The following is a 107,602-nucleotide window of genomic DNA, read 5'->3' as shown; positions in this document are numbered from 1 at the left end:
ATCTAATTGCATATTAGATGTTATTTTCTTCTATCAAAACATTTTCCATAACAACTAAATAACAGGCCCCAAATTGCTCAAGATATGGCCAAAGCCTAAAAACGAGTGTCTCTGATGGATATGGAGGCAAATATAAAGCATTTCTACCCATATTTGTTTTTGTTGGACCAGGAGCTTGTGGACCAGGAGTGAATTTACTCTGCCTAGTTTGCTAGTGCTCTTCTCTCTGTGTTCATAGAAGAAAAGTCCAGGAGGTTCCAGGTTATTAAGGAACTCTTGGTGGTCATTTAATAACATCTGAAAAATGTGTGCCTGGGCAGTAACCAGTGGCAACCAATTGGGTTGTTTTATTGTTCTACCTGCAACTGGCTGAAAAAAGATTTACACTGTTTGGTTGTAATTGGTTAAGGTGGCCATACACATGCAGATTTTAGCCTTCTTCCGACAAACGTGCGAATATCGATCGTACGTTTAAATGCAACGATCTGAAACTAACATTCAAACTGAAATTGTAAGATAATGCCCTAAAAATAGCAAATTGAAAGATGTTCTGAACATGAAACAGTTGGCAGACACCAATTGTACGAAAGTGACTTCCATTGTAGGTCCCCCAAGGATATTAGGGCTGATTCACTAAAGTGCGTTAAAACGAGCGCTATTTATAGCATGCGTTAAAATTTTTATTGCGTCTAATTTTTCGCGTCTTAATGCACGATTCACTAAAAGCATACTTGCATTAATTTACGCGCGATGCTGCTTGCGTTATTTTAGTCACGAAGACTATTTTCATTCGGTATTTGACGGAATGAGCGCTAATCAACGCACCTTGTACAAATATTTGCCTCGTGTGAAAAAACGCACGCCGTGTTATCCATACATGCTATTAGTTTCGGAAAAATACTGTACTGAAAATGCCCATTTCCCTGCAAACTGCCGGCTGCATCACTCTAGGGCCTACACAGACTTGAATAAATCCCACTGCAAAGTCCATATTTTATTGCCAAAAGCTCATTAACTGTACTTTTCTATAATTACTGCCTGCCTCAAGTAGGTGTTAATTTTTGCACAGACTACTGCGATATTTAGCGCGAGTGTTTGTGAATCACGCGTTAGTGTTATTTTGGCGCGCAAATTAATGCATGTGTTAAAATTAATGCATGCAGTAGCGCGAAATTTAACGTGCATGCAATATGCGACTTAACGCATGCGGTAATACTGTAGTGAATCGCGCTTTAATTTTTGTGTCTATTTTAACGCAAAAAAGCGTGCAATAAAAACGCACTTTAGTGAATCAGCCTTATTTTCCGATACACAATACATGCGCACATTTTATCGTTATCCGACCTTAATTTTCCAATCTGTCCGATCAACTACACGGCCAATTATTGGAATGATAATTCGGAGCCCACACACGGTCCAAAAATTGTATGTGTGTTGGTATGATTTTAGTGGTGTGTATATGGGCAGTTTACTGCCAGGTGCAAAATTGCCCTTTTATTTTATGTTTATAAAAAAGTCCCGTTGTGTTTAATGTGGTATCTTCCCCTGAAAGGGTGGTTGTACCACAGTTTCTTTAGAACAAGGATACTGAAAGTGCTTCCACCACCCTTTTAGATTATAGGAAAGCTTTTTCCATAACGTTAATAGTTTCCTTAACTATGAGACCACAAATATCTGATCCATTTGTGACTATCCTTTGGCATAAACCAAATATTGAGTGGTACAATCAGGACAAGGCCTTTAATAACATGTTTGATAACAGGAAGTTATTTGATATTGGCCACTCTGGCCTCACATTGAGTTTGATATTGTAATTAAAGGGCCAGCTGGCCAATAGTGCTTTCTTAAACCTTGGTGTGTGTATATATATTGAATAATGTACCTCTATTGTAAATTATAAGAATATTATTAGTCGCCAAGGGAAAGCCAAATGCTTTTATTATAATACACAAGTTTCCGTGAGTCATGTGACCAAAATTATATTACCGAGCACTGTTTCTAAGGATATCTTTTACAGGAGGATTTTCATGGCTCTTGTGTATTATATAAATATATATCAAATAAAAGGAAATATATGCATATGGCTATTTCTATCTGTCAGCACTAGAATTGACCAAGAGAAAAGTAAAAACTGATTTTATAGTTCCTTTAAAGGAAAGATATATTCTCTTCAGATGTTTTCAAGAAGCTTTTTTTCCCTCTCTTTTTATCTTGATGGGTTGAACTTAATGGACTAATGCATTTTTCTGACTTAAATATCTATATAACGTGTGGGTCTTTGGCTGTTTATTAACTAAAGTTCCCAGTAACTTGCTGTTTGCTGTTTAAAAATAACTAAAGATTCTGCTGAGCGCTCGCTACACTGTGACTGCACCGTACAGCCCATGGCTTTAGCTATTGGGAACTGGCTAATGGAGGGCCCATATTTACCTACACTGATCTCTTTTAGGGATTGTAGGGCAAGAAGTACTGGCCTATACAGTTAAAAATGTGTCTGTAGACTGCTCTCCAGTAAAGCCACACAGCAGAGTGGAACTCTTACTTAACTCAGCAAAAGATAGTTGCAATTGAGATGGAGAAGAGTGCCAAATTCCAGGGATCAGCATAGATAAAGAGGCAACAGAAGGGTTGTAGTGGGGAACAAAAGTCACACTGTTGAGAGAGGAGCTAAAGTCTTAAGTGCTAGAAAGCTGGTTGGATAAGAACTTTATTCATGGGAAGTCTATTGTTAGAGAGCAAAGTGAACTAGAACCAGAGGTAGGCTTTCTGCTGACTACTGTCTGTTACTTATATATCCACTAGAACCCTAACCACCCAAATTCTTCACGAAAGCTGGACTGTGCCAGTTATTGGCCACAGGTTGGTCATTCCCATAGCTGTGCAATCTGGCCACCGGTGGGGTTTAATGATGGTAATGATGAAGTGCGAGCCCACAGTAACCCCACAGGGGTCAATGTTTATACAGATGAAAAACTGTTTTGTGTGGTCGGTTCAAGGCTACATTACAGAGCATTGTCAGTTGTACTGATTTACAACATTCTAGCCCTAAACAAAGTAGAGGTGGGGCAAATATCCATAACTATAATGTTAAGGCCCTGCAGGTTTCTCTAAGTTGACTGCTGCTTTCGGCACTTATCTGTCCCTAGATATTTCTTTCAGTTTAGCCCTTTCTGAAGCTTAGTGACCCCCCATGACCCCTTAATGTAGTCACTGTTTGCTACTAGTGAATAGGATATGTTCCTTCCTCCATTTCCCAATGTCACACTCAGATCTTATTACACTGCTTAATCTCTTTGAAATCATCTGGAATGTTTTTGTCAAAGTCTTCCCCTGGCACCCATCCACTATCATCCTAACATACACTAAATACCTAAGATTACCCATTAATGCCCTTTACTTCACTCCTCTGGCTCTAACAGAAGGAGAGAAAATGAAGCAGGGCAGAGATTTATGGAGCATCTGTGTTCATACAAGAACTAGCCACCTCTTTCATGCCACAAAGCTGACCTAAGCAGGAGGTGAAATTGCATCATGGCAATTGACTTTGTTAATTAAACAAATCCTGATATTCAAGGCAAAATCACAGAGAAGTCTGTTATGGTACAGTTTAGTTTTAACAGAAAAAGTAGTCCATTTCCAGTGAAGGTTTACTAGTGGATAGCGATAGCACCTGTGAAAACATAACGGATTGTGTGCCTTTAGAAATAACATTGCACAGCCAGTAATAACAATCACATAGCTCCTTTCTTTCATTTATCTGTAGCATTCATTAGCTTCTAAAGGAGCCAAATGGCCTTTATCAGCAGGAAGACCTTAAAGGGACAACATGCCTAGTTTATAAGGTTGTTTTATCTTCTATTTACTTTAAAGTATTGCTTGACAGTATTACCCACTGTGTGCTGAGAACATATTTTAGCACCATATTCACCTTAATATATGTGAGTAGAAACTGATATATATTGCTTTCCTCTGCATTGCCCAAGATCTTTCTTTGTAATTCCAGCCCTGGGGAATTGTATGGCTGGATTGGGCAGGGACAGCCAGTGAAATGACACAGATTGTTTCAGGCACTATCAACAAACAGGCATTGGAGTTCTGTACATACTGCTGTTCATTAACACTTTGCTCACAAAAGACCAGGTGCATGGCTAATACAAAAACTAAGAACAAAATTGTCCTTGCAATGCACTTTGCTCTAGTGCTAAAGCCTCAGTATATCATTTGATGTTAAACAGAACAAAGAACCAAATGTATTGTCCGGTGATTACAAACTTAAACTTCAATTCAGTTTGAGATAATTGCTACAAGAAGGCTTAAGGTGCCCTATTCTGATGGGAGTATGACCACATTTTAAGGTGGCAACAAAAGCGAATGGCACTCAGAACTGCAAGCAAGGGAACAAGCCCTTAAAATATTTATTGAGGAAGTGCACTTCCGCAGTGGTCGGGGAGGGCTGTCGGAGGGCCCCATACACAGGCAGATAAGTTGCCAAATCAGTCTAGAATCAGCAGCTTAAACCTACCCGTGTATTGCCACAGTTACTCCACTATTTAACAGAATAACATATCCTCATACATTTAACTGAACTTTTATAAGAGTGAATGTACACTCTTTCTAAAAATGGATTAGTGAAGTTTCTAGCCTCGGAGAGACCTTAGTTTGATTCCTGGTGATAATTCATGTTTTAGTTTCTTTGTGTAAAAATATATAATAATAAATGTAATTCCTGTATGTAATGTGTTTTTTTTTTCCCTTTACCAATAATGTACAGCACTAATTGTGCAAGGCAGCCCTGTATTCCCTGTTTCTGAATCCTTTTTAAAATTCTACAAATGCAAGATGATGCTGTCACCTTTTTAAACTGGTATAACCTGATTTAATTACAGCAATTACTGTCTACTGCAAATATATAGGACAACATACTGCTCTCTTTGCCATGGATACCACAGAGCTAAGTGCATTTTATATTTATTTACACAAATATAATCTCACTCTTTCCTACTGTAGCATATAAACCTTTCCTACACTTGTTGAAAATTTATTTTTTAGGTTTTTGTTTCAAAACCCAGGTAGCAATATAAAGCAATTCGCAAAAAGGTGCGACTTCCTGGCAGTAACAGAACCTGGAGACAGTGTGCAATATAATCTTCTTAAGATCTTAATGTTAACAAGAACAATGAAAACATTGATTAACTGTTCAGTTTCACCAAAATATATATATATATAATATACTGAAACATTATATATATATATATATATATATAGAAAATAATTATCTGTGGCCAGCACACCCTTCAATGTTTTCATCAAAAATAATATATATTGAAAATAATATATATATATATAATATACTGAAACATTATATATATATATATATATATATATATATATATATATATATATATATATATATATATATATATATATATATATATATATATATATATATATATATATATATATATATATATATATATATATATATATATATAGAAAATAATTATCTGTGGCCAGCACACCCTTCAATGTTTCTACAATAAAAAAATTTTTGATGAAACATTGAAGGGTGTGCTGGCCACAGATAATTATTTTCTATACAGACATAATTTTGGCTAGCACCCTGCAAAATATTGAGCCTTGGAGTGCGGACACCATTTGGATTGATATATATATATATAGTATAAAAAAGACCAGCAACTCCGGGATTTCTTGTGAAATATCAAAACATATATTCAAAACAGCATAAACAGCCGACGTAACGTTTCGGTACCCATCGGGACCTTTCTCAGGGCATCCATGCCTTGTAACACACATCTTTAAATCACCAAAAACCAGTAAATCAATAGGAAGTGACATCACAGTGTACTGCCATAAAGTGGCTGAAGCCATAAAGCAAGTGAAAGTGCTGAAAAGTGCTGTAAAGTGTTCAGTGCTAGGCAACATCAGCCTAATAAAGTGTTAAGCAGCATTAACATAATAAAGTGACTTAGTGAAGACTGTTAGTCCAAAAATTATATATATATATATATATATCATATAAAAAAGACCAGCAACACTGGGATTTCTGTGCAAATCAAAAGACTATATTTAAATGTACATATGCAGCCAACGTGACGTTTCGCTCCTCCCTGGGACCTTTCTCAAAGTATATACAGCCATGGCCCAAATTGTTGGCACCCCAGAAATTTTTCCAGAAAATCAAGTATTTCTCACAGAAAAGTATTGCAGTAACACATGTTTTGCTATACACATGTTTATTCCCTTTGTGTGTATTGGAACAGAACAAAAAAGGGAGGAAAAAAAGCAAATTGGACATAATATCACACAAAACTCCAAAAATGGGCTGGACAAAATTATTGGCACCCTTAACCACCCTTGCACACACTTTGGAAAAAATAACTGAAATCAGTCGCTTCCTATAACCATCAATAAGCTTCTTACACCTCTCACCGGGAATTTTGGACCACTCTTCCTTTGCAGGTCTCTCTTATTGGAAGGGCGCCTTTTCCCAACAGCAATTTTAAGATCTTTCCACAGATGTTCAATGGGATTTAGATCTGGACTCATTGCTGGCCACTTCAGAACTCCCCAGCGCTTTTTTGCCATCCATTTCTGGGTGCTTTTTGACGTATGTTTGGGGTCATTGTCCTGCTGGAAGACCCAAGATCTCGGACACAAACCCAGCTTTCTGACACTGGGCTCTACAGTGCGACCAAAAATCCTTTAGTAACCCTCAGATTTCATGATGCCTTGCACACATTCAAGGCACTCAGTGCCAGAGGCAGTAAAACAACCCCAAAACATAATTGAACCTACACCATATTTCACTGTAGATACTGTGTTCTTTTCTTTGTAGGCCTCATTCCGTTTTCGGTAAACAGTAGAATGATGTGCTTTACCAAAAAGCTCTATCTTGGTCTCATCTGTCCACAAGACATTTTCCTAGAAGGATTGTGGCTTACTCAAGTACATTTTGGCAAACTGCAGTCTTGCTTTTTTATGTCTCTGTGTCAGCAGTGGGGTCCTCCTGGGTCTCCTGCCATAGCGTTTCATTTTATTTAAATGTCGATGGATAGTTCACGCTGACACTGATGCCCCCTGAGCCTGCAGGACAGCTTGAATTTCTTTGGAACTTGTTTGGGGCTGCTTATCCACCATCTGGACTATCCTGCGTTGCAACCTTTCATCAATTTTTCTCTTCCGTCCACGCCCAGGAAGATTAGCTACAGTGCCATGGGTTGCAAACTTCTTGATAATGTTGCGCACTGTGGACAAAGGCAAATCTAGATCTCTGGAGATGGACTTGTAACCTTGAGATTGTTGATAGTTACATAGTTACATAGTTACATAGGGTTGAAAAAAGACCAGTGTCCATCAAGTTCAACCCATCCAAGTAAACCCAGCACACCTAACCCACACCTACCAATCTATACACTCACATACATAAACTATAAATACAACCACTAGTACTAACTGTAGATATTAGTATCACAATAGCCTTGGATATTCTGATTGATCAAGAACTCATCCAGGCCCCTCTTAAAGGCATTAACAGAGTCTGCCATTACCACATCACTAGGAAGGGCATTCCACAACCTCACTGCCCTCACTGTGAAAAACCACCTACGCTGCTTCAAATGGAAATTCCATTCCTCTAATCTAAAGGGGTGACCTCTGGTGCGTTGATTGTTTTTATGGGAAAAAAGAACATCCCCCAACTGCCTATAATCCCCTCTAATGTACTTGTACAGAGTAATCATGTCCCCTCGCAAGCGCCTCTTTTCCAGAGAAAACAACTCCAACCTCGACAGTCTCACCTCATAGCTTAAATCTTCCATCCCCTTTACCAGTTTAGTTGCAGTCTCTGCACTCTCTCCAGCTCATTAATATCCTTCTTAAGGACTGGAGCCCAAAACTGCACTGCATACTCAAGGTGAGGCCTTACCAGGGACCTATAAAGGGGCAAAATTATGTTCTCATCCCTTGAGTCAATGCCCTTTTTTATACAAGACAGCACTTTATTTGCTTTAGTAGCCACAGAATGACACTGCCTGGAATTAGACAACTTGTTATCAACAAAAACCCCTAGATCCTTCTCCATTAAGGATCCCCCCAACACACTACCATTCAGTAGATAGTTTGCGTTTATATTATTTCTACCAAAATGCATAACTTTGCATTTATCAACATTGAACCTAATTTTCCAGTTTGCTGCCCAGTTATCTAATTTTGTCAAATCGCTCTGCAAAGCGGCAGCATCCTGCATGGAACTTATAGTTTTGCACAATTTTGTGTCATCAGCAAAAATAGAAACAGTACTGTCTATGCCCACCTCCAGGTCATTAATAAACAAGTTAAAAAGCAAAGGCCCAAGGACTGACCCCTGCGGTACTCCACTAACCACACTGGTCCAATTAGAAAATGTTCCATTTACCAGCACTCTTTGTACTCTATCCTTCAGCCAGTTCTCTATCCAATAACAAATATTATGTTCTAGGACAATATTCCTTAATTTGATCATTAACCTTCTGTGAGGTACTGTATCAAACGCTTTAGCAAAGTCCAAGTAGATGACATCAACTGCCATTCCAGCATCAAGGTTCCTGCTCACCTCCTCATAAAAGGCGACTAAATTAGTCTGGCAAGATCTGTTAAGCATAAAACCATGCTGGCACAAACTAATAGTATTGTGAACTGCAATGTATTCAAGTACCCTATCCCTTATTACCCCTTCCAAAAGTTTTCCTACTACTGATGTCAGACTAACAGGCCTATAGTTTTCAGGCTGAGAACGAGATCCCTTTTTAAATAACGGCACCACATTAGCAATCCGCCAGTCTCTCGGCACCATGCCAGACCTCAATGAATCCTGAAAAATTAAGTGAAGAGGCTTGGCAATCACAGCGCTCAGCTCATTTAATACCCTGGGATGAATCCCATCCGGCCCTGGACCTTTGTTTACCTTTACATGTTCAAGTCTCTTTTGAATTTCCTCCCGAGTGACCCATGTGTCAGTAGCTAAATTACTAGAACTGGGCATATTACAAGGGCAGCCTTCATTATCTGGCTCCTCAGATGTATAGACAGATGAAAAATAAGAGTTCAAAATTTCAGCTTTTTCCCCATTCTCATCAACCAACTTACCCCCCCGTGATAATATAGTTCCCACCCCTTTTTTTTTTTACTATTCACATAATTAAAAAATAAAACTGTGGACAAAGGCAAATCTAGATCTCTGGAGATGGACTTGTAACCTTGAGATTGTTGATATTTTTCCACAAGTCCTCAGACAGTTCTCTTATCCTCTTTCTGTTGTCCATGCTTAGTGTGGCACACACAGACACACAAAGCAAAGACTAAGGGGCTGAATCCGAATCCCGAATGGGAAAAAATCGGATTGGAAACGAACATTTTGCGACTTTTATGTATTTTTTGTGATTTTTTCGTCACCGTCGTGACTTTTTCGTAGCCGTTACGACTTGCGTGAATTGTTGCAACTTTTTCACAAATTTCGTGAATTGTCGCGACTTTTTCATAGCCAGTATGACTTCCGTGAATTGTCACGACTTTTTCATAGCCAGTATGACTTTCGTGAATTGTCGCGACTTTTTCATAGCCATTATGACTTTCGTGAATTGTTGCGACTTTTTCATAGCCATTACGACTTTCGCAAATTGTCGCGACTTTTTCGTATTGAGCTCTAAAAATTTGCGACAAATCGCGAAAAAGTTGCAAAATACTGATCATTACGAAAAAAACACATTCGGACGCTTTTCGGACGTTCGTGGATTAGTAAATGTGCCCCTAAGTGAACACTCCTTTTTATCTGCTTTCAGGTGTGATATTTATATTGCCCACAGCTGTTACTTGCCCCAGGTGAGTTTAAAGGAGCATCACATGTTTGAAACAATCTTATTTATCCACAATTTTGAAAGGGTGCCAATAATTTTGTCCAGCCCATTTTTGGAGTTTTGTGTGACATTATGTCCAGTTTGCTTTTTTTCCTCCATTTTTTTTGTTCTGTTCCAATACACACAAAGGGAATAAACATGTGTATAGCAAAACATGCAAAACACTGCAATACTTTTCTGTGAGAAATACTTGATTTTCTGGAAACATTTCTGGGGTGCCAACAATTTGGGCCATGACTGTATGTGTGTATGCATATATACACTATATTGATGTTAAGTGTAACTATAAAAATAAATAAAATTCTAGTTAGTAATATAAGGCTACTGCCACACCAGGCTGATTCTCGACCTGTAGATAAATGTAGGGTGAGAATCACCTCCAGTTGTGGGCCAAGCCCTCCTCCATCTGGCCTCCCATCCCCGAAATACACACACTGGCAACTGGGGGCAGAAAGAAAAAGTGCGTATCTAGCGCCCCCTGCTGTACAACCTCTATGCTTGCCTCAGTCTCAGCGCTGGATTTCTTATCCGGGCACCCCAAGGCCGCCCACATTCACTGCCCCCCGCCCCCCCCCCACATGCATTCGCAAACACGCCCCCCCCCCACCACCACCACAAGCGCATGTATTCGCTCAAGTGGACATTTAAACTCACATACGGAGCTGTGGGGAGAGGTCCCCATTGCTCCGTATGGGAGCAAAATTTTGGTGTGTTGGAGGCGGCCTTGCCACAAATCCGGGCCTGCTCAGTCTGCCATTGTAACTGCACCTGGGGCCACTGCGTTAGTCCTGGTGCAAATACATGGAGCAGATTTCTCTGTACAAGTACATTAAAGGACATGTAAACCCCACACACAAAAATGTAATCAGTAAACAGCCTCTTTAAAATCTTTCAATACCTGCCACACTGGTTGTCCAGAGGTTAATAGTAAGGCTGCAACATCTCCTTAATCACTTAGATTTCCTTCTCCTCCTGTAACCCACTCGCCCCCCTCCCTCAGGAATTTGCATTGGCTGTTGGCTTGTGGGCATGCTCAGTTGTTCTAAACACGCCCCCCAGTCTAGCAGCCAGTAAAGAGATGACATTGCTGGTTCCCATAGAAACTTTGCTCTAGCTGTCTGCTTCAATTTTTTTCTCCTTTCTCTCCTGAGCTCAGCTCAAACAAAGCAGAACTTTTATCAGAGACAGTTGTGCCTGTGTGAGTCTGTATTCTTGATGGAATGTATGCTGAATAAGGGTCTGTGTGTGTGTATGCTGTTTGCAGATTTAAATGTAACTGATTATGTATCAGAGGAAAAATGGCCACCGGGTGAAAGCTGCTATTTGCTTAAGGAAAATGTGATGGTGCTGGCAAACGGAGGGAATTTATGCAGTACTAATGATGCCATTTGTGTGGGGGAGACATGCCCAACTGATATACATTGTAGGCAAATGTAGGCTTTACATGTCCTTTAAAGGGAATTATAGGCAGATAGGGGATGTGCTTTTTTCCTATAAAAATGATCAGCGCACCAGAGGTCACCCCTTTAGATTAGAGGAACGGAGTTTCCATTTGAAGCAGCGTAGGGGGTTCCTCACGGTGAGGGCAGTGAGGTTGGGGAATGCCCTTCCTAGTGATGTTGTAATGGCAGATTCTGTTAGTGCCTATAAGAGGGGCCTGGATGAGTTCTTGAACAAGCAAAGGATCCAAGGCTATTGTGATACTAATATCTACAGTTAGTATTGATGTTGGTATATATGGTTTATGTATGTGAGTGTATAGATAGGTCAGTATGGGTTTGTGTGTGCTGGGTTCGCTTGAAAGGGTTGAACTTGATGGACTCTGGTCTTTTTTCAACCCTATGTAACTATAAGTTGCAAAGTTTGCTAGCGTTCTTATGACCTATTATTATCAGCTGATGCAGCTGATGAAGGATACTGGTTGTCCATTTAAAATCAAACATCATCAATCATAGGGATTCTTGCAAAATACCTTGTATAAAAATAATCCTGCATTAAAGTAAAAGTAGATGGGAGCAGTTGTCTAGTCGGCACCTGCAGACTTTGTGCTTTTCAGCCAAAGATATCAGCCATGGTGTCAGTTGTTAATGATGCACAGCATCAGCACATGTAATGACATTTCCACATGCTTAGTGATTAAAGTGAGCTTGAGAAAGAAAAATATTACAGGGTACTCACATTTAGCAGAGTATTACAGACCCTGATGGCGAACAGTAAATTGTATTTAACCATTTATAGTTGAGCCTAAGGTTTCACATGATAATTTTTTAAAGAGCAAACAAAATACTGAACAGTGTGTCCCTGATTAATTTAGATTGCAAAATATTAAGTGCTCAAAACACTACATTTATCAAATCACGAGTTCGAATCCCGAATGGGAAAAATTCGGATTGGAAACTAAAATTTCTGAAGATCGCAAATGTCAAGAAAATGCTTACGAAAAATCGTATTAGTCACGATAATATCGTATTGGCAATCCGAAAGTCATGAAATTTTTGTACCGTACATTTGTAAACAGCGGCAAAACCTTTCCAATTTTTTCGTGCAAGCGTTCGTGCGGGCACAAAAAGTCGTGTGCCGTACGAAAAGTCGTGCGGTGTACGAAAAAATCGTACAGAATCTGGAAAAAATTAGCGAAAATACGCTCGGAGCGTTCGAATGAAAGCTCCGAGCGTTCGTGCTTTGGTAAATGTGCCCCTAAGAGGCAGATTTATTAAAATTTGAGTTCATGAAAGAAAAACCACAGATGGGGAATTATATTAAGTTTGATAACTTTTCAAGATTTTTTTTCTTTAATAAATACCAACAATTCATGGTTCTTGAGAATATTCTCAAGTATTTTTGCATTTTTTCTCCCTGTTTTTTCTTGCAACAAACCACAAACTTGAATTTTGATAGATTTCCCACTAAAAGTTAAATATTTTGCATCACAAGTGATAAGACAAAACAGAGGCGCCTCTGTTTTGTCTTATCACTATACCGAGTCCACCCCGAGTGGAGGGATGTTATCCCCATTTTTCTTCCTTCTACAGAGAGTGACTTCTTATTCCTGAGTGGGGTCAGGATTATCTCCCCACCTGCCTATACAGTGGTTGCCTATTGGTAACCCTGGCTTGTGAGTATTAATTTGTTTATTCTACCATTACTTCTTGTAAAAACATATTACACTATTGGGGCTCTTGGTGTTCCTTTTTGTCTTCATTTTGCATCACAAGGAGGTGGCACTGTATTACAGAGGCTCGTTTTGCTGCATTGTAAATCAAAACAATACTACCCATAAGAAAATGAATGGCTAGCTCTGATTACATTATTATCATGATTCATTTATAGACCTGGTGCTGAACATTTTGCCTATTGCTTTAGTGAAGAAATATAATTTTTTTTTTGTAATTTCTTGGCCTAACCAAGAAAAAAAGAAAAAGCCTCTCCATTATGTGATTCAATTTTTAGTCCTTATGTGATAGATAATTAGATTCTGAGTGGACAGATAATTCTCCTGCATAATGACCTCCTGCTTATAAAACAGTTATACAGTGGTAATCTCACAAGAACTAAACATGGAGTAGCTTTATATTTCCCATTGGCCCATTGGACATACATTGATGTTTCATGATTAAAATAAATGTAACAAGTATGTTCAGCTCAAGCCCAAGACATTTAACTCAAATTAGTAATTACTGTAAGAATGCAAACCTGGGGTGCGAGATTGTCCAATATCAGATTGGTCACTACCAACCAGTAGTGCGGGGCCCCCCGTGTGTGCACGCGCACATGCGCAAACAAGCACACAAATGCACGCACATGGGTGGCAGGGCTGCTAGAGTCAGGTTATGTGGTGGGGGGAAAGGCCAGGAATTAGGGGTAGGTGAAAGAAGAGGTACCTGCCTGGTGCCCCCCACCATTGCGCACTAGGCAGATGCTTCTTCTGCCCACCCCTAGTTCCGGCCTTGCTGACCAAAACTGTTCTGCAGGTTATCACTGCCAGGCTACTTGGAGGAAGTTTGTATCTATGGAGCCACATCTATGATAGTTTCAATGTTGTGCCCCATGGGCCTCTGGCAGATGGCTGTAATATATATCTGGTGCAAGCCTTTGAAGTATATCAGTTTGCAGTGTAAGTTCGGGAAGTGTCTAAGTTCTTCATGAGTGTAGTATCAGAATTATACTGATGTTATACTGATATCTAAAGTCAAACTACCTGCGGATGTAGTGGAGTTGTGCATCTAAAGAGTATAGATATCAATCTGTGAGTGCCAGTCTTCTGTTTTGTGTAGGGAGGGTCAATTTGTGCCAGGCTCCTGCATTATGAAAAACGCCCGAAAGACCATTTTGAAGATGTTAATTTTTCAACTAAGCTTCTCCTTTCAGCCCACATTCATCCCACCCAAGTTCACTGTCTATCTTCCTCTGCCAGTCTGTCTTCCACCTCTGTGCCAATTTTATCTTCAGTTGTCAACACTTATCCTTCATCTCTCTCAACCACTTTTCCCCACATTTAATTCTCCATTGTTCTTCCAATCAGTGTAAAGACAGTGGATATGTCTTTTCAGAAACTTATAGATTTTATTTTGAAAGCTCTTTGGAACTAATGCTACAGTGTTTTGCTCAAACCTCTCCAAATGTACATCATAATCACAACAAGTAATCAATTAAATTTGCAAATTAAAATCAAGTGTACATCTTCACTTCTTCATCCACACTTTGGTAGTGATCCCTTACACTTCAGAATGCTAGTATACAGGGAGTAGGCCCTTATCCAAGCAAGGTATTCTTTGTTTTTCATAAAGTTGTATATATACAGCTAATCCAAAGAAGCATGATCAAAATGCCATTTCTCTAGTAAGGAACATTAAACTAGTTCTGCTGTCCCTCTACTTTTCCTGTTAGGCAGATCTACTATTAAATTAAGCACAGTTCATTCCAAATTTTTGCAGTTTGTTTATGAAAAGCTGGTTAAGGAGTCATCTTAGTTCATATGTTTTTAATGTTATGAAATCCCCCAGAGGATACAGACTTGAACAAATAATATGTTCTCTGATCCAAGAGCCTGTTGGATCAAATTAGCAATGGTGTTGAAATCCAACAAAGATCCACTTCAAAAGACACAGTAGATTGTGTATTTGGCTGATTTCTCATGCTCTTTCTGTCTTTATATGATCCATATGAGCAATGTCAAATTCTGCCAGTTACTGTACTCTAGATTGGTTCAACTGAATCAAAACAATAGCAAAGAAAACAATACAGCAACTCTCCCTGGCACTGTATTTCAACTCAACACTCAATGCTTTCTTATTTACATGAAGCTGCCATTGAGGATAGGCCACACTCAACTTGCATTCAGAACCTTTTTAAAAAGCTATTCATTTTATTTGTGATTAACTAGCAGTAAATGTGCTTGTATAGGCCTTGGCTATTAAGTCCATTAATAACCTCAGCAAGAGCTGGTGGTTCCATTCATAATTCACTTCCTAGCTAGTGTAAACTTGGCTGCTATAAATATATAAACTATTACAATTTTAGCATAGTTACCTTGTATTACTGATAAAACTGGAGCTTGAAGATGTAGCATGTTTTATACATTTGAGAATTAATTTGTCCAGAATTGTTGAATGAATTTGCAGTTATGACATACGTGCAGCAAATATAGAACTTGCCTACACTTTTTCCAGTAAAGCACAGAGATTTTGGGATGCATTCTAAATTATTTCTAATGGGGGGTCCATAACCTTTTTTACCCTTGAGCCACATTTAAATGTAAAAAGAGTTAGGAAGCAACACAAGCATGGAAAAATGTACTTAGGGGTACCAAATAAGGGCTGTGATTGGTTATTTTGTAGCCACTATGTGGACTATCAGCCTACATGAGGCTCTGTTTGGCCTTAAACCTGCTTTTTATGCAGCCAGAAAATAAAAAAATAAGCACCTTCCATCAGGCCACTGGGAGCAATATCCAAGGATTTGGTGAGAAACATGTTGCTCCCGAGCCACTGGTTAGGGGCAAATTATTTGTAAAGGTGCAGGTCATTATTATAATAAAATATATCAGTGCGTTAAAAAGACTACTCACCCATATCAGTTCATACTGGATTGGAGCTAACAATCTTAGGTCCCATTTAAATTCACTATGGTCATCCTGTACAGTATGTTTATAGGGTCTGAGAAAAAAACCCACACCCTCATGGAGGAAACATGCAATCTCCTGTGTCCTGGATAAAATCTAAATTAGAACCCCAGCAATTCATCCCTTTAAGATGGTTTTTAATATGACCTGCCAAGGCATCTAGATGAACCATAAAAAAACCACAAAGAAGCAGTGGTTAGTTGCTAAATTGAATTGCTTATGTAATAACCCTACTATCTAGTGGATGACTACAGCTGTGTTTTGACTCCTGCTGTATATAGGCAAAAAATAGTAGAGGTCCAATACCCTATCTGCTTCTCATTGCTTCCCATAGATGTTTATGGGAAATGCACTGCCTCAGGCAGACTTTGTGCGGACAGGCAGAAAACTGCTCGGAAATTCTTGCTTTTTTTGTTTATGAATGGTTCTCCGCCTGTTTTCACCACATATGCCTTAGGCAGTGTGTATCCCATATACCTCAATAGGAAGTAGTGACAGGTTGAGAGAGGTGTATTTTAAACATCATTGTTTTTCATTAAAGTATATTATGATCAATGTCTGTAGAGGTAAAATGCAGTCAAAACTGAGAAATGGAAAGAGGCCATGTACCTGACCCACAAGTGCTCCTGGGTCACACAAAAGTGTCACATCCATACACATTAAATACTGTACATCAATGTTTTGGATTCAATACAGGAGGCTAAAAGTGAAGAATTTGGTAAGTCACTCTATGAAGGCTCATGGTGTCATCAACACATGTGGGTGCCAGGTTTGACACTACATGATAACTCTCCTGAGGATTTGAATAGAGGGTCTAAACTGCACAGGGAAGTTTGCAGTAGCTGCTAATCGGTTGTCAGTTTTGGTTAAGTTAGTACAAGCTACAAATTTAAAGTCAAGATCTGATTGGTTGCTCCAGGCAACTGCACAACAACTCCAACAACAAAAGCAGCATCCTCAGTTGGTAACAAGGGTGCATATATGGAAGATCAAGGTGTAACAGTTACTGTTTTGTGTCATGGGTAAGAAAGAAATATGTCAATATGTTCCACTATTATCTCCTATCAAATGGAACAGGATGCAAGTCTAGTTTGTTCCAAATTAAACAAAATCTTTCCACAGAATAATCCAGAAGGCTCTTGTTATTGAAGCAGTTTCTCACGCATGGGAAGCAAAGAGCCAAACAATTAAATTCAATTATTTTAGACAAATTGAACTAAGTAGCATATTTATCAAAGGGTAAAAAGAGACAGATATTATTAATATTATTTTAATTGGAAAAGTTTTTTTTATATAGGTACATTTTTATTTTGGGGCTTTCATCCCTTAAGTGGGCCTGTACCGCCACAGGCAGGTAAAGCAATGTGATTTGCAGGAAAGTAGCCCACAGAACCAAGCTCAGCACCACTGAAAACCTCTACATGTATGGTTTCTTCTCTGCAATAGTGTGCTGGTGGGTAGTACTATGATGCTATGTAATGCCTTAATTTCATTGGTCAGATGGCAGGCATTTAATTTTGGAGTAAATGGATGGCAAATAGAAGCATAGGACCCAATTAGGAAAAAAAAGCAAAGATCTGACTGGTTGCTATGGGCAATCATGTTTGTCTCCAACGTCTTATACTGTACTATGGAATGCCAGTTTTACATTTTATATAGTAGCTGGGTTGAAAAATAAACACTTCCAACAAGTAACCTTAATGTCTATATATAACCTGCCTAACTGCTAGTTGATCCAGAGGTAGGCAAAAAAACCCCATCTGAAGCCTCTCAAATTTGCCCAGAGGGGGAAAAAATTCCTTCCTGTGTCCAAGATGGCAAACAGACTTTTACTTTTAATGCTATCGCCCATAACCCTGTATTTCCTAAAAAGCACTCCAACCCCTTCTTGAGGCTCTAATGTATCAGCCTGTATGACTGATTCAGTGAGAGAATTCCACAACTTTGCAGCTCTCACTGTAAAAACCCTTTCTGAATATTTAGATGGAACCTCCTTTCATCTAATTGGAATGGTGTTAGTTAGAACCCCCTCCTCCCACAAATCTATGCCCCTTTTAATACAGCGCAAAACCTTGTTTGCCCTTGCAGCTGCTGCCTGGCATTGCTTGCTACAGCCAAGTTTATTATCTACAAGGACTCCAAGGTCCTTCTTCATTATGGATTTGCCTAGTGCAGTCCCATTAAGAGTCTTGCATTTGGTCTTACCTTGTGGAATGCTGAAATCTGATTAGTCAAAAAGAATTGTAGGCTGCGGGGAAAGCCTGAAGTTTTTAATACAAAAAGTCATTGACTTTTAACTATGAATAGGAAAACAGTCCCTCAAAAGTTTTGTTGCGTTCTGTGTCCAAATGCAGTAAAATTGGTTGGGGCCCCAAGATATGCAGGCCATTGAATGCAGGGATCCCATGTTGTTTTTTCTTTTTAACCAAAATACCTATTGATGTCCTCGTTGATTTGGTTGTATCATGCCCAGGCCTGGATTGGTAAACAGAGGCCCAAACAGCCCTCCACCAGCTCACTAAATAGTGACTGTCTAAGGCATCTTACAGTACATTCTCTGGCATTTGCCAGAATCCACAGACTGACAGGCAAATTCCCACTGCACTTAATACTGTAAAAGGCTTTGCCACAATGGGGCATCATGTACTACACCTACTGTATATAACATACCAAAGGGCCATGGCTAGGATAATGCCATTGTACCTTAAAACGACTTTCAAGTATAGGAAGTCCAGACACTGGAAACGGCTTTAGGCATGTGATAGATCTCTGCAACTGTGGGAAAGGTCTATGGATCGCTTTGGCTTTCTGAAGCCACATGAAGTTTCCTCCTGCAGGCAACTTCACGCAACTTTGGAAAGCAGAAGCGATACATAGGCCTTTCCACTGACTCCTATTGTTGCCAGTGAAAAGGCATTTCGTAGCAGCTAGTCACCCGCAGCAGCAGAGATTTATCACAGACGACTTACTCGCTCAGTGGGACGTTAGTCTTATAACTGATGACAGATGAGAAGATTAGACGACCTACAAAAAACCTCCTCTAGCTGTGGCGACTAATCTCTTCAGAATGTAAATCGCTGGTAGGAAAACATATGCGTAGCTTCTGCTTTCCTGAAGTCTACCAAAGTTGCCTTGAGAGGAAACTTCGGGCAACCTCTGAAATTCAAAACAATACATATGTTTTCCTACCAGCGATTTACAGTCTCGCCGGTAGGGAAAGCATTCGAGGATATTAGTCACCACCACTAGAGAAGGTGTTTTTGCAGGTCGACTAATCTTGTCATCGGCCTTAGATGTTTGAAATTAGCTTGTGTTTAGTTGGTCTTTTTTTAAAAAAAAAAGAATGGCATTTTCAAGAACTGAACATAGACATCTAGGCATACCTACCTCTCCTCTGCCAGAACTAATCCCTCCAGTTACACAGCTACTCTTCTTTATAAGCACTCAACAGGATCCACCAATACATTCCCACAATTGTTCTTGTGTATCATCCCCAGCAAGAAACACCAAACCCTTCTCACAGGTTTAGAGATGAACAAAAATGACAGAACAGTATACAACTAAGTGGTGAATACCGCATTCAGTTAAACACACATGTATCTATCTTAAACTTGCTCATACACAAAGTGATATTGACCCCTTTGTTTCTGACCAAGTTGGCAGCATATTGGCCAGTATACAGGGCCAAAATCATGGACTTCCTAATAGACACCTTAGCTAGATATTGTTTGACTGACTATGGTAAGGACCACAGTAAAGGTGGCCATACACGGGCTGATTGTAGCTGCCGATATTAGTCCCTTAGACCGATTTGGCAGCTTATCGGCCCGTGTATGGGCACAAAAGACGGGCCTGCCCAACTGACATCTGGCCTGAAATCGGCCAGATATCGATCGGGCAGGTTAAAAAATTTAGTCGGATCAGGGACGGCATCCGCTCGTTGATGCAGTCCCTGAACCAACTGCGCCTATTACCAGCGTTCTAATTTGATAATTTGGCCCCAGGGCCAAACGACTTAATTAGCCTAAATTCACCCATAGGTGGGGATATCGAGAGAAGATCCGCTCGCTTGGCGACCTGAATACGGTATTTACATCTGCAAAGACTCCTATGGTATTCCCCCTGGGTCAGGCAGAACTGTAAATGTGTATAGCCAGCTTCAAAACAAGGTTATGAGAATAGCATCTCATTTAAGAATCTGTCTTTATTTATGTGAGGCATGACTTAGGAGGAATTTCACAGTATGGGTGTGCTTCCTGCTTAGGGGATTCAGAGCATTGTGTAAGTGCCAGGGGTGGGCAACTGAATAGTTTGAAAGCCAAGCAAACACAATAACTCAGTTCAGACTCAATACAACTTTCCTTCAGCACAACAACATAACCATTTGTCAGTAAAGCTGTCTCTTTACGGGCTGACACTGGTTGTCAGTTCTGCCGCTCATTAAAGGACAAGAAAAGGCTCAAACACTAGGAGAAGCAATATGTAAGGCACATTCCATTGACTTAATTACATTTTTGCCCAGTACGGTGTGTGTCTTCTTTAGAAAAAATGCTGCTCCAGTGTACTTAATGGCAGCTTCCCCTAATCACAGGTATGTTGTTGGGTGGTGCAAATACAGTACAGGTACAACATGTAATTGAATGGGTCTGCGTGATATCTGAGATTGGGAAGAAAATGGTGATGCAGAAATCTGCTGCAAAATAAAAAAAAGAGGTAAAGGCAGTGGGCAGTGGGGTGGGGTGCCCCCCCCCAGTGTTTAAGCCTGAAACATCAGGGTTTCAAGGGATAATTGCCTGATCTGCAAGTGCACCAGCAGGGTTCAAATGATTACCATTGAAATCAATGGAAGGGCAAGTCCCAGCATTTTGCAAAACACTAGGGATTGCCCATCCTTTGAATTTAATAATAATAGCTGGGAATCTCCTCATTTGCTATTGCCTTAAGCCAACAGGTAAGATAAGATAAGGGGATTACGGCTAGCAGTCAGCACCTACAGGGTTAAGTCAGTTGTTCTGCTGCAGGGAGATTGCTATCAGTTAGCGCTGACTCATACAGCCGACTGACTTTGGACTGTGGGTACCTCTAGGTGTCATGTAATGGATATGTAGTGTGTTATAAGCATGCATGTAATATGATCTTCAATGTGAGCATTTCTTTTTATTTAAATATATTACTTTACATATAAATGTTAACAATCTCCTCCATGCAAAGAACTAAAGTAAAAAAAAATTTAATTTTTTTTCTTTCAAGGGACATTATGATTTATGCATTTTTGATGTATAGAAAGAGAATGTATTTGGATTTATGGGAAGTGAAAAATAATTATTAAGATGTATTGTTCATCATACTGGCCCTCATTGGCTTGTGTCACTACAGCACCACTGCTTAGAATCCAACCCTGCCCTGCCTTAAGGTATAGATTTACATTCTTGCTGGTGGGATGGCATGTCCGGGAGATTAGTCGCCTGCAATAGAGAACGTGTATCTCAGGCGACTAATCCCCCCGTGTGCCACTGCCCCTAACATCTCTCAAGGGATCCCCTACCATTTCTTGGGCTCTTATGGTGCTGCATTGCCCCAGGCTCTGGACATGACCCCACCTTTCTCACTGAAGCGGATCTAATAGCGCTGCCTTTTATGCACCAAGGATGGTTATTTGTGATTTCCTGTCACAGCACACTGGGGCTAAATACCATCCATCCAGGTAGACCCTGCTCTTATTCAGACAACAAGACCTACACACATCATAGGAGTGTGTAAATTAATAATTTATAGATAAATGTCAGCCAGTACGGGCAGCTTCTCAATCTCAATAATATTGGGTTCATGTTGGTACCTAATGACTTGCAACGGTTGCACTTGTAGCCCTGCCCTCTTGGACATCTTTAAGGTGGCCATACACATAGCGATTTTCGATCTTTCCTGTGACCATTGGTCGCACGAAAGTTTGTTCCTACCCTCCACTGACATTTAGGGCTGAATTGTCAGATATGGAGGTAGAAACAATATGAATTCTACCTCCTTCTTCCGATTCAGCCGCGAACGTAGATTTTGCTTGGGCGCTCAAAATATTTTACCCTGGCCGCATTCACCATTCGCAGCCTTTTGCGATATTGTTTGCCTTGTCCAGTGTCGGACTGAGATGGCAGGGGCCCACCAGAAAACCCGGGCCATGGGCCCACTCTCAAAACTTTATTTTCCTTCTTTCCTCCCTCAAACTCTTTATTATCCTAGTCTCTATTCTCTACATACTGTTCTCTATTCTTCCATCTATCATGCTTCCTTGTTCCCATACAGAAATAGGGAATGACCATGAAATTGGGTAAATAGTTAGAAGTAAGAGGGCCCACTGACACCTGGGCCCACCGGGAGTTTTCCTGGTATCCTGGTGGGCCAGTCCGACACTGGCCTTGTCGAGCCACCATACATGCAACGAAATTTCATATGATATCATTGGTGCGTGTGTGGCCAGCTTTAGAGATGGCATGTTGAGAGCAAGTCCTAAAGTCCATAAGATCCAAGCAGAGAAGAGTCAGGTTGGGGGCTGTGAATGGGAAACTACCCAACATGAGTATCACTAGTGTTTATAACATAGTCATGACTATATGTGACTTATGGCAAAGAGGGCTGCTCATCCTACCTAGGCAAAAGTATTGCCAATCTTCTCTTAGGTTAGAGAGGGGGCTGGCGAGAAAAAATGACAGCACCAGATATTAATTTAACCAACAACAGTTAGCTTTTAATGATTAATTGCAGTTAATAAAATTAATAAAAACAATTAAAATGAATAAAAAACAGACAGCTCACTGGATGATATTGGTTATGCAAGAGCAAACTTTTTCTGTGTTATTACATAACCCCAACTGTTGCAGTAGGATTTCCGCTGCGCTGTCTACTTCCATTAACCCTATTTCGGTAGCTTTCTTGCTGTTAGTAACACTACATCTCCCAGACGTTATTAGTTATGCAATAAAACATATTCTATTAATTGCCCTAGGCCAGCTGCCTTAGAAAGCGTATACTATATTTTACCATACATAGTTTGTGTGTATATATCGTATATATATATATATATTTTTTTTTTTTTATATATATTTTCTATATATATATATATATTTAGTGTTTATGCTAGCATGTTGTTTTTTTCCCATCATCCCCTGACAGGCTTCTTTATTTGCGCCTGACTTTTTTATAACTCTAGTCCCGTTGAACACTTGTGCCTCAGATGATAATTTTTTGCTGGGGACTTAAACCCTATAAAAGAGGCATTTATGACCCCAGACAAACACATTACGGATAACAGTGAAGTAAATGAAGCTTGCAGCAATATCTCTATGTATTTTGTCTATGGGGCATTTTAAAACACCATAAATTCTGCACAGGATCGATGTTTATTTAAAGATCCAATTGAGCACAGCAGCCCGTCAGACAGACAACTGCTTACAACATATCAAGTTGCAGTCTGTCCGAAGTGGGAAACTATAACGCAACAGGTCTGCAGGCAGAGAGAGGAAGGAAAGCTCCAGCTCCAAGAGAACACTCGGGGGAGCAACGTCAATCTGATTGGTCGGTTTCCTATCGCTTCTTATTGGCCGAGCCGGCTTGTGGGCGGGATCAGCCGGAAGACTGGAAGCTGCTGACACCTGAGTTGAGATAAATGTGACAAAGCATCTGATGGGGAGCGACAAGCAGTCATGCTGGGGATTTGGCAACTTTCTGTCTACCTGAGCCGGATGAGATAATAAAGTGGAGCTGTGGCACTTGGGCAGCTGTTTGCCAAGCACAACCTATGGTAAGCAGATCTGCCTGTAATCTCCAAAAGTTATGAGAGGAATTTCTGTAATCTGTGTTCTTGGGATATGTAGTGTGGGCTCCCTAGGGAACAGGGCAGGCTGCTAATGTATATGTATGTGTTACTGCAAGCGTATGCTTGGGAACGCTGGCTCTTGTGCCATGCAAATGAAAGTCCAATGCATTTTACTTTTCTGGGCATCATAACAACTTGAGTTTTTTATTTTACAGAGGGAATGTATGGAGTCTGTACATCTTTAGACTCAAGAGTGCACAAGAGCCATGCACTCTAATGCCAAGTTATTTCCGTTATAATCATTGCTTAGTGATGTCACGTGTAAAATGTGCTTAATGATGTCATCCGTTATAATCAGTGCTTAGTGATGTCACTTATAAAGGGTGCTGAGTGATGTCATCAGTTATAATCAGGGGTCAGGGATATCACTTGCATCACATGACTTATTGAAATCTATGTACTGCAAAAGTTAATGTATCTCCTGCACTTCCATGATCTGAATAAAACCATTCAGCCCCCTTTGTATGCTCTTGGGGGCCCTGAGTGCTGATATTTTACAATATAGGGTGCACTGATCCCTTTATGTTTGCAGTTGGTAATGTGTATGTTGGAAGTAGCATTGTTTATTTTAATATAGTAGCTAGCACATTTTAGGAAAGTTAAGAGTAACAAGGCTTAAGCTAATGTATGGACTACCAGAATGCTTCCAGATGTTGTGTAGCTTCAACTCTTAACTTTGCTGCAGCAACTAAAGGTTGCCATGCCTCCCGCAACTGCCTTAATCCCCTCTGAAGTGTAACTATGTACTTCCCCCAGCTCCGAAATTGAGGCATTTTTCTAAAATCTCTATACTCTGGACTTGCAACAAAAAGCATATAGAATATACAAATTGCTCCATTTAATTGTGTGAATTGAAATAATTCATATCGATAGGTTGCTAAAGTGTTTCCAAGTTAGTAAACTTGTCAGAAAGAAACAGTTGGTAATTATTCTGGATTCGTTATAAGGACATGAGTGGGGATTGGTGTCCTGAAATGCCTCAATTTGCACATGTACACAGCAAAGGGCTGATTAAGCCCCAAGGCATGGAGAACCTGTTGGGTTACTGAAGGGTAAGTTAATTGTAAGGATTCTCAAGTCTGTACATGAATAGACAGCCCCTTTGAGGATGACTTGAAGATCTAATATGAGAAAACACAAGTGTAAAGCAGTGCTGCCTGATAAAATCCATCCATTTAATTATTATCCTCCAGGATATAATATAGAGGAAAAGACATTTGCATGTTCCTACCAACAATTCCATAACTCTTGTTTGTTTAGTGAGGCTACACTATAGGCCTAACAGAGGCTCAGACATAAATGCCGTTTTAGCTGATCTCACCCTAAATTGTTTTGATATAAATAGAGTGCAGTGCAAACTATAACAAATATATTGAAAACATGTCCTGCATTTACTAGTATATATCTATATAAACACAGTGTTCCTTACACTTCTTAAATATTGTTTGTTATTACTTCAGTCTTCTAAGAAAATATTTAATTGGTCTTACTTTAATTTTGTTTTATATATTATATATATATAGATTTTCATCCTATGGGCCCCTTATTTATTATGTATTTTCTTATAATCTGTCTTTCTTTCTCTGGTTGTCTGCCCATGGGCCTAGATTTCTCTCATGCCAAATCCATTTAATTATTCATATCAGCTAAAAGAACAAGTAACACCCAAAATTACAATTATGAACCCATCTTGTTACACTTTTTTTAGGGTGCATGTGTAAATATATATATATATAAGGAGGAGTCAGGGAAGGGGGGAAAGTGCAAAAAGAGGGGCAAAGCCCCGTGCTTCTTAAACTTTGCACCTTGTCTGATGGGTTTGCGTTCAAATACAATTTTAAGATTTGCATTATCAAATGAGGGACAGATTTGCCCTTGTTCTGCCTCAAACACACCCAAACTCTGTCCTTTTTCACATAAAGCCCCATCCATTTCCGAGTCTGCGACGTAGCAATGTCTCGCAAGATCCGAAGCAGCAGGCGGCATGCAAAGAGCTTCCTGAGACCACAGTGTTGTGTGTAACATGTGGGTGCTCCCTTGGACGCAGGCACAGGAGAGCCCTGTACTTATTGCCTACCTATGACAAACATTAAATGCAGGGCTGCTTTTTGCCCCAAAGCACCACACGACCCCTCTGGTGTAGGATTGCCACCTGGCCAGTTTTGAACCGGACAGTCAGGTATTCAGTCTGGTTCAAAATTTCCTGTCCAGGTTTCAGAAATTTGCTTGAAGTGCAAACCAAATGAAGGTTAGTGGTCCTTTAAGAAGAAATTGGCTAATAAAAATCATATTAGTTAACAAGCTGTAACTCTTTCTTAAATATGCAACTGTATGTAATGCAAGGGGCACACTCTGAAGAAAGCTTAAAAAAAAAAAAGCAAATCTAGATGTTGTATCTTTAGCATGGGGAATACACAACCCGCTCACAAAGGCACCTATTGACTTCCTTCATGAGGCTTATTTTTTCTAATATGCTTCATGTTTAAAATTCCAGACCCTAGGCACACCCAAGGGAACCACTTGAGATTTTGTGCAGTAGCTTTAAAGGAACTTATATTCCCTTGATTTTGCTGTAAATGTCCAGCAAAACCTAAGTCTATGAAGAAACCTTGTTACTGGGAAAAATACAAATATGCTTGTTTAATCTGTTTAATTATTCACTGTAGGGCTAAACCTCTATTAGACGGGTCAGTCTTTAGTTACACAGTGCTGGTGCTGAGCAGCCGTTTGACAAGGTAAGATGCCTTAAGGGGGGACTTTACCCTAAATTTAAAGGGGAAGTGTTCACCATTAAATTAACTTTGAGTATGATTTAGTTTGGTCTACATTTTTTTTCCTAGCAACCAGGCAGTTGTTTGAGAAACTGTTAGATGAATAGGAGGGGGCCTGAATAGAAAGATAAGTTATATAAAGTAACAAAAGAGCAATGACACTTTTTTGCACTACGATGATAACTGCCTATGTGGGTGAGAGGCAATCAGGCGTCGGGGAGGATAATTTTTGGTGGTGGGGGCAGGGGTAGCATTCACCACTGCCCAAAGCTCTTCCCACACCCTTGACTCCCCATCTGCACTTACTGCCAAAGACGGAGGTGAAAATTCTGGGGTGGGGGCTGGGGGCTGGGGGCAAGGCCATGTTAGTTCCCCCTCCTCAGTTCCAGCACTTATAGAGGCAATTCCATCTGCATTCAACAGCTCCAGCTCAGCACTGGGTAGTGGCACTGTAGGGTAGAATCAGGTCTGGGAACTGTTCTTTTCCCATACATTGCATAAAAAGCTAGCAGGTAAATACAAATTTGCAAGAATCAAAAATTCAGCTGTTTTATTGTCTAGAAAACATCTGCACCCTGTGACCCTATGCAAGGAAGGTGTTAAGGCAGCAGTAGGGTTAAAAAAGCAGGATGTCTGTTTCAAATTCTCCTGTCTGTTTTTGGGCTTTAAAACCAGAATAAGTTTGATCCAATCACTTGGTTGTATGGTCATAGCCCCACCCATGCGATTAACCCCAGCCCACTGACATCTAGGTTCCACCCCCAGTATCAGTGGTCCACCCCAACATCATCAAACCCACCCCCCTTTTGCAAACAGAAAAGGCAACCCTAGGCAGCAGCAAACCCAGCCGTGCCGCGGTACTTACTGAGTATTGAAGTAGGAGAATTCTTGTAGGTAAGGGTTTAATGGCAAATTCCTAGAGCAGAATAACCAAATTACATATTTGCAGTCGATATGGAAGATCATACACATTAATCCTTAGGGAAATGTCCATGTTCTGACCCTTTATAAGTATATAAGCTGCCTTAAATAAATATATTCCTTATACATTACTAAGTCAATGCTAAAAGTTAATCGTTTTAGATACTCTGGTATCAGTCAAGAGAACCCCTGGATCTCCTAAGCCGCAAGCAGGTCATATCAACATGATCCCATCCAAACCATAATGTTCTTTTTAACACAGCATGCTATTAAAGTCAGTGTGATTTAAACATTCTAAATGCTATTAACACAGGTTGGTAAGTACAGGTATAGGACCCATTATCCAGAATGCTCGGGACCAAGGGTATTCCGGATAAGGGGTCTTTCCGTAATTTGGATCTTAATACCTTAAATCTACTAAAAAATCAATAAAACATTAATTAAACCCAATAGGATTGTTTTGCATCCAATAAGGATTAATTATATCTTATTTGGAATCAATTACAAGGTTCTGTTTTATTTCTACATAGAAAAAGGAAATCAGTTTTAAAATTCTGAATTATTTGATTAAAATGGAGTCTATGGGAGACAGGCATTCCGTAATTCGGAGCTTTCTGGATAAGGGGTTTCCGGATAAGGGGTCCGATACCTGTACAAGTACTTAGCTTTTGAGTAAGTTTTAGCATGATGCAGAGAGTAAGAGTCTGAGACAATTTGCAATTGGTCTTCATTTTTTGTTATTTATAGTTTTTTAATTTTTGTTCGGCAGCTCTCCAATTTGAAGTTTTAGGCGCTATCTGGTCGTTAGAGAGACTGGATTAGGTTTGCCACCTGTCCAGCTTTTACCCGGACAGCCTGGTTTTCAGAAGGGCTGTCCAGGTCAAAACCTCCTGCCCAGTTTCCCAAATTAGAAAAAAACGGGCAGGACTCACTAACATTGACTTGTCGATCAGCCAATCGCAATTGCCACATCATAGCCCCGCCCTCATGACAACAAAACCCCGTCTCTTCCCCACCCCAGGATTTCACAGCCTAACTTTTGGTACCCCCCAGTGAATTTTACTTTTCCTTCTCCTTAAAAAGTTAAACCACCTCTTTAGTGCTGCTGCATTTACAAAGTGCAGGGCAGGGTGCAAAGTGGAGAAAAATGAAGTGCGAAGTCCTGCTTCTTCCCTATGGACGCAGCACTTTATTAATAAGGAACGGTCAGGGCAAGCCACATAGGTGTAGTGCTGCTCCTGCCGTAAGGCCAATGTGGGTGAGCACTAAAGTTTATGGCACACAAGGAGAATTGTCACCCTCTGTAAAACTGGGCTTCCGTGGGTGTCTGATCTCCTCAAAAGGCTTTCCCACCAGTAATAAAATAATCACCAGTGGGAAAGCATATGTGGTGCTTTGTTTTTCAAAGTTGCCCAATTTTCACAGAGAAACAAGTAGATTGGGAGTATTTTCAGGAAAAACACACATAAATGTATTTTACTTTAAAGTGATATTGTTTTATCAGTGAATTCCCTAAGTAAAAAAAAAAGTAAAAGCATACAGGACCTCAGGTGTAAGAAAGTTAGTAGGAAGATAGGAAATAAAAATTAATTAAATAAATGGAAATATTTTAGTTACAGGGTACTTTGAAAAACCAACATGCTTACTGATTTCTTATCCTCTGTATATACTATATATACCTTTGTTACAGGGCTTACATTGTAGTAGTACTTATGGTTTAGCTATAGTAATGCACCAGTGAATTAAAGGTGTAATTCACATCTTTAGTGGGAATAATATTTGAATACATGTTACATGCATTACATTGCATGTCATGGAGAATGGAATTATGGCAATAGATTCGCCACATAAGTGCCACCTAGAACGCTATATTTATTCTGCAGAAAGCTTTACCATACCTGAGTAAAGAGCCCTAGAAGCTCCATCTGTTTGTTTAAGAAAGCAGCTGCCATTTTAGCTTGGTCTCAAGTAGCTTCTTGCTGCAGCTCTAGGGACTGGTAGCATAGATCACTCATTCTGATGGGAGGGGAGTGAATTCTTATGGGAGGGGGGAGCAGGAGAAGGGAGAGAGGAGAGAACTGCACAGACTCTGGCCCCCAGGAATGAAGGATTTTTCTGAGAGAGGAAGTTTGATACCAAATAAAATGATTACAAAAAAGGACAAGAAACCCTGTGTTTCTTTTGATAGAGGACGCAGTGCAGTTTCTGTGAGTGCTTATGGCTGTATTTACACAGACCTTTCTGATAAAGCTTACTTCGTTTTTACCTTTCCTTCTTTAATAATAATAATAATAATTATTATGGTTTTTAATGTTTGCCAATAGTCGGTATATTCCCCTACTTGTTCGAAGAGGACCAACCTCCCTCGTGCTTAGTGATTTTACGCATGTGTGGATACATAGAGACAGGGGATAATGGGATTATGGGTGACATCATAAATGAAAACCTCAAAACAAGCTGTTCTTACAGGAAATGATTGTTTAATATTCTCAGGCATGTGTGTTACATTGCCCATGATTTTATAGACATGCCATGACTGTTTTTAATAGGCTCTTTAAACAATTACTTTTCAAACTGGCAAAATGTATTTGTTGCCTTCCATGAATGTGGGATGCACGGATGGAATTCGGCAGGCTAAATGCCACACTTTTTATTGGCCCAGCATATGGTTGAAATTATAAACTTGAGAACATCTCGACGGTCTTCCCAGAAATGTCCCTTGTATACTTGAGGGATTTAGCAAATATAATTTCAACAAAAAAATACTTGCAAGATTGTTTTGAGTGGGTTATGCTGGTGGCCTCGGAGCTTTAGCCTAAACGGGAAGAACATTCTAATATCTATAGCCATGCATTGTATGTACTACTGCACCTTCTACAACAACAATTTGGAGGCCATAATAGACCTAAAACTAACTGACCTGTATCACTATTATCACTATACCAATCTCACTATGCCTGTATCACTATGCCCGCATGTAACCAGCTATGCATCCAGTTTTTAGTGTTTGCTATGAACAATGCATTATGTCTTCAGGACACGCAGCCCCCAACTTGCTCTTTTTTACCTTTTTAACGTACCCACCATTATTTTAATAAGCCTTGACTGACACCATATGCACAGTCCAGTTTTATTTACAACCATTCATGCATACTGAGGGTTGATTAATTGCCTTTGAATAAACAAAGCCAACGCTGGGAATTGTACTGTATGGAACTTCCATGTATTCCTTTTGAAACCCACAGGAGGTAGAGAATCCAGCTGTGTCTCTTTTCCATTTCTGAGCCTGCTGGTTTCTAATTAACATGGCAGGTAGCTCATCTGATGGCAAGACCTTTGTATTAGACATAAATCAGACTGGCAGATATTTAAGAAAAGAAAGGATGGGTATTTGGAATGTTAAAGAACCTATTAATGATATTTACTTATGGGGCTAATTCTTGACCATCACAATATATGTGGAATGCCCTTCCTAGAGATGTGGTAATGGCAGATTCTGTTAATGCCTTTAAGAGGGGCCTAGATGAGTTCTTGAACAATCAAAATATCCAAGGCTATTGTGATACTAATATCTACAGTTAGTACTAGTGGTTGTATTTATAGTTTATGTATGTGAGTGTATAGATTGGTAGGTGTGGGTTAGGTGTGCTGGGTTTACTTGGATGGGTTGAACTTGATGGACACTGGTCTTTTTTCAACCCTATGTAACTATATATGTTGCAAAAAAGGTCCCTCATACTAATCCTAAAACCTAAGGTCTGTGTCAGTATCTTCAGTATTTCCAGTTCTCTCACTTTTCATAACCATTGGGTTAGAAAAGGTTGTGGGGGCCATACTTTCATATTTAGGTCATTATTTAATACTTAACATGGGAATAGTAGCAACTCATTAAAATTTGTATACACTATGAGGTAGACATAGGACAATAGGAATTCTATCTCCACCTGGTGATTCAGCCTTGAACCTAGATTTTGCTCAGGCGCCATTGAAGGCAAACTCTTTTAACCTGGCTGATCGACAGGTCGACCGATATCCACAGCCTTTTGCAATATTGGTCACCTCTTCGAGCAGCCATACACGCACCGAATACCGCACAAAACGAGGTTTCATATGATATTATCAGTGCGTGTATGGCCGGCTTAAGTCTGTGTATTTCACAGTTTTCTCTTGGGCTCTTTTTTTATCCCTCATGTGATGTCAGCTGAGCTGTGTGCATAATGTAAAGGTGGCCATACACTGTAAGATTCGTCATTTGTAGAGGTCACCAAGCGGGTGTATATGTCCACCTAATTTGATCGTTTGGCGGTCCCTGATCTAATGGAAAAATCAAACCTGCCCAAGATCTGGCCAATTTCAGGACAGATGTCGGTTGGGGAGGCCCTTCAGTGTTGCCCATACACAGGCAGGTAAAGTGCCGAATCGGTTTAAAGGACTATGGCCACCTTAAGGGCAGGGGTACATGGGGAGATTAGTCAGTGGGACTAATCTGCCCGTGTACCCCTGCCCTAAGGCTTGGCTTGTCTGTTAAGAACATTTGTGCTGCTAATAGCGCAGGGATGGGACCCCTTATGTGCAAACCCATTATCCAGAAAGCTCCAAATCATGAGATGGCCATCTCCCATACAGTCCATTTTAACTAATAAATCAATTTTTTTTTAAATTATTTCCTTCTTTCCTGTAATAACAAAACAGTGGCTTATATTTCATGATAACTAAGCTGCATGAATCCATATTGGTGGTAAAACAGTCCTATTGGGTTTACTTAATAATTTTTAGCAGGCTCGTGGTATGGAGATCCAAATTACAAAAAGATCCCTCATCAGGAAAACCTCAAGTCCCATTCTGAATAATATATTCTATACCTTTATATGGCCCAACCATCAAATGTGTTTCTTTAAATCCTGCAATCCATCCTTCTACTCAGTCTATTAAACACATGCATGCTGGTGAACACACATTCCTAATAAAATGAATGCTCAGGAAAGGGTTTATGGAGTGTTATCAAATAATAGTTTATATTTGTACTTATTGAGTAATTGATTAATCATTAATTAACCACACATTCATCATACATACATCCAGCTTGCTACTCCAGTACCTTTGTATATGTCTGGCTGTTCAGCAGGAAATATTTGGTTAGTTGTGGACTACTCTTAATTCTCACTGGCATAGGTACCGGGTCATTGGCCAAAGTTCTGCAGCCCTGTTATCTGGCCATTGGGCAATTTCAACCCCTTTGTGTATACAAATTTTAATTTGTTGCCACTCTTCCCATGTTAAGTATTGAATGCTAATGATAAAAGGATGCCCCCCCCCCCCCACAAACATTGGCACATAAGGAACTATTCTACAAGTCCAAATGAGATCAGTGCCTTTGGCAACAGAGAAATCAAGAACGAATATAGTATAGTATGTTACGACTTTAGCTGTCACCTGGTGCTATAAGGGTAAGCAGTCAAAGGGACTATTTGTTACTATTCAGTAGAGTTGTCACCCCCCTGTGTGGCTTTTGGCAGGGGTGTCAGGAAGTGACATCATGGCATGGTGCAGTGACATCACTGGGCTGAGCTGTGACATCACAGGGACTGTCCAGGCCAAACCCAGATGGGTGGCAACCCTATGTAGCCACTATATGGGAGAAAATTGAGTTGCACTTTCAAGCAGTTCTTTATTTGCAGCTATGCCATCTTTGGGCAAGTAGTATTTTGGTGGCAAGGACTGTGTTTCAGTGGGTAGTGGAACTCTAGGATTCTCTTTTCACAGTCTTTAGAGAAAAACAGATAAAGAACAGGAAATAAACAGAGGGTAATGTTTACTTTGGCCTTAAAGGTGGGATTGCTCAAGCAGAACAAAAGAAAAGAAACATGAGGCTTATTCCTATAAATGCCAAGAAGCCATGAGTTGTGTTTTCATATCAGCAGGGACAGGAGAGCGTTAGACGCTATTAAATCGTTGGTTATGCAAGTCAGATTCATATGCCCTAGTGTCTTTTAGAAAACCATTGTTTGAAAAAGTATTTTGAAAAATTCTTGTGTGTTAAGAGCTAAAATAAACTCCTGATTTAACGTTATGCATCATCAATGCAGAAATCATCCATTTAAAAGACCAACTGGCATATTTATTAGATTGTGCCATTTTAATGCTGAAAATGATGGTATTTATTTTATACTACTACAAACCTGGGACCAATTCAGGTGGCAATGCTTCACTTATTATTTCTGGTGTGAGAATCTAGGGGTTCAGTGCTGTGTTTCAGTTTGAGCTGCCACAGGTCAACATATTTAATATATATAAAATATATAAATAGAAATTAGGGTTGCCAACCTTCTGATATTTTGCCGGTAAAACACTTACCAAGGCCAGGGCATGGTATTTGCAGCCTTACCATTTCCCTTCCTTGTTCTTCTACATAACCAGCCCTTCTTCCATCTCCATTTATGTCATTAATCTGCCCCTATTACATCCCGGCCCGCTCCCTTTTGTTGTCTGCCCCCCCACGGGCTGGTAAGATTCTTTTACAAAGGTGGCAACCATAATAAAAAATTCTTTCCTATTTGGATTTATTTCTCGGCTAAAGCATATTAAACTGAGAAAATAATGTACAGGTATGGGACCTGTTATGCAGAATGATCGGGGGACCTCCAATAAGGATTAATTATATCTGTACAAGGTACTGTTTTATTATTACAGAGAAAATTAAATTCATTTATAAAAATATAAATTATTTTATTAAAATTGAGTTTATGGACGATGTCCTTCCTGTAATTTGGAGCTTTTTGGATAACGGGTTTCTGGATCACATACCTGTACTTCATAATTGCCATCTTGAATATTGCAGTTATAAGTACCACCTTTAATGCTTATTGGTATCAATAACTTGTATTATGGAGTTGCCACTTTACAGACATACTAAGCTTACTGATATCATATAATTCACTTTGTGAGAGGATTATCACATTATATTTGAACTTTTGGAAGAAATAAAAAATGTGCTTTTGCAGTTTAGAATTTTGATAAATTTGTGGAAATTAGTTTAATTGTTTTAAATAATGATAAAAATTAGAGTTTTAGTAAATCTGCATCAAAATGTTATTTACCTGTGCTATATAAATAAAGAACTAGAACATGATAAAAAAAAACAATTATGAATATAAAAAAGTAATTGTTTGAATTAAAAATGTGGTGCATGTTTAATGGAGCTAATTTATAAACACTGGGTACATTTGCATATGGGCGGTAACCCATAGCAGTTTTTTTTTACCCAGCTGCAGATTGAACAAAAAAACATTTGATTGGTTTCCATGGTTATTGCCCAGGGGCAAATTTACCCAGTGATTGTATAAAATAAAGTGTATAATAGTCAGTACAAACTAAAATGATCAACTAAATCTCCTTGCTTATGGGGTGTTTACTTTGCAGGTTACAAGTTGATAGCATGTTTATCCATCTAACAGAATGTGCTAGATACACAGCAGTACGTATGTGCTTCATAAAAATGAACTGCTGTTAGTTTTGTCAGGTGAGAACATGTCATTTTTTTACAGAGATTTCTATAGGCAGTGTGAGAATTAGCCGCTTAGAACCCACCAAAGAACCTGACACTCAGGGCCCATTCATAAAATATGAGAAAGGGTTGCTGGGAATTGTCCTTAGCTAGGCCTTCTGGGAGATGCTCTGGTATTCAGTCAGACCTGCTGCTCATAGGGGCCAGCCCTGCATGGTATTGGGCTACTAAAAATGGCAGCCAAAACATTCAAAACCTAATGTGAACCATTTCTGTATATGAACACAACATTTAATAAAGGCAACTAAAAGCAGCCACTCCCTGACATGCACATCTGAAACACACCCAGGCTCATAACGACCAGTGCTAAGTGACCCCTTGGATATATAATAGAAAACCTATAACTAAAAATCAAATTGTCACCACTTGGATGAATTAGGGACATTCCACTAGGGCACTGACCAACAATCTGCCATTTTTTACAAGAGATACAGTTTGCAGATTCCTTCTTGCAAACAAGCAGGCCGATTATTGTTAACTGTTAAAATTGGGAAATTTTACTTACCAAGGTATTGTTCTAATGCACTGAGTGTTGTACTGACAATCAAACCTTTGTTTGTCATTCCTTGGTTTCCAGGGTTGTTTAGCTTCAGGCCTCAAGGGAAGTAGCCAGTCAGGTATTACAGGTCGGCTTTTACAAAACATAATCTCCAGGTAAAGTAATTAACGTGGGAAGGTATAAATGCAATGAACACCAAAAATAGGTTTGTGTTTGTCTCTATTTTCTCACATTTTGTAATACAATGTATGTGCTCTGTGCCTGAGGTAGTGTTTTGCCAAGGTGCTCTGGCCCTGCCAGGAGGAGGAACATGGACGTTAAGTAGAGAGATCATATGTGACCTGCAAATTGTCATGCTATATTGAACCCCAGTAAATTTGCTGTGTTAACATTTAATCTTCCTAGAGGCTTGACCAAGACCCTGAGTATTTAGCAGAAACATCGCTAGAGAATTTGAGCCCAAGTCTGTCCTGCCTTTTTTGACTCTTTTAGCCCCTGAGGTAGACCGTATTTGGGTCAAAACGCGTTTGGATTATGCCTTTTTTAAATTTTTGGAGTGTGTGGTCCTTTTTTGATTAACTTGTGTGCTCTTGGAGCACCTCCCCTGTATGCAAGAGGTATGTGCTCTCTTAAATTATGCACAGCCACAAATTTTAGTTCACATTTTTGACCACTGTAACAATAAATAAATAAGTCATGGCAACCTTTACCGAAGTTGTTTTGCTGTCATGTGATTAGTGGACCACAAGGAAACAGAGCCAAAGACCCAATAAATATGCATTTTCCCACAGTGTGGTTATCCCTTCCGTATTGCAAAAAGCCTAAACCAAAACCCAAAATAAGCATGCCTTAGATCTGTAACGTGTGATAGCAGGAAAAGGCATATTTTTGACATCACATGCTGAAACAGCATGGGAAATGTACAGTTTTATTTAAAAAGCTGTTTCTAATTGAATCACATGCTATTTGAACCCCCCTCCCCCCCTTTTTTTGTTTTAATCTACTAATGATAATCTGGGACCAGGAAATTAATACGGAAATATGTTTCTTTTTTTGTGTATCAAAATTGAAAACGGATTTGCTGGATAGAAGGCAATTTTTTTTTACAGACATGTTAACTTCACAATATTTGTTAGGAGTCATCACCTAAAGTCACCTTTCATCGTCATCCTCCCATATCATCTGGAGCAATAGAGAGGAAAGCACAGCAGTGGAACAGGGCAGGGGCAGAATCGGGGCAGGGCCAAGGCATGACAGGCACGGCCAAGATATCCCTGAATCACTTCAAATTCAGTTTGGCACAACAGTTAATTTTTCTATTTTCGAGTATTTTTCGGGATGATAGTTGCTTGAATTTAAGCTATTTAAACCAACATCTGCTCCACAGACATGTTGTGCCAGGAATGGTATGGGAAAACTCTGACTCTTATCTTTGTATTCATATAGTGCTGAATCATTCATTTACAGGCAAGGTACAGTCAATTATTACAGTCTGCTCCTGAGGAGGTCGTGGTCTAATTTCCCTACCTCAGTTGAGCTGGCCATACACACACTGATATTATTGTACGATACCTCGTTTCATGTGATATTTGGTGTGTGTATGGTGGATCGAGGGGACGCCCGATATCGCAAAAGCTTCAGATATCTATTGTCTCATTGATCGGGTGGGACAAAAGATTTTGATCAGGTGCTTTTGGAGGCGCCCAAGCAAAAATCTGTGTTTAGGGCTAAATTGTACGTGTGTGGCCACCCTTACTCATAAATACTAGGGAAACCTGATTAGGAGACAATTAGCCTACAAATATGGATTCATAGCAGCCCATAGTAGAGTGGCGGCAGGTGTGACATCAGCGTCACAGGCAGGGCCGGAACTAGGGGTAGGCAGAAGAGGCAGCTGCCTAGGGCGCAACGATTGAGGGGCACCAGGCAGGAGCCTCTCCTGCTTACCCCTAGTGCTACTTTGTCATTGCCTCCGCCGCTTGTCATTAGCGGCGGAGGCAATGACCGATCTAATGGCACCGTCCCCCCCACCTCCTCCTGTGCTTTGGCGCGCATGCGCCATTTGGGGGGCGTGGAGGTGGGCGAAGTTGGCCGACCAGGTTGCCTAGGGCGCCCGGTCAGCTTGGCCCGCCCCTGGTCACAGGAGTGGGTGATGACCTCACAAGGCAGAGAGCGGCTGGGTTGGAGGTGATTCCAAGATGGGGTGGTTGTGGTGGGAGTGGGGATTTGGGACAATCCAGGACTATTTTTTAATTTATTTCCTGGTACAGGTATGGGACCCATTATCCACAATGCCTGGGACCTGGGGTTTTCTGGATAATACCATACCTTAAGTCTGCTAAAAAATCAATTAACAATTAAATAAACCTAATAGGAGTGTTCTGCATCCAAAAAGGATTGATTGTATTTTAGTTGGCATCAAGTATAAGGTATTATTTCAATATTATTTAATATTTTATTATATCTGCTCAGACCTGTGGAGGACAACAAATTCAGGACCCCAGTGCTGTATTTAAGGGCAAGTGTGGGTGAATTTAGACAGGAAAGCTGAAAATTTGGGGGAATTATATATTTATACAGGCTCCGGATTTGTGTGTAAACGATGTAATTTCCAGGTTATGGTATTAATGACATAAGTTGGCACAAGTTAGTTGCTCACAGCCTAGACATCCAGATGATATTTTCATGAGTGTTTATGCAGATACTATATTCTTATTCCATTCCAGTACACAAACTATATCTCAGTTACTGCCTAAAAACCTTGTATTGTGTATTAGGTAACATGGTACGGCTGCACTGTACATAAGTCAACCCTAGTCTGTCTGCAGTGCTGTGTACAGTTCTGTGTTTACAGTATGTCAGTTTCCATATATAAATATATATATATATATATATATATATATATAGACTGTGAATAATCTGTTTACCAGAGCGTCTGCTCCTCCAGAGTGCTTACCCATTATGTGCATGAATCATTTGACAGGAGTTGAAATGGGGACAGGGGCAGCAATCACATATGGAGACATAAGAATTTCCTTAACTTTGTGGATCTGGATTCTAACATCCTGGAAGTGGAATCTGAATAGGACTGGTGAAAGCAGTATAAATAATAATTATTATCTAGATTAATAATCCATCTGCGTTTTGATTAAGGTCACGTTCCCTGTATTGTCATATATTTTGTGGTTGGCCACACACAGGCAAATCTGATTGTTTGGCCATGTGACTGGAATACATTTGTGTGTGATTTGCAAACAAGCTTTGGTACTGTAATTAGTGCACACCTCCTATCAGTAAAGCCTTGCGGCCTTTGCCGAGCATCTGTTTATACATGGCATTTGCCGTTAGCCTGGAGTCGCAGAACCTTAGACTTTTAGGAAGTGCACAGTAGGTGCAGCTCACCAACCCCCCTGCAAAATGGGGTCAAAGTTTAAATTCAAGAGATTATGGAGTCAGAAAACTAGAAAAAAATATGTTCTCTATATTTTCTTCAAAGTCTTCACCTATGAAACAGTAAGGAGCATGGACTTAGATAGGTAAGAGTGCTTTAGTCTAATCTGAGATAATTCAAGACATCTGCTGTACAGAACTATGTGCATAAGTAGCACTTCATATTAAACAATCCCACAATTAGTAAATAATTTAGCTTTATATTTATAAGCGTGTCTTTGTGTGTATATATGTGTATACAATATATACTTATATCCTTATAAATGGTGCTCAGTGATGACTCACTTAAACTTGTGTGTAATAAATAATTGTAAAATCTGAGATTATTAGAAGTATATGTTTACAACAACATATTTTACAACATTATTTTGATTGTTTCTCAACCCACACATCACTAACACTTACTTTTCCACACCGGAGGGTGCATTCAGTTACCAGGATGCTCCCACACAGCAATATTTATCCACAAGTCATTAACAGAATGAACACACCTTTCCTTTTAGGCAGTTGCCTTTACTTAATTTATTATGGCAGATGTCACACAGTGCTGTTTAACTGCCTAAACCTATCCCTTAACACATTAAAGAGCTGCATTTCAAAGAAAAAACAATTCATGTCCTTTTTTCCTTTCAGTACTTGATGCTTAAATGACAAGGGAACTTGTAAATGACTGGTTGTTGGCTGGAATAGGGGCTTTAAATGGGTCCCCTCACACAGAGCTCCCTGGGTCTCTGTTGTCCTCAGGCACAGCAATAAATGCGTACAGCTTATAAATAATAATACCTTGCAGGAAGGAGCTTAATACCAACGAAAGGTATAATACACAAAAGCCATGAATATACTATAAATTATATCCTTGTAAATGGTGCTGAGTGATGCCATCAGTTATATTGGGTGCTTAGTGATGCCATTTCTGCCACATGACTCACTAAAACTTGTGTATATAATACACAATAAATAATGTACCCCCTGTTGTAAAATATGGGGGTTTTAGAAGTCACCTCGGAGTCCCATGACCTGTATAAAACCACTCATCTTTTAGCCTTGTGCCTTTATGTGGTCATGACTTAATATCATAATATAATATCCTTATATTTTACAACAGGGGGTGCATTATTCACTATATTATATACTACATTTTGCATGCCACACTCTGTTAGAACAGTATAATTGATAATAAAATTATAATATTTAGTGGTTAGGGATATAATCCCCCAATTAAATGGTGGTGAGCTTCCCTTTATCCATATCACTATGTTGGTGCCATTGGGGAATTTTGCCTGTGTGAAGACATTGCAGCAGAAAATCAGATCAGGTTGAGCAAGAAGCATCCTATGTGATCACATTTACTGTAATTTAACTTATAACCTGCAGCAGTGGTTGCCAAACTGTTGGGCTGCCTCCTAGTGGGGCTTGAAGCAGTGACAGGGAAAACAAAATATCCAGTGTGCCATCTCCATAAAGCATTGACTGTGCAATGCTCCCCCCAGGACATCTTAGTTGGGTGCTTTGCCCAGAATGTTTTATAACTCTCCCATCTCCTTAATCCTGCCCCAGATTTGCCCTCCATACTAGAAAGCTTTTTACAGGAGCTGCTAGGACTCTGCCCTATATTTTTAGAAGTCCACTGGAACAACAGAAGGTGCATATGTATGTATGTATGTATAACTTTATTTATAAAGCGCCACAAGGGTACGCAGCGTTGTACAACAGAAAGTTGTTGTACATGGTTTTCATCCATTTAGCCCGTAGACCATTTAGTCAGATTGTGGAGATTATGCCCAGTGTAGGTAATTTAAGGTGGCCATAGACACAGAGATAACAGTTTTAGACAGATTGTTCAGTAGAATGATGAATCATTAACATTAAGAGTACTATCTTGGAAATGTTATCAATTATAGCACGGTCATGTAAAAAATGCCAGTAGGAGACCAGGTAGGAACATCATCCTTTACCACTACAGTTTTATCTTTATTGTTAGCCTGATTATATATCAATAAATATTATCATTGCTTAAGGCAAACCAACTAAAGCCTTCAAAACTTGTCTGATTGAGGAAAAGGACAATATCCATGGTACAAGGATGTCTGTTCCAGAGATGTTAACTTTCTGGGGGATCTGTGGGCCTGGCCTAGTGGGAGGGCCTTAAATGATGCCACTAGATGCCATATTATATATACTGAACTTACTGTACCAACCTAAAGGTTTAGCATCTCTATAACAGCACAGGAGCTCTACATTTTGGATTTTGTTAGAATTGTCAGTGAACTTGCACATGCTCAATGTGCTCTGAGACGCTGTTGAGAAGCTTAGAGAGAACGGGTCCTCACAAATCATCAAGCAGAAAATGAGGATCACTTGTCAAAGAAGCTGATGCTTTGACTGGGGTTCTTTTTGAGGACCATGGTGCCATATTCTGTCACTTACCAAAGCGTTCCCTGATGGCCCTTTGTAAATGCGTTTGACGTACAGAAATTCCTAGTCAATTTCTGTACTTTTTTGCAATTTTACTGAAAAATGCTCAAATCTAGAATGCTTACAATGCTTGCATGTCAACGTGAGAACCTTACAGACTGCTGAGTTGTTATTTCACGAAAAGACAAACGAGAGAGTTGTTTTTCTGTGTCTGTACGTGCGAGTGATCAAAGTCTGTAACGTGTGTGTGTGCAAGCAGATTCCTAACCCTCAGCACTTTTCCCTTTTTATTTCCAATCATACTGTATCTTCTCTGTATGTGCAATTCTTTCCAAGAAATTTATCTTTGGCCAAAGTATTTATCATTTTGTTTTGACGCATGTGTTTTATACATTGTACCATGGAATCCCCCCTTAAATATAATCATATTAAACATGTGATGTTGGCAGTCACATTCATTTATAAAATGTGTGATTGGCATGATAGAACCAAAGAATCAAGGGAAAAAATGGAATATGTGGTCGCCTGCACTAAATTGTCTAAGCTCAGGAAATAAAATATCTAAAAAAAATGCCTTTGTATGGGTGTTTATTAAATCTGTTTCACAAATAATTTTTATAGTTTTTTTGATTGTGTAGTAAGCAGTTTACTTGTGTGTTGCTCAACCAAACAATTGTTCCTCTCTTGCAACCACTGATGCTGTGAGTCACTGACAGATTTCAGCTGCTCTAATTGGCTGATTCCAGCATGAGTCAGCAATTTGCAATTTACTAATAGCATGGTTGTTAAGCATTTACATTTATATAAAAGAAGGAAAAGCACAATAGAAAATAACCCAAGGGAAAGGAAGCAATTAGAAATGTGTAAAGGTTGAGCTGAAAGAAAGTGAGTATTGGGAGTGAATTATAATGACAAATTCCCAGATAGAATAACTTGGCTGCACTGACCCAGATTTGCAATGAACCAAGATTTTTATGACACAGTTCTAGAAATAAACTTCACAGTAACTTAATTTAAGCTTATACAGGGACTGAAATGATGTATACAGCATAGTACAGTACAGGTAACTGTTATCCACAATGTTTGGGACCAGGGGTTTTCAGGGATCTTTCCATAATCTGGATCCTCATACTTTTCTACTAAAAATAATTTACAAATGAAATAAACCCAGTAGGATTGTTTTGCCACCAATATAAATTGATGCAGAGAAAATCATTTTTAAAAATTTGAATTATTAGATTAAAATGGACTATATTGGAGATTGTCCTCTCATGAGTGGGAGCTTTCTTCATATTTTCTCTGAATAGCAGATCCAATACTTATATTTAAATATCAACCTGGCCAGTATTATAATGTATTTTACGTCTGGTTCTGTCCTTATTTTCAAAGGCAAAAAAACAAACAGACTGTGCTGAATGGCACCAATTGGCCATTGCCTCTGACATCAATAACATCATCATCCCACCCCCTGACATCACCTTCCCCACCCCCTGTATGAATTTTCTTTTTAGGAAAGGTGGCAACCCTATTACTAACATAGATGCTAAATGGCACTAGTGATGTTGCCCAAGGGGTGCAGGTCTGGCTGCCCCTCTGCACCCCCGGTAGTTCCACCACTGAGCAGACCCCACAGCCATGTCAGGGGGCCCAGGTTTCTCCCTCTGTAGGAGGGACTGCAGGTGACCCACAATTTATTTGTGTCATGGAAGACATGTGACTTCTTCTAGCGTTGCTGGTAACCTGGGCCCAATTATGCTACTGACTTCATTATTTTTTTTCTTCACATCAGTTTACCTGCCACAGAAAAGGCTGGGTTCAGGGTACTTTGTAAAAAGCACATTGTTAGACAATGCATTTTTTTCTGTAGCAAGACCAAAAATCTAGATATGTACGAACGTCATTGGCAAACTGTCACTTTGCCTACAGGCAAAGGTTTAAACAACTTGCCAATCAGCATCATTTTAGAAAAGAAAAGACAAGATTCAAGGAATGTGTTTCTTCATTACTAGTTATGAGTACTATGAAGTTTGATCTTTACACTTGAGCGGGTAGTGAAAAAAATAAGGTTTGTGCTGACGCTATATATTAACCCCTTTCTAGTAAGCCCACGCACATATGCACTCGTGAATGCATCAAACTGCAGGATTAGAAGCTACTGAATGGTTACTCATATAGATAATGTATTTCATGTCTCTTTCTCAGATGATGAAAAAAATCTCTAAAATAAGCTAACAATCGTGGGACATTCCGCATGTCGCCGGATACTTTGCTGCATTTGGAAGTGATCACATATGAGCGAAGCAGTGCTTCCAAATCCTCTACCCATTTGAAGTGGCATCTTCGGTGTAGAAAAAAGCATTTTAAAACCAAGAATGACACAAGAGAAGCGGAATTTGCACAAAGCGCCACCTGATGGAGGCTGGGGATGGATGATTGTGATTGGCTGCTTTTTCGTTACTGTTTGTACTCGTGCAGTTACAAGGTATGTTGGCTATCTACCTATCTGTCTGTCTAATCAAACTATCTATCATCTATCTATCATCTCTCTCTGTATCTATCATCTCTCTCTCTCTTTATATATAAACAACTTTTTATATGCAGTAGTACAGCACCTTGCTATATATATATATATATATATATATATATACAGTATATATATATATATATATATATATATATATATAAATATGTATATGTCTATCATCTCTCTCTCTATCTATCATCTATCTATCATCTCTCTCTCTCTCTTTATCATCTATTATCTCTCTCTACCTATCATCTATCTATCTGTCTGTCCATCTATATCTATCTATCTATCATCTCTCTCGCTATCATCTATCTATTTAATCTATCTATCTGTACATTCTATCTATCTGTAAATTCTATCTATCTGTACATTCGACTATTATCATTCTATATCTTTATATCTGTTTATCTATTTATCTATCATCCTATCTACTATTATCTATCTGTATATCAGGGGGCTCAAACTCAATTTACCTGGGGGCCGCAGGAGGCAAAGTCAGGATGAGGCTGGGCCGCATAAGGAATTTCACAAAAAAAAGTCCGGAGCTGCTGATTGCGGAAATGACGTTATGCCATCATAACAGTTATTATGGGAAGACGTTCTGTGTGCACAATTAGCTCCTTACGTCTTCCCATAATAACTGTTATGATGGCATAACGTCATTTCCACAATCAGCAGCTCCCGCCCGCCGTGTCTTGCATTATCCCTTGAATCGCAATAAAAATCGCGATCCATTCATTCAGCGTTGGTGCGGGCCACAAAATATTGTACCGAGGGCCGCAAATGGCCCGCGGGCCGCGAGTTTGAGACCCCTGCTGTATATAGTCATATCTGCTATGCCATGTAGAGAGAAAATGTGCAGTACGATACATATGTTTTATACATGCAAAGTGTATGTTGCTGCAGCACAGAGCCCTGGTAGGCAATGTGTCAAACTAAAAAAATACTTAAGTTGCACATACAGAAAATGATCTGCAAATTTGATGAGGTACCAAACAAGTGGATCATTCACTGATATGCTCACTTTGTGGTGGACAATATCCAGCTGATCTAGTCGTTAGGCCTCAGGCTAAAAGATTGGATCGTAGTTGCAGGTAGTTTGGATCAAGGACTGCATCAACAAGCAAAAGCAGTCCACCATCAGACAGGAAAATCAATTGACATCTGGCCAATTTTAGGCCAGATATTGGTCAGGTAGGCCTCTTGGGCAGACCTGTACAAGGGCAGATAAGCTGCCGAATCAGTCTGAAAGGGCCTAATTGGCAGCCTAACTTTCCAATTATTTTTGCTCAGTGTCTGTGAGCTCAATGTGTGTGCCCTGCCATTCCAGCTCCCCCCCTCACCCCTCAAACCCACCCCCATGCTCCTTAAGGCTTCTTTGTAGTCCAGACTGGGATTTAAAATAGGTCCCAGCATTTCAAATACACAGAGGCCCAAACAGCCCTCCACCGTCTTAATAAATAGTGACTGTCTATGGAATCTTACAGCAGGACCTTTGGCATTTGCCAGAATCCACTGATTGCCTGTCCAGGCCTGGCTACCATCCCACGCCAGGGCCCCCACTCCAGCAGCAGGTGGTAGGTAGCAGGTGGGTGTACAGTCATTGTACCTGCTCCTGATGTCATTGGCCCAGGCCCTACGTTTAATAACTAGCAAAAGTGCAACTCTAAGTGGGATCAGTCTAGGGGTTGTATTTTTTCCAGTGCACCAGGCTGACCTGTTTTTGTTAAAAGTGCACCAACATGGTAGGTTCTTAAAGAGAATTCCCCTTCATTCACTTTGACTCTAAAGAGGGATGTAATATTAGTCCTGTTTCATGGCACTCTGGGCTTGATTATTATTATAATTTAGCTTATTATTTATTATTATTTTTTATATAAAATATTGCCAATATCTAGGCTAAAAAAGTTGTTTCTGAATACCATGGGTATAATAAAATGTTGGGTTAAAGACAGACTGTTCCTCCTGTACAAATCACAAATATAACCATTTGTAGAAAGCCAAGAAAACAGAAAAAAAAGAACTGTGGCGCATGTAATGCTTAATTGAACAACAGCAGCCTGCTTCATGTTTTCAGGGTATGGAATTACGTCAGTCCCCAGGGAACATCTTTAAACTTGCGACATTTTCCTATTCAGTTAGCAATTAAAGGCATCACCTCAAGTGCCTTTTGATATTTGGATTGCAAGGGTGGAGCAGTGTACAGTATGCTCAGGTAGTTCCAGAAATACCATGCTTTTGTTTGTTTGTACACATTCACTTTAATGGTATTGCCTTTAACAAAAGATTTCTTGTCTTTATAGGTGCATATCTATATTCTTTGTAGAGTTCCAGTCATATTTTGCTCAAGACTATGCAAGGACTGCTTGGATACATTCCATTGTTGACTGCTCCACTATGCTGTGTGGTAAGTGTTCCTTTCAAAGAAATGCCCCACAACACAACCGCAGGGTTATAGTTCAAAGAATTAAATGATAGATTTGAAATGAAAATGCGTAAACCTCTATAAGCACAATTCAGAATAAGATAAAGGGAAACTAAAGCCTGTGACAAAGGCTAATTCATCTTGCTTTTCTATAATCCATCAAATGATAATTAAAGAGTTTTGATGTTTCATTCTGAGTGTATTAAAGGGCTGGTTCACCTTTAATATAACTTTTAGTATGTTATAGAATAGTCAATTGTTAGCAACTTTTCAGTTGGTCTTCATTTTTTATTTTTTTATAGTTTTTGCCTCCGGCACCAAAAAAACTATTGCGCTGTGAGGCTACAATTTTATTTTTATTGTTACTTTTTATTACTTATCTTTCTGTTTAGGCACTTTCCTGCTCATATTCCAGTTTCTGATTCAAAGCACTGCCTGGTTGCTAGGCTAATTTGGACCCTAGCAACCAGATAGCTGCTAAAATTTCAGACTGGAGAGTTGCCGAACAAAATTGTTCAAAACGCACACACAATAAAAAATGAAGATCAGTTTCAAATTGTCTCAGAATATCACTCTCTACATCATACTAAAAGCTGATAAAAGGTGAACAATCCTTTTAAGATATGCATATTCCTATTTTCATGTATGTTACTTAATAACTGTTTTGCAGCTCCGATTGGAAGCTACGTGAGTAATCATTTCTCCTGTCAAGTGGGCATCATACTAGGAGGAGTGCTCGCATCCACTGGACTAGTTCTGAGTTCTTTTGCCACAAGCCTGGAGTATCTCTACCTCACTCTGGGTGTGCTCACAGGTAATTTGCACTCCGTTTCATTCCTATCCTGAATGAGTAATGCCCATGACCACTTTGTGCATTAGTTTCAGGGATCATCTTTCAGGGGTTTCTATAGTTTGTATCTGGTAAAATGAAATGTGCTTACCAGCTCAATATCAGCCCAATAAATAGTGACTGCCTATGGAATCTTACAGCAACCCCTCTGGCATTTGCCAGAAACCATAAATTGCCAGTCCGGGCCTTCTGGTGTGTTGATCTAATGGGGTTAACTGATTGGTGTCTCCACTGAGGCAGCCTCTGCTTATTGCTCCCCCTGTGCCTTGGTTTGTTGACAGCTGGAGGCCCTGCACAATTATATTTACTGGTTGGTGGGGGGTACTCTCAGCTTCAAGCAGGTACTTTTGGAGATCTTGTAGCTCCATTGGTTACAAATAAAGTGGGGAAGGGCTTTATTTTAGCAAATGGTCATGAGATTCATAGCCATAAATATGGGTAGGCAGAAGAGGCACGTGCCTAGGGTGCAACAGTAGGGGGGTGCACTATGCACATACCTCTGTCTGCCTACCTACCTCTAGTCCGGAACCTCAGAGCTTTGCTCATGATCCCCTCTCTGGATCCGCTCATCAGCCGCTTGTCAATTCACTTCCCTGCCCCATCGTCACTGCATGTGCCTGCCCTTGCACAAAAGTGCTCATGTGGGGGTGGTGTTTGGGTTTAGCCAGCTGGGTTGTCCATGTCAGGGTGCCCAGTCCAGAACTAATAATATTTCTTGAAATGCTGTTGGGTAGATTTACTAAAACTCCATAATTTCCCATTTTTTTTATTTTCAAATTGACAAAATTTGTATTCCCCAGTGTCTAATATTTACTAGGAAAAGTGGTAAAAAATGTTTACTTTTTTGAATTGTCACCGCGAAAATCTTGACTTTATTGCATTGTCGATGTGACTATTAAAAAAAGGTTTTCGGGCAAAACCCAGCAAAATCTCTGAAGTTGGGAGACAAAAGAAAGAACTTCAAGAATAGGGAAGGGACCTTTGCCATTGATTTCAACATGAACTCCGCAAGTTTAATCTGGGGAATTATCAAATTTGGATTTTTAGCCATTTAAATGCAAAGTAAATTTCAGAAAAGTCACTGTTTTTTTCTGTGACTTTTTCGAAAAAAATTCAAATTGAGTTTAAAATTAAAAATCGATGGTTAGTAAAAGAGCCCCTGTGTGTTACATTTACAATGTGCCTCTCCCTATTACCATATACTGTAAATTACGCGCATTTGTGCCCCAGTTAAACAACATTTTGCTCCTCAATGTTTAGGTGCAACTAAACCTGTTGCAGTTGAAAAAAAAGCTGCATTGTTGGAGAAAATGTCAAATAACGATACCATTGGTGTTCTGACATTTGCATTGATTATCTTTTCTACAAAGAGTTCTCTATTCTATTGTGGCTGAGATTACAACCTTTGGGAGCTATCCATCATAATAACCCGACATAGGTGGGACACCCAAATTCTTTATTTGTGATGCACTGGACAGTTTGTTTCTGTTTTCAGTGCATAATAAATCTTTTGTATTTCCAGTACATTTTTGTACACTTTTCATGGGTGTAATCTCATAATAAACTCCATGGCCCCGGCAGACATGGTATATGACAGAGTTACCTAACTTGTTTTACGACAAAGCACCCAGGGCACTGGAACTTTCATTTCTGATGTTTACAGTACTTCGAGCTGTAACTATAATTAAGAGCAGAATAGTAAAGATAAACCAACCAATAGGGGAGAACCTAACTGGGATTGTAGGTCAGATGCTGACCTAATGAATCCTATTGCTATTCAAAGACCTGCCCAACTGCTATATTTTTAGAAAGTTGGAAACAGTCAGGAGAGAACTGACTATAAAAAGTCGACCAAATGAAAAATGAAAATATCTAAACTGCACTTGGGCTCATCACAGCACTTATAACACTATGGTGGATATTTATACAGTTGGGTTGTTGTTGTTTTCTTAGAGCACTAGATTGACTCGTTGGCCAAAGTATTTCCACAACTTCATTGCTAAATCGCAGGTTTTCGAAATCTAACAGAGTTGGCATAAGGGACGTTATTTGCACAATGGAAAGGGGTATAATAACAAGAGTTATTAGTTTAGCGCAGCCTTGGTATTTAAGGATTAGTGTTTGGTCTCCTAGAGGATAGTATTAATAATCTGGCATTACATTGTTTTTGCATGGAAGTCGGCCAAACATTTACAAAGTAAAAATGTGCATTGCAGGCACCTGCATCAACAAAGAAGTTAATGTTTACTCAGTGGTGTAGTGTCTCCACTTTGTCTTTCCAGTGATGTCCCGGTGCACACAGAGCTATCGTTATTTCATTAAAGTCACACAAAAATGTTGTTTTAGGCCAAAACTGGAAATGATCAAGGGTTAAAAAAAGGGTTTGAACTGATGCCAGTATCAGAGTATAGAATTGACATAATACATTTGTTGGAACCTGTAGAGCAGTCACAAAGCAGGCGTGGAAAGTCATAGAAAATCTGCAGAGTATGTGTGGTATTTTTTTATGGGAGCTCACAAACATGCACCAAAAAGTTGAAGCTGCAAGGGTTGTAGGGTTGGCAACCACAGCAGGGCCTTGGGATCTGAGGGGTGAGGATTTGTACCATTTATAGATTTAACAGGAAACAGGTTGCGGTTTATGGGATACCTATTGGCTGGGTATGATTCATTTGCAACCTCTCCAGATAAGAGGTCTGGTTAGCTAGACATTAGAATAACCAACTGATTTAGCCAATAAGGATATCACAGGAACCCATCTCAGTGTTCTGGTGAGCATAAAAAGTGTCTTTTGCCCCACAAACTAAAACAAATGTGGTGCAAGAAGTTGCCACATGTGGCAGTTAAGGCATATTGATGGAGAGACAGGTTTACACTCTGCTAGTACAGGGCCACAATGACAGGGTCAAGGCTAGAAATATCTTCATTTTACCCTTGTGCGAAAAAATCATCAAGGTTTTCCTGCTGTTTACAATCATTCGGCTCGAAAATTTCGTGACTTTTGGATCGCTAATACGATATTATGGTGACTAATACTATTTTTTCGTATGCATTTTCATGATATTTGCGATCTTCAGAAATTTTCGTATCCAATCCAAATTTATTCCATTTGGAATTCTAACTCGTGATTTCATGAATCTTCCCCAAGGAGTGAATTTCAGTGCAAAACAAGCAAGAATGCATATCAGAGTCAAAATCTATCCACAGTGGCTCCGGTAGCAGGCACAGGAGTAGGGGCTGATTCTCGGCTTGCAGTTATCCACACCATAGCGTAATAACATTGCCCTTAAGTTTGTGTATGAGAATATTCTTACTTGCAAGCTTGCTTAAGTTACTCTTGGCTGAAGATGCTCTATGTATAACCCTGGGGGGGTTCTGGAACCTTCCCCAGGACTTTTCATGGAAGTTTGCATGGCCGCAAATACAGCCCGCGCCAAGAGCGTAGATATTTCATTAACATGGGATGCAGATCAGTTCAGTTCCAAGGAGTAGAAATAAAGAATGTCCTATTTATAGCAGAATAATGCAGAATTTCTAAGACTAATTCTATCAGCTATGGCTCTAACAAATGTTCTGTGTTCTTTGATTGTAACCTTGTTAAAGATTTACTGCTGCATATAGGAAGGACCTAATGGCACCATAATTTATATAGGGATAGTTCTAGCACCTTCTGCATAGACCCTCTAATCGTCACTTTTCTCTCTCATTTCATTTTAGGTCTTGGATTTGCACTTTGTTACAGCCCTGCCATTGCAATGGTGGGCAAATACTTTGAGAAAAGGAAAGCTTTAGCCTATGGCATCGCAATGTCAGGGAGTGGCATTGGCACCTTTATTTTAGCCCCTGTGGTTCAACTGCTCATTGAACAGTTTTCCTGGCGGGGGGCATTACTCATCCTTGGCGGATTTGTTTCAAACTTGTGCGTTTGCGGTGCTTTGATGCGGCCCATTACCCTTAAGGAGGACTCATTGCATTATCCGCTCAAACAAGAACAGATGGAGAATGAGCCAACCCAGAGCGGTCGGCTGGATTCCTCGTGCTCGCCACTGTGCCAGGACTGTTCTCATAAGAGACTTTGCTACTGCACCAAAAAGGAATACAGTTTTTTACTAAAACCAAAGTTCATGGTACTTGCAGTGTCCTTTCTTTTCCTGGCCTATGGATGTAGCCCTCCCTTTGTGTACCTTGTGCCTTATGCTCTAAATGTGGGAGTGAGCAACCAAGAAGCTGCTTTCCTGATGTCAATTCTTGGAATCATAGACATTGTTGGTAACATCACCTTCGGTTGGGTAACTGACACAAGGTAAGATTTTAAGGGCAGTGAGACTTCCCTGTTATTGTATCTGTCCTTGCTAGCCTTCAGAGGAGAACCAGTGGCACTGGCAATGGAATCATTTAGGATGACAATAATAACTGTAAAGGGGTGATTACCCCATCTATTCAAGCCACCAGTGCACATAGGTAACATAACAAATGGGGTAAGCTTCCCTTTCAGTTACATTATGCGTGCAACTGTCTTTCTAAATGTTTCCATTGGACAAATCTGCTGGCTAGGGTGCTTTCTGTTTAGCTATTGCAGGCAATGACATTTCTCTAGAAAAATCTAAACATACTGTTTAAACATGGACGGAGATCCCTTAGGGTCCAACAGTAATGCAAGCCTTCCCTCACCATGTTCCCTTGTAAAATGATTGATTCTGGGACCTTAAGTGCAGAGAATCTGTGCACCACCTACTATGGAGAGCAGAAATCCATAACTTCACTGTGGAACAAGGCAAGGGAAGGCTTGTATTACTCTGTGAGCCTGAGTGGGTGTGGGGAAATGGCTTCTGTGAGTCAAAGGCAGACTATTATGGCTTCCTGTCTGTGGCATTAGGTACGTCAGTGGAAAACAAATAAGTTTATATTTATTTCTAGAAACGCAGATAGTGTTTATGCACTTTTTCTACATAAGCCCAACTCATGTCAAAAAGCGGGGTATTTTTCCCAGAAGTTATACAAGACCCCAACAAATGTCAGGTAATTAGCCAAAATGGAAGTCAAAATCAAGAAACATCTTAAGATCAGGAGATTGTCCCCTTGGATTGTCTGACAGTCAGTCAGTGTGACACAGCCAAAGGAATAATAGTAAGGTTCCATTAGCTATGGAAATACCTTAATACTCTGTACATGAGCCTTTCATATGTGTTTTCAGTCACAAAAATGTACAGTATTTTAAAAGATGATACAGAAAATAACACTTTGGCCTCGGGGTGATAAATTATGTAACGGGATGTTACTGCTGAAGGATGGGCAACCCCTACACTGAAATAGAATCACCTAAATATAGATCATTTCCAGCAAGCAGGCTGAACAGCGCCATCTGCTGACACACGTCATTTTGCATTGTGGCTTTTTTGTGGAACTAAGAATTATTTTTATTTTAACTTAATCCTTCCTTGTGTACAATATTTGTTATTAGCTAGTACTATGGGGCTCATTTACTAACAAAGTGGAAAAAATTGGCACAATACAGTCAACTACTTAGCAGATGGCATAGTGCAAAAAAAGACTGCTAACTGCCATTTTGAACACTGCCTGGAGGAGGAAGGCATGAAGGCATCACCCCTCCTGCCCCCTATTTTTCCTTTAAGTGAGCATCATTTAGCCTTACAAGTGAAGAAGCAGCAGAGGCCCAGGGTGCAAGGTGTCTGCTCCCTGAAAAGGACTTCACTGCAGCCATTTTTCAAATGCCCTAATGCAGTGTGTAAAGTGCCAAAATGGCTGATTGTGGCCCTTCCCTTTCCACTTTCACATTATAAATTATAATTATAAATTATCCCCAAGGTTCTGAACTATTGTTACTGTGTTACTAAGGGGTATATTTATTGTGCTGTGTAAAAAGTGGAGTTAAGCATTACCTGTGATGTTGCTCATAGCAGCCAATCAGCAATTAGATTTCAACCGAAAACTGAAGCAAAGCATCTGATTGGCTGCTATGAGCAACATCACCGGTAATGTTTCACTCCACTTTTTACACAGCATGATAAATATACCCCTAAGGGTTTGTAACCCTGATACCCATGCAAAGTGCAGAAAAGTTAAAGAAGTTCACCTTTAAATTAACTTTTAGTATGATGCAGACTGATATTCTGAGATATTTTTGAAATGATTAGCTTCTTATTTAGCAGCGCTCCAGTTTGGAATTTTAGCAGCTGTCTGGTTGCCATGGTCCAGTTTACCCTAGCAACCAAGCAGTGGTTTAAACTAAGGTTGAAATAGGAATAGTAGAGGGCCTGAATAAAAAGATAACTAATTACAAGTTACAATAAAAGGTAATCTACCCCTTTAATATTACTGTGTTACTGCAGCACAGAGCAGTAATAATGTACAATAAGTGCGCAGGCTGATCCAGCATCATTACTTGAGCTCCAAGCTACGCTGCTTGAGTGCAAACTTTTATATTCATTTAATAAAATGCATTTAACAGGCATCTCCATCCAAAAATCTTTGCTTTGTAAAACAAATTAGAATTTGAGAGGTCCTCTGCACTCACCCATTAGCAATATCATTCTGTCCGCTTATAAACAGACCTGTAGGAGAATGACTTTAAGATAAGGCACCAATTACATTTACAAATAACTTTTTAATGAATATAAGAACGCTGCTTAGAACTGTGTTTATTCTTTATTGTGCCAAAAAAACAGTTTTGGGGTTGGGTATTTCCTTTCAATAAAAAATTATGTTAGCTTCTGCCTGCATTTGTATTTGTTTATATATGTGTATTATAAGGGCTCTTCATTGAGTTTCAATAATTAATTTCATTATATAAATATAATTTCATTACATAATCAGATATAAACATGTTTGTGCTTTTATTGAGATCTGTGACGATACAGTGCCCTCTAGTGGAACATTACTAGATTATTCTTTTGCCATTCTGCCAACATCGTTATGGAAGCAAAGGCTCATTTATGAATGCAAGCGCAATGTTCTTTACCCACAATGCACTCGGTGCAAGATGCTAAGAGCTCTTAAGCATGAGTGTTTTCTAATGTGCGGTGGCTCTTATATACATTCCACCACGAGGGTGAGGGTAGGAGAACAGTAACCAGTAGATCACTACTATTCATAATATAAGTACTGGTACCATCATCCGGAAACCTGTTATTCAGAAAGCTCAGAATTACGGGAATACAATATACCATACACTCCATTATAATCAAATCATTTTTAAAAATGATTTCGTTTTTCTTTGGAAAAGTACAAGGTACTGTTTTCTCATGTGCAAGAAAAATGATAATAACACACAGGAGCACTTACCGCTTTTTCAGTGTGCTACACACCAGGAACCACTCCCAGAAGGATCCCAAAAACGTGATACCAAAAAATACATATAGCGGAGCACCACTGGATAAAAATCAAAAAATCTTTATTCCATCTTAATAAAACCTTGAATACATCTCCTACAAAGACCTAGCGCTTAACGCGTTTCGTAGCCTCCCGCTACTTCCTCAGAAGCCCCTGAAGCCCCTGAGGGGCTTCTGAGGAAGTAGCGGGAGGCTACGAAACGCGTTAAGCGCTAGGTCTTTGTAGGAGATGTATTCAAGGTTTTATTAAGATGGAATAAAGATTTTTTGATTTTTATCCAGTGGTGCTCCGCTGTATGTATTTTTTGGTAACTGTTTTCTCATGGAAAACAATCCCTTGTACTTTATTCTAAGATATAATTAATCTTTATTTGGGGCAAAACAATCCTATTGGGTTTGTTTAATTATTTTTAGTAGACTTAAGATATGGAGATCCAAAATATGGAAAACCCAAGGTCCCAAGCATTCTAGATAACAGGTCTTATACCTGTAAAAGCATTTTATTAACGATAATAATTGATCAGTGACCTGCAGTGTTCACCAGGCCCTTCTCTATATATCCCAGGTTCCTGAAGAAGCATCGATACTGCTGCTACCTCATAGCCGTGGGGCTGGACGGCCTCTGCTGCCTGTTTCTTCCTATCCTGACGCGCTTCCAGCTGCTCGTGCCTTTCTCTGTCATGTTTGGATACTTCGATGGGGCCTACGTGGCTCTCATTCCTGTCGTTACTGGAGATGTCGTGGGAACCTCAAGTTTGTCCTCTGCCTTGGGTGTGGTGTTCTTCCTGCATGCAGTGCCGTATTTGGTGAGCCCGCCCATTGCAGGTAGGTTTGGTAATGTACCCTTAGCAACCAGCTGAGGTTGGCAGAGTATAATTGATTAAACAAAGGTGCTAACTGTGTAGATATCAGATAAGTTACTTAAGAGGATCAAAACCCAAATACAAATTGAAACCTACTGCTATTCTGCTCCTCAGAAAACTTTTTTTAGTTAGCAGTAAATGTCTATTTTCTGAGATTTTAACAGTGTTAGCTAATACCAGCCTTTTGGCTTAGCAGTTAGTGAATCGGCAACTCTAGGTATAACAAGGTAAGTGCTTAGGGTGACTGACACAGCAGCTCTCACCTGAAAGCCTGATATCAGCCACATAAAACTGCAAATATTTAAAAAAAAACACTAAAAACAGAGAAAGAGAGAATTTATATTGTAAAGTACTCTGCAAAGTAAGTGTACATACATAGTTCTATAAGAGCAAGATCATTGGCTTATGTGGTACCCTTTTTTATGTGTTTGATCACAAGGGAGCTCATGATTTAATAGTGCCCATTTATTGTACTTTTCTCAACTCTTGCCAATACTCCCACTCCCTAAGCCAACTGCCTCTGGAAGTAAAAAAGGGCTAGAACTAGGGATAGACAAGCTGAGGGGGTACATGCCCAGCTGCCACCTCTGTTGTGTCCTAGTCACGTGCCTTTTCTGCCTACCACTAGTTCTGACTTGTTACTGTTCTCATTAGAGTGCAGAGAAGAGTCCCTGAAGCAGCACAAGCTTGCGCCCAATAGGGAGTCCCCAGTGCTCTTTTTCATAAGGAGGGTTCTGAAGGGGGGGGTCAAGAAATTACACAGACTTTTGTTTTGCCTTAATATATTCTTTAATCCCATTGCTCTGCACAATAAATGTAATATAAATATAGTGAATAAATACAGTATATTCTGCTTTAGTGTGTTCTTTAATCCCATTGTTCTGCACAAAAAAGTAGTCATAATATAGAGTATTAAAATATAGAGTGATCAAAATTCTGGTTTGCACTAAATATACATGGGCCTGTCACATGTGGTTTAAGGGAAGAATAGATTCTGTACAGTAGATAGGGAATTTTCCCCAGGACCTACAATGAATTCTCTAAATACCATCTATGGAGAAATATTAATGTCAAGCTGATATTTGATATTTTTCTGTGTACAGGTTGGCTGGTGGATACGACCGGTGACTACACAGCAGCATTCCTTCTTAGTGGATTCTCTATGATATTCTGCGCTGTTCTGTTGGCTCTGGCTAAAATAATAAATAGGATAAAGAAGAAACCCAAGGCTGTAGCTGTGCCCACTTCTGATATAAAGCAAGAAATCTGGACTAATGGAGACGTGTCCTGTGCAAATGCGATCAACCAAAAAGAGGTGTAGATAAGGAGCAAACAATATGCTGTTGTTAAGCAGCTTCCTAGCAATCCCACGCCTGAAGGACTTCCATAAGATTGCACAGAGCGGGCATTGGGAAGGAATCGCCAAAACGGAATAAGCTTGAGTTGCACACCGGCCACACAGAGCCTGCACATTATAATGCCATGATGGATGGACATAAATAAACGGTTGGGTAATGATACTCTCAGTTAAGAAGAATATTTTTTGCCTTAAGTATAACTATTACCCAGAAGCAGCTGTACAGCTTCATATCTGGGAGACTTTGCCTTTTTTCTCCTTAACATCAGGCTAAATTCAGATTATCACGAGGAGACGATACTGTGAAAGATCGGTTAATCAAGTCTTCCTGATTCAGGACTGGAATACAGTGCCACTTACTTGAATGGATGTGGGGTGGGTCAGTGGATGTCAATCAGTAAAGCCATTAAAATGGATGATAATGAAGCTACATAGATGTGCGGTCCATTTATTGCTTGTTCTTTGCTCTGTATCTCTTCTTCAAGCACTTGGTATACTGGCATCTATATTCATCTTTGCCATGGAAGGGGGTGGAGTTTACTGAAAAAGGGTGGGATGTGACCTGGCAAATGTATGGGGCTCCACCAATCCATATGGCAACCCTGATTCCTGTTGTTCAGAGCGTGTGTCACTCACTGATCACCTGACAGGAAATATTGCAGGTTCTAAATGTAACAGGAAGTGTCTGTCTATTCAGTAGCTAATGTAATGTATGTGTGCTCTTGGGGTTTGTGAGTGAGCACAGTGCCCGATATTAGGCAGAGGGAAAACTATTGCTTAGAAGGGCAGTTTATCTGGAACTTGGAATTATCCCATGCACATACTACTACAAAAATATTTTGTTTATAAAATTTCTTTATATGAAACAGTGTTTACATATGGGCTGTTTTATGTGATATAATTTTACAACGACCTGCAATGTTCACTGGTATAGATTCACATATATAGATTCCAGTCATCCCATGTAGGCTGGGTCCCCTATCTGGATAGCCCATCCCCGGGGGTATGAAAAGAAATAGCCCTACCTTACAGCCTCTTTTGTTTGTCAGGAAGAGGGTATGGTCCAGCCAGAGAGGAGTATTGGGTTTTCTGGGTACTTTCCGCACCTATTATTAGGGTCTTTTATTGAGGAGATTAACAAAGCCCTTTCACAAGATTTATTAAGGTTCTTTATTGATGTTACACAACTTAGTTGATAATGACATGCTATCTGGTTGATGTAGTCAATTAGGGACAGATTTATCAAAATGTGTGGTTAGAGCTCACGACAGAAAAATTCACCCACTTTCTATTCATTCCTGTGGAAGTTTTAGAAGAGTATGTATAAATGGGTGAAAGTAAGAGTTCACCATTTAATAAATATGTTTCTAAAACCCCATAGGAGTGAATAGAAAGTGGCCAAATGTTTCTGTGGTGAGCTCTAATCTCACATTTTGATAAATCTGCCCCTAAAGGGTAACTGTGCCTTAAGGTGGCCATACACGTAGCAATTTTTGATCGTTCCCACCCTCCACTGATGTTTAGGGCTGAATTGTCAGATATGGAGGTAGAAACAATAAAAATTCTACCTCCTTCTGACGATTCAGCCCTGAACGTAGATTTTGCTCAGGCGCCTTCAGTGGCGCCCAATCAAAATCTTTTAACCTGGTCGATCGCAGAGTTGATATCTGCAGCCTTTTGCAATATCGGTCGTCTTGTCGAGCAGCCATACACGCACCGAATATTAATATCATCAGTGCGTGTATGGCCAGCTTTAGAACTGTTAGCCTCAAATCTGGAAGATTCCCCCCACATACCTCATTTACTGATAAGGTACTTACCCAGAACAGTGTGCTATTCCATATCACATACCAAGGCTGGAAGTGATATCTAAAGCTACATTACAATTATTGGTTAACATAGGACCAGTGCCAGGCCAAGGTGGAACAACCCCCAAGGAAAGCTAACCGCCATTGCCCCATCCGCCCCCCCCCCCCAAGCTCAGTGATAAATAGAGGGGGAGGTGTGATGAGCAGGGCACAAATGCTGGCAATTCACAAGGACCCTTGTAGTTATAGAGCTGCTAGGGGAGTACATTGTGATATATTATGATATACAGTGGAGGAAATAATTATTTGACCCCTCACTGATTTTGTAAGTTTGTCCAATGACAAAGAAATGAAAAGTCTCAGAACAGTATCATTTCAATGGTAGGTTTATTTTAACAGTGGCAGATAGCACATCAAAAGGAAAATCGAAAAAATAACTTTAAATAAAAGATAGCAACTGATTTGCATTTCATTGAGTGAAATAAGTTTTTGAACCCCTACCAACCATTAAGAGTTCTGGCTCCCACAGAGTGGTTAGACACTTCTACTCAATTAGTCAACCTCATTAAGGACACCTGTCTTAACTAGTCACCTGTATAAAAGACACCTGTCCACAGAATCAATCAATCAAGCAGACTCCAAACTCTCCAACATGGGAAAGACCAAAGAGCTGTCCAAGGATGTCAGAGACAAAATTGTAGACCTGCACAAGGCTGGAATGGGCTACAAAACCATTAGCAAGAAGCTGGGAGAGAAGGTGACAACTGTTGGTGCGATTGTTCGAAAATGGAAGGAGCACAAAATGACCATCAATCGACCTCGCTCTGGGGCTCCACGCAAGATCTCACCTCGTGGGGTGTCAATGATTCTGAGAAAGGTGAAAAAGCATCCTAGAACTACACGGGAGGAGTTAGTTAATGACCTCAAATTAGCAGGGACCACAGTCACCAAGAAAACCATTGGAAACACATTACACCACAATGGATTAAAATCCTGCAGGGCTCGCAAGGTCCCCCTGCTCAAGAAGGCACATGTGCAGGCCCGTCTGAAGTTTGCCAATGAACACCTGAATGACTCTGTGAGTGACTGGGAGAAGGTGCTGTGGTCTGATGAGACCAAAATAGAGCTCTTTGGCATTAACTCAACTCGCTGTGTTTGGAGGAAGAAAAATGCTGCCTATGACCCCCAAAACACCGTCCCCACCGTCAAGCATGGGGGTGGAAACATTTTGCTTTGGGGGTGTTTTACTGCTAAGGGCACAGGACAACTTATTCGCATTAACGGGAAAATGGACGGAGCCATGTATCGTGAAATCCTGAATGACAACCTCCTTCCCTCTGCCAGGAAACTGAAAATGGGTCGTGGATGGGTGTTCCAGCACGACAATGACCCAAAACATACAGCAAAGGCAACAAAGGAGTGGCTCAAGAAGAAGCACATTAAGGTCATGGAGTGGCCTAGTCAGTCTCCGGACCTTAATCCAATAGAAAACCTATGGAGGGAGCTCAAGCTCAGAGTTGCACAGAGACAGCCTCGAAACCTTAGGGATTTAGAGATGATCTGCAAAGAGGAGTGGACCAACATTCCTCCTAAAATGTGCGCAAACTTGGTCATCAATTACAAGAAACGTTTGACCTCTGTGCTTGGAAACAAGGGTTTTTCCACTAAGTATTAAGTCTTTTTTTGTTAGAGGGTTCAAAAACTTATTTCACTCAATGAAATGCAAATCAGTTGCTATCTTTTATTTAAAGTTATTTTTTCGATTTTCCTTTTGATGTGCTATCTGCCACTGTTAAAATAAACCTACCATTGAAATGATACTGTTCTGAGACTTTTCATTTCTTTGTCATTGGACAAACTTACAAAATCAGTGAGGGGTCAAATAATTATTTCCTCCACTGTATATATAGAAGTGTTGGAAAAGGACATTAAGAAATATTTAGAAATGTTGGTGGAGGACACTGAGATATATATAAAAGTGTTGGGGAGTAATATTTAGATATATGTAGAAGAGTGCACTGTAATATGTATAGAACTGCTGGGGAAGCGCAATGAGGTATTTAGTGGGGACTAGGGGCAACACTTGATTATAATTGCAACCTCCACTGCATGTTCTTACCCACATCTGCATCTTACCCACTGTTTGAAAAATGACTATGTGTTTAACAGTTTTTCTTCTATCAAACAGCATTCCATGGTACATTCATTTTTTTCCTAGTAGTAGCAACAGTTACTAACAGCAGGGTGTTAGCGTTCAGCACTGAGTTCTAACAATTATGTTGTTTAACAATAACTGCCTTTAAGATATTAATAGACATATTATATATTTAACTCAAATGCGGATTTGTTGATTCCAGAATTTGGTTCAGAATTCAGTTAAATCATTTTTTGAAGAACTGAGATTTGAGCAAACCATTAACTGTTTAGCAGAACCAAATCCAAACCCTTAAAGATGTGACTTTACAGCTCTGTACAGATTTATATATATATATTGCTTATTGGGAAATAGTGAGATATTCCACAGTACAGTGACCCAATAAAAATAATTGTAACAATGAGGGCCTTTTTTGTACTTCATGGCATTTTGTAGTATACTCTGTTAGGGTTCCTGACCGCTTACTTATAGTGTAGGGACCTGTGGGGGCTCTCCTGCCAGGACAAAGACATATACTGGAACAAGATGGATTCAACCACAGAAGCAGTTCAAACTTGTTCAATTTATTGATACATGCTCATAGCTTTTATAACCTTCTGTGTACATGCAAATACAAAGGAGTGTATTATAACAAATAGAAAGAGACCACCATGGTTTCAAGGATGGCCTGTACTGGACAGAAATGTACATAATATGTATTTCATAATGTGCAAGCCGTACAAGGTTACTATTTGGGAAAGAACAACTTATTATGGGATGTCAATCCTTGCAATCTGCAGTTACAAAATGGAGATACATTTTAAAATAGAGTATAATATGCTGAGCCTCAGAGTATATGAATATGATAAACCTCACATACTCCTGATGTGCAAATATTACTGTTAAGATTTCCCAGTGTAGTATGAGTGTAGTATGGGGAGTGAGACTGTGTGGGGTAGTTGGGCACATCGCCAGGACAAGTACTATCGTCATGGCTGCAAATACTACTTGGCCCAGCTCTGCACATCATTATGTGTAAAAACTGCAGAATCTAGACCTAACTGCTAACATGTAAAGAACAGACCAAAATTACACAAGTTCATGGTTATATATGTAACAATGCCGGTGGCCTCAACTGATTTTCTTCACTTCAGCTTCAGATCAAAGAGTTTACTCAGATATTCATCATTGGATGAATCGTTGTTCAAAGCGTTTGATTTGTCCTGGTTTTCCTTACTGATGAACCCAAGCAAAGCAAGCGCTGAAGTGTCCCTGGAGTTTCTCGCTAACCTCTGATTGGCTATCCTTCTCAGACACATCTCACACTCCTGCCTGTGTGTATTCTGGTCAGGAATCCGCAGCCCTTCCTTGTACTGTTCTACAGCTTCATCTTCAGATTTTTTGCTGTTTTCCAGAAATTTTCCATACTGTAAGTGGGCTTGTTGTTTCTCGTGTTCAGGAGTGGTTATTAGCTCTGTGGCCTTTTTATAGGTTTCCTCTGCTTTCTGATATTGATTGGATCTGACGTACATATCCGCTAAATCAAAATGTGCATGCAGAAATGTTTTTTTCATTTCCAACGCCATTTCAAAGTGAAATATGGCCTTTTCAGTTAGATCCTTTATTTCTTGTGTGTCTTGCCCTCTGTAATTCGCTTTTCCTGTTCTCTTCCTTTGTATGATCATTTGCCTGTAGCAAAGCCCCAGCTGATGATGGAGAAAGCCAGAGTTAGGAGTTATACTTACAGCCTTCTTCAGGACTCTGATGGTTTCCTCAAACTTCCCAGCTCGCCTGTAAAATTTGGCAACATAGCGAAGCACATATGGAAGATCTGGTGTTAATTCTAGGGCATCCTTAATATGCTTCATTGCCTCTTCTTGTCTCTTTAACTCCTGTAGTTTCAAAGCCAAAAGTACCTTAATCACAGAGTCCTTTGGATTCAGCTTAACTGCCCGTTCCAATAGCTGGAATGAGACACTTTTGAAAGCAGGACAGTTTCTGCCTCGGAATTCCTCCAGCCGACAAACTACAGTGGCCAGTCCAGTATTCCATTCAGGATCATCCGGATTCCCTTTCACGGCCTCTTCAAAACAGCCTTTTGCTCTCTCATAGTATTGGCCACAAAATTTCATCAGAGCCCACCCTTGTTCTCCATTGGTCTCAGATTGCACAAGATCTTCAAGCCCTTTTGATTGTGTATAAATAGCATTAATCTTGTCAATATAGAGCTGGGAGCTTTCACTATCATTAAGATAGTAATGGAGCCATGCATAGTTGGAGAAGGTCAGCAGATATTTAATGTCGGTCTCCAATACTTTAGATTCCGTAAGAATAGCCTCAGCTTTTTGGAGATTCACAATAGCCTCTGTATAATCATTCTTCAAGTGGTTTACATAGGCCAGCATGCTATACACCCTCACTTTAAGATTCTTGTTTAAATATTCCAGTTGAATTTTAAGCCTTTCTTCTAGTTCTTCAATATCAGCATCCTTCTCCTGTAGCCCCCATGTAAAGTGGCACTTCAGCTCTTCCAAGTGAGATTTCAGTGTTGGCTTTGATTTACTGTAAATACAATAAAAAGCACTCAGTAAGCATTTTAGACATTCAGAGCTCATTTACTGAAAATGGTTCAAGGGGCAGAGTGCAAAAAACAGGCACAAAGGGTCTCTCTCTGTTTAGCAGCACTGCATTTGGGGGGAAAGTTGGCAGCACGTGGATGACACATGGTACACGACTCGCTTGCACATATTTAGCATTCTAACCAAGACGGGGATTGCAAGACCCTGTTCTTACCATATGCTTATAGCTGGTAGCAGCAGGAGCTAATGTACTAGAAGAGCCAAATTTCCAGTTTCAAATATATTTATTTCAACTCGTAGCAGCTGATTTACTAATGCTTGAGCCTTTATAGCCAGTGAAAGCTTGTGTGCCTGGTTTGGGCAGACATGCACTCACTTGTGTGCACAACTGCTCGCAGCATTGGGGGGGTTTGTAGGCTTTGGTGTGCACTGAGCCCCTTCAAAGTTTTTTTTGGGGGGGGGTGGTGGTGTATTGTTACACCACTTTCTGCAGCCCCTGAGGCATGGCTTCTTACCTTGACTCACATTGTAGAACTGACCCTGTCTAAAGGTCCCAATACACCATAAGATCCGCTTGCTTGGCGATGTCGCCAAGCGAGCTGATCTTCTCCCGATATCCCCACCTACGGGTGGGCGATATCGGGAGAATCCAGGGTAATTCGATCTTTTGGCCCTGGGGCCAAACGATCGAATTATAACGGCGGGTATAGGCAAAGTCGGTCCGGGGACCGCATCAACGAGCCGATGCGGTCCCAGATCCAACTAGATTTTCTAACCTGCCCGATCGAGACCTGGCCGATTTCAGGCCAGATATCAGTCGGGCAGGCCCATATGAAGTGCCCATACACGGGCCAATTAGCTGCCGAATCGGTCCAAGGGACCGATATCGGCAGCTACTATTGGCCCGTGTATGGGGACCTTAAAAGCCATGACTCTCCTGCACTTACGCCTAGATCTTTGCAAATGATGAAAGCCAACAGAAAATCTATGTGTACAATTTAATAACATTACAATTTCTATTTTATTCGTAGCTGCTGTTGTCTTTTAAAATAAGTCTGACGTGCTTAGGAATACAAAAGGGCTCATTGTGTGGATACACATGCACCCAACAGGATGAGCTTTATGTAATACGTGTACCCAATGCAGCTCCTGTGCTCTGAACCTTCCATTGCTGTACGCTTGACAGAGCATCCGACACAAGGTACTTCCCTACACTAGGCATCAGTGTGCTTAGAGTCAGCCTACAGACTATGGGAACAGCCTGTTCCTATTCACAGTTATACAGTTATGTGTGTATGCAACTTGGCCTATGACTGGCTCTTACTGCAGCTACACATCATGTTGTGTATTGGTCCCCTTTCCTACTAAACACTTGGCTGTTATAACTAGGGATGTACCAAATCTACTATTTTAGGATCTGGCCAAACCCTGAATCCTTTGCAAAAGATTCGTCCAAATACTAAACCTTAATCCGAACCTTAATTTGCATATGCAAATTATGACAAGGAAGAATTAAAGAGAAATTTTCAACAAAAAGTCACATAATTTTAAGGATTCAGTTCAACCAGAGGCATGGATTTGCCTGAATCCTGCTGAAAAAGCCTGAATCTTGGCCGAATTCCAAACCGAATCCCTAGTTATAACCAAGCAATACTTATGGATGAGTCGCATACACTGATTATTATATACAATCAGTAGAATATTTAATAACTTCATTAAGCTGACGAGAGAAATGAAACTTTAATTGGATTTAAACTTCAAGAAACATTAAATAATAAAAGCAAATGTCATTATAAACAACATTTCAATCTACATTGATTATAATCTTTCAGTCACTGTGAAGTTATTTGTATGTATGTTTGTATGTATGTAAATGCTATTGAAAGCAGCATCTCTGCACTGCTGGCTCTGACTATATGTACCAGTGAAAAATGTTTCAGTAGTCGTCTCTACTCCAGCCAAGAATCAGTTTCCCACAATACCAGTGCTGTTAATCAGGACATCATGTCCAAACCCACACAGGACAAGATGCCTAAAAACACCTCCTTATTCCCATGAACAGGTATTTTGCCGCAAGAAGACACCTGAATGTACCTATTGAATGGAATAGTGTTGAACTTACTAAGTAATGAAGAGAAGGGTATGTATCCTCTATTGCTCATCAGTCATTGCTGAACTACTATCAAGGACTGAAGGGTCAAAATATTCCTTAACATAAAACAAATGAGTGTGACTTACAAATACAGGCATAGGATCTATTATCCAGATTGCTTGGGACTTAGGGTTTTCCAGATCTTTCCGTTATTTGGATCACCAGGCCAAGTCTACTAAAAATCATTTAAACATTAAATAAACCCAATAGGCTTGTTTTGCCTCCAATAAGGATTAATTATATCATAGTTGGGATCAAGTACAAGGGATCTTAACTACAATGCAGCATTGTCCCAAAGAATTACAGAATAGCAGCAAATAGTTGCAAAATAGACTTCCCTACAACATGCATGTAATTTACTGATGCAGAAAAGTATGCAGTCTGGTCAAAAAGTGGAAATTGTATTGCAAGTTTTTGAATTTGTGTACAAATCGGAACACATCTGGCAGGGTGGAGGTGACGCCGTTGAAACACAAATGCAAGGGAAATAGCATAACCTGCAACTTGCAAACAACTAAAATAAATGCAGCTTGCTGTCCGTATTGACCCATTGTGCCCAAGCAGTGGTCTCCAGTTTGCCTCTGAAAAATCACCTTGCATATTACCCTGCTTTCATACATCAAGCATTGTGTAAATAAAGGCAAGCAAGCCCTTACCCCTGTGAGTTTTTAATATCTATTATACAAAATGCCTAGGACCTGGGGTTTTCTATCATTTGGATCTCCATACCTTAAATCTGATAAAAATCATTTAAACATTAAATAAATCCAATATGTATTTATGCAGCTTAGTTACCATTAAGTACAAGGTGCTGTTTTATTAATTTTTTTATTTAATTTTTAAAGGGTCAGTATACCACCTTGTACGATTTGCTTTTTTTCTATATTTTTAATCGTAAAATATCCATGGGTTTTGTTATTTCTAGCAATTAACAAGGCAAACAGGGAAATTGCAACTACTCCATGATTGGTCCCTGCAAGTTAGATAATTATATTCCCAGTGCCCAGATAATTTGCCTTCAATTTGAGATAAATAATACTTCCACTGGGAAATCCTAAATTACTTCAATTCATTTTACCCTGAATGCATCATCTAAAATGAGTTAAAACTGCATTACTATGAATATATTTACCTCATTGTGTGTCTCTATGATTCCTGCTTGTAAAGAATCCGTTCTGTGTTTGCTTCTGGGTCTCTTGCATGGAACAGTGATGGCTGCTGCTGCTGCTGATCCTTATAAAGAGGAGAGCCCGTCATTGCGGATCAGGGAGGGAACAAGGCAGAAATGAAACTAAGCTAACAGGCAATAGCAGCTGATGTTCAAGTAAAATGAAACCAAAGGCAAAGCTGAGAATGCAGGAATACACATTAGTTATTTGGCACAAACATGCTTATGTAGCTGAACCCTTGTGCCAAATATTGGTTGGTGGTGTAAGGGCAAAGCCCAGGATCTGTTTTTAATGGCATTAGGGAGATACCTGGAAGCTGGCACCGCTGTGGACACAGAAGAGTTAAATAAACTCCAATACTGGCCCACATTGGAGGGTGTCAGCACTGCCTTTGGCACAAAGCTTTGGTAGTTAACCCCCACTGATGCCAATTCTGGCATAACATAACTTGTTATTTAATTCCACATCACTGTTGCTACTGGATCCCTAATGTTGCCCATGCAGCCTGAACTCTGCCTGCTCTGTCCCAGGGAAAGTCCTGCAAAAAGCAATTTATATGCAAGGGCAGTATTGAGAAAGCAAGAAATGAAAGTTCCTACATGCAAATTAAGGAGGCTCTTGAGAATCATCAAACCTGCTACAGTGCAAGACAATAGTAAATGAATGTGGTACCCACCAGCCTGTACCTGTACTGTACCACTTCTGAGCTGGCTTCCCAGCTTGTTCTCTCTGGTCCTGTGCCTAGCGTTGCCACCTGGTTGGTATTTTACTGGCCTGACTGGTAACTGATCTCCCATGGAGAGGGGTTTCTGTTTGGCCCTATGTCCCCTGGAGAGGGGCTTGTGCTTGGCTTTGTGCCCCCCAGGAGAGTCTGTTTTATAGTCGAACCCTTCCCAACCCGGCAAGCCCCCTCTGTTCATAGATCTGCACCTGACCTGTCCATCTCTGACCTCACAAAAGGGGCGGGGCAGGCACACCCCTCTAATTTGAGGGAGCCAGAAGCCGGCAGTCTAAGGTTGTAGGCAGGGAGATTGAAAAAAAAAAGAGCTTAACCCAAATATGCCCACAACCTGCAAATGATGTGTGGAAGTTGGCCCAAATCCACATGACCCATGGGTAAACCTGCGGGTCCTGTGGGTTCTGAGCCGGCCCGCACAACACTAGTCTAATTTCACAGCCTCTCAGTGGCCCCTGGGATGGGAGTTACAGTATGGCAGCGCCTCATGCATAGGGCTGATGGTACAGAGTTGCTGAGGTCATCATATTTGTGATGTCAGTACCAATACTGCCCCTCATTAGGGGACATCAGCACTGTCTGTCTTTGGCATGAAGGTTTGGTGTTTGTGCCCCTCACTTATTCCATTGCTTGGCCTATATTAGTTTATTTCTTTTTTCACTCTTCCTAAACCCTGTGGATATTGGATTCCTGTTATTGGACGTGGGCCTGTTTTGTTATCCTTGTATTGTACCTTGCCTTGGACTTTGCCTTAATTGCCTGTACCAATACCAAATGTCTTAACCAAACTGCCTCTCTTCTATACCTTCAGCTCCAACCTTGCCTGTTACCCAATTGCGAAGAATGTCTAGTTTATCTTGCTGAATTTGACTACACAAATAAAGAACAAAAGATTGTCCTGTCCCAGTATGTTCTTTCTCCTCATCCCTAATAACTGGCAAAGAGCAAAACTGGATGCAATTTTGCATGCATTTAAGCACTACTGACAATCTTTTGTGTGATGGTACTGTCTATCAATAAAAGTACTTCAAATTATTGGTGGAAATGTCCATCCTGAGGCATACACCTAATTAAAGAAAGATACTTGTATCCAAACATGCTCTTTGCAACAGTGACCTGGTTGATCCTGATTTAATAAACTGTTTGCAGTTGTGCACATGAAAGAAGATGACATAATTACTCAATGTTAAATATAATTAGTTAGGCAATACGCATTTCAGCCAGCAGGTGCCACCAACCCTTAAGGTACCAACCCATAGGAGAATCCTCCTTTAAGAGCCTATAAAAGGAGGCTCAGGAGCTAAAGACTTCCTCGTTGGCTTGTTAAGATCTGAAGTCAAGACATACTGCTAGGCCAGACCAGCTGGGAGGTAGCACCCTGCTAGGACTAGGCAAGTTAGGAGTTCTCGGTGCAAGAGGTGAGAGGTAGCTGCGCTAGTCAGTATGCATACCCTCAACCTGTCCCGCTTTTTATAGTGCTTCGCGCTGTCCCGGATCGTTCCATGAATGTCCCGCATTTCTGTAACATTCATGGAACGGTCCGCGATAGCGGGATGCACCTGCTGAAGCCGAGCGCTCCTGCTCCTTGCGCGGCTTCTCTCCTTATGTGGCTGCTTCTCCGGCGGTGCCAGGGCCTTTTATAAGGTTGCGCCCCGTGCGTACTGACGTCACACATGCACACAGGCGCAACCTTATAAAAGGGCCTGGCACCACCGCACATGGAGCCGCATAAGGAGAGGAAGCGAAGAAGAAGTAGGAGCATGTATTGGGGGGGCTCTGTGTATTGGGGGAGCTCTGTGTATGAAGGGTACTGTGTATTGGGGGAGCTCTGTGTATGAAGGGCACTGTGTATGGAGGGGCTCTGTGTATGGGTGGTACTGTGTATTGGGAGGCACTATGTATTGGGGCACTGTGTATTGGGGGGCACTGTGTATTGGGGGCACTGTGTATTGGTACTGTGTATGAACGGCACTGTGTATTGGGGGTGCTGTATGAAGGGTACTGTGTATTGGGGGGGGCACTGTGTATTGGGGGGCACTGTATGAAGGGTACTGTGTATTGGGGGGCACTGTGTATGAAGGGTACTGTGTATTGGGGGACACTTTGTATGAAGGGCACTGTGTATGAAGGGTACTGTGTATTGGGGGGCACTGTGTATTGGGGGACACTTTGTATGAAGGGCACTGTGTATGAAGGGCACTGTGTATTGGGGGGCACTGTGTATGAAGGGCACTGTGTATTGCGGCACTGTGTATGGGGGGTGCTGTCTATTGGGCCATTGGGGGCACTGTGTATGGGGGGAAAATCTGGTACATAGTTATAACTCACTTATAACTGACTGCCTTCTCTCTATATTTGTATTTTATATGTAGGAGTTGCTATATTGTTTTCCTTAGGTAATACAGTATGAGGATATAGCACATTTGCGTCTGATCTCATTATTTAAACTATAAACTTGGAGTATTTTTAGAAAAAAATGGGGTGTGTTAATTGGGGTGTGGCCACAAAGGTGGGCGTGGTCAAAAAATTCCCTCTTTTCATTTTTCAAATGTTGGGAGGTATGAGTATGACGGTTTGGGGTTAGAGTCCCAGATCATTGTACACCATTTAGGGACTGGATCATTCAGGAGTAGGTTAGCAAAGAACCTAGTGGCTGTAGTGAGAAACCTGGGAGAAGAACAGAGTTATTAGGAGAGGAGGCCCCTCAATGCAGGGAGCTTTTTGGCCCCCTTGCCCCTCCATGTTTAGTTTTTTTGCATTACAGGGAGCCAAGTTGCTAGTGCAGAGAGCTCAATAGCACTCTCTATGTGAGAATAGCTGAAATTCCAATTTAAAAGAATTGCGGCTTTTGAAGTTGCCACAAGCGGCCTGTTGCTGCTCAACGCATGTGAGAGCCCCCCTGCCTCAATGGCTAACAACACTCTGCTAGTGCCTTTCCACATGACCGTGGCACTGGAGGCTTCTGGAGAGAGGAGACGCTGTGTGTGAGAGGGTGATGTGATGTGAGAAGCTGTTTAATAAATTCTGCCATGGCTCATTATTCACTTTGTGAAATGCCTACTTCTTACACAAAGGCCTGCCTAATTCCCTTTCCTGTGATGGGGACCCACCAGCCATGGGTAGCCCTGTTACACACAAGTGCAAAGTACAGGGAAAATGGACATAAGGAAATACATTGTTGATGCTGTGGATCAGAAGTGTTTCCATTTACACAGAAATTCAGAAAGAAAACATGTCCTGAATGTTCTCAGAACTCTCTATTACCATTCACATCTCTGCACTTGTATCAGATATACCAGGGAAAATGACCTGGTATGAATGCATGCTGTAAAGTATCCTTACTCAACAGTCTCTAGATGTTTGTGTTGTCTAATAATAACCTGTCTTGTCAGAAATTAATGGATGTATTATTTATTAAACACAAATGAAGAATTTCAAATAAAACAATAATTCTGCTTCTTGTTCAGTTTAAAAATATTGTCTTTATTTGAACAACTTAATAAATAAAGAAACAAACACTTCACCAAAATAGTGTATCTGATCAATTTCTTAAACTTTAACCGTTATATTTCTCTGTGTGGGAGTGCTGCTTGCTCTGTGCAGTGTCATTATGTGCAATATATTCCAATGTATGAAACCCACTTATTGTACAGCGCTGCGGAATATGTTGGTGCTTTATAAATAATAATATATAGCAACTGGTTTTCCTGCCCTATTGGCAGCAGTGGGAGGGCAGATCTTGAAGCATGACTGGCACTCTAATTCCGTGACTATATACAGGAGAGTTACTGGAGGCTGGGCTGCCAATTTTCCACCTTTATTATCCCCAGTAGTGATGTGCGGGTCAGGAAAAACTCAACCCGCAAAATGTTGCTATTGGAGGACCCGCATCCAACCTGTACCCACGTCTTTCCACTCTGTACACTAAGGGGCATATTTATTATAGTGTGTGAGCCAACATCACCGCTGCTGTTGACCATTGCAACCAATATGCAGCTAGATTTTAATGGTCACCTACAGCTTAGAAAAACAAAAGCAAAGATCTGATTGGTCTTTCTGCCCCTTTCTACACTCTGAGCAGAGAAAAACTATACTTCACCATTCTGACCAGTACCTAACCCGAACCAACAATGGTCGCCCAAATTTCAACCCTAACTCACCTAACCTAAGGGTGAACTTGTGCGTCTTGCAGGTTGCGGGTAAGCCCACACATCATTAATCCCCAGGTATGGATGAAATTAATCTGGCAATCAACATTAATACAGTTTATAAGAGATCCCTTGCCTGCCCTAAACGGTTTCTCAGGGTGTTGTACTGATCTTTTTTTCAGTTGCACTTTGCAATATAATTCTGAACAAATTACTCTATTACTAAGAAATCCAATATCCAGAAAGCTTAAAATTATGAGAAGGCCATCTTCCATAGAGTCTACTTAAGCAAATAATTACATTTTTAAAAATGATTTGCTATTTATTTGTGATAATCAAATTAATTATTGATTAATTTATTAGTGATAATCAAACAGCAGCTTGTACTTGATGGTAACTTTATCTGCATATAACCATATTGATAGCAAACAATTCCTGTTGGGTTTATTTAAAGTTTAAATGTGTTTAGTAGACTTAAGGTATGGTGATTGAAATTATAAAAGAAACCCTCATTGGGAAAACTCAATATCCTGTGAATTCTGTATAGCAGATCCTATCCTACTTACATTTCTTATTGTAGTATAAGCAATAAAGTAAACAGATAGCTCATGTAAAGAACATAACTTAATTATTTGAGCCATAATGTTACATTTTAAACTGCAAAATATAGACCACCTCAGAAATATTAATAGGAAAAGTGGTTTCCAGACCAGGTTTGGCTGAGTAATGTTTACAGTATATAGCAACGTGTAACAATGCAGGTCATTTCAAATGATTTTCTTCAGCTTCAGATAAAAAAAAATCTCAGATATTCATCATAGGATGCATCATTATTTAAAGCTTTTTGAAACCATTTCATTGCATTTAATTAGTCCTGGTTTTCCTTACTGATCATGCCAAGCCAAGCAATCCCTGAGGCATCACTAGGGTTTCTCGCTAACCTCTGATTGGCTATCCTTCTCAGAGACATCTCACACTGTTGTCTGTATTCATTCTGGTCAGGAATCCGCAGCCCTTCCTTGTACTGTTCTACAGCTTCGCCTTCAGATTTCTTCCATGTTTCCAGAAATTTTCCATAATTTAAATGTGTTATTTGTTTCTCATATTTAGTAGTGGTTGTTAGCTCTGTGGCCTTTTTATAGGTTTCCTCTGCTTTCTGATATTGATTGGATCTGACGTACATATCTGCTAAATCAAAATGTGCATGCAGAAATGTCTTTTTCAATTCCACCACCTTTTCAAAGTGAAATATGGCCTTTTCAGTTAGATCCTTTATTTCTTGTGTGTCTTGACCTCTGCAATTCCCATTTCCTGTTCCCTTCCTTTGTATGATCATTTGTCTGTAGCACAGCCCCAGCTGATGATGGAGAAAGCCAGAGTTAGGAGTCATGCTTAAAGCCTTCGTCAGGACTCTGATGGCTTCCTCAAACTTCCCAGCTCGCCTGTAAAATTTGGCAACATAGCGAAGCACATATGGAAGATCTGGTGTTAATTCTAGGGCATCCATAATATGCTTCATTGCCTCTTCTTGTCTCTTTAACTCCTGTAGTTTCAAAGCCAAAAGTACCTTAATCACAGAGTCCTTTGGATTCAGCTTAACTGCCCGTTCCAATAGCTGGAATGAGACACTTTTGAAAGCAGGACAGTTTCTGCCTCGGAATTCCTCCAGCCGATAAACTACAGTGGCCAGTCCAGTATTCCATTCAGGATCATCCGGATTCCCTTTCACGGCTTCTTCAAAACAGTCTTTTGCTCTCTCATAGTATTGGCCACAAAAATTCACCAGAGCCCACCCTTGTTCTCCATTGGTCTCAGATTGCACAAGATCTTCAAGCCCTTTTGACTGTGTATAAATAGCATTAATCTTGTCAATATAGAGCTGGGAGCTTTCACTATCATTTAGGTAGTAATGGAGCCATGCATAGTTGGAGAAGGTCAGCAGATATTTCACGTCGGTCTCCAATACTTTATATTCCCAAAGAATACCCTCAGCTTTTTGGAGATTCACAATAGCCTCTGTATAATCATTCTTCATGTGGTTTACATAGGCCAGCATATTATACACTCTCCCTTTAGCATCCACATTCAAATATTCTAGTTGACAGTTAAGTCTTTCTTCTAGTTCTTCAATATCAGCATCCTTCTCCTGTAGCCCCCATGTAAAGTGGCATTTCAGCTCTTCTAAACGGCACATCAGTGTAGGCTGTGACTCACTGTGAATATTATGAAACACATACAGTAAGTATTTGAGGTACATAAGCACATTTACCAAAAAATGGAGAGGGTGAGGACAAAATACAAGCACAAAGGCCCTCTCTCTTTATGCATCATTGCCAGCATTTAGAAACACTGCATTCTGGAAGGGTGGGAAGTGGGCAGCACATGGGGTCCCCTGGCACACCCCAAGCTGGCATTATTTGGAATGCAATGAAAATCCAGACTGAGATCCAAAATAGGCCCAAATGATTCACAGAGGCCCAAACAGCCCCCACAAGCCCAATAAATAGTGACTGTCTATGACATCTTACAGCAGCCCCTCTGGCATTTGCCAAAATCCACAGATTGCCAGTCTGGGCCTGATGCAAACCAAGTTTAGAACGGAGTACAAGACACTAAGGAGCCCCAATTTGCTTATGGCAGGCATCAAGTATAGGGCTCTCTTGCACTTGTCCACTGCCCACTGAACCCTGCAATTCTAATCCCGTGCAAGGCACAGATGCAGCATTGGAAAGGCTAGGCACAAGTGATTTGGTGCATGTGGCACTAAGGGGCCCATTTACTTACTCACGAACGGGCCGAATGCGTCCAATTGCGTTTTTTTCATAATGATCGGTATTTTGCGATTTTTTCGGAAAATTATCGCGACTTTTTCGTTACCAATACGATTTTTGCGGAAAAACGCGAGTTTTTCGTAGCCATTCCGAAAGTTGAGATTTTTTCGTAGCGTTAAAACTTGCGCAAAAAGTTTCAATTTTTTTGTAGTGTTAAAACTTGCGCAAAATGTCGTGCCTTTTAAGTTTTAACGCTACGAAAAAAGCGCAACTTTCGGAATGGCTACGAAAAACTCGCGTTTTTTCGCGCAAATTGTATTGGTAACGAAAAAGTCGCGATAATTTCCGTAAAGGCGCCGAAAAAATCGCAAAAAATAAGAAAAAGTCGCAAAATGTTCGTTTTCCAATCGGAATTTTTCCAATTCGGATTCGAATTCGTGGGTTAGTAAATCAGCCCCTAAGTGTCACAACCTTAGCTCTCCTGCACCTGTGCCTACCCCTTTATTAATAATTAATCATTAAGAACGTAATTAGAAATAGGAAATCTATGTGTATACAACTTACCCACAGAGCCACTTTAAAGGACATGTCAACCCCCAAAAAATGTTTTTGCGTAATAAAAAAAAATCATTCTAAGCAACTTTCCAATATCAATTTATTAACAATTATTAGTGCTTTAAAAGTTATTTGTAAATACAATTGCTTTAAAATCAGCATTTGCTGAACTCATGGTTGTTACTTTTTTAAACAATGTTGCAAAAGTCAGTCTCCTCTAGCAAGGCAGGTCTGCAAAATCTGCTGGGTTGTGTCATATTGTTTCCAACCCAGAGCCACCAGGGCAGAGAATATAAAGGACAGGCCAACAGTGCTTTTATATACAAATAACTAAAACAAATTACAAATATGTAAGGAATGTATATTGCAAAGTTGCTTAGAATTAAGTTTTCTTTTGTTAGGCAAAAAATTATTAGTAATTATTTAATTATTGGGCCCTAGGCAATTTCTGATTGTTGGGCCACTACAACCCCCCTCTTCCAAAAAAAATCTGTGGCCCTCACACTACTAAAGATATATTAAAGAGGGAGAGAAAATCTAACAGAACATTCTGAGTGCTTCTGAGCACTTATACAGTTTTCTTTAATATCCTACTTTAGGCTGATTAAAAGTTGTGGATTTCTTCCCCTAAACCGGGGCTCAGCAGCTCTGAGATTAGAGCAAGGCTTTAAAGTGACACTAACATGTTCCTGTAAAAGCTTGGAATGTTTTGGTATCATTTTATAAAATAACTTTATTTTATTTGATCCATCCATATGTGTGTATTATGAAAACCAGGCTTTAATTTCCTAATAAAAACTTGCAAATAATAAAGAAATGAGTATATGTAAGAGTCAGGGGTGCTGCTGCCTAGAGGCGAGTTGAGGAACTTGCCTCAGGAAAAAATCAGCTCCTGGTAAGTTTTTAGAAAAATTTGGCTCGCAATTGCACTGCAGAGCCACTGCCTCGGCCTAGGTGCAGACACACAGAGCAGATTTCAGCATGACAACACATACTGATGCGTTTCTGCTCTGAAATCCATTCCAAATGTCGCTCCCAGGTCCTGTGTAGCAGCAGCCTAAAGAATTTGGGCTCCAATATGAACCCATATGAATTGTGCAAATGGCGGCAACACAGGGCCCTTTCCCCAGAATTCCATCATCATAGCAGGTTATCATAGACTGCAACATACCATATCCTACAATTTGCACAAAATTCCACAGTTCTAAATTCAAACTGGTCCAACTAGTAAACTGCATACAAATAGTTTTCATACTTGATTTGTGTACAAAAGCCTTATACAACAAATACATATTTTGTTTATTATTTTGAAAATAACTATTCCTATTACAGCACATCCCTAATAAAAAAAGACAGAGGATTAGACGGTGAGCCTCATTTATGAACGCACCCTGAATGTTAAACATTTACCTCATTGCTTGTCTCTATTATTCCTGCTTGTGAAGAAGCTGCTCTGCTTGTTCTTCTGGGTCTCTTGCACTAAACAGTCACTGACTGCTCTTACTGCCCAGCCTTATAAACAGGGAAGCTATGATGCAGTTGAAGGAGGGAAGAATGAAACTAAGGTAGCATTTCTGTGATTCATTTCTTATGAAACGAAAACTAAAATCAAAGCTGACAATGCAGGTATGCACATTGTTTAGATGCCACAAACATACTTAGTTACCTATACCCTAATCTCAAATGGCAGGTGTAGCACCCCACACTCATTTACAAAGTTTGGTACTGTAAGGGCAAATCTGAAAAATCATTTTTTTTTTTTATTTCAACAGTAGGGAAGGGGATACAGAAAGGAAAAGGGGACAGGGGGTGGGAGGGGGATGCATTGATTCTTTTACAGACATAGGGGCACATTTACTAAGACACGAATCTGAACCGAATTGGAAAAATTCCGACTTGAAAACGAACATTTTGCGACTTTTTCGTATTTTTTGCGATTTTTTTCGGCGTCTTTGCGACTTTTCGGAAATTGTCGCGACTTTTTCTTTCCAAAAGTTGCGCAAAATCGCCCGATTTTTTCGTAGCGTTAAAACTTGCGCGAAAAGTTGCGCCTTTTTCGTAGCGTTAAAACTTAAAAGGTGCGACGTTTCGCGCAAGTTTTAACGCTACGAAAAATCGCCAGATTTTGCGCAACTTTCGTAATGGCTACGAAAAACTCGCGTTTTTTCGCACAAATCGTATTAGTAACGAAAAAGTCACGACATTTTTCCGAAAAAATCGCAAAATACTGATCATTACGAAAAAAACGCAATCGGACGCATTCGGCCCGTTCGTGGCTTAGTAAATGTGCCCCATAGTCTTTGTTCCTGAGCTGACAGTAAGTTCTTGCTACTTTAACATAGACATTTTTTCTCACTTTTGTGTTGCGTAATTGGGGGGAGTAGAGAGAGAGAAAGAAAGAGGGGGCACGTGTGACGTAATGCATCCACACAGGCCCCAGATACTTCTCTCTGGGTACCTGTTATGCTATAGCTAACAAGGCCGTAGATTGTATGTTCCTGTTGGATGCTGTCTCTTTCCCGTCGCTGGGGTAGGTACTTCTGATGTCTACATAGGGAAACCGATTTGGATATATAAAGTCCGCTATATTGGGATTCGCATCATAATGTGGTACCATTCTGGAACAGTTACTATTAGCCTTCTGTTAAGACATCACATGTGGTTGGGATGGGAAAACATTAACATTCAAAGAGAAAATTAAGTCCTTTTAACAATATATAAAAAGAGAGAGATAGAAGATTAAAATAGAAGAATAAAACCTGATAGGTCGCACAGCCGTTCCGCTCCTATTGTTTAATTCTACCTTAGTTTTGGTTGTTACATATGTTTTTGCCCCTAGTTCGTGGTATAGCTTTTCCCTCAGAAAGATTCCAGGTGTACCACCCATGCTGCCCATGTTTGTACGAATGCTTCATGCTTCCCTTGCGTGAAAAATCATTTTTAATGGGATTACAGATAGATAATGATCATTATCTTTTCTGGATAGTCACGCAGTAATGGACATCACTACTGGCTTTGGTGTAAAGATTTTAGGGCTTATTTACAGCACACATAAATGTACACAAATTGACACTGTGTGTGACAGTAAGCATCAGGCCTGAATTTACATAGTTACATAGTTACATGGGGTTGAAAAAAGATCAGAGTCCATCAAGTTCAACCCTTCCAAGTAAACACAGCACACTCAACCTATACTTACCAATCTATACACTCACATACATAAACTATATATACAAACATTAATACTAACTGTAGATATTAGTTTCACAATAGCCTTGGATACTATGCTTGTTCAAAAACTCATCCAGGCCCCTCTTAAAGGCATTAACAGAATCTGCCATTACAACATCACTAGGAAGGGCATTCCCCAACCTCACTGCCCTCACCATGAAAAACCACCTACGCTGCTTCAAATGGAAGCCCCTGCCTCTAATCTATAGAACTGGCTGAAGGATAGAGTACAAAGAGTGGTTGTAAATGGAACATTTTCTAATTGGACCAGTGTGGTTAGTGGAGTACCGCAGGGGTCAGTCCTTGGGCCTTTGCTGTTTAACTTGTTTATTAATGACCTGGAGGTGGGCATAGAGAGTACTGTTTCTATTTTTGCTGATGACACTAAATTGTGCAAAACTATAAGTTCCATGCAGGATGCTGCCGCTTTGCAGAGCGATTTGACAAAATTAGATAACTGGGCAGCAAACTGGAAAATGAGGTTCAATGTTGATAAGTGCAAAGTTATGCACTTTGGTAGAAATAATATAAACGCAAACTATCTACTGAATGGTAGTGTGTTGGGGGGATCCTTAATGGAGAAGGATCTAGGGGTTTTTGTTGATAACAAGTTGTCTAATGCCAGGCAGTGTCATTCTGTGGCTACTAAAGCAAATAAAGTGCTGTCTTGTATAAAAAAGGGCATTGACTCAAGGGATGAGAACATAATTTTGCCCCTTTATAGGTCCCTGGTAAGGCCTCACCTTGAGTATGCAGTGCAGTTTTGGGCTCCAGTCCTTAAGAAGGATATTAATGAGCTGGAGAGAGTGCAGAGACTGCAACTAAACTGGTAAAGGGGATGGAAGATTTAAACTATGAGGTGAGACTGTCGAGGTTGAGGTTGTTTTCTCTGGAAAAGAGGCGCTTGCGAGGGGACATGATTACCCTGTACAAGTACATTAGAGGGGATTATAGGCAGATAGGGGGTGTGCTTTTTTCCCATAAAAACAATCAACGCACCAGAGGCCCCACCCCTATAGTTACATAGTTACATAGTTACATAGTTACATAGGGTTGAAAAAAGACCTGTGTCCATCAAGTTCAACCCATCCAAGTAAACCCAGCACACCTAACCCACACTTACCAATCTATACACTCACATACATAAACTATAAATACAACCACTAGTACTAACTGTAGATATTAGTATCACAATAGCCTTGGATATTATGATTGATCAAGAACTCATCCAGGCCCCTCTTAAAGACATTAACAGAATCTGCCATTACCACATCACTAGGAAGGGCATTCCATAACCTCACTGCCCTCACCGTGAAAAACCACCTACGCTGCTTCAAATGGAAACTCCTTTCCTCTAATCTAAAGGGGTGACCTCTGGTGCGTTGATTGTTTTTATGGGAAAAAAGAACATCCCCCAACTGCCTATAATCCCCTCTAATGTACTTGTACAGAGTAATCATGTCCCCTCGCAAGCGCCTCTTTTCCAGAGAAAACAACCCCAACCTCGACAGTCTCACCTCATAGTTTAAATCTTCCATCCCCTTTACCAGTTTAGTTGCAGTCTCTGCACTCTCTCCAGCTCATTAATATCCTTCTTAAGGACTGGAGCCCAAAACTGCACTGCATACTCAAGGTGAGGCCTTACCAGGGACCTAAAAAGAGGCAAAATTATGTTTTCATCCCTTGAGTCAATGCCCTTTTTTATACAAGACAGCACTTTATTTGCTTTAGTAGCCACAGAATGACACTGCCTGGCATTAGACAACTTGTTATCAACAAAAACCCCTAGATCCTTCTCCATTAAGGATCCCCCCAACACACTACCATTCAGTAGATAGTTTGCGTTTATATTATTTCTACCAAAATGCATAACTTTGCACTTTTCCACATTGAACCTCATTTTCCAGTTTGCTGCCCAGTTTCCCAATTTTGTCAAATCGCTCTGCAAAGCAGCAGCATTCTGCATGGAACTTATAGTTTTGCACAATTTAGTGTTGTCAGCAAAACTAGAAACAGTACTGTCTATGCCCACCTCCAGGTCATTAATAAACAAGTTAAAAAGCAAAGGACCAAGGACTGACCCCTGCGGTACTCCACTAACCACACTGGTCCAATTAGAAAATGTTCCATTTACAACCACTCTTTGTACTCTATCCTTCAGCCAGTTTTCTATCCAATTACAAATATTATGTTCTAGGCCAATATTCCTCAATTTGATCATTAACCTTCTGTGAGGTACTGTATCAAACGCTTTAGCAAAGTCCAAGTAGATCCCATCAACTGCCATTCCAGCACCGAGGTTCCTACTCACCTCCTCATAAAAGGCGACTAAATTAGTCTGGCAAGATCTGTTACACATAAAACCATGCTGGCACAAACTAATAGTATTGTGAACTGCAATGTATTCAAGTACCCTATCCCTTATTACCCCTTCCAAAAGTTTTCCTACTACTGATGTCAGACTAACAGGCCTATAGTTTTCAGGCTGAGAACGGGATCCCTTTTTAAATAATGGCACCACATTAGCAATTCGCCAGTCTCTCGGCACCATGCCAGACCTCAATGAATCCTGAAAAATTAAGTGAAGAGGTTTGGCAATCACAGCGCTCAGCTCATTTAATACCCTGGGATGAATCCCATCCGGCCCTGGACCTTTGTTTACCTTTACATGTTCAAGTCTCTTTTGAATTCCCTCCCGAGTGACCCATGCGTCAGTAGCTAAATTACTAGAACTGGGCATATTAAAAGGGAAGCCTTCATTAGCTGGCTCCTCAGATGTATAGACAGATGAAAAAAAATAAGAGTTCAAAATTTCTGTTTTTTCCCCGTTCTTATCAACCAACTTTACTATTCACATAATTAAAAAATAATTTTGGATTCTTTTTACTCCTAGCAGCAATATCCCTTTCCATTTCTATTTTAGCTTGCCTGATAGCTTTTTTGCATGCTTTATTTGCTTCCTTGTACCTGATGAAAGTTTCTGCTGTCCCAGCTAAATTGAATGCTTTAAAAGCACATTTTTTTGAACTGCATCAATCTCTATGGGAAAATCTGGAACTGAATTAGGAGAATAGCTTTTATTATCAAACTGAATCTGGCCCAATGGGCACAATTGCTTCAGTTGGATCTTCACTTTGCAACGGCAATAACATTGGAAAATGGTGCATTCTGGGTTAAAAACATGACACATTTCATCTAAAATGTAACTTTGAACAATGCACTTGTTTAAGTAATGACTTTGTATTTAAAAAGAACTAAAACCTAACAAAGCATATGGCTAGAGGTGCCGCATTTTATATACTAAACTTATTATACCAGCCAACAGGTTCAGCAGACACAGACCTATAAACGTAAAAATGTGTCTTTAAGTTGTGCACAGGGGTTTGCCATTTTGTAAGGCTATCTATTGAGTGTCGGCTGACCTCGCACGTGCTCAGTGTGTTCTGATTTGGGGGACAAAGATTAGGGATTGTCACAAATCACCAAATTATTAGCAGAAAGGAAGCCAACATTTGTTAGAGAAGCTTGTGATATATTGCTGATTAACATTCAACTCTGATGCAGACTGCACTGATTTCTGTGTTGGCATTTAATGCAAATAATATGAATTCATAACGAAGCATTCTTGTAGTATTATATAGTCTTTCCTTTTATAATGGCACAGTTAAAATAGGATGCCTTGCAGATTCAGATGCTCTATCATGGTTTGAAACTGTGAAATCGGGTATGTCTGTAAGAAATAAAAAATGTATATTTATTTTCAACAGTTTAGTATTTATGAAAGTTTTTTTTACATATGTCCAACTAAACGAGCTTATGTCTAAAAGAGGGTATATTTTCCCTTTAAGTGAGGATTGCCCAAACACTACTTACCTTCTGAATGTCACCCCGTATCTCACTACCATGTGGTAACCAGAGAAGCAGCTGTGCAGTGCTATGTGGAGGGATGCAAGTTTTTGATGCTTTAATGTTAATGTTTGCATAATATCATATGCAGGGCCAGGGTACACAGCAGTCTGACCCAGACTGGTCGCAGGAAAACATTGTCAGATCGCCACGTGTGTGGCCACCTTAAATCTCTCCCATGCCCAACCAAATCCATCACCAATCCGAAGTCCACACATTCCCCTTGAATAATGCTCATGTTATCCACATGAAAATGCTTCCCTATAGGCATCCAAGCATCCAAGGGAGTGTGTGGAAGATGGGCTCAGTCAGCCACGTTTTGACACCAGCATTTGGGATATAAAGGCAGTGAGGTTATATTCTTGTGGCAATATACCAGAACATCTTTTGTGGTCTGGGTAATTGCCATGGTTATCCCCAAATAAATCAGGCAATCAGCACTTATACAGGTTATATCAGATGGTTTCTATTAAGTACTGAATTATTTGACAAGTCTAGACCTGCCCAAAAAAATGCTAATTTAAAATGTGTTGTACATCTATATAGATGATTTTAAATGATTTTTTTCATTCAAAGAGAACTCTCAAATATTCATCATGGATGGATCATTGTTTACAGCTTTTTCATATCTTTTAATTCCAATTAACTAGTCCTGGTTTTCCTTACTGATGAAGCCAAGCAATCCCTGAGGCATCACTGGGGTTTCTCACTAACCTCTGATTGGCTATCCTTCTCAGAGACATCTCACACTGTTGTCTGTATTCATTCTTGTCTGAAATCCGCAGCCCTTCCTTGTACTGTTCTACAGCTTCGCCTTCAGATTTCTTCCATGTTTCCAGAAATTTTCCATAATTTAAATGTGTTATTTGTTTCTCATATTTAGGCAGGCTTGTTAGCTCTGTGGCCTTTTTATAGGTTTCCTCTGCTTTCTGATATTGATTGGATCTGACGTACATATCCGCTAAATCAAAATGTGCATGCAGAAATTTTTCAATTCCAGTACCATTTCAAAGTGAAATATGGCCTTTTCAGTTAGATCCTTTATTTCTTGTGTGTCTTGCCCTCTGTAATTCCCATTTCCTGTTCCCTTCCTTTGTATGATCATTTGCCTGTAGCACAGCCCCAGCTGATGATGGAGAAAGCCAGAGTTAGGAGTTATGCTTACAGCCTTCTTCAGGACTCTGATGGCTTCCTCAAACTTCCCAGCTCGCCTGTAAAATTTGGCAACATAGCGAAGCACATATGGAAGATCTGGTGTTAATTCTAGGGCATCCTTAATATGCTTCATTGCCTCTTCTTGCTTCTTTAACTCCTGTAGTTTCAAAGCCAAAAGTACCTTAATCACAGAGTCCTTTGGATTCAGCTTAACTGCCCGTTCCAATAGCTGGAATGAGACACTTTTGAAAGCAGGACAGTTTCTGCCTCGGAATTCCTCCAGCTGATAAACTACAGTGGCCAGTCCAGTATTCCATTCAGGATCATCTGGATTCCCTTTCACGGCCTCTTCAAAACAGCCTTTTGCTTTCTCATAGTATTGGCCACAAAAATTCACCAGAGCCCACCCTTGTTCTCCATTGGTCTCAGATTGCTTTAGGCATAGGGGTGGGGCAGACAGTTACTTTCACTTTCAATTCAGAACTTTTTAGATGTCGCTGCTCTCCTCACATTCCCCCTCCCTCCTCACCATCTAATTGTGTAACCAGTGCATGGATATGGGTATCAGGTCCCCCCATACTGGCACAGAAACAAGATTTTGGCAGGATACAATGCCTGCTTTGATAACAGTGTCCACAAAATGGCCCCTGCCTGCTTGCTGCAATTGTGAATTCCAAGGCTGAAGAAACTAAGATTAAAATAATTTATATACTGTAAGTAAAGTTTATTTTGCTTGACAACCACAATAGAAAACAATTTGGAATTATTTCTTAAGGTGACAGGTCTGCTTTAAGGGTAGCCCTGTTTATATGGGGTTTGGGATATAACATGGATAATCAGCTTAAAGTGGCCATACATGGGCTGATATAAGCTACTGGATTTGAAAATGGTTTGAATATCCAGTTAGATGAGTTTTAAATATTCTGCTCACTTTTGCCCCCACTCAGAAATGTAAGATATTATAAATTGAAAAAAAAAATAGAATAAAAGGCAGTTTTTTGTATCCTATATGTAAGCCTGATGTCAGTATAGGAAATCAAGAAAAGCAAATACTGCAAAGTGTGTACTTAAATTTGCAGCTGTATGGCGTAAAGGGGTGGGGGGTTCTTGTTGGTCATGTCTCTTGGGCTATTACGTGGGCTATCATTCTAGGTGGGCTAGGTTCTGAATCTGATGATGCACTGATAGAGATTATCTGCATTTTCATGGTCCAGCATGTCTCATAACCTAAAGATGCATAGTTTTCTAAACTTTCCAAACCGGTGGGTGTACTTTACCTTTACATGTTGCTTTTGCTACAACTACATTAAGCAAAACACATTCTTGTTAATTAAATATTGCTGAAAGATTTTACAAAATGCACTTTTATTTGTTTTTTTTTGTACCAAAAATGTTGTTAGAAAACATTGTTTTTCTATAAAAAGCCACTCAGCATATCCAAACATTTTTCATTACTTGATCTTTTCTCTGAATTTTGTAATCTTTTTGGAGATGTTGGGTGAAATAGCTAGTGTGTTCTGCTTGTTCTTCTGGGTCTCTTGCAATGAATAGTGACCGACTGCTGCTGCTGTTCTTTATACAGCGAATAAGATCCTATGATCTCCCTCAGGAGACCTCAGCTCTGGAAGGAAACAAGGGAGAAATGAAACTAAGCTACAGTCAATAACAGGTGATAAAGTCACTTAAACGGGACACAAGAAAAAAACGAAGACACAGATACATACAATAGTTATTTGCCACAAACCATGAATGACAGGTCTAGCACTTCACATTCACTTACAATGGTTGGTGGTGCTAGGGTTCCTAAACATGGTGGGCTAAACACTAATGATAAGTTGTTTAATCATAATTTAACAAAAAAAAAATAGGAGTAATAGAATAAAACAGTAGGATTAAAGGGCCCAGGTGCCCATAACTTGTTAAAAAGAAGTGGTGATGATTCTTCATGTTACTGTATGTTGACTTCTGATAAATATACCAAATAGGCTACTTTAAACAAGTGGGTCTCTAGGGAGCATTTTAAGTATTGGAAGAAATAGGGCAGTTTGATAGGTTGCTATATCTAGAAAAAGACAGAAGTTCAAGCAAAGTCTTGTATTGGGCTGTGACAATAATATTATGAGAGGAAATTGGGTGCCAATGACGGGATTTTCATAAACAAACAGTTGATATAGAACACTGAGATGGATGGAGTCCACCTTTGGACCAGGGTCTTCTTTGAAGGTCCGACATTTTTCAGGACCCCCCTTATCTAATGAAATGAGTACAAATACAATGCCAGGTTCTTGTTGGTGGGAAGACCAACGTTCTGGGAACAAAACATAGTCACTGACCTTTTCTTAGATAAGAGGACAGTCCCTGGAACACTTTGTTGCATTACAATGTCCAAATAATGATTTGTGGAAACTTGAATTAACTCCAGATGGGGCACAAGTTATGCAGGGTCATTGCCTGTGGGGGCCCCAGGCTTTTTAATCTTAAAGTACCTGATGGATGAGAGGATGAACCAAACAATGAACTTGCTTGATCTAATTATGTACAGATGCAGCCAAGTTCCTGTTAACACAGAGAAGAAAAAAATAAATAAATAAAATTGCATGGTCTGTTCTCTATTGTGTTTTGCTGGCAAGTCTTTGCACTTTAACACCATCTAGAGGCAGGATGTAACACTAAAAACATGGTGTCTGAACATGGTGAGATAAAATGTGAAAACTTGTGGCTGCATCTGTAAATATATTTATGCTAGGTGCGCTTTAGCAAGAAGGGGGGTAAACCCTACCTGAAGCCTACCACCAATCAACTGCTAGGGTAAGCTTTTAAAGATTTTTCCTCTGTTCACTTGTTTCCTGAGCAAACGCATGTTCAACACATGTTTTGTGCATTGAAGTGGGGTTTTGCTCAGTAGTTAGTTCACAGCTATCAGTTAGTTTCTGATATTGGCCTGGTACACTTATTGGGACTAGCTTATTGGCTACAACTTGGCTCTGTTCTAGATTCTGCCTTTGTTTAATCTCTGGTACTGTGCTATTGGTTCCCCCCTTGTGGATGATCCGTCTAGTATCCTGACTACACCCCTGCCCCCCCTGCCCATCTGACCATGCCACTGCCTCCCCAGTATTCTCAATGACGCTCTTCACTCCTTGTCTCTCTGGCACTTGTGAGTTATAGTTCTGCATCCAGCTATACTCACAAGCTAGTAGCTAGGTCTTGCTAATACAATTCTTGGCAATCTTGTGAATTACAGTTTTGTATCCAGCTATTACAGGCTCAGCCACTGAGATTCAGTGTCTCAATTCCTAACATTTTAACTAGTGTATAAATAATTATAATAATTATTTGTAGCGTATATATTTTTATATATATATATATATATCAATCCAAATGGTGTCCGCACTCCAAGGCTCAATATTCTGCGGGGTGCTAGCCAAAATTATGTCTGTATAGAAAATAATCATCTGTGGCCAGCACACCCTTCAATGTTTCATCAAAAAATTTTTTATTGTAGATATATTGTTAAAACCAACGTTTCGGTCCTTATTAGGACCGAAGCATCCTTGAGAAAGGTCCTAATAAGGACCGAAACGTTGGTTTTAACAATACAGGTCCTTTTCAAAAAATTAGCATATTGTGATAAAGTTCATTATTTTCTGTAATGTACTGATAAACATTAGACTTTCATATATTTTAGATTCATTACACACAACTGAAGTAGTTCAAGCCTTTTTTTTGTTTTAATATTGATGATTGTGGCATACAGCTCATGAAAACCCAAAATTCCTATCTCAAAAAATTAGCATATTTCATCCGCCCAATAAAAGAAAAGTGTTTTTAATACAAAAAAAGTCAACCTTCAAATAATTATGTTCAGTTATGCACTCAATACTTGGTCGGGAATCCTTTTGCAGAAATGACTGCTTCAATGTGGCGTGGCATGGAGGCAATCAGCCTGTGGCACTGCTCAGGTGTTATGGAGGCCCAGGATGCTTCAATAGCGGCCTTAAGCTCATCCAGAGTGTTGGGTCTAGTGTCTCTCAACTTTCTCTTCACAATATCCCACAGATTCTCTATGGGGTTCAGGTCAGGAGAGTTGGCAGGCCAATTGAGCACAGTAATACCATGGTCAGTAAACCATTTACCAGTGGTTTTGGCACTGTGAGCAGGTGCCAGGTTGTGCTGAAAAATGAAATCTTCATCTCCATAAAGCTTTTCAGCAGATGGAAGCATGAAGTGCTCCAAAATCTCCTGATAGCTAGCTGCATTGACCCTGCCCTTGATAAAACACAGTGGACCAACACCAGCAGCTGACATGGCACCCCAGACCATCACTGACTGTGGGTACTTGACACTGGACTTCAGGAATTTTGGCATTTCCCTCTCCCCAGTCTTCCTCCAGACTCTGGCACCTTGATTTCCGAATGACATACTTTGGACCACTGAGCAACAGTCCAGTGCTGCTTCTCTGTAGCCCAGGTCAGGCGCTTCTGCCGCTGTTTCTGGTTCAAAAGTGGCTTGACCTGGGGAATGCGGCACCTGTAGCCCATTTCCTGCACGCGCCTGTACACGGTGGCTCTGGATGTTTCTACTCCAGACTCAGTCCACTGCTTCCGCAGGTCCCCCAAGGTCAGGAATCGGTCCTTCTCCACAATCTTCCTCAGGGCCCAGTCACCTCTTCTCGTTGTGCAGCGTTTTCTGCCACACTTTTTCCTTCCCACAGACTTCCCACTGAGGTGCCTTGATACAGCACTCTGGGAACAGCCTATTTGTTCAGAAATTTCTTTTTGTGTCTTACCCTCTTGCTTGAGGGTGTCAATGATGGCCTTCTGGACAGCAGTCAGGTCGGCAGTCTTACCCATGATTGCGGTTTTGAGTAATGAACCAGGCTGGGAGTTTTTAAAAGCCTCAGGAATCTTTTGCAGGTTTTTAGAGTTAATTTGTTGATTCAGATGATTAGGTTAATAGCTCGTTTAGAGAACCTTTTCATGATATGCTAATTTTTTGAGATAGGAATTTTGGGTTTTCATGAGCTGTATGCCACAATCATCAATATTAAAACAAGAAAAGGCTTGAACTACTTCAGTTGTGTGTAATGAATCTAAAATATATGAAAGTCTAATGTTTATCAGTACATTACAGAAAATAATGAACTTTATCACAATATGCTAATTTTTTGAAAAGGACCTGTATATCTACAATAAAAAATTTTTTGATGAAACATTGAAGGGTGTGCTGGCCACAGATGATTATTTTATATATATATATATATATATATATATAAAGACTCAGCAGATCAGGCACTCACGTATCATTGGGTAACGAATGCCTGGGTGCAGAATGTCCAAGAGGATAGATACTGTAAATAAATATCCCGCACTCACAGGGCTTATGAGAACAAAAAATATTATTTATTGGCAAATGACTAACGTTTCGGCTGTGTCAGCCGAAACGTTAGTCATTTGCCAATAAATAATATTTTTTGTTCTCATAAGCCCTGTGAGTGCGGGATATTTATTTACAGTATATATATATATATATATATATATATATATATATATATATATATATATATATATATATTGTATATATACACCACACAGACCAATTAAAATAAATAACAGTGGTGTCTAAATTATGACAACATGTATATAGAGTAATCCAAAATGTCCAAGGTTGTAGCAAGGGAGACAGTGAGTGTGGGGAACCAGTGATTAATTAGCCCAACATTTCCATACTGTCATAACATGGACATATCTACAGTTAGTACTAGTGGTTGTATTTATAGTTTATGTATGTGAGTGTATAGATTGGTAGGTGTGGGTTGTGTGTGCTGGGTTTACTTGGATGGGTTGAACTTGATGGACTCTGGACTTTTTTCAACCCTATGTAACTATGTAACTACCTTTTGCAGCAATTTTATGTTAACCTTTGGTCTGTGTAAGATCTCTGTATGCTCTATATAATGATTTTCTACCCTCCCATGACAGCAGAAAGGTAGGTCTGGAGGAAAGTATTTATTATAGTATTGTTATCCAGTTTAACTCCAAACTCCTAGTGAAGACTGTAAACAAAAACTTGGATTTATACCAAATACTTTTTGTGTGGGAAGTCCAGTCTCTGTGCAAAAAAACCTTTGCAAACATACGTAATAATACCATGGAAGCAAAGTTCTGGATCCCTAAAAACCTCCAAAATTGGCCTCCTTAGGTCCCATCCACAGAGCAATTGTGCACATGTGATTGTTAGTGCAAGATACAGAGCACAATTTGCACCAATAATCTCTTATATCTGCCATAGCAGTGTAAGTCTCCCCAGTGCCTTTTAGCCCACAGTACTCACTCATTTATAAATATGAGTAACTTCCATTTAAATCAATGCAAATGGTTCTTCAAGGTGAGGGCAGTGGGGTTGTGGGATGCCCTGTCAGGTGATGCTGTGGTGGCAGATTCTATTAATGCCTTAAAGCAGGGATCCCCATCCTCTTTTAATTGTAAACTGCACTCAGATGTAAAAAGTGTTGGTGAGCCACAAAAGCATGAAAAAAAGTTCTTTGGGGATACCAAATAAGAACTGTGATTGGCTATTTGGTTGTCCAATGTGGAGGCTCTTCTTGGAGTAAAACTGTGTCTCTGTGCTTCCAAAACTTGCCTCAAAGCCTGAAATATAAAAACGGGCACTTACTTTAAGACCACTGGGAGCAACATAAAGGGAGTGGTGAGCAACATGTTACTCACGAGCCACTGGTTTTCGGATCACTGCCTTAAAGAGGGGCTTGGATGATTTTTTTGGACCAGCATAACATCCAAGGTTATTGTGATACTAAAATCTAAAGTTAGAATAGATATTGGTATATGTAGTTATACGTGTATATGTAAGTAGTTAGATAGGTTGGTAAGAGTATGTGTATATATGTGCACTTGGGGTTCATTCAACTCAACTGAACTATGCAACTAATTGTGCTCCAGGACTGAAACTTTGTGGGTACAGTTTTGCAGTTTGCATGGACCATGCTTGAGGAAACAGTAAATCTCAAGTAACACAAGTAAGCAAATCTCTTTCTCGTGATTTTATTATGAAGAACAACATAGTACGTATGTATATCTTTTTTTATAAAGCGCTAATTATATACGCAGTGCTGTACAGTAGAATACAGTAATACAAACAGGGGGTTATTAAGATGATAGATAAATACAACCTATAACAATATATACAGATAAATACAAGATAAATACAGTTGTAATAAGTTAAGAGTCAAAGACACAAGAGGATGGAGGTCCCTGCCCCGTAGAGCTTACAATCTATATGGGAGGGTAACTTACAGACACAAATAGGCGAATGCAGTATAAGTGCTGTAGGTCACAGTGGGTGACACTACAATATAAGTGTTAGTACCCAGATCAGGTGCTGGGTGAGTGCTCCAAAACAACCAACAAGTTTACAGTTGCACTGATTTTACATCAAATATCAGGGTTATTAGATGTATATAAGTAACATGCTATAGGGGACTTGTTAGCTAGATACATGATAGCAAAGCTTTCACTGACATACACCTCCAGGGCAGGTTTATAGGTTACTTACACACATTTTTACAAATATAAATAAGTGCAATTTTCGTATTTTATGGTACAACTAGGTCGTGAAATTAACCTAAAGTTGGAAATGTACCTATGTGAAGTGGTTTCTAATACTGTCTGAAACTAAGAGGTGGGAAAACAGAGATTTATGAGCTACAAGCGAACCAATTGGGTGCCATATGTATGTATGTATGTATGTATATCTTTATTTATAAAGTGCTACTTATGTACACAGTGCTGTACAGTAGAATACATTAATACAAACAGGGGTTTATTAAGATAATAGATAAATACAAAGTAAGCAGATTGGCAATCGGAAAGGGATATCACAAATGGGCACAAAAGGGTGATACAAGTAAAAGTTAACACTGGTTTAAAAAAGTACATGTTAGTGCACATTGCAAAGTAATAACAGTATTACACTATACAGTATATATAAATATTTTGGGTTTTTTTTCCCTCATAAGACCTTCGCTATGTCTAAAGCAGAAGAGGGCACTTTGGAGTATTCTATTGAACTGCTACTTACACACATAACTGACAATCATTTATATCAGCAACTAATCTGTTTGGCAAAAATATTGCATGTTTAGAAATGTAACAATTGTTTTACTCAAGCAGGTAGTAGGCTAACAAAGGAGTACAACCTATTAAACATGCATGAAATACTTACAATTTTAGCACAAACATGTATTTAAGTACTTCTTTGCCAGCGACAGTTATTTATAATCTAAAAACAATAAGCCTCACTTATGAATGCAACAACAAGTGCGGTATGCTATAGTGAAAGCAAATGTTCTTGGCTACGATTGGGATGAAATTCTGGGAAAAAACTCATTTGCATCCACAATTACAGTAAGCAACATGCAATTTCATGCAATTCTCAATTTTTTTTAGCCACAATGCTGCATTTTTCATGATCTTTTTCATGGTTACCAAGGGGAGATGTGCCTAATGCAATTGCGACTGATGCTTTAAAAATTGAGTGGATCTGATGGAATTTTGCTGAAAATCTTGTTGGCACCATTTCCAGCATTCTGCATTCTACATGCAAGTGACATGTACTCACTATTCTTTTGGAGCAACTGCGCTGCGAGGATTGACGCAGGCTATTGTGGGAACCCTGGATTTGGAAGTGGTGGTAGCTTTAGGGTTTCCCTGTGTCAGTAGGTGCAGCTGCACTCAATTCGTAACATGAGGCAGGAAGCGCTGAGTGCAACTATACAGAAGTATAAATGTAAGGTCATGCACCTGGGATGTAAAAATATGCAAGCCCCGTATACCCTTAATGGGACTGCACTAGGCAAATCCATAATGGAGAAGGACCTTGGAGTCCTTGTAGATAATAAACTTGGCTGTAGCAAGCAATGCCAGGCAGCAGCTGCAAGGGCAAACAAGGTTTTGAGCTGTATTAAAAGGGGTATAGATTCACGGGAGGAGGGGGTTATTCTTCCCCTTTACAGAGCGCTGGTAAGGCCCCATCTAGAATATGCTGTTCAGTTTTGGTCTCCAGTGCTCAAACGGGACATTATTGAGTTAGAGAGGGTCCAGAGAAGGGCAACTAAGCTGGTAAAGGGTATGGAAAGTCTCAGTTATGAAGAAAGACTGGCCAAGTTGGGTCTGTTTACACTGGAGAAGAGGCGCTTAAGAGGTGACATGATAACTATGTATAAATATATAAGGGGATCATATAATAACCTTTCTAATGTTTTATTTACCAGTAGGTCCTTCCAACGGACACGAGGGCACCCACTCCGTTTAGAAGAAGGGAGGTTCCATTTAAATATTCGGAAAGGATTTTTTACAGTGAGAGCTGTGAAGTTCTGGAATTCCCTCCCTGAATCAGTCGTGCTGGCTGATACATTATATAACTTTAAGATGGGGCTGGATGGCTTCTTAGCAAGTGAGGGAATACAGGGTTATGGGAGATAGCTCTTAGTACAAGTGAGGAAATACAGGGGTAGGGGAGATAGCTCTCAGTACAAGTGAGGGAATACAGGGGTATGGGAGATAGCTCTCAGTACAAGTGAGGGAATACAGGGGTAGGGGAGATAGCTCTTAGTACAAGTGAGGGAATACAGGGTTATGGGAGATAGCTCTTAGTACTAGTTGATCCAGGGACTGGTCCGATTGCCATCTTGGAGTCAGGAAGGAATTTTTTCCCCTCTGCGGCAAATTAGAGAGGCTTCAGATGGGGTTTTTTGCCTTCCTCTGGATCAACAGTTAGGTAGGTTATATATAGGCATTATGGTTGAACTTGATGGACGTATTTTTTTTTTCAACCCAACTTACTATGTTACTATGTTACTATGTTGTAACATGAGGCAGGAAGCGCTGAGTGCAACTATACAGAAGTACAGGTATAGGACCCGTTATCCAGAATGCTCGGGACCAAGGGTATTCCAGATAAGGGGTCTTTCTGTAATTTGGAACTCCATACCTTAAGTCTACTAAAAAATCAATAAAACATTAATTAAACCTAATAGGATTGTTTTGCATCCAATAAGGATTATTTATATCTTAGTTGGGATAAATTACAAGGTACTGTTTTATTTCTACAGAGAAAAAGGAAATCAGTTTTAATATTCTGAATTATTTGATTAAAATGGAGTCTATGGAAGACAGGCTTTCCATAATTCGGAGCTTTCTGGATAACAGGTTTCCGCATAAGGGATCCCATACCTGTACAATGAGCACCTTTTGATACAAGTATCTTTGATGAATGATTTCTTGTGCAATTAAGCAATTAAGCATCTCCTACTATACTATACTTATAAGGTAAATAAAAATTTGCCTAAAGACAGATTGCAGTTAAGCATTTTGTGATGAGTAACTTGATTATTTCAAATAAAGTCCAAAAATGTTAATTGATTGTATTTATAAAGTTTCTTATTTCAATGTGTGAAGATTATACTAAATTTACATTTACACAATAATTCCTCTTTATCTTACCCTTTTTCTTCTGCACCTCCAAGCATACCAGCAGGATCTTCCTCATTGCCTTTAGCAATCTGGTGACTTATCTGAAGCCTAGAATGTACCTGGGGGCTAGCTAAATCTTTGCTTGGCACCTTTATGGCACCCACACATTTTATACAAATATAAATGACACCAAATATTGATGGGAATGAGCTCTAATGCAGATGATAAAAGGACTTTAAAATACTAAACTCAAGCCTCTTCAAATAGAAGAATAATATCTCCTCAGTACATTGTGCTATATACATCTGATTCTCTAGTGTAACAGGAGCAACTAGGAAAGCAGGAGGTTTATATAAAATACTTTATACAACAGTATTATCTGGCTGTTATATTATATTGTGTACAAGTGAATTATTGCTAATATGTAAAGTGCTGTATGTGCTTAATTTGAATGATTTAAATGCTACATATCTATGTGCAGAAATGCAGGTAAATTTCTAATGATTTTGTTTACATCAACTTCAGATCAAAGATAAATCTCAGATATTAATCATTGGATGGAACATCGCTTAACGCTTTTTCATACTATTTCACTGCGTTTGATTTGTCTTAGTTTTCCTTACTAACGAACCCAAGCAAAGCAAGTGCAGAAGCGTCCCTGGGGTTTCTCGCTAACTTCTGATTGGCTATGATTCTCAGAGACACCTCACACTCCTGCCTGTGTTCATTCTGGTCAGGAATCCGCAGCCCTTCCTTGTACTGTTCTACAGCTTCATCTTCAGATTTCTTGCAGTTTTCCAGAAATTTTCCATACTGTAAGTAGGCTTGTTGTTTCTCGTGTTCAGGAGTGGTTGTTAGCTCTGTGGCCTTTTTATAGGTTTCCTCTGCTTTCTGATATTGATTGGATCTGATGTACATATCCGCTAAATCAAAATGTGCATGCAGAAATGTTTTTTTAATTTCCAACACCATTTCAAAGTGAAATATGGTCTTTTTCATTAGATCCTTTATTTCTTGTGTGTCTGGAACACTGTGATCACCATAGCCTCTTCCCTTCCTTTGTATGATCATTTGCCTGTAGCACAGCCCCAGCTGATGTTGGAGAAAGCTAGAGTTAGGAGTTATACTTACAGCCTTCTTCAGGACTCTGATGGTTTCCTCAAACTTCCCAGCTCGCCTGTAAAATTTGGCAACATAGCGAAGCACATATGGAAGATCTGGTGTTAATTCTAGGACGTCCTTAATATGCTTCATTGCCTCTTCTTGCCTCTTTAACCCCTGTAGTTTCAGAGCAAAAAGTACCTTAATCACAGAGTCCTTTGGATTTAGCTTAACTGCCCTTTGAAGTAGCTGGAATGAAAAACTTTTGAAACATGGCCAACTTCTGCCTCGGAAGTCCTCCATACGATAAACTACAGTGGCCAGTCCAGTATTCCATTCAGGATCATCCGGATTCCCTTTCACGGCCTCTTCAAAACAGTCTTTTGCTTTCTCATAGTATTGGCTACAAAAGTTCACCAGAGCCCACCCTTGTTCTCCATTGGTCTCAGATTGCACAAGATCTTCAAGCCCTTTTGATTGTGTATAAATAGCATTAATCTTGTCAATATAGAGCTGGGACCTTTCACTATCATTTAGGTAGTAATGGAGCCATGCATAGTTGGAGAAGGTCAGCAGATATTTAATGTCGGTCTCCAATACTTTATATTCCCAAAGAATACCCTCAGCTTTTTGGAGATTCACAATAGCCTCTGTATAATCATTCTTCATGTGGTTTACATAGGCCAGCATATTATACACTCTCCCTTTTGCATCCACATTCAAATATTCCAGTTGACAGTTAAGCCTTTCTTCTAGTTCTTCAATATCAGTATCCTTCTCCTGTAGCCCCCATGTAAAGTGGCACTTCAGCTCTTCCAGGCAAGTTTTCAGTGTTGGCTGTGACTCACTGTGAATATAATAAAGAGCATTTATTTGAGACATTTTATCACTATTAGACATGTCCACTTCTATTGAAAATGTATTTGTATATTTTAACAATGAAGACATATTCATTTACTGTCAGTGGATGCAAGCGTTATGCACACTGAGGAGTGCATAGTAAACATGAGCTGCGAATAAGGGAGACCAGTACAACAAATGAAATAGAGAAAAAAAAAAATCAAATTTAAGCAGTTTATTGACCCATTGACCAATCTCTCTAAATAATAAAAACATGTTCAAAACAGCTGCAACATACCCGTCTGATGTAATAATGCTCAGTCAATGGCATGACGGTAATGAGGATGAGTGTGGTAACAGAAATGATGATATGAGATGAACACAATGATACAATGCATTATGATGGAGGAATCAAAGGTGTGAAATCAAATCCACAGTCACAGAGCCACCAATTACAAATGGAAGTGCAGTCTTCTCAAAGGGTACTGACAGATTGATCAGAAGCAATAGTTAAAATATAAAAATCAAATAGTGTGGTCCCATATTTTAAAACTGTTGCAGTTTTTATTGCACTAAGAATACCATAAGGAGCATAAAGGCCATTCCCTGTTTCCACTTACTGTCATCACTGACATGAGCTGAATGCACTTACCAAAAATGCGGAACATCAAACACTCCAAACTCACAGGTTTAATGTGGGATTGTACATACACCCAAAAAGTTTCTCAGACACAGCTGACTTTCACAGGCATAAAAAGTAAAATAAATTCCCAATCCCCATAACCCCATTTCTAACTAAGATTTTCACATCTGCAAATAGGCAAGGAAAAAGATCATACGCTGTCCATGCAGGTTCCTGGGCAGTGCTATTGTATGCCATATTAAGGCCATTTTCTAGGCACTCAGTAATAATAATGGCTGAATGCTCTGCACATCACCTTGGATACCTACAGGCACTGTCACTAAAAGAGAGAGGCAGTACCGCCGCTCCCTATACGCAGACTACGCAGTCTGCGTAGGGCACCAACTCCCAGGGGGGCACCCAGTACCAGGGCCGATTGCACCTATTGCTCCCAATCGGGCCCCACACTCCATTGTAGCTTTAACTCCCCCCTCTCTCCCTCCCTTCCACCAGCACGGACTTCTAGTTACATGTACCTGATCACATCAGCACCAGAGGAGAACTCCTTCCCAGAGGGCTGTGCTGCAATGCGATTGGACACAGGGCATGACCTTTGAACCTCTGCGCTCACTGTGCAACTGCAAAGGCAGACAGGCACACACAGCCCCCTGCGAAGGAGTTCTCCTCTGGTGCTGAAGCGATCAGGTACATGTAACTAGAAGTCCGTGCAGGTGGAAGGGAGGGAGAGAGGGGGGAGTTAAAGCTACTTCTTTTTCAATGGAGTGCGGGGGTATTTGTAGCTAGAAGTCCGTGGACATGCTTTTTTTTTTTTTAAATAACTGAGCGGGGGATAAATGAGCCCCGGAGCAGCTGCAGGTAATGATTGAAGCTGTTGCTAAGATTATTTTGTATATAAACCGTCAGCCACGCTGCTTGTAATGTATTAAGCCCAAATGGCTGACATCTTTGCCTGAGAGCATCTGCTATATGTAGGCTTCTCTCCTTTACCATTTAATTATGTTCCCCAGCCGCACATTTGTTATATAACTGCAATAAACTGGGAGACACAATGGGACCCGGACACTTTATGGCCACAACAAATATTGTATGTGAAAACTATGGCAGCATAAAGATTACCCTGTAATAAGCACAATTCAGCAGGAACAGCCCCCTAAGTTTGCTCATAGCCTGTACAGAGAGATACCATAAAACTATGGCAGCATAGGGATTCCCCTGTACTAAGCACAATTCAGCAGGAACAGCCCCCTAAGTTTGCTCATAGCCTGTACAGAGAGATACCATAAAACTATGGCAGCATAGGGATTCCCCTGTACTAAGCATAATTCAGCAGGAACAGCCCCCTAAGTTTGCTCATAGCCTGTACATAGAGATACCATAAAACTATGGCACATAGGGATTCCCCTGTACTAAGCATAATTCAGCAGGAACAGCCCCCTAAGTTTGCTCATAGCCTGTACAGAGAGATACCATAAAACTATGGCACATAGGGATTCCCCTGTACTAAACATAATTCAGCAGGAACAGCCCCCTGCATTTGTTCATAGCCTGTACAGAGAGATACCATAAAACTATGGCACATAGGGATTCCCCTGTACTAAGCACAATTCAGCAGGAACAGCCCCCTAAGTTTGCTCATAGCCTGTACAGAGAGATACCATAAAACTATGGCAGCATAGGGATTCCCCAGTACTAAGCACAATTCAGCAGGAACAGCCCCCTAAGTTTGCTCATAGCCTGTACAAAGAGATCCCATAAAACTATGGCAGCATAGGGATTTCCCAGTACTAAGCACAATTCAGCAGGAACAGCCCCCTAAGTTTGCTCATAGCCTGTACAGAGCGATACCATAAAACTATGGCAGCATAGGGATTCCCCTGTACTAAGCACAATTCAGCAGGAACAGCCCCCTAAGTTTGCTCATAGCCTGTACAGAGAGATACCATAAAACTATGGCAGCATAGGGATTCCCCTGTACTAAGCACAATTCAGCAGGAACAGCCCCCTAAGTTTGCTCATAGCCTGTACAGAGCGATACCATAAAACTATGGCAGCATAGGGATTCCCCAGTACTAAGCACAATTCAGCAGGAACAGCCCCCTAAGTTTGCTCATAGCCTGTACAGAGAGATACCATAAAACTATGGCAGCATAGGGATTCCTCTGTACTAAGCACAATTCAGCAGGAACAGCCCCCTAAGTTTGCTCCATATGATAGCCACATGAACGCTGCTCAGTGCTACTCTGTTCTGCTAGTGTTGGGTGAGTCTGGGAATGGGAGTACACTGAAGGGCAAATTGCATTCTTTCCATGGGCATGGCAAATGTCCCTATTTACATTTTTAAAATATTGGGAGTTGTGCCTGTATTAAGCACAATCAGCAGGAACAGCCTAAAAAACTATAAAACTATGGCAACATAGGGAATCCTATTAGTATGAGTGAGTATGAAGTCACACGTCAGCGACGAGGCGCAACCTTATAGAAGTGCCTGTTGCCGCGGCATAAGAGAGAAGGAGCCGCCGACGATGACTTGGTCTGTTGGGGGTACTTTCTATGGGGGCAATTGGGGGCACTGTGTGTGGGGGCTACTGTCTATGGGGGTACTGTGTTTGAGGCAATTGGGGGCACTGTGTGTGGGGGCTACTGTCTATGGGGCAATTGGGGCACTGTGTATAGGGGCACTTTCTATTGGGGGAACTGTTTATGGGGGCAATTGGGGCACTTTCTATTGGGGGCACTGTCTAAGGGCAATTGGGGGCACTGTGTGGGGGCTACTGTCTATGGGGGCAATTGGGGCACTGTGTATGGGGGCACTTTCTATTGGGGGCACTGTCTAAGGGCAATTGGGGGCACTGTGTGTGGGGGCTACTGTCTATGGGGGCACTTTCTATTGGGGGCACTTCTGTAATATTTGGGGGAGGGGGCACAAAAGTAAATTTCTGCTTAGGGCACCCATTTGGCCAGCAGTGGCCCTGGAGAGAGGACAATTTTGTAAAACAAAAGGTGCAATACATGCTGTGAGGGCTCCAAGCCCAGTACTTACTTCTGATAATCTTTATCAAGATCAAAAAAGCTTAGCTTCCCCCCCAAAAAAATTAATTGGCATAACATATAATATATACATGTAGAGCTATAAGTTATATGGCCTGCCATGGAAAGCCATCTCTTCTCCCCTGCCAGCTATAATGGATGTCTAGAAAGAACCACCGCTGTCTTGTGAATTTTAGGATGGTGGAAAAATGAACTGTGTTTAAATAAAAATTCTTCTCACTTATATTCAAAATAATAAGTAAAAATCATCTAGACTACTCTTTAAGATAAGTTCATTAAGATCATTAAACCCCACTAAAAATAAAAGAAGGTCGAATTAGAGGATAAGTAAACAATCTATCGGTATATTAGTCTCTTTAAACTTCCCAAATGTGTCAAGCTTATTATTCATATTACTCCCCAATTAGTATTTGTCTTTTTTTCATTCATTTTATCTTTACGCTTGAATAGACACAGTACTTTTGCTTGGTACAGCTCCTGCACTGTGCACCGGTTGCATCACTGGCAGTGTATCTGGCACAAGAGGCAAGTGTAGCAAGGGCAGAACAGTGTGTTAACACAAGGAGCACGACAAGTATGTGTATAGCCAGCGGCTTAACTGGGTCAGGTGGCGTCTGAGGCAGAAGACCTAGTGCCACAACTCCCACCCTTCTTGTTTACCTCCAACTCATGGACCGAGACAAGGGTGGGCTGAATATGTAGGTGCAGACAGGGTTGGACTGGGGGGTGAAGGGCCCACCGGGGTTCCTACCCCAGGGGCCCATAATTTGGATCTACATATTTTAAGTCTACTAAAAAATAATTTAAACATTAACTAAACCCAATAGGATTAGTTTGCCTCCAATAAGGATCAATTTTCTCCTAGTTGGGATCAAGTACAACATACTGATTTACTATTACAGAGAAAAAGGAAATTTGTTTTAAAATCTATTATTTCCCATTATTGGGAATATTTTGGACACTGGTGTGGTTAAATACAACAAAATCATCTGGTCTAAGCTGCTAGTACAATAATATCCTCATACACAAGACACAAAGGGCCTGATTCACTAAAGTGCGATAAAAATTATTGCACGCTTTTTTGCGTTAAAAAACGCAAAATAATTTGCGCGCGATTCACCATAGTATTATCGCGTGCGAAAAATCGCCATTTTCGCATGGGTTATTTCTCGCACAAGTTTTAGCGCATGCGTTAATTTCCGCACTGAAAAGAATACGATCGCATGATTCACTATATTTTTTGCGCGCTAAATATCGCATTCGGCTATGCGAAAATTAACACCTACTACAGGCAGGCGAAAAATTATACAAAAGTACAGTAAATGACTTTTTTGCAATAAAATATGGACTTACAGTGTTATTTATTCAAGTATGTGTCTTTTTACTCAATTTTACTAAAGTCTTGGCATGTATGGAATTTCGCTACTAATATACAGTACTATAGCGGTGAATATGTTGTCGCCAAAATATACTGTACTGTAGTGGCGAATATTTTTTTCGCGCAAAATACATTACTATGTATATTTTGGCGATATTTTTTTTCGCGATTTTGTAATCTCGCGAATTGCGGACATTTTGTGGCGATTTTGTAATCTCGTGACATGTGCGACTTGGGGCCATTTTGTGTCATTCAGCCAAACTGAGAGGAGATGCCTGGGGTTTCTGACTTGCTACCAGGGGAGAGGCGCTATATTATCAGCGTGCTCCTGCGTGCAGGATATGACCACCCACCGTCGGGGGACTTAGGGGTCCATGAGAGGAAGAGGGCAATCCTGGCCAAGCTAAGACAAGGTTTGCTCGCCAGGTTTGCCCTTGATGTGGGCCCCCACCAGCTCCGGCGGCTGTGGCCCGACCTTAAGCGCAGGAGCCCAGAACTGGTCGCTGAAATTAGAGAAGGTAATTATTGTACTTTATTATGCTTTTACAGTATACGTTCAGTAAAAGATTTAGCAAGTAATTTGAACTAAAGGTACAAATGTAAGAAATGTCAGGGATGATGAAAGTAACATAGTAACATAGTAAGTTGGGTTGAAAAAAGACATACATCCATCACGTTCAACCATAATGCCAGTGAGGAACTGAAACGTTGCTCACAATAAACCTCTGAATATTATTTCACATCTTTGTGACTCCTTGTGAAAATCCTGTGTGTGCTGTCATCCCATGCCTGTCTAGATTTTTTTTTGCCACAGGCACCCAGGTGTTATTGTTCCTTATGGTGTGCAGCTTCCCAGCACTTCCTATTGTATATATATATATATATATATATATACACATCTATTTTAAGGGTCCCCAGGGTCCCCCGAGGCACCAGCAGCCATCCAGGCCCCCGAGGCTGAAGAGGCCCCCGAGGCCCCAGGGTCCCCCGAGGCCCCAGCAGCCATCCAGGCCCCCGAGGACCCAGCAGACTGCCAGGCCCCCGAGGCTGAAGAGGCCCCCGAGGCCCCAGGATCCCCCGAGGCCCCGGACACTCCCCCCCTTGATTTATCCCCCACTTTCCCCCCCGGCCCTTGAGTTCTCCCCCCAGGCCCAACACTCTCCCCAGGCCAAGCGCTGGGCACCAGGTCCTCCTGCTGACGAGGGTCCATCACGCCAGACCGAAGATGTGGGGACCCAAACAACACCTGGGAGGACTGACCCCACACTTCGGTCAATGCAGGAGGACCTGGAAACTCTGAAGGCCCAGGTGGCCCAGCTGCAGCAGGACATGAGGGAACTCAAGGGCAGCAAGTTTTTTTTTTTTTGTTTTTATAGTCTTTTAAAAAAGTTAATTCTTGTCATTAAAGTTTTTATTTTTCTACTTTTGAACTGGGTAATGTGTAATTATTTTGCCTTCCTTGATATGGTATTCTATACTTTCATGTAGTTTCCCCTAAACTCTTACATTTATCAGTAACAGCATCAATATGCTATATGGGTTAAATGTTTGCAAATATTCTGCCAACAATTTTGCCTTTAGCCCATTTTGCTGAATAGTAAAACTTGCGTTAATTAGTACGTAGCGTATTTTCTGGCGAGTGGGATAACTGCCAATCAAATGTTTTGTTGCCAGAATAATTGCAATTTAATAAAGTGCCCATAACATATTTGCCATTATTCTGTGTGTAAAATCTCCCACTTAATTTAAGCCACTTTAGCAAACAGACCCCTAAGTATTTGGCTAAATATTCTTAAATGCCCCCCCCCCCCCCCATTTTATTATCTCTAGCACTTCTTTTTTTTTCTTACTTAGATTTTTATAATTTTTTGGGGGGGGGTTTGCAAATAAACTTTTATACAGCACCTCTCTAGCACTCTGTACTCTCCCAGGGCAAAATATCGCCATTTTTATGCTGCCGATTGTTACAATTAGCGCATGCGATAAATGCCTGCATGCGGAAAATACCGTGCACGCTATTTATCGCATTGAAATACCGCGCGTAAAAAAGCGCGAGTATGCTTATAGTGAATCGTGCGATAAATCGCCAAAATTAAGACGCGGTAAAATTTATAGCGCACGCTAAAAATAGCGCACATTTTATTGCACTTTAGTGAATCAGGCCCAAAATGTATTATCATAGATTGCTCACCAATGACTAGAGAGTATTTGTGGAATCAAGGAATGCTCCAATCTAGTCTTGTTTTTCATAGCAACCAATCAATATTTGTTTTGAAACAGCTGACTAGGCAATGCTCGCTGTTTATTGTTTTGAATTACTAAACAACACCCTGCCTTATATTACAAGCCTTATCTTTCAATTTTCTTCAAGTCAAATGTAATTATATGCTGGGGGTTGCTGCGTCCTTAATATCCTTAATAAGGATATTAACAAGAGCCATGAACTAATGCTCAACCCTATATCAAAATAAACTTCCTCAATGTAAACCTGCAATCTTTCATACTTTGTGTATTTTAGAAATGAATATAATGATTATTAGCAAATAAAGATTATTAGTCTCTACCCCAGTGGAGCTTGCAGTCTAAGCTCCCTCTGACATTCACACAACATACACTATGGTCAATATAATAAGAGCCAGTTACCCTGCCTGTATGTTTTTGGCATTAGAAGTAAACTCAAATACCCCTGTAATAGCCCAAGGACAGTGTCAAGGTAAAATCGAATGCAGGTCCCCTCTAAAAATAATAGTGCTAACCACTGTCACCATGTCAGTCTATATTAGCATCATCTGTAGTATTCCCAGGTTTCATGATCTCCGGTACAGTGTCCCAATGCTCCCAATGCAACACCTTCATCAGCCTCTGTAATAGTTCCTTTTGGTGTAGTGATGAACAATATGTACAAATGTAATAGCTGTAATATGTTATGGGCTAATTGGGTGAAAAGTAGAACAAATACTGTATCTGAAGAGTTCCTGGCAGAATTAGCTATCGGTGCTCTAGAAGGCAAAGCATACTATGGCGAGTCAGATTTCGATCTGGGAAATGAAATAATTCCCAGGCATTGGGGATTTAATGGGATCAATCCAGCTGTTTGATAGGCCTGTTCAATCCATTTGATTGATACCAATAAACATTGTTATGTGTCATTGTTCAAGTCTTCAGGATTAGTTACACCAGACAAAAAAAAGAATACCTTGTGTAGAATATTGAATCCTATATTGTCAGCTGTGTAGTTTGGCTAATAAACCAGACCAACAAGCCCTTGTTCTGTCAATTAGTACCCAAGTTCCATTTGAATTGTTGGGCATTTACTTTCTATCAGTTAAAAAAATGATCAAAGTTTAAATTTTTGCTTACTGCACTTCCACCTATCAAACAGCACTCACTATTGCCCAGGCCTCAGGAAACCTTTCATTACAATTGTCCCAGGAGGAAGCAATATGAACTAGAAAGGGAAGTCTGAGAACAAACTTCATGTGAAGTCACTGAATGAGATCTGATTGGCTGTTGTTGGCTCTACCCAGTTTTTCTAACCTTGGATCACAATTATATAGTAAAAACCACTATGCAAAGTATAGGGACTCTGGTTTTAATAGTGTCTGAATGGCAGCAATTTAAATTTCCCTACTGAAAGTCAATCAGTGAAAGTCAATAGGTGAATTGTGATTGGTGGTTGGTGGCCCCGCCCACTTTTTCTAACTTTGAGTCGAAGTCACCCAGTGACAAACTGCAAAGTTTGGGCACCCTGGCATAAATAGTGTAAGGATGACAGCATTTTATATTTAAGCCAATGGAATTTAATTAGTGGCCCAGCCCACTTTTCCTATTTTTGAACTGCAGTCCCCCAGTGACCAACTCTGCAAAGTTTGGGGACTCAGGCGTAAAAATTGTGGGACTGACGGCATTTTACATTTCACCATTGAGAGTAAATAAGTGAAATGCCATTGGTTATTGGTGGCTCCGCCCACTATTTCTAACATTGAACCACAAATACCTAGTGACTAACTTTGCAAAGTTAAACAACATTATAATTAATACTTAAATAATGGCATCAGTTTAAATATAAACCAATTAAATTTAATGGGTGGAAATGTATTGGCTGGTGGTGGCTCCATCCACTTTTCCTAACCTTTATCCTTTTCCCCCCAGTGACCAGCTGTAAAAAGTTTGGGGACCCTGGCATTAAACACATGAGAATGGCAGCAGTTAAAATTTCCCCACTAAACTTAATTAAAGAAATGTGATTGGCTGTTGGTGGCTCCACCTACTTTTTAAAACTTAAAATTGCAGTCCCCTAGTGACCCCAGTGTTAATTCTGAGAGAATGACAGCAGGTTGAATTTCCCCATTGAAAGTCAACAGGTAAAATCTGATTGGCTGTTGGTGGCTCCACCCACTTTTTCTAACCTTGAACCACACTTACCTGGTGACTAACTCTGCAAAGTTTGAGGACCTTAGTATTATCTTAATATATAAAGAATGGCAGCAGTTTAAATTTAAACCAATGAAAGTCTGTAGGTGAAATCTGATTGGCTGTTGTTGGCCCCACCCACTTTTCTAAACTTGGGACGTACTGTGCAAAGTTTGAGAACCTTGACATTAAGCCAGTAAAATTCAATAGGTGAAATCTGATTGGCTGTTGGTGGCCCCACCCACTTTTTTCAAACCTAAAACTGCAGCCCCCTAGTGACCACCTGTGAAGGGTTTGGGGACCCTGGTGTTAATACTGTGAGAATTGCAGCAGTTTAAATTTAAACCAATGAAAATCTGTTGGTGAAATATCATTGGCTGTTGTTGGCTCCACCCACTTTTCTAAACTTCGGAAATACTGTGCAAAGTTTGGGAACCCTGGCATTAAACCAGTAAAATTCATAAGGTGAAATCTGATTGGCTGTTGGTGGCCCCACCCACTTTTTTCAAACTTAAAACTGCAGCCCCCTAGTGACCAGCTGTGAAGGGACCCTGGTGTTAATACTGTGAGAACTGCAGCAGTTTAAATTTAAACCAGTGAAAGTCTATAGGTGAAATCTGATTGGCTGTTGTTGGCTCCACCCACTTTACTCAACTTGGGATGTAGTCACCTAGTGACTCACTGTGCAAAGTTTGGGAACCCTGGCATCAAACCAGTAAAATTCAGTAGGTGAAATCTGATTGGCTGTTGTTGGCTCCACCCACTTTACTCAACTTGGGATGTAGTCACCTAGTGACTGACTGTGCAAAGTTTGGGAACCCTGGCATCAACCTTTCAGTACAGAAGGGTATCTACTATAGTTTCTATACATACAAAGTGTGTAGCCATGGGGCAGCCAGTCACGTTGAACCTTACATAGCCAATAACATTTCAGCTCTTCTGAATTCTCTGGTTTAGTTCTTACACAGGAAAAAAGTAGGGTCAAATGGCATTTATGGCTCTTACAGAACTACAGAATATCAAACATCTCTTATATAAAATCATTTATTGCTGAGAAATAGTTTATTTGTTTATCATTATATGAAACAATACAAACAATGAATATTAATGTTATGGCACTACTGGCCCTTTAAAATCATTGTCTTGATCAAAATAAGTAAAACTATTTGCCATTTCTGCTTCTAATTTGAGATACAAAACTCACTTGAAATCCTCCTTTATTGTAACTCATATTGCCTTTCATGCACCATCTAAAAAGCAGGTAAAATAGTATAACTAGGAATATATTTACCTCATCGCTGTCACCGTTATTCGTTTTATAAGTAACGCCGCTGTGCCAGTGCGTCTGTAATTCTTACTCTGAACACTTGGCGACTGCTGGTTGTTACAGAGTGAGGATCATTTATAGCCAAGCGGCTCAGGGAGGGAATGAGGCAGAAACGAAACTACAGCAGCAAATGTATTCACTTCAGATTGAGCCAGAGCATCGCTGAGAATGCCAATACATGACTTTATTCTTTTGTAACAAAACATGCTGTTTGGAAGGAAATTGAGGGTCAGATAGGGGAAACGGAGAAGCAAGAGAAGAGTTGCTAGCCCAAGGCATGCTGGGAACCCGAGCTATACAGCTGCAGAATCCGCCTTCAGTTCAGCATCTTTAATCAAACTGCATATGGTTTTCCAGGTTTATCCCTGCAATGCAATGTCATGGAATTGTCATACAATCATAGATTAGGGATCATTCTAGCCAGTACCAAGGTACAAACAAACCCGCATTACTGATTACAAGGGGTCGTCTGCACTCACCCATTATTAATATATGTAGGACATTAAGATTTTCTGCATAAAGCTACTACAAAATGCCCTCCCCTTTTTTTAGTTAACTTTTAATTAGTTATAGAATGGACAATTCTAAGCAACTTTTCACTTGTTCTCCATTGTTTATTTGTTTATATATATATTTTTTAAACTCTTTCCAGTATTCAAATGGGGGTCACTGACCCCAGCAGCAAAAACTGTTCCAGTTTTACCACTATTGTAACTTTTATTACTTATTTTTCTATTCAGTCCCTCTCAAATTCATATACCAGTCTGAGGGGAGGGAGGTGCTTCTATTGACATCAGTTGCCAGCCCTGATCACCACCTGCCAGCTTCCGCTGTGCCGTACCATGCTCCCCCCCTTGCCTGTCTACCAATGTGCCATACCATGCTCCCCCCCCTTGCTTGTCTACCAATGTGCCATACCATGCTCCCCCCCTTGCCTGTCTACCAATGTGCCATACCATGCTCCCCCCCCTTGCCTGTCCACCAATGTGCCTTCCCATGCTCCCCCCCCTTGCCTGTCCACCAATGTGCCATACCATGCTCCCCCCCTTTGCCTGTCCACTAATGTGCCTTACCATGCTCCCCCCTCCTTGCCTGTCCACCAATGTGCCATACCATGCTCCCCCCCTT

General features: G+C 40.2%; 4 protein-coding genes and 1 pseudogene across 5 annotated transcripts; 1 reads left to right on the top strand and 4 right to left on the bottom strand.

Moving 5' to 3' along the window:
* The first annotated feature begins 23,676 nt into the window (after positions 1–23,676).
* slc16a12 (solute carrier family 16 member 12) lies at positions 23,677–57,320 on the top strand. 2 transcript variants are annotated; one of them, XM_031904948.1, is made up of 8 exons: positions 23,677–23,824; positions 26,566–26,634; positions 43,722–44,001; positions 46,350–46,453; positions 47,142–47,285; positions 51,039–51,624; positions 55,236–55,495; positions 56,637–57,320. In XM_031904948.1, exons 3-8 carry the CDS (start codon positions 43,892–43,894, stop codon positions 56,852–56,854), a joined length of 1,422 nt encoding a protein of 473 aa, XP_031760808.1. In that variant the 5' UTR covers positions 23,677–23,824; positions 26,566–26,634; positions 43,722–43,891; the 3' UTR covers positions 56,855–57,320.
* A 1,748-nt stretch (positions 57,321–59,068) lies between these two features.
* Positions 59,069–66,764, bottom strand: ifit5 (interferon induced protein with tetratricopeptide repeats 5). The gene is given in 2 exon segments (NM_001142188.1): positions 59,069–63,394; positions 66,696–66,764. Coding segments are annotated over 2 exon segments (1,422 nt in total). The 5' UTR covers positions 66,701–66,764; the 3' UTR covers positions 59,069–61,977.
* Positions 66,765–70,959: 4,195 nt separating this feature from the next.
* ifit1b (interferon induced protein with tetratricopeptide repeats 1B) lies at positions 70,960–76,603 on the bottom strand. The gene is made up of 2 exons (XM_031906241.1): positions 76,353–76,603; positions 70,960–73,829 (listed from the first exon to the last, which is right to left on the bottom strand). Exons 1-2 carry the CDS (start codon positions 76,355–76,357, stop codon positions 72,485–72,487), a joined length of 1,350 nt encoding a protein of 449 aa, XP_031762101.1. The 5' UTR covers positions 76,358–76,603; the 3' UTR covers positions 70,960–72,484.
* Positions 76,604–82,710: 6,107 nt separating this feature from the next.
* Positions 82,711–85,466, bottom strand: LOC100489891 (annotated as a pseudogene).
* Positions 85,467–93,420: 7,954 nt separating this feature from the next.
* Positions 93,421–106,570, bottom strand: LOC100486337 (interferon-induced protein with tetratricopeptide repeats 5-like). Its single transcript, XM_031906680.1, has 2 exons — positions 106,439–106,570; positions 93,421–95,672 (listed from the first exon to the last, which is right to left on the bottom strand). The coding sequence occupies exons 1-2, from the start codon at positions 106,441–106,443 to the stop codon at positions 94,334–94,336; spliced, it is 1,344 nt and encodes a 447-aa protein (XP_031762540.1). The 5' UTR covers positions 106,444–106,570; the 3' UTR covers positions 93,421–94,333.
* Between the last annotated feature and the right edge of the window lie 1,032 nt (positions 106,571–107,602).

This window comes from Xenopus tropicalis, chromosome 7, assembly GCF_000004195.4.
Source record: "Xenopus tropicalis strain Nigerian chromosome 7, UCB_Xtro_10.0, whole genome shotgun sequence".
In the NCBI taxonomy this organism is placed as follows: domain Eukaryota; kingdom Metazoa; phylum Chordata; class Amphibia; order Anura; family Pipidae; genus Xenopus; species Xenopus tropicalis.
This window is presented reverse-complemented; position numbering and strand designations above follow the sequence as displayed.

Excerpts from the sequence above, each read along its gene's own strand:
- slc16a12 (XM_031904948.1), top strand. The coding sequence starts at position 43,892 with ATGACACAAGAGAAGCGGAATTTGCACAAAGCGCCACCTGATGGAGGC. Across the intron at positions 46,454-47,141 it reads CTGCTCCACTATGCTGTGTG|CTCCGATTGGAAGCTACGTG; the intron begins GTAAGTGTTCCT and ends ACTGTTTTGCAG. Across the intron at positions 47,286-51,038 it reads CACTCTGGGTGTGCTCACAG|GTCTTGGATTTGCACTTTGT; the intron begins GTAATTTGCACT and ends ATTTCATTTTAG.